The sequence below is a fragment of the Abramis brama genome (genome assembly GCF_963993115.1).
Source record: "Abramis brama genome assembly, chromosome: 17".
NCBI classification, from domain to species: domain Eukaryota; kingdom Metazoa; phylum Chordata; class Actinopteri; order Cypriniformes; family Leuciscidae; genus Abramis; species Abramis brama.
In genome coordinates, this window is record NC_139979.1 from 7463487 (window position 1) to 7566831 (window position 103345).

The 103345-nt window shown below is 37.6% G+C and overlaps 7 protein-coding genes and 1 long non-coding RNA gene across 13 annotated transcripts; 6 read left to right on the top strand and 2 right to left on the bottom strand.

The window, feature by feature from the left end:
- The first annotated feature begins 4607 nt into the window (after positions 1-4607).
- Positions 4608-5842, top strand: LOC311067345. The gene is made up of 3 exons (XR_014603212.1): positions 4608-4795; positions 5507-5529; positions 5638-5842. It is a non-coding gene; the product is annotated as an uncharacterized lncRNA (long non-coding RNA).
- A 1057-nt stretch (positions 5843-6899) lies between these two features.
- mtx1a (metaxin 1a) lies at positions 6900-19131 on the top strand. The gene is made up of 8 exons (XM_084089139.1): positions 6900-7115; positions 12641-12710; positions 13494-13573; positions 15523-15615; positions 15694-15876; positions 16594-16670; positions 16811-16968; positions 17098-19131. Exons 1-8 carry the CDS (start codon positions 6930-6932, stop codon positions 17319-17321), a joined length of 1071 nt encoding a protein of 356 aa, XP_083945265.1. The 5' UTR covers positions 6900-6929; the 3' UTR covers positions 17322-19131.
- A 659-nt stretch (positions 19132-19790) lies between these two features.
- Positions 19791-43890, top strand: thbs3a (thrombospondin 3a; the record flags this gene model as incomplete). 3 transcript variants are annotated; one of them, XM_084089137.1, is made up of 23 exons in its annotated part: positions 19791-19932; positions 22676-22882; positions 23861-24114; positions 24900-25002; positions 25109-25135; positions 25232-25314; positions 25415-25466; positions 26879-27027; positions 27209-27349; positions 28505-28579; positions 28672-28824; positions 29496-29606; positions 32025-32132; positions 33553-33712; positions 33801-33919; positions 34777-34829; positions 35670-35872; positions 35954-36132; positions 37996-38044; positions 38122-38318; positions 38405-38577; positions 42980-43119; positions 43291-43890. In XM_084089137.1, the coding sequence occupies 22 exons, from the start codon at positions 22771-22773 to the stop codon at positions 43350-43352; spliced, it is 2703 nt and encodes a 900-aa protein (XP_083945263.1). In that variant the 3' UTR covers positions 43353-43890. The 3 variants fall into 3 exon arrangements, with proteins under 3 accessions (XP_083945263.1, XP_083945262.1, XP_083945261.1); XM_084089136.1 differs by lacking the exon at positions 19791-19932 and adding an exon at positions 20432-20465; XM_084089135.1 differs by lacking the exon at positions 19791-19932 and adding an exon at positions 21135-21522.
- A 3061-nt stretch (positions 43891-46951) lies between these two features.
- hjv (hemojuvelin BMP co-receptor) lies at positions 46952-57336 on the top strand. The gene is made up of 5 exons (XM_084089138.1): positions 46952-47122; positions 48820-48895; positions 49758-49926; positions 51952-52451; positions 56378-57336. The coding sequence occupies exons 3-5, from the start codon at positions 49824-49826 to the stop codon at positions 56993-56995; spliced, it is 1221 nt and encodes a 406-aa protein (XP_083945264.1). The 5' UTR covers positions 46952-47122; positions 48820-48895; positions 49758-49823; the 3' UTR covers positions 56996-57336.
- Positions 57337-59869: 2533 nt separating this feature from the next.
- Positions 59870-62851, top strand: txnipb (thioredoxin interacting protein b). Of its 2 annotated transcripts, none has more exons than XM_084088857.1 (6): positions 59870-60326; positions 60897-60972; positions 61053-61200; positions 61298-61657; positions 61760-62059; positions 62157-62851. In XM_084088857.1, the coding sequence occupies exons 1-6, from the start codon at positions 60071-60073 to the stop codon at positions 62163-62165; spliced, it is 1149 nt and encodes a 382-aa protein (XP_083944983.1). In that variant the 5' UTR covers positions 59870-60070; the 3' UTR covers positions 62166-62851. The 2 variants fall into 2 exon arrangements, with proteins under 2 accessions (XP_083944983.1, XP_083944984.1); XM_084088858.1 differs by having other exon boundaries at positions 62160-62851.
- A 9518-nt stretch (positions 62852-72369) lies between these two features.
- polr3glb (RNA polymerase III subunit GL b) lies at positions 72370-79360 on the bottom strand. Of its 3 annotated transcripts, none has more exons than XM_084089310.1 (9): positions 79154-79360; positions 78802-78912; positions 76524-76653; positions 75673-75741; positions 74959-75018; positions 74431-74501; positions 74198-74314; positions 73209-73300; positions 72729-73121 (listed from the first exon to the last, which is right to left on the bottom strand). In XM_084089310.1, the coding sequence occupies exons 2-8, from the start codon at positions 78907-78909 to the stop codon at positions 73214-73216; spliced, it is 642 nt and encodes a 213-aa protein (XP_083945436.1). In that variant the 5' UTR covers positions 78910-78912; positions 79154-79360; the 3' UTR covers positions 72729-73121; positions 73209-73213. The 3 variants fall into 3 exon arrangements, with proteins under 3 accessions (XP_083945435.1, XP_083945436.1, XP_083945437.1); XM_084089311.1 differs by having other exon boundaries at positions 79299-79354; XM_084089309.1 differs by having other exon boundaries at positions 72370-73300; positions 79154-79358.
- Positions 79361-81200: 1840 nt separating this feature from the next.
- ankrd34a (ankyrin repeat domain 34A) lies at positions 81201-91189 on the top strand. Its single transcript, XM_084088240.1, has 2 exons — positions 81201-81339; positions 88350-91189. Exon 2 carries the CDS (start codon positions 88448-88450, stop codon positions 90020-90022), a length of 1575 nt encoding a protein of 524 aa, XP_083944366.1. The 5' UTR covers positions 81201-81339; positions 88350-88447; the 3' UTR covers positions 90023-91189.
- A 7791-nt stretch (positions 91190-98980) lies between these two features.
- LOC311067891 (uncharacterized protein) lies at positions 98981-102789 on the bottom strand. Its single transcript, XM_084090036.1, has 7 exons — positions 102627-102789; positions 101936-102051; positions 101763-101846; positions 101628-101684; positions 101431-101511; positions 101089-101184; positions 98981-100312 (listed from the first exon to the last, which is right to left on the bottom strand). The coding sequence occupies exons 2-7, from the start codon at positions 102038-102040 to the stop codon at positions 100058-100060; spliced, it is 678 nt and encodes a 225-aa protein (XP_083946162.1). The 5' UTR covers positions 102041-102051; positions 102627-102789; the 3' UTR covers positions 98981-100057.
- Between the last annotated feature and the right edge of the window lie 556 nt (positions 102790-103345).

The window sequence follows — 103345 nt, forward strand, 5'->3', positions numbered from 1 at the left end:
CTTTTTGACATAGTATCATGGTTTTATGTATATGTATAAATGAACCATGGTATTATTTTGAGTATTTTACCAATAACACATTTCCCAACCAAAAAAAAAGTCTCTGTTTGCATTTTGGGATGTGCTGGAGGAGACTTTACAGAGTGCTTGACTCTTGCATTGTCAATACAAGATCTTGACCAAAAATGTATGTTATGCAAATAACATCACAACATTTATTTCCATAAATATTTGGTCAAAATCTTGTATTGCCAATGCAAGAGTCCTGCACTCTATAAAGTTTCCTCCAGCACATCCCAAAGACGTTCAATGAATTTAAGGTCTGGACTCAGATGCCAATTCATGTGTGAAAATGGTTGGGACGAGCATGAAGAATCATTCTTTCATAATTTGAGCCTGATGAATCTTGACATTGTCATCCTGGAATATGGCCATGATGTGTTTTTTCTACATGGTTGTTTAAGAAATGAAAAGCTATACACTCCATCAGTTATGGTTAGAAGAACTGTTGCAAAACATATAACATGCTAGAAACATAATAATCACAGCAATAATGATCCAATTATAGACTCTTAAGTATTTGCCTATTTAAATCCAAACAGCGACTTATTTTTTGTCTGAGCAGTATAGATGAATATGGTAATCATTTAATAGTATGGTATATATCAAAGGTTAAATTGCATATAATCTGGTATGTGCCGCCACTATAATTATAGATAGTAATATAGATGTTGGTCATTTTTATTATTTATTCAGATGAATGTACAATCAATACAATTTTAAAAGTTGCTACCATGTTCTCCTATAAAACCAAAGGTTCATACAATATTGATCCTACACCCTCGATCACTCACCAGAATGATGAGGATGATGAGGATGAAGAGACTGACAGCCGCCAGCACTAAGAGGGCAATGCCCCATCCTGGCACCAGAGCGGAGGCAGTGGGAGATGAATAATTCACAGGCGTGGTCTTCGAGGGCTGTGCTGTTGGAAATGGAGTGGAGCTGAATGTCGGGTTCACAACAGTGATGTGGATGGAGGTAGAAGTGGACTTGAGGGCTGTAGTGGTGTTATTGGGGGCGGTGGTGGTGGTGGTGCCTTTTGTGGTTGCAGTGATGGTGGTATTTGGGACTGTAGTGATGGTGTCAGTGGTGGTGGTGCTATTGGAAGGGAACGTGATGGTACCAACAGGTGCTTCTGTGGTGGTCTCAATAGGGACTTCAGTGGTGGTCCCATTGGTTACTCCATTGGTGGTGCTGTTGGGCGCTGCAGAAATACTTGCATTATTCATCGGTGAGTTGGTTGTGGTGTTTGGGTGCATTGTGGTGGTGTTAAAGGGAGTGGAGGTGGTGGAGTTGATGAAGTGTGTGATGTTTCCCACAGGGTGGACAGAGGTGGAAGTGTCAGGTGTGTGTGTGGATGGAAGGCGGCTGGTGTGAGATTCGGCGTCCTTTATGATCTCAGGAGTGGATGTGAGGGGCATGGCCATGAAGGGTGTGGTTGTAAAGGGTGGTCCTTTGTGTGTTGTCGTTGGTGGACTGATGAAGTTCTTCTCTTCTTCAAAAGGTTCTTCAGTTGATAGTTTATCTGCAGGTAGGATTGAATGTACTCTTCATTAGTTGGTGATGTATTTGTCAACACAATCTCATGACAATTCATATCTATTTTACATTTTGGCAAATTGGTGGCTAATTTGTACATTTTCATACTTTCAGCTTATGCCCTAGTAATGGTTATGTTTAGAGGTTTTCACATTGCATGGAATCATACAAAATCACCATCTTGTAAAATAGTTACTTTTTCCTGTGAAATGGGGTTGTGTTTGTCTGTTTTAGATGGTCATTTCTTTAACTTTTAATCCTATATGTATAAAAAACCCAGTCAATGTGAAAACAAATCTGAAAGCAACCATTGTTGACTGTTATTTTACTTTCAATGTAGCTGAGGTCGATCTCTAGTGCCGGCGATGGAATTTGCTTGTACGCAGGCAAAAAGATGTCTCTCAAAATCTCTGGATTGACTTGTGTCGGCCCAAACAGCAGTCGAGAAGTGGCGATCACAGACCCATTACTGCAAGAGAAGCACTCATAAGATCAGATATTCTCTGTCGCTTGGGTGTATTGCATGTAAATCTAAGATTAGTTGATCAAACCTGAAGGTCATCTCCTCTGTCCCCCAATATATCAGGTGAGTGTTGTTAAATGGTGGAGCATAAACATCTTCAAACTGGAAAAAGGAAAGAACAACAGTAAAAAGAGTCAAAATTCTTCAGAGTAAAACTATTTAGGGGCCGTTTACACGACACCGGTTTCAACTAAAAACAGAGTTTTTTTGCGTTTTGTCTGTTCATTTACACAACAACAGCGTTTTGGGGGCCTGAAAACGAAAACTTTTTTAAAGGGGTTTCAAAGTGCAAGTTTTTGATAACAATACCATTACAGTCTCTGTGTAAAATACAAAAACGCAAATTTGTGAAAATGGTGACATCATGCACATTATGTGGTCCTTTACAAAGTGACATCGCCAACTACTGGCCTGGCATTCATAATACAGAGTTTTCATGATTTTCGCAGATCCGTGTAAATGGGGATTATTTGACAACGTTGTAGTCCGTACAAAGGAACTACCAACTACCCCCCCCGATTTTAGTACATTGTTGTCGTGTAAATGTACCTTCAGTCGTCTCAACTGACCTTTTAAAATGCAGTTTTGTTGATAATTACTCTTTAAAAGTACCTTGAAATCAAAATTTTTTTGGGTGTGGGTACCATGGTAATAATATGGTTTCCATTACATTTATGCATTTGGCAGATGATTTTATCCAAAGCGACTTACATTGCATTCAAGATATAGAGTACATTTAATCAGTTCAGTTTATCACATTGATAATACTGTGATATTCTATAAAGTACTTTAATTATTAGCATATCTTATTTTATTGGTACCATGATAGTAAGATGTGCCATGGTATGTCATTCATCATAATGTCTTGTAAATACTATGGCACATTTATCTGGTAAATTTACAAAAAATACTGTAACATGGCAGTACCGTGGTATGATGGTATTACCATGGTACTTTAATATAAACTGTGTTATTAACATAACAGTTAATAACACTTTTTATTGGTACTTTTGGTACTTGGCAAATGGTACTTTTCTGTAAGTGTAATCATGGTATTTCCATCTGAGACCATCACTGTACCATTCACTTTCATCTATGGCATACTGTATCCATTGGATGTATGTAATATATCCCAGAATACTGTAAATACCCCATGAATGCTTTACATATACAAGCATGATTAAAAAGAGACCCTCACCAGTCGTTCCACCTCTTGCTTGAGTGTTGTATACTCTGCTGATTGCTGGTCAGCCAGTGAGTCATTATAAACACGGTTAGTGATTCTGAGATCCATGATAACTGAAGTAAAAGCATGTGGAGTCAAGGCATCTGTGCTTTCAGTTGGGGAATCCCACGTAGAGATATTGACAGACTTTACACCTGAATCAGATTTTGATATATTCATCATAAAAAGTTTTTTTGTGTGACTTTATCCTTTTTGCATAATATTTAAAATGTATAATTTATTTCACTAAAAATGAGAATGTCATCAGTTATTCACCCTTGTGTCGCGAGACAAAAGAAGACATTTTGTACAGTGAAAGTCAATGGTGTCAAAAACAACAAATACAATTACTTTCATTGTATGGACCAATAAAAAAACACTGAGACATGTTTTAAATTATATTCTTTTGTGCTCCACAATAGAAAGATCACCATACAGGCTTGGAACAACATGAGGGTGAGTAAATAATGACTGATTTTTCATTTTTGTGAAAACTATCCCTGTTACAATGATACATAAAAGGTAATTGTTATATTCTGTGATTCACATTTTTAAAACATAGCTGCTACTTACTTATGAAAAGTGCAATCCAACCAACAGCTAAGGTGGTGGAGGCTCTTAGGATAATCTTCATCATCTTTGAAGACGAGTAATCCTTCAGCGTGTGATCTGTGCCAGCGGGTTGAGTCAACATCAACTAATGTTCTGGACTCTGGAGAAAGTGCCTCTTTATCAGAGTGAACAGTCCTTTTATTGTTTGAGCACCTGAGCAGGTACCACACACAGGTGGGTGGAGCTCCTGCACTGCATTTTCTCTGATGCATTTTATAAAACCTCACAAATGAGATCTCAATCATTTCTCCTTGACCGCAATTAGATTAAATGTCAACCTTTTTCTCATGGTTTTTCAGATGGTTGTCCTGAGAAAAAAAAATACCTGTGATCCCACATGATTCCAGTAGAGTTTTAGAAGAGGTCTCACCAATGTCTCACAGTGTGCTCAAAGTGGCCAATAAGTCTGTCAAAAATCTTTTTAAAAAATATTTTTTCTCTCTTCAAGAACATGATCTATGTTATCCACATTGATTTTATAGCATCTGAGACAAAAGGTTTTTCTAACATTGCCATTTAGGTTATTAAAACGTTGTTTATAAATGTTCTCTGAATGTAGATATGCACAAGTGGCTGTGGAATATAAATCTGATTTACTTTGAATAGAGATATGAAATTGTGAGTGAATAAGAATAGCATTAACAGAATGGACATATACATATTCACATGAAGTTTGGTCTAAATGCATTTCATGCACCTTAAATTCAATTTCTCTCCAGAAGACATTTGACGTTCAGCTTTATAGCTTCTCACCATAAATGGCACATCTCACCTTTGCTGAATTGTGTGTGATGAGATCACCCGTGACATCAGCAGTGGCATTATCCAGCAGGGTAAGTATGTGTGTGTGTGTTGTGTATGTTTCCTCTGGCTTTAGCAGGAGACATCTCTCCTTCTGACCATTTCAACAGCTGTAAACCACATCTGTCTGCATTTTTTTAAAGTATCCACTCTGATAAATAAGATAATAACAGGGTCTCTTACGGTGTTCCCAGTTAACAGAAATGTGTTCTAAGAATGTTTTGCTAATGTTCCCATTAAGTTATGAAAATGTAATTTCTGAATGTTCTCTGAACATTCACAACGTCCAGTTTTTTAAATGTTTTAACTTTTTTTTTCTTGGTTATGCGATCATTAAGGAAACAATTCGTATCATCCTTCAAACATTATGAGATTGTTAAATTTCTATGTTATCCAAACCTTCTGAAACCAGTAACGTAGGCTATAAAAAAACTTTAGACAAACATCCAACTAAAACATTTCAGAAAATAAATTATGCATAAATAATGTTTTTGTGCTAATATTTTGAGAACATTACTAAAGACCAGATAACAAACGTTCTATTAACGTTACAGGAACAACGTTTATTCATAACTTTAAGAGAACCTTCAGAACGTTAGCTAAAGTTCTTAGAACGTTCCCTGTTAGATGGGTTGCCAGATTGCATTAGTTAAATCATTGTGGCATGTTTGTATCAGATGGTTCAACAAAATCATCTGTATTCACATAAATATTTTAAACCCCTTGATGTTTTTTTACTCCAGGTCAGAGAAAATACCACACTGTGGTAAGAACTCTTCCCCTTGGGTCAGGGATGTTTTATTCACTTGAGGTTTGAGTGTTTGTCTGTGTCTGAAATTTGAGTTGTTAAACGGGTCATTTGGTTTTTCCACAGGGCTTCAGTGAAGTGCTTTATGCCACCCTGATGTTTGCTCATGGGAGGAAGGACGTCATCTTACCACACACAGTCTAAAATGTTTAGTGACACTCAGTTTAGTGACTGAATTTACACTCTTCACTGTCTTATTTGCTATTTTAGTTTATTTTCCAGTCTTGTGTTTTTGTATATTTAAAAATCCACACAATGCAGTCTGTTAAATCTGGAGAACATTATCCATCAACATTTCCAGTCATGGCAGTTGCCTGGCTGGTGCAGGTGTGCATAATTAAAGTACTATTAAAAGTCCTATTATTTTTTAAAAACTTATTTTAATGTTGGAAAAATTATTGCATGTCTTTAAAAAATAAGTAATACATATAGTGAAAATGTGCAAGGTTCATTTTGTCCTTTAGTTGTTCTTGGAACAATTTCAAAGAATTCCAGAATGTCCCAATGATGCCCAAAGCCCTTTTCCAGAGATTTTCACAATATGTTGAACTTTTCTTGTCTTTACCCTTGATGAAACTTAATTATCTAAATGGGAACACACAGTTATATTAAGTGGTTACATATGTGATTTTTTTTTTTTTTCAGGCCATAGCCTACATTGAGTAAATGTGGTCTAAGAAAGAGAAGAGGATTACTGAAACTAACTCAAGAGTTCACACAGACGGACGGGATGGGTGCTCATGGCCAGAACAGGAATGTACTGGACTCTATCAGTCCCTTGGGACTCTGATGTCTCCATGTGTGCATGTGGTTTTTTCTCATGAATTCTTGGCAGATTCCTGGGATGGAGAGTTGCAACACAAGCGGCTGATTGTCCATTTGGCCAAGTCTCTGCTGTTTCCTACAGGCCCACTGCAAGCAATGATAAAACACAATTACCTCACAAACCATGCCATGGTATCCAAATTGTGTCTTGTATTGTGTCTTAGTTTCTGCCAAGATATGATACACTGCTACTACAAAAGTAAACAGAATTACTAAATTTATATTCAAACACACTAGCTACTGTTTAATATTTTTGAAGAAAAAAAAGTATCTTATGCTCACCAAGGCTACATTTATTTGTACAGTAATATTCTTAAATATTATTACTATTTAAATGAACTGTTTTCTATTTTAATGAATTATAAAATGCTATTTATTCCTGTAATGGAAAATCTGTATTTTTAGTATCACATGATCCTTCAGAAATCATGCTGATTGGGGGCTCAAGAAAAAGTTCAACAGTTGTGCTGTGAATTGGCTTAATACACCATCCAAGGCTCTTACTGTGGACGGAGAAGCCTTCAGAAAGAATAATGGCATTGGCAAGATCACCTGTGAGTGGAACACATCCACAAAGTTATTGGGACTTTTATTTGTCAAAGCAGCAGCTCCGGGTCATAAGTGTTTGGTCTGTGAAGATGGCGGCTCCCTGTGAGCTGTTTTGCTGGAAGGCTGGTTTGGGTTTACCGTCAGTAAATACGGACTGTCTCATCGTGCTGGTGAGTTTTCATCACAGGCTCATGTACACTGGATATTTATATGGGTTGGTTCGGCTCATATTTGTTGTACAGCGATTCGGCTCGGTACCGCACTTACTACAGGGTAACGTTAGATGGTAACGTTACAGTGATGCCATGGCACCTAACGTGTGTATTTACTGTATATGTGCTTGTTTTTTAAACTCAAGGGACTTAAAATATAGTTTTATTTGAGTAGTGGTCGCAGGTGTTGTTATATATGTATAACGTTATATATTATTACGTAAAATAATGAATAATAATGCATCCATCCATTCTTCAAACTGCTTATCATATGTCCTATATAGGGTACTAGAAAATAATGATTTAAAGATATATATATTTAATATTACTATTCGTGTTTAAATAATTATTATTATCAATACAATTTTGTTTAATTTCTCTCTTCTGTGAATGAAAGTCTGGAGATTATCAAGATGAGCACTAGCCCCAGCTAACTTACTATTTTTATCCTTTTTATTTAAAGCATACCAAAATATGTATACTAATAAAAAACGGTTAACGGTTGCCCAGGGCCTCGCATGACCACGATCTGACCCTGTCTAAATGCCGGTCTACCCTTTGAAACTGCAAATCTCCACTTTTTACTCTTCATGATTTAAGCTAAATTTTCCTATCTCAGTTTTATTCCAAAGCCAAGGTGCTTATCAACAGATATTTCTATTGCATGAATCATCATGTGGGACATTTGCTCCACTTTTCCTATTTTTCCACTTCAGTTTGGTCACACCAGGGCGCCACCTGTCTGTGCTACTGTAAACCACAAACCCAGCACTGTCATCTGGAGTTAGCATCAATCTCATCCCCTATCGGCAGCTTTGGAGACTGAATTCAGATCCATTTTATTCCTAATCAACAAAGGTTGTATGTGGGTAAAGAACCAGGTTACTATTGCTGAAATCGCATGTTAAAGTGATTAGGTTACATCAGTGCTGTGTGTTTTGGACTCTCTGAGTGTTGTGGGATTTTTCCAGCTCGCCAGCGGTCGGGTTGATGTCTGTGCATTACAGTCTGTCTGCACCTACTGAGGGCGCTTTAAAAACCGCAGGCATGTTTTGCTCCCTCTCTCTGATGGTTTGGTAATGTGAAGTTCATTCAGAATTTTCCAGATTATCTCATTGCACCAGAAAGGATATAGTTGCATTAAATTGTGACTGCATGTGAAGGTCTGAGGATGTTTGGAGATTTGCCTGTCTGCTGCCAACTTGAAGTTAGGCCTGTCATAACATTATAACAATATACCATATTTTGGCAGTGATACATTTTTGAGCACGTAATTGTGATAAATAATTTTATTATAATTTTTTTTCATTAGTCTCGCATGTATGCTTATTACACATACATCTTTTAAGTAGATGTTCATTAGTAATGTTAACTTTTTTTATACCATGAATAAATGCCAAACAAATGTAAAAATTTATTACATTTAAAATACTTTTTAGTGCTCCCATGTCCTATTACTGCACCTGGAAGGGAGGAATAAAATTAAATGGAAACATAATTTAATTAATTTGTGCAACATCTGAATGGAATTTAACATTATTTGATCAAATAATATAATATAATATTAAAAACAATAATATAAGAAATTAATCAAAGAATGACCAGGCTAAATGTGTAATAATTATGACAGGCCTACTTTTAGTTAAAGGTGCTGCATGTAATTTTTTGACTGTGCTAAAGCATAATAATTCCATAATATGTTCGCAGATATTTAGGAAACATGCTAAGTTCACAAACTTGTTTCTCTGAAAAAATAAATAAATAAAATGCTACAGCCAGTTATTCTATTTCTACTTTTTGTTTTGGTCTGTGTGATCCCGCCCACTGCCAATTTACCCAATAGTATTTCCGGAAAACCACGTATTGAAGCCAGCAAACGAACTGGGTCCAATATCACAGATTCTACCTCACCTAAAAAGTCTCAGCATCAATCTAAAAAGCTCTAGGACCAGAGTCATTTTAAAATGCAGATACGTTAGATGATCAACTTAGTTTGAAGCTTGTCGCTTCCCATTGTCAGGTGCGGAAATGACTGCAATACCGATGTCAACCGCTAGCTGTCAATATTACATACTTCACCTTTAAAGGGGTCATATAATGTCATTTTTGTACAAGCTAATATGATTCTTTAGGGTCTAAATTAAAAGTTTGTAATATACTTTAATTAAAAATTCTCATTAGTATTGTAAGAAAACACTCATTTTACCTGGTCAAAAACAGCTCTGTTTTCAGCACGCCGTTTAAGTGCATGTGTCTTTAAATGATAATGAGCTTTGCTCACCCCGCCCCTCTGTCTGTGCGTACACCGTTTGTAACAACAACACAATAACCATAACACGTTGTTCATTATAAACATGAGATTATGAATTATATTGAGAATGTCGTACATAGAAAACATGCCGTAATGTACCCTGAGTGTAAACAGCCGCATTCATCGTGAAGCGTGCAGCAAGCGATTTGCAAAGATTAATATAAAGGTTAATAAAACGTTACACTCACTTCAGTTATTCTGGAGGTGCAGCAGGAACACAAATAGTTGGTACCGATCCTTTTTTCAGGAGCAGCTTCTTAGCAAAACCAGATTTATAACGTTACTGACCCTCGTTTGTAAAGCAGTCTGGTGTGTGAAATGATTCGCGCAAACATGAAAGCATTGCTGTTGATCGTGGGGAATATTCCCTTCGAAAACAAACTCAGCCACTGCGTCTTCAGCGGTTCGGATTTAGGAACATCAAAATGACTGCTGTGTTCGTTATTACACCCAAGAACAGAACACCACAATCGCTTAGACGCCATTCTGCTCATAGACAGTGCTCCAGCGTATCAACAATGGCCGCGCCGGTCCGCGGGGACTATGATTGACAGCTCGCTCACAAGCGAGGGCAGGTCTGTGTTGAAACGCTGCTGTCAATCAACAATCGTGGGAGGGGCGTCGATTTTGTGACGTCACAAAATCGAACGGCTTGATTTGAGAGAGGGGAAAACATATAAGAAGATTTAAAAAAAAAAACACTGGATGGATTTTTATCATTTTATGATGGTTGTGTACAGGCACTGCCAACACACATTTCAGTACAATCAACTTGTAAAAGTGCATGTACCATTATATGACCCCTTTAAGAGATTTCTTGTGATGGTATGTGCTTGTTTTATTCTACACGTTTCAGCCTTGATCTTAAACTATAGTATGCTTATTTGACATTTAGGAAGTATTTTTTTTCATTATGTTATGCTTGATGTTTTGCAGTGGTCTGTTAATTTATACTAACACCTAATGTGGATCCAGTGTAATATGTAATACTATGCTTTTATTTTCGTGGTAAACCTACAATTTAGTTACTTGGAACTGGAATAATATTTGAATGCTACCGATCCCGATCTGAATTCTGACTTGTGATGCAGCCTAAATCATAATCGCACCGTGTTTGTTTATTGGGCAGAGGAGAATTTGCCCCCCGACTGCTGGTTTCTCCCAAGGTTTTTTTTTTTTTCTCCGTTCACCTGATGGAGTTTGGGTTCCTTGCCACTGTCGCCTCTCATTTGCTTAGTTGGGGACACTTCATATTCAACAATATTATTGATCTGACTGTACTGACGCTGTTGTATGAAAACTGAACTGAGCTGGATGATGACATTATTTTTTTGCAGAACTGCTGAAAGATGAAATTAACTAATTTAATAATTGAGGATCTTTACAACAGAACTGAATTGACAGCCAAAATGCATCATTTCCCTGTTATCACTGTAAAGCTGCTTTGAAACAATCTGTTTTGTATAAAGAGCTATATAAATAAAGGTGACTTGACTAAAGGTGACCTTTAGATGTTAAAATCAATGAAAAAGTGCTCTAATGTGGGAAAAAAACAATGGAATGTTACTGTTCAGTAAAAAAAAAAAATTCTGTAGGTTTTTTTTATTGATAAATGAACCCCTGCTGTGGCTGCTTGTGCTGGTGTATTAGAACACTCCCTTGGCGACAGAGCAGTGATTGGATACACAGCAAGACATGGGCTGGGCTTAAAATCAAGACAGCCCAATCATAATCTGCGCCACTCTATTTAAGGATCTTATGAAAGGTTCAAACTAATTATTACCATCTGCACTTTCTAGAGAAGCTGTTCTGTCATCCGTGGCCTAATTTCAGTGTGTTTATGTGTACAGCAGGAGTCTGATGAACTGCTTTTACTGTGGGCAAAGTGGACTTCAGCCAGCTGTAGTTTTCCTCCTCATGTTTGTTTTGGACTCTACCAGTTGTTCTCGTAAGAATGATTTATTTTCAAACTTGATCCTCTCCACTTTATGAGCCACAATTTAGGATCCTGTAGGAATCAATCTAGTAATAAATCTGAGGTTATGATGTCAGCCTTTGATGGAGATAACTGCGCTTTTTCAGCTCACCGCACGACTGCAACTGGGAAAAGGAGAAAATCTCAGAACTCAATACTCAGCTCTTTCCACAAATCTGGTTTCCTCTCCCCCTTTTACAGTCACAGTTAGAGTCCTGTAAGTGCTGGAAGCCTAATGTTAAAGTAATCACCCCAAAATGAAAATTCTGCGGCTGTTTTTCATCGAAACACAGGAGAAGATTTGAAGCATCTTTATGCAGTTCTTTTCCATGAAAGGAAAGTTCATAGTGACTAAAACTCCGAAACTAACATAAAAAATCCCATATTCATGTTCTATATTCCATGTCTCTTACATCATGAAATATATTTGAGGGACAGACTGGCATAATTTTATGACATAATTATGTCCATCCATTTTTTTCTATACCCACTATGGAGAGTGCTAGAATGAAATGTAATCCACTGTATCATTTTTGTAATGACTACATCATTTATGGTATTTTATGACATTTGGACACACATGGTCAGTTGTTCAAGAGCTCCATGAAAATCACACGAGGACCAGTAAAAAAAAAAAAAGTCAGAATTTTCGAGGCCGATAACACTTGAGTCATTCTTGGCTTCAGCCTTAAGAGTGTGAAGGAATCGTTCCAGGGCATTTAAACTCAGTGATCATTAGTATACAATGCTTTCAATGGAAAGAATCTGCTAAACGACGTGCTGAGCCAGGTGTGAAGCGCTGGATCTGTCAGCTCTCAGCTGCATGTGCTGGAATGTGAAATTACGTCCTACTTTATCGGATGTCGTCGTAAAATAAGGCATCCAAGAGCTAACCCTGTCCAAAAGCTAAAGCTGTTTTGTGTTGTTGCCTTTGGTGTAGCTAACTAGCTATTGTTGTTTATTCAGGTTGTGTTCTTGCTTTTGTTGCTGTTCGAGTTTGTTGCGACTTGATATTATGTTGTCGTCATCTATATTTTGTTAGGGTTAGGTTGTTGTTGTGAGGTTGTGTAGTACTCTTGGTTTGTCTGTTTGTGCTAGAACATAAATGATACTCAAATTGCTTCTAGCACATAATATTTATAATTCTAACTTGGCAATAATAATAATAATAATAATGTCTTTTATATAATTTTCCAGGCATATGCTCGCTTCTCTGGAGCTCCGCTCAAAATTCACAAGATTTCTAACCCCTGGAGAAGCCCCACAGGTAAGCAGGCCCAGTTTTAACAATCTGTTTCTTGGCAGACACTCCACATTCATTAAAGAGGATCATTTAGCTTGTTTTAACTGAAGCACACAGGCCTCTTCCTCTTTCCTGCCGAGCTTCTGATAACTTGCATCTGTATGTTTCTCTTTCCACATTCTTGTGGACAATCTCCAATTGTGTTTTTTCCTTGGCTCCTGAATTCTTCTGAAGTTCCATATTATTCCATATCGAACACATAAAAATTAAAGACCTATCAAAAGTATAACAGTTAATTAGTCCGTTTATCGCATTTTAGTAGATCCCCTCTTTGGGTGTAATGTATTATATACAGCTACTTAAACATATAAATAAACAAATTACTTGATCATTTATTTATTTATAAGATTTCTTTGGACAGAAATGATTACTTTTATTCAGCAAGTATGCATAAGATGTATCAAAAGGGACAGTAAAGGCATTTGTAATGTTACAGAAGATCTCCATTTCAAATACATGCTGTTCTTTTAAACTCTTTCTTTTAAACTGTTTTCAACTTTGATAATAATAAATGTTTCTTGAGCACCAAATCAGAATATTAGAATGATTTCTGAAGGACCATGTGATATTTTTGATACGTTATCTAGAGTTCATGCATTTCCATTATTGATATCCAGAGTGATAGCTAGCTTAAATGGATTGTGTTGTTGGTCATCTTTAGGCATTTAGAAAAATCACAAAACTTTGGCAGTAAACTCATCCAGGCAAAAAAAAAGTGCTTTACTGATGCCAATGTCTTCACTGAAGGTTCACTACCTGCTCTCAGGACCAAAGAGGAAGGCAGCTGCTCTCAACCCAGTCAGATCATCATTCAATTGAGGAAACAGGTGATTATCTCTCGCCCACAAAAACCTCTATGATCACATTTTGCTCTATACCGTGTCCCTGTATATTTCACCAAACAAAGCTAAGTTTAGTAGTTTCGGGTTCATTCATTTGAGGACTGCGGAGTTTCCAGTGATGCATGTTGGCATCATAAAGGCCCTAATTTTCTCATTAATCATGTTTGATTGCACAATGAAGGTATCCATTAAATTTGTTTGGAATGAGACACAATAAGTATGTGTTTTCAGGAAAGGTTTTAATTATGTGCATGATTAAAACCCTTTCTATAAATATGTTTCTTGTCTCTCATTCTACCAGGTAGTAGTGCTGTTCAGAGTCAAAAACATACACAGATCAAGTCAATTGTTGTGTTTATACTTGCACTCTTGCAAACTATTATAACTCAAACTTTCAAACTTGTTAAATTTAAATTAAGATTTAATCTTGGTGATGGTGACGTTGAAGTTGTGCAACCATGGTGTAGTTCGTTTATAGCCTAACTTTTGCTTTTTACTTCTGCTGCTTGTATTTAGGCCTCAAAATTCATAAGTTGTGTTCATTTGTGAAGAATATCTTGATGGAAAAAAATGTGTGAGAATCATTAACTTTATTTATTATAACTTTATTAAGCTTATTTTCTGCTATAATTCAAAAGTCAATTGAAAAATCCTTCTGCCTTTTTGTCGAGGGAACTAGGTGATGCTTACTTCTGGGATGGCCTACAAAAATACAGGGGTTGAACAATGTGGCCAGTCCTCACTAATTTTACATTTCATCAATAAGAGCAGAGTGTGAAGTTTGAATTAGCAGAGCAATAGCACAGTTGTACATTAAATATTGCAATCCACATAGCATAATGGGAGACATTTCAGTTCAAAAGAAGACAAATTGTTGGTGCATGTCTCACTGGCTCATCTATTGTCGACGCAAGAGGGAGCTGTCTGAAAGGGATGTCCAGGTACTAACTCGGATTATCCAAAATAGACGGTACTATCCAAAAAAACATAAAACCACAGCTGCCCAACTCACTGCAGAATTCAATTCTGTCCTCGACTCCCCTTTTTCCACCAAAACTTTTCGTCAGGAGCTCCACAGGGTCAGGATTCATGGTCGGGCTGCTATAACTAAACCTTTGATCACTCGTGCCAATGCCAGTAGTTGTTTTTATTGGCGCCAACAGTGCAGATCTTGGGCTATGGACAATGTGAATCATGTATTGTTCTTTGAGTCCACCTTCACTGTCTTTCCCACATCCATGGGAGTTACGGTGTGGAGAAGCCCCAAAGAGGCTTAACACCCGGACTGTTGCTGCCCAGATTGAAGCATGGGGTGGATCAGTGATGCTTTGGGCTGCAATATCATGGCATTCTCTACTGAGGTTGATGGGCACGTCACTGCCAAGGACTACTGAACCATTCTAAAGGGCCGTGTGCACCTAACAGTTCAAATATTGTACCCTGAAGGGTACATCAGCATGATAATGCACCAATACACAAAGCAAGACTTGTGAAAGAATGGTTTGATGAACATGATAGTGAAGTTTTAATGTCACAGTCACCAGATCTAAATATTTTTTAAGCCACTTTGGGATATTTTGGAGGAGCAAGTCAGAAAACAGCATCACAGTGGCCTGGCCGCTGTTCTGGAAGAGGAATGGCTCAAAATCCCTCTGGCAACTGTGCAGGATTTGTGGTATCTGTCATTTCCTAGATGACTTCATGCTGAATTTGCAAAAGGAGGCTCTACACCATACTAATAAATTATTGTGGTCTAAAACCAGGTGTTTCAGTTTCATTGTCCAACCCCTGTACATCATCACTTCAGTGCTCAATAAATAAGCCATTCTTTGGTTGTAATCACCGGCCCTGCTTGAATGGTCAAATGCATGATTTGGAAAGGGACTACCTGTTTGTAGCAGATGTAGTAGTAATGCTGTAACTTTGTCTTTCAGAAATACAATGCAGACTACGATCTCTCGGCCAAAGAGGGTGCAGATACGCTGGCCTTCACCTCGCTGCTGGAGGAGCGACTGTTGCCTGCGCTTGTGAGATTCGAATCCTGAAACTTGAAGATGACAGTTTTGGTGGGTACGTGCTCAAACACTCTCCTCATTTCCCACCAGATCTACGCTTTATGGGTCGATCCTAAGAACTATGCGGAGGTGACGCGCCGCTGGTACGGGGAGAATATGTGCTTCCCACTCAATTTCTTCCTGCCGGGCCGCATGCAGAACAGGCAGCTGGAGCGACTCCGTCTGATCCGAGGAAACAGCGCGCTGGAGGCGGGAGAAGAGGCAGAGAAGGAGGTGAGATAGGACGAGTTGGCTACATGTTCTCCGGGTGGAATTCTGGATATTGTGCTTGATAGTATTTGTTTTTATGTGCTGTGAAATGGTCATCAGATGGTGTTTGGGCTATTGTGACACTAACCCCCTCCTTCAGAGAACAGGGTGGCTGTTAGACTCAGTGTTCCAGAGGCAACGATGTTCTGGTCCCTGAAGAGGACACTGATAAATCAGCAGATGTGAGGAATCTGGGCTCAGATAGAGCAGAAGTTCCGTTCTGGCAGAGAACTAGTTGCTAGTGTTAGGAAACAACTCTGCTTATGAAACTTTGAGTCACAATGTGCATGCTTGTGATCTGCTCACTACGACTAAGCAAAATGTTATATTTTGCAATGTTTAGATCCAGTCACACCTATAACTATAACTATATTAGAATCCACACCAATGCACAGTATCGTTCTGTTTATAGTAAGCACACCCTGCAGTTATGTCGTCTGCCGCTTTAAATGCTCAAGCTCTTGAAAATCGTGTTGATGGGTGGAAAAAATAGTTCTACAAGTGATTCCTCTATGTCGTTATCATTATAGACTGCCCTACTCTTATAGACTTCTCATAGAACGATTATTAAAACTTTATATATAATTTTTTTTTGTTACATAGTGAGTTAGAGATAGTGACATAAGAGTCTGTAATCTAGTTGTTTCTTCTACATCCTCTCTATGATCTATGACTCTCCAGCTTTACCATGATGCTCTGGAGTGCCTGAATCTTCTCTCTCAGCGCCTGGGATCGAACAAATTCTTCTTTGGAGATTCGTAAGTCCTATAGTTAGAAAACTGCTGCGTGTTTTACGCGTCAAGGTTGATCTTTGAGCTTCACTTTGAGACTCTTGGTTGATTATTGGTTAGGTGTAATACACATTTTGATATACATTTGATGTGTTTGTGTGTTAAAGGCCCTCTTCTCTGGATGCGTATGTTTTTGGTCATCTAGCGCCACTTATTAAGATTCAACTGCCTAACTGCCGACTGCAGCAGAACTTGAAGAATCTGGACAACTTGAACACATATTGCTCTAACATCCTGAGCCTGTACTTCCCCAATGAGAGTAAAGGTGGGCAACTAACAACTACAATAAAGGGTTTACAAAGAACAAAATGTGCAGCATGTTGTACTTCTGTCTGTTGAATAAGAGAAGATTTTTCTTAATATGGTTGCCTGTTCGTGTCTGTTCTGTGTGCAGAGGGCGTCAGTCGTCCGGTGTCCAGCACACAGCAGGGGGGCGACTTTGACAACGAGCCATACAAGAGACGCAAGCAGCTTCTGTCAGTGCTGGTTGCTGTGGCAGCGATGTTGAGCTACGCTCTCCTCACCGGCATAGTAGCTATTGAGCATATGCAGGAGGAGGAGCATGTAGGCCCCGCCTCACTCAGAGGCCCCTCCCATGAGGATGAAGAGGAGGAGTGAATGAGAATGAATGAAAGTAGGGCTTTCTGTTAGTTGCACTGGGATGGTCACTTTACATGGAACATACAAGAAACCATATATTGTTAGGGATTTATGTATTATTTATTCCTTGACTTGAGCTTTAATTGCATAAGCTTTCATTTTCTATTTTTGTTAAATCATTTTCTGTTTTTCCATAGATATGCATTGTTGCTTCAATCTCTTAATTTGGTATGTTCACGTGTGTTTTTATATTTTTTTTGTACCAAAAATAAAAAGCATAACTATTCATAGCTACTATTAAGCTCAGTTCAGGTAAGAGAGCACTTAAAACTTGTCTCCAACTAAAGGATTCCCTCAACTTTTATTGTGTGACTGTGGATCATAACAGAGCGTTTTAAACACTTTCATAGCTTTACGACAATGACAATTAGATTTTCACATCTCTTATGTGCTATTGCCTTGTTTGAAGCTCAGTCAGTGTTTTTCTTGTTTTAATGCACATTTTATTTGCTAAATACGTAAATCATTCTTTCCGCTCTGCTGTCAGTACTTGTCATACTTCAGACAGTTTGATGCTCATGTTAATGTGACGGATCCCATTGATGGAAATAGAAAATGACCAATATTTAATCTCTAAGTAGAGTCATAAAGAAATAGATCACAAAAAAAAACATTTATTCTCCTTCATATTGTTCCAAACCTGTGCGACTTGGTTTCTTCCGTGAAACAGAAAAGGATTTTGCCAGAATGGCAATGATGCTGATTTCCACATAGAGAAAGTGGCTGTTTGTAGTTGTTGTTTTTTTTACTGCTAAGCTCCAAAACAACATAGTAACGCTAACGCATTAGAGTAGTCCAAACAACTTGTGCGGTATTTTCAAAGTATTCTGCAGCCATACGATAGTTTATGTGAGAAACTGTCCCTAATTTATATCATTATTTGCTAAAAATATTCCTCTTGACTCTTGTATCTTATTTGCTTTAAATCAAATAATCAGTGCATATGCATATTCAAATTTGGTGCAGCATGCTTGGTCACTTGTCATGTGAGGACCAATGGCATCAGGCATCACTAATTTTGTGTATTGCACATTTGAATTTTGCCAGAATGATCCAAAATAGCATTACACATTGAATAAAAAACTGTGACTCAAACGTGATTCAAAATATGTTCTTTTGTAAAAATCATACAGGTTTACAACACAATAGGGAATAAAATAACAATTTTAATTTTGGGCACAAAAAACTTTTTTTAAACATGATATATTCAAGGATAAAGAGAGAAACTGTGGCTTATGTTATTGAGGATTAGAAATTGCTGTCAGATGGAGATTCTTTTAGGAGGCAAAATTATTAAAGCCAAAAGATACTGTCCAAAGGAACCTTGCTGACAGACCGCAAAACTGGCTAAGATGTTTCAGTTCCTGTAACTTTCCATGAGGTCCATGAGGTTTTCTGTAAGGTAGTTCACTTACATGAGAGTGATTTATTTATTTTTCCTCTCTAGTTAAACTATGTTTGAAATGGAAACAATGCATTTTTGAAGGTTGCTGATTCGGGTATTGTCTGAAGTCATTTTTCTTCTCAACATCTTTGTTTTGCACCTTTAAAACCAGTTAACCTTTTACACTGATGTGTTGATTTGTTAAAATTCATTAATAGACCAGGCATCTGTCATGGTTAAGCATGGGATTCTACAGAAATGTAAAGGAAATTTGAACAGCCAGTTGATATCTTTTCATTAGGTGTTATGTGCTGTAATAATATTGATTATGGATTTCTATTTTCATAATTTGAGGGGCAAATAAACAGTCCTGAATAATCCTTATTCTGCATGGGGTTTCTTTATTTTCTGCAGATGCAATGTTGCAATGACACTGAGGGGGTTGCTCCAACAAAAATCTGATTTTATCTGTTGCATTGTTGTAACAGAAGGCCCTGAGGACTGTGTGTGTGAAGTGGAGGTTGTAAGAGAGAAAGATATTCTCTTCAAGCTACAATTTACCTGCCGGCAGTGTTTCCGATCATCAGAGTCGGCTGAGCGAGGGCTCTGTGAATTTGTGCCCTGGGGAGACACAGCTGTGTGTTACAGCACCAGACTGGAATCTCTCTCTGGCTCCTGTTCATTCCTGGGTTTGTTTCCTTGTATTTGTGTGTGGAAACATAGTGAACCCCCTCCGCACCACTAGATCCAGAGCAATCAGGAGCTCCCCGAAGCCGCACGACAGCGTTCAATGACCTCAACAAAAATCATCTGGGAAAGAATTTCTGTTTGAGAAGGAAAAATGCATTTGGATTGTGCTCATTTTCCACACAGGGATTGAGACGGGGAAGCGGTGGGTGGGGTTATGCTCTGAAACTATGTGTCATGGACCAAACTGGTTCTGGTTTTGTTCAGGGTGTAAAAGTTAGATTCATGACTCCATTGTGAAAATTTTACTCCACTCATATTTTCCTTTCTGGGAAGAGGGCTGTTTAACAAGTCCCATCATTTAAAGCACTTTCGGATGGTGCGTAGTACAAAAAGCTGAACAATTTTTTCTGCTTGCAGGGTCCAGTAAAGCTCAAGTATGACAGAACTGTTCCCCTGACACCTGCTGTTAAAAGCTGTTTCTAAGGAAACTCCAAGGTAATGAAAAATAAACATCACCCCAGGACAGACTGTCGAGACTGAACAGTCCTCATGCTGCTCCGCTTTAAAATGTCAACAGCTTTTGCTTTCTTTATGACATTAAATTTTGTTTGCTTGCAGATTGGTGCAAAATCAAAGGCTGACACTGGAATTATGAGTTTGAGCAAGAATAGATGTCCAAAGCCAGTGTTTGCATTTGTTCTTGTCATTTAAAATAATTTAGTTTGCCCAAAAATGAAAATGTTGCTCAAGTTGTTTCAAACCTGTATGAATTTCTTTCTTCAGCTGAACACAAAAGAAGATATTTTGAAGAATGTCAGTAACCAGAAAGTTGACGGCACCCATTGACATAGTATTTTTTTCCTACTATGGAAGTCAATGGTTTTTGTCAACTGTCTGGTTACGGACATTCTTCAAAATATCTTCTTTTGTGTTCAGCTGAAGAAAGCAATTCATACAGGGTTGGAACAACATGAGGATGAGTAAATGATGACAACATTTTCATTTTAGGATGAACTATCCCTTTAAGGGTAAGCTTTTGTGTTTTTTTTGCCCAACTGTCTTTAGTTTTTATCGCAGAATCTTTTGAGGGTCAATGTGAGGTCACGATACAAATTATATACTAGCTAATGGCTTCTGGAAAAAAAAAAAAAAAAAAAAATTTTTAAATGTGGCATTGGGGCCTTGACAAGTACATCAACACGTTTTCAGTTACCATAAAAGTCTACCTGAGTGAACTCCTGAACACATATCTTTACTTGACGCTAAACAGGCGCTAGCAAACGGATGTCACGCGCGTAGCTACTTGTAATTATAACAACAGCACGATGAGAACGTCAAGAACATTATTATTTTCTTTAGATTCTACATATTTCGAGTGTATCACGAGAACAGTAACTTAACTGTTAGGCTATTTATTTATAGGCTATTGTTGAGGGCGAGGACCCTCAACCAATTGAAAATGACCGATACCGACTTAGTTTGTGCAACTTTTTAACGGTTTTCCTGTTCTCCAGAATCAACCACATGTCCATGGCAGTTGCGCAGCGTCAAAACAGCCTTGAAACAGTTAAAAACTTTCAAAAGCTGTCTCGAGACTTCTACGGTCCTCTATTTATGAACGCTGAACGCAACCTGTGTGAACAACAACCCCAGAGTATACGCGTGCAATCAATGCGTGTGTGTTTTACAGAGGAATAATGTATTGTATGATGATGAAGAAGAGGGCGGATTCAGTTCTCACTCAGATCAGCTCAGTCTGTGAACGCAACTCTCTCTCTCTCTCTCTCTCTCTCTCTCTCTCTCTCTCTCTCTCTCTCTCTCTCTCTCTCTCTCTCTCTCTCTCTCTCACTCACACACACACATACACACACACACACACACACACACTCTCTCTGCGGCACAGCGCAGGTTTGTTCCCGTGGAAATATTTCGTGTTTCAATGCATCGTTGACGGATCTGTTTCTGATATATTCCCTGCATCACTTTTTTGCTTGTATTATTTTGTAAACATGACATTTTGGGTCAGTCTCTTCGTGTTGATGTTCGTCCGGTACGCAGAGAGCGCACAGAAACAAGACGTGCCGGGTAATTATTCTGACTTTTTTTTTTTTTTTTTTTACTTAATCAGTTATACTGACTTCTCTCAGGTAGTTAGTTACCAGTTAATGTTTTGTCTTTCTTTTATATGCATATGTTTCTTTTAAAGTCTTTAATCCGTATTCACTCCAAAAAGTTAAACGTGTTCTTCATGGTCCAGTTAAAAGAACTGTGAAAAAGAGATAGAACTCTGATAGAAAAAGAGTCACTGGGCATGAGGAGATTTAGAGGAGACAGAGTGCAATTTCTCTCAGAAAATATAGTAGACAATTCATCATTTACTCACTCTCATGTTCTGCCAAACCTGCATGACTTACTTTCCTCTGTGGAGCACAAAAGGAAAAATAGAATAATAGGCCATACAATGTCAATGTATAAGGAATAGTAGCAAGAGCTTTCAAAAATGACGCAAAAGCATTATAAAAATGATGATGCCCATGACTCGTTCATATGGGATTCGATTCAAAACTTATTTTCGAGTCAGATTTTTTTTTCAATTAGTTGACCCATTTCACAAACCCATTCTGAATGATTCATTCACAAACAGGTCTGTTCAGTTCTCGAGTTCAACTCGCTGACTTTTAACCTTTGACCTTTATTTTACCTTTATTTAACCAGCCAAATAACTTAAGAACAATTACGACGAAAGATTGGGAGGTGCTGAATGGGAACAATTAAGAATAATTACATCAGATGGTAAATAGAAATAATTGTATCTATAATATGTTATATTAATTATAGATAATTTAACATTGCTTTTTAGCCTACTTGAATTTATTTACATATGTGACCTTGAAGGAACCCAAAAGTAATCAGATTACATTACTTTCATATTGTGGTGCTTGGAATACATCTCTGAATACTTTTTTATGAAGTAATTTGTAACTGTAACTGAATACATTTTTAAAGTAACCCTGCCAACTCTATAAATTATGCTGAGAAAAGATTTCAAATAGAATATGAAAAGCTTGCTAGGAAAAAAACAGCTGTGGTCATTATGATTTGTCATTGTACAACATTGCAAAAAATCTTCTGTTTCATGGGGGAAAAAAACATATATACGGGTTTGGAACAACTCCAACATGAGGTTATTAATTGCCTGTTCCTTTAATTCTCCCTGTCTCTGTTTTTTCTCTCTCAGTGATAGACGTGTTGAGTTTGGAGGATGTGAAGCAGACTGTGGCCGCAGTGGAGAAGGTCTCTTTAGCACTAAAGACTCTCAGTGATGTGTATGTGATGTCCACGTTTCGTCTGCCTCCTAAACTGGGTGGAGTTCTGCTGGGCCTCTACAACAAGCAGGATAACAAGAAATACCTGGAGGTTGCCATCATGAGCAAAATTAACAAAGGTAATGCAGCGATGACCCATTTTTATCATTAAATCATAATCATAATCAACTTGCTTTTTCTCTGAAACAACTTTACTTTTCCGCTGACATCACTGCATCGGCTGTTGTATAATGTTGACTAACAGCCAAATAGCAGGTTGCTTGTTTCAACAAACCTGCATTGAGATTTCCATAGACAGTAAAAGAAATGGACACAGCGACCCCATTGGATTCAACGGAGAAAAGTGAAGTCAATTAGAATTAGAAAGTGAAGTCAATTACTGCGCAGACTCAAACTGAACTTGACGACGTAGATGTGACGTGAGCAACCCGTCTGTCTTCTAGTAGCTGTGCCAAGAGAAATCTGAATCATTCCTTTCCGAAACTTGCAGAGACGGAGAGCGTGAGTAGGAGGTGTCCATGAGCTAGGAGCAGGAGAAACTTTTGCTAAGTATTCTGATTAATTATTTTGTCATTTTGCCTCCACGTCCCCCCGATTGCCCGCGAGCTTCTCCTCCCGTCTATACGGTAATCTCTCTACTGTGCGACAGAGAGTCACGTGGTTATGACGCAATTGTTAGCCTTTTAGGCTTCTACGGGGCCATAACGTAAGATACAAGGTAATGGAGCCTTTTTGTCGTGTTTCTTTAGAACGCCTAGTCTTTAAACGCCTCAGATGTAAAGTTATTCACTGTCAAAGTGACGCCAAAATGAATGGGAGTCAATGGAATGCTAACAGCAGGTGATGGTCTGCTAATCAATGGCGGCGCCCGGGGAAGCTTCAATGTTTTCCGAATGATTGCCCCCCTGGAGATTTCGCTCCATTTTGGTATGGAATGCCCACTTTTCACCATCCAATCAATTCTTGATGGATAAAAACAAGTCCCGCCCTTCATTTTTTTTCATTGAATATCCTGTTTCACTCATAAATATGTAGCATTACAGGGTTATGAATGTGGTATCAGCTCAGAACATCTCTAAAAGGTTTGTTTGTTTTAGTTCTGGTCCGGTATGTTCGTGAAGATGGGAAGCTGCACACAGTAAACCTGCAGACACCTAATGTGGCAGACGGACGGCCTCAGTCTGTTATTCTACGTGTCGGTGGCCTGCGCAGAGAGTACCTGAACCTGGAGCTGTATGTGAACTGCCGTCTGGCTGACTCCGCACAGCGGCTGCCCCCATTGGTCGCTTTGCCCAGAGACAGCGAGCTGGTGGAGATTCGTAATGGCCACAAGGCATACGTTCGTATGCAGGTGAGATCCAACACAATATGACCTTGATCAGATGATGTCTTGATAATGTCTTCACACAACAGCTGCATATACACTTCCGCTCAAATGTATGGAATTGTAATGTTTTTGAAAGAAGTCTCTTATGCTTATTACTAAGGCTGCATTTATTTTGGGGAAAAACAGTAAAATTGTGTGAGAAATTATTTTAATTTAAAATAAATGTTTTCTATTTTAATATATTTTAAAATGTAATGTATTTCTGTGATTGCAAAGCTGAATTTTCAGCATCATTACTCCAGTCGTCAGTCACATGATCCTTCAGAAATCATTCTAATACATACATATATAATACATATGATAATATACAGTATATGCACACATATGTTATATAAACACAAAAACCTTTATGTTAGATGCGATTAATCGAGATTAATCTATTTTACAGCACTAGTTCTGACTTTTTTTTTTTTTTGTGTAGTTCCCATTTTGTATACGGTTATTCTCCAAAAGTTGTCATTTTGTGTATCACAGAAAAATAACAGCATTCAGGTTTAGATCTAAGGTTTAGAAGTAAATAATGACTGATTTAACTTGTTTTTTTTTTTAATAATGAGTTTTCATTGTTGTGTAAACTATTCCTTTAATTTTTAATGAAAGGAAAGATTAGACATTATGATTGGGTAAGACCTGAAATCCAGATATGATAATATATGATATCCAAACTGATATTATATAAAATACTATGATCAAAGGATGAACGTACAGAAACCAGAGGAGCTCTTGCAACTAACAGGTTTGTCTTCCAGGGCTCAGTGGAGTCCCTTAAACTGGCACTAGGTGGCACTGTTGCCCAGGCTGGAGCTCTCACCGACTGCCCCTTTCAGGGAGACGCCTCTTCATATAACATAGGTTAGCCAACATCAACACAAGACTGCACAAGGGCTTGAATATGTAGCTTTTTGATTGCTTGCGAAATCTTTGTCTGATAGTTTTTTGCTTAAAATTTGTTTTTCAGTGAACGGTGAAGTTAATTCTATTTTAGGTGAGTTGACATCTCAGGACATCGGTGAAGTCATAATATGCGACTTGTTGGCTTTTATTTATTTAATTTGAAGATATTGCATTATTTTTTGTACAGGTGACCACACTAAAGCTCTGATTGGCCAGCTGGTCATCTTTAATCAGATTTTGGGAGAGCTGAGAGAGGACATCAGAGAACAGGTGAGTGAGTGAGTGAGTGTGTATATGTAAGGGAATTAATTAATATTTTTTTTAATTAATAGTTTTAACATGTTTAATTACATTTTTTTGTACTATTTAGGTGAAAGAAATGTCTCTTGTTAGGAACGCTATTCTGGAGTGCCAGATGTGTGGTGAGTTGCAAACATCAAGATCAAGCCAACCTGACAGAGCTTAATATGGTCTGCGTTCAGAGTCAGACTGCAGCACACAGTCATCAGTCCTGTTAGAAGCGCTACCTGTACATAAAGTTGTTCATACGCAGTTGAGTTAAGAAAGAGAGTGATAACCAGAACCACAGTTGACACACTGTTGTACATACTGAATAATTCCTGACAACATTAATAGATTTATTTTATTATACAAACTATTTATTACATGTGATTGGAGAGTGAGTGAAAACACTATCTTTTAAAAGGTTGGGGTTGATAATTGTTTTTAAAACAGTAAATACAGTAATATTGTGAAATATTATTACAATTTAAAACGACTGTTTTCTATTTTAATTTATTTTAAATTTTAATTTATTCCTGTCATGCAAAGGTGAATTTTCAGAATCATTACTCCAGTGTCACATGATCCTTCTGAAATTAGTTTAATATGATGATTTGCTGCTCAAAAATATTTCTTCTTATCAGTGTTGAAAACAGTTGTGCTGTTTTATATTTTTGTGGAAACAGTGATAATACTTTTGATCACTTTAATGTGTCATTCCTGAATAATATTATTACTTTCTTTAAAAAAATCTGACGTAAAAAAAAACAAAAAACTTTTGAATAGTAGTAGTAGTGTGTATATATATATATATATATATATATATATATATATATATATATATATATATATATATATATATATATATAATATCATTTTTCTTTTTTTTTACTGAAGCGTTAAATATTTTATTAAAAAAACAACAAAACATTTTGTGTGTGTGACAATACATAATGATAAATCAGTGAAAAGGTAAATAAAATGTATATAATTAATAATAATGTTTTTGTCTACAAATTTGAGAGGATGACAGCAGCGGGATTGTTAAAGAAATGGCAAATAGTTTAGAATAAAAGCGAGAAGTGCAAGTAGCAGCGCTGGAGAAAATTATCGGAACTTATCTGCCATTTTTCAGGCAAACTGATAGTCCCTCCCGAACCCCGCAAGAATATAATGCAGCACACAGCAAATAACGTATACCATAATGCAATGCAATTGACTGCTGTGATTTTCTTATTTTTTACTCATCATTTGGTTGAACAGCCAAGACACCTTTACACAAAATTGGATTAAAAACACGATGAGGTCAAGTTTGAAAAGTTTATCGCTGCAAAATGTATACTTTTTCCACATACTACTACTTTTTAATAGTAGGAAGCATGCAGTGTATAGTGTGCAGAAAGCAGTCTGGTAGTATTCCATTATGTCCTAAAACTATCCGCTCACAAACAGGAAGGGCTTTCATTTATGTTTGTATTATTCATATGATATTAGATTTCTGGAGCTCATTTTCAACTATCTGGTTTTGATAATTCATCTCTTTGGTTTGAAGGATTTCATGAACCACGTTCACGCTGTCAGCCCAGTCCTTGCTTTAAGGGCGTGGGCTGCATAGAGACGTTTGATTTCCCAGGGTACAGTTGTGGCCCCTGTCCGGAGGGAATGACCGGGAACGGCACACACTGTAAGGATATAGATGAGGTGGGTGAAGGCACTTAGCGCTGGTTTTATCTTTGAGTAATGATAAGTCTTGGTCCAGAATCCACTGTGAGTGTTTATGTCCATGTTCCAAGCATCTCAAATAAACATGCCTTTGTTTTTTAATCATAAAGCTGATTTATATTTAGATCATTTGAATGATTAGCATTTCTCTCTCCATCAGTGTGCAGTGGCTCAGCCGTGTTATACACCAAGCGCATGTGTCAACACAGCAAAAGGTTTTACCTGTGAGTCCTGCCCGCCCGGGCTATGGGGTCCACCTCTCTCTGGAGTCGGTGTGGAATATGCTAAGAGTTACCGCCAGGTACAGTGCATTTATTTGATTAAAGATAAAGTAAAAACAGTAATATTGTGAAATAATATTGTGCTGCACATTTTTTAAAATCAAATTTAAGAGTTTTTAAGACCTGAAAAAATAAAAAACAAACTTTGTATTATATGTATTTGTATCATTTGTAATATGAAAATAGTACACAACTCGGTATACTATAAAAATAGTAAACGCATGACAACTTGTAACATCTTAAAACATGTAACAGATCATGTTATGCATGTTCAAACATGCATAACTGGAAGTAATGTGACTGATCAAATAACATGCCAAATGACATGTAAATACCTTTCAAAAACCAAAAGTAGTGCAGCCTGCTTTGTTTACAGGGTTACTGAGGTAACGGCTGATTTCTGGTTTCATAAGCGCCATCTATTGTCAGAGTGAATGTGCATTTTATTCAGTGCCTCTCATTCACTCGTTCTGCCATTCTGTGTAAAAAAGACGTACATAAGAGTCAAGTTGCGAACTCAAGTTCAAACTTTTAAGACTTTTTAATGCCCCGCGGGAACCCTGTATTGCATTTATTTAAAATAAATGTTTTGTATTTGAATATATTTTAAAATGTAATTTATTCCAATGATGGCAAAGCTGAATTTTCAGCATCATTACTGCAGTCTTCAGTGTCACATGATCCTTCAGAAATCATTCTAATATTCTAATAATCTTTGATAATTTTTTTCAGCTTTGATAAATAGAAAGTTCAGAACATAATTTATTTGAAATATAAATATTTTGTAACATTATAAATGTATTTGCTGTCACTTTTGATCAATATAATGCATCCTTGCTGAATATTACTGAGTATTATTTCTTATAAAAAAAAAAAGCATTTCTACCTGAAACTTTTGAACGGTAGTCTGTATAATTAATTATTTTGGCTACAGATTTAAGAGGATGAAAGCAGCGGAAGTCTCAAAAATGGCAAACTTTTTAGAATAAAGGTAAAATAATTTGGTTGTAATTTTGACTCATTTGAATGTCGATATGGAATATGCTAAGAGTCACCTGCAGGTACATTGACCTTAAAAAGAATTTACACTTAAAAATGCCCGATGTCATTGCATCAGATAGCACGATATCAAAGCAAGTGGCGACAAATATCTTTTTGCAATGAATTAATTTCAGGAATGCTCTGACATCGATGAATGTCTTGATTTGGTCAACGCCTGCACACCCAACTCCATCTGCATCAACACCATTGTGAGTATGAGACATGAAAACTCCCAGACATTTTCTCTGAAATCACACACAGTGTATGTTTATGTTTTTTAAACTTCTTTCCCTTCTCTCAGGGATCATATCGATGTGGTCAGTGCAAAGTTGGATATGTTGGGAATCAGACAGCTGGATGTTTCCCTCGGAAATCGTGTGCTTCGCTCAGTTTCAACCCCTGTGACACTAATGCTCACTGCATCATTCAGCGGAACGGGGACGTCACCTGTGCTGTATGTGTACACTCAGTTACCTGTAGTAAGATTTGAAAGACAACTCACATCCAGTCAGAAAGAATTTGAAACTTAAAGTCAGCATGAAATGGAAATTCACTTTATTATTTGATGCTGCTATTGTGAATGATTCATCCACGCATTTGTAATCAAAATGACCTCTCTGGTGATGCATACCGAACTTCTCCAATCATTTAGTCCTCTTAAACAATGCCCCTTTCTTATAAACAACTGAAAGCTTGCATTCATATCTGCCTTCATCCAATCAACAATCAGTGGATTAAACAAGAACCCACCCTACATTTTTTTTTAATTGTGGGGCTATCTAGCACAATGCAGTAAATAAAGGTTCTTTATTGGTATCTATGATTCCATTAAGAACCTTCAATATCCATGGAACCTTTCTCTCTCCTTTTACACAAAAGGTTCTTTATAGTAGAAAAAGTATAGTAGTGAAAGTTCTTTACTCAAGAACAAAATGGTTACTGAAAGGTTCTTAGGTGTAATAAAAATGGTTCTTCTATGGCATCACTGCAAGAACCTTTTTAAATGCCTTGTCACTTTATCATGGCTGGTTAGGACAAAAACTCAGATTTACATGTGTCATATTGTATCTTAAATGCATCATGACTGTCAAAGTTTTCTGATAAACTTCTGTATGATTCTCTTAGTGTAATGTTGGATGGGCTGGTAATGGTCACACTTGTGGGAAGGACACAGATATTGATGGTTATCCGGATCGCTCCTTGCCCTGCATGGACAACAACAAGCACTGCAAACAGGTATGAATCTCACAATTATTTTACCCACAATCCTTCTCCCTGCACACACCGATGTTGTATAAACATTCAATGAATTGTAGGGGTGTAACGGTTCACAAAATTTAGGTTCGGTTCGAAACGTCACAGTGGTGTCACGGTTTGGTACGTTTTCAATACAGTAAAAAGAAAGATATGCCAGAGAAATTTCCTTGATTTTTAAAAAGCCGCACATGGTGATTTTTAGGCGCACAAGCAGAAAATTTAGGGGCACGCCTTAAATCAGCTTGCAGCGCAGTTATTCACATTTTCCCCATTTTGACTTTATTACTGTATTACTGTAATAAATAGACTTAACTTACAGAAATTACAATGTGCAGTTTTATTTTACATTTGCAAGGCTCCAGATTAACATTTTAGGGCAACATTTTTATTCATAATGTTGAAATAATAATTCAAAAGCAAAACGATTAAAAATAAATATTTGGGAGTGGAAATGGCAGCCACCTACTGGTTACAATGGTAATGTAACGTCTTTTTTATTTTTAAAGGTCCCGTATTATGCCCCTTTTCACAAGATGTAAAATAAGTCTCTGATGTCCCCAGAGTGTGTATGTGAAGTTTCAGCTCAAAATACCCCACAGATCATTTTTTACAGCATGTTTAAATTGTCATTTTTTGGGGCTCAGAAAAACACGCTGTTTTAGTGTGTTCCCTTTAAATGCAAATAAGCTGCTGCTGGACGACCCAGGGGGCGGAGCTTCATGAGCTCGCGCTCAGTCTCTCAGGACAATTTCATCTCACGGAATGATGATAATATCAGAAACTCTCAGTAACGGTGTTCATTTCAAGTCGGACAATAATGCCTACAGAGTCAGAGTGCTGTATAGAGATGAAACAGGTATAGTTTAGTGGTTTAATTACGGTTATTATAACGTATTTGTCATCTGCTTGTATGTATCCATTATTTATTAATAGCCTACAAGTCTGCTGTTTCAGACCAGGTCCGAATGATGATCAAACATATACTGATGAGTTAGATTTAATAAAGTTTATTGTACATCACACAAAAGATGAAGCGTCAGTTTTACTTCTGAGTAAACACAGTAAGTTATAAGAAGTGCGCAAGTACATAAACGAATTTCGGTAGAGTTGAGGGAGCATTCCTGTGGGCGGAGGTTAGTCAAAAAACGGTTCTACTGACCTCATTAAAGAAGGAAGTAGAGGGATGTAGTCCAAACGGGCCATTCGATGTAGGCGACTTCTGTTAAATAAAATATCTCGCTTGGCATTGAACTTTGAGCTTTATAATTTTACAGATATTATTTATACTCTAACAACAACATTACACACTAACTAAAGTTTGAAACATGGGATCACGAAGAACGGGACCTTTAAATAAGTGAGTTTTCCTACATCTTGAAACTTTTAGTTTTATAAATGGGGTAATCTTTGAAGGATGAACAAATAATGTTTTGGTCATCACATTAAAAATAACATTTAAATATGATCATATTTGAGCTTGAAGTGCTAGAAAAAGATGTGTGACGTACTTGAAAGCATTTTACTATTCCTGCCAAACTTCCATGGCTACAGTTAGTGTTACTACATTAAATCCATGGTGAATGTTGCTGATTTGGAGACTTTGTAGTTCATTCATGGCACAATGTTTCTCCTGGTTTCCACGTCAGCGCTGTTTGATGTAATAGAGATCTACGGTTAAAACGGAGAAACTTGAATGCTTCTCACTAGATACCGCAGCAATGTTATTACTTCTGTGGCGAATTCAAATGCTTTCTTTACTGGATCTCTTAGCGCTGTGTAGTAACAGTGTCGCTTGATCAAGATCGGCTCACGCTGCACTGACATTGGTCCAAACTTATAAACGGTCCTTTAAGCACAAATGAGTAGCGCAGTTTCGTTCAGCTTTCATTACGTTTGCCAGTTGATGTTGGGCAACGTTGTGATGGTCACGACTGCTAACAAACCTTTGTTCGCACCAACAGGAAAAATGGTCCAACGAATCGTTCGGTTTGTAATGCGTATCGAACCGAAAGCCTCGTACCGAACAGTTCAATACGAATACGTGTCGTTACACCCCTACTGAATTGATATTCGTTATAAGTATTGTTGGGAAACCATATTGTTCTATTTATTCTGATGGTTTATAGACTTAAATATTTCCAGTTCAAGTGCAATTGTTCACACGTCTTGTACCTTTCAAGTAAATTAAGCTATTCATCCTAGATGAGGTAATGTGTTTGCAGAAACCAAGTTTGTTTTTGGGTTTGTTTGGACTTTTATATGACAGATTCACCGTAGTTTGCTGTCCCGGAACTTCTCCCATGAACTCTCTTAGATTCAGTATGTCTGAAAGCAGGATTTTATTCAGTTCCAGCTTGAAGTGTTGTGCTAGGGTTTTTCACATTCTGTGTTTTTCAGGACAACTGCGTGTTCACACCCAACTCTGGTCAGGAAGATGCAGATAACGATGGGATCGGAGACCAGTGTGATGAGGATGCCGATGGAGACGGAATAAAGAATGTAGAGGTGTGTTTGTGTCCCATCCGACCAGTGTTGTTAATGTTAACTAAAACTAACTAAAATAATTTTTGTTAAACTGCCCCTATAATGCTATTTTAAAAATTCCTCATTTTGTTTTTGAGGTTTCCTACAATAGGTTTACATGCATCCAAGATCAAAAAACACTTTAATTTTCTCATAATATAGATTTCACTTCACCTAGTTTCTCTGAAGTCTGAAAATGGTTAGTTTGAAGATTCAGTCTCTCTAAATCCTTCCTTTCCGAGAGCCTTCTCTGCTCTGATTGGTCAGATGGCTCAGTCTGTTGTGATTGGTCTACCGCATACAGTGCATGTGGGAAACGAAACGCCTATTACCATATCTGAATTTTAGCGTCGGAGGCTTCCTCAGCGCTTGATACACAATTAGACGAACAGGGTTCCTACGCAGTTTGGAAAAGTATGGAATATGATTTGAGCAATTTTCAGGTCTGGAAAAGTATGGAAAAAAGAAATCAGGGTAAGGAAAAATATTTGTGTTTCCAGACTATTGACCCTATTCAGTTTTCTAAAATATAAAATTTTAAATTTCTAAAAATAGATGTAAGCCTATCACACAGGCTTAAAAATATAAATTTCTCGATTTTAATCTGTTCTCATTTTTATGAACCATTATCAATTCTTAAATCCCAAGAATCGATCTTTTAGTCTATGCTGTTTTCAGTTGATGAATGAACAAAACTTTGTAGCGCCTCCCATCAAATAATTCGCAATAAGCTTTGAGCTTTGTTACTTTAGCTATTAAACAAAGTCTCAGTAACAATGGCGTCAGTTTTTCCATATCAATTCCATTCATGAGTCCTCATCCTTTCGAAGTGCATGTGAAGTAGATTTGCAGCGCTGAAAACAGAATCTTCTCAACATGTCGACAACACGAACCAAACTCTTCCAGGCCTCAGCTACAACTACAGTGTTTGAGGGCGGGTCAAAGGAGACGTTGTTCACAGGCAGCCAATGAAGACCATAGGCTGGCATTATGCAAATTTGTTACGTTGCTATGTAGGTATATGTAACATGAAGTGAGACTGGAATTGCTGACGACTCGTTTCAGGCGGTTCAAAATCAGTTCTTTCTTTTAGGAGACAGTAACTTTATTTGTTGTGCACTTTGATCTTTATAACTTTGCAGACCTTTTAAATTCACAAACACATAAATAACACACTACATGAAAGGTAATATCTGAAAAAAGAAAAATAGGGGCACTTTAATGAAAATCTTGAAGTTGAAAAAAATAAAAATGACAAAAGCACATAACAAAATTACTTAAACGTAAACTGAAAACTGAAAATCAGTGTATCAGTTATACTAAAATAACACTGCATTTGATTTGTGTGAGGGGTGATTTTTATTTATTTATGTCTCTCTATGAATGAATGTGTATGTTTCAGGATAACTGTCGGTTGGTGTCCAATAAAGATCAGCAGAACTCTGACACCGATTCATTCGGTGACACGTGTGATAACTGTCCCACCGTTCCCAACATCGACCAGAAAGATACTGACAATAACGGAGAGGGAGACGCTTGCGATGAAGACATCGATGGGGATGGTAAAGACTGTTCAACTTGATGAATTGCTCCACTTTGTGTCCCAACAACATCATCCTTTGTGTATGTTTGTGTGTGGATGTTTTGCAGGAATCCAGAATGTACTGGATAACTGTCCCAAAGTGCCGAACCCAATGCAAACAGACCGGGACAGAGACGGAGTGGGTGATGCATGTGACAGCTGTCCTGAGATCAGCAACCCCATGCAGGTACTGCATCACATCTTACTTTATATCAAACTTCACACTTTCATTGTAAGTTGATGCAGTGTCGAAAAGAAGTTGTGTGACTTTCTTCTATGGAAAAATAAAAAAAGGACATATTTAAAGCCCCCATTTGATTTGAGAGCTACAATGGAGGGAATTAAATTTTGGTTTGTTCCTCATACAAAGCTATCGCATAGACTCAGAACACTTTTATGATACCTTATGGTGCTTTTTAGTCATTTTGAAGCTTGAAGCCTTTAACCAGTGTATATTTTTGTATTTGTGTTCCACAAAAGAAAGTCATACAGGTTTGAATCTATTGCTATTTAAGTATTATTTATATACTACGATAGCTTTTATTAATATTTTGAATGAACTTTTATTAAAAAAAAATTGTTTATTTTTATTAAATTTTTTATATTACTATTTAGGTTTAATTTATTTTTATTTTTAATTCTATTTAAATTTTAATCAATTAAATCAATTTAAATTTTAGTCACTTTAGTACAACTAAAGTTGAAACATTAGTTTCAACTTAATACAGTTAGTTGTTTAATTTCAGTTCATTTTCATTTAGTTTTGCATTTAATATTTATATTTTATTTTGTTTCAGCTTGATTTCAGTTAACGTAAATATTTTTAATAAGTTTAGTTTTGTTTAACGCTAATAATCCTATTTGGAATGGCATTAGTAAATGATGACAGAATAAAACAATTTGGGTGAAATATCTCTTTAACAAATAATTTGAGTAATTAAAAAACAGCAAGATTTTGCTTTTGCAGTGAATGGTCTATTTTATATACTTTTTTTTCTCTCAAATTAAATGTATGAATAATAAACTCAGTTCATACTATTGCAGACAGATGTAGACAATGACTTGGTCGGGGATGTTTGTGACACCAACCAAGACACGTGAGTACACGCACAACTTAAATATATAAATCCCACAATTGGCAGACTATCCTTTCACTCACTAACCTGTATATGGGAAGATTGCTGCCATCTAAACTTCATTCAGACTGTCAGTCCGAATTAAATTTTTGTGCATATCCAATCATATTATGCAAGAGTAAACAGCAAAAAAAAAATCACATGAAATCAGATTTTTAGAAATCTGTTTCAGACTTCATTCATATGTGGCTTGAAATCCTATTTAAATCAAAAAGTCTGACTGCTCTGATTGGATTTTGCTTAGCTGTTTGAGTTGTCACATGTCGCTTTCTCACAGCATGTAAAAGGTAAATACATCAGACATTGATGCAGAACAGGTAGTGAATGTGCCAGCACGCATTCTGAAGTTTGACAGCCACATCCCTTCATCAAGTTTGGTTACCACACGAGTGGGAGGATGCATCCACACACATGGAGATGGCAGCATGGAATAAAGCTGCCATTGCTTCATTAGACATAATAGTCCAGTGCCGTGGCTACTCATCATTGCAACCCCCTCCATGTTGATGTTGATGCTTTTTGGCGTATGCCTACCAATGCAACTCCACTGGCATAGAAACCAATACAAATATTCTGGAAAATGAAAGAGTGCCACAGCACACACAAATTGGATCACAGTGTGGACATTCAATCATTTAATCAATCATTAATCATTCAATCATATTTCAATCGGAGATACAAATAATCTGATCTGGAATGACAGTGTGAACGTAGCCCTTGTGTTCTCGTTGCTTATACCAGTTATTATCACCTCAAACAATTTCAGTTCAGCTCATAATGTTGAATGTTGTGTGTTTTCAGTGATGGAGACGGACACCAGGACACTCGAGATAACTGCCCCGACATTCCAAACAGCTCTCAACTTGACTCGGATAACGACGGCATCGGAGATGACTGTGACGAAGACGACGATAACGACGGGATCCCGGACAATTATGCCATCAACGGCGTCGGACCTGATAACTGCAGACTCATTTCCAACCCCAACCAGAAAGACTCGGACAGTAAGAGCGTTCATATCCACTGATGGTAAATAATCTTCCTTATTAATGACTCGCCTAATTCTTTTCTTTCTTGTCATTTAGGTAATGGAGTTGGTGACGTGTGTGAGAATGACTTTGACAATGATGCTGTACTGGATGTGATTGACGTGTGTCCAGAAAGTGCTGAAGTCACTCTTACGGATTTCAGAGCCTATCAGACGGTCATTCTAGACCCTGAGGGTGACGCTCAGATCGACCCAAACTGGGTGGTGCTTAATCAGGTAAAGCATCATGCAGGGGCGCGGGAAGATGTTTTGGGTTGGGGGGGGTTGAAAGGTAGGGAATGTGGGTAAAGAAATAGTATATAAAGAAATAATATAAAACATGTCAACGCCATAAGCATAACAAACAATCCCCGAGAAAGCTTGTTTAATAGATGGAGCATACAGTAAATTTTTGACAGAACATGATTGCAATTGTAATGCAACAAGGAATGCATTTGTAATACACTATTTCAAAAAAGGGGCTATTGAGGTATTTTTGCAGGCAATAGCCTGCACGGCGCTTTGTTTGGAACTATTTTCGTTGAAGGAGCAAAAATGTAAGTTATTTACTTAAATCTGCAGTCCGTAACTTTTTTGGGTTAAAAATTATCCCAAATAAATTTTTGTGTTCAAAACTATCTGCTTGCCTTAGCTCGATTCAAAACGGTAAGCTTGTAATAATGTTTTGAATTCCAGTGGTACTGGTGGATTTCCACGGGAAATTCGAGCATGTCTTTGCGTCATTACGTCACATCTGTACACATAAAGAAGGAGTCTCGGCTAGTAGAGGCTATATTGAGTGTGAGGATGTTGGAGGTGGAGATTTTAAGCCTTTTCTCACACTTGATATAATTAAACTTATCAATTTGATGGCGGATCCAGAAAGGTTCAAATGACAATCACCAGTGACAACTGGAGATTCACCCGTTGTAAAATGCAAAAGACTTCAGACTTCGGAGTGGCTACAGAAAAAAAGAGACTGCAACCGGGCTCATGCGAAAACAAGGATAGATATCGGAAGGGCATTAAATGTAGTCACGCAATAATCATGTTGTTAACATTAACAATTTGAGAACTAAGTATAATTTGCACGGTTTGACATGATATGATAAGCGATCGATAGATTTATTCAGCGCGATTTACTGCAATGCTTTTTTCCCCTTAATTGGTCAGAACAAAAGTGGATGTTACTTGTTCAGACAACATTTTCCGGTGAAAATTCTTATGTTGGTCATACTTCCAAAAAGTTGAATCTGTGATTGCGAATGCCAGTATCCACACCGGCGCTGTGACTGACAGCCGTACATTCTCCTCAAAACATTGGATTTTATCCGCGCCGAGGCACAACCCACATAAAGTTTATAATTCCGCGAATAACTGCAATTGCAGAATTCGAACAGAGACGGCGACAAAGAGGAAAAACTACGGACTGCAGCTTTAAAGTTCTTGATTATTTAACTGTTTTATAATATCAACATCACATTTGCAATATGTTTTTCGGGGAAAAACAGCACTCTTGCTTGTGTGATAGCCTATTGCTTAACTATATAGTACAAAAATCAGGAACTCATTCTTAATATTGGGCGCATTTTTGTTCATTTTGATTGAATTTGCTCTGAGTGTGTGTGTGTGTTCACTACTCACTACTCCTAATGTGTGTGCACTAACTTGTATGGGTTAAATGCAGAGGACGAATTCCGAGTATGGGTTCTTACCATGTCACTTGTTAATTTCTCTCCCTGGTGTGTGTCAATCAAGGTCCAAGAGGAATGAAATAATAGTCCCATTTTGAGAAAGTAAAACATTTTAAAAAGACAAAAGATTTGTAGCCTACTTACAATTTACAGTTAAATTCCTTAATAAAGGTTAACTGATTTAAAATGTATTGATTTCTTTATAAAAACCCATTTGTAAACCTGTGAAAACAGGTGGTGCTTCAGCACCCCTACTTCTGACATCATTAGAATCCTGTTGATCTCATTGACACAAGTCAACTTTTTTGGGCATCCATCATGTCATTGATATTATTTAAAGATGAAGTCTGTAATTTTCTGTACTTTGCGAACTGCTTGTATTAATAAAGATGAATTTGGGTTTCAGGGTATGGAGATTGTTCAAACCATGAACAGCGACCCGGGCTTGGCAGTGGGTGAGTCCGGTTTCAGATTTCAAGAGCTAAACGCCCAGCAGACACTCAAACTTAAACTCTAAATCACTTCTCCACAGGTTACACAGCGTTTAACGGTGTGGACTTCGAGGGAACTTTTCACGTTAACACGGTGACTGATGACGACTACGCCGGCTTCATCTTCGGCTATCAGGATTCGTCTAGTTTCTATGTGGTGATGTGGAAGCAAACCGAACAGACCTACTGGCAGTCGGTCCCATTCAGGGCCATGGCTGAACCGGGCATGCAGCTCAAGGTACGAATGTTACTTAATTGTGTAGTTTCATTGAAATATATTGGCATATGACCTCTTGTGGAGTAAGACCTCTTGTGTTTGTGTAGGCAGTGAAGTCTCGTACAGGCCCCGGTGAATTTCTTCGTAACGCTCTGTGGCACGCGGGGGATACGGATGGAGAGGTGAAACTGCTGTGGAAAGACCCACGTAATGTCGGCTGGCAAGATAAAACCTCGTACCGCTGGCAGCTCAGCCACCGGCCACAGGTCGGCTACATCAGGTGAGATCTTCTTAAATAAACTTTCTATTCATCAAAGAATTCAGCATAATTTTTTTTTTCACGTTTTCCACAAAAATATGAAGCAGCACAACTGTTTTCAATATTGATAATAATAAGAAATGTTTCTTGAGCAGCAAATCAGCATATTCGAATGATTACTGAAGGATCATGTGACACTGAAGACTGGAGTAATGATGCTGAAAATTCAGCTTTGTCTCAGGAATAAATTACATTTTAAAATATATATAAAAAAACTATTATTTTAAGTTGTAATCAGGGTTATTATACTTAACTAAAAACTAAAAACTTTTTTTATTTCAGCTTGTTGCCAAGGAAACATTTTTCATTTTCATTTACAAAAATAACTAAAAGTGAAATAAAAATAAATAAAACTATATAGGCATAAAAATGAATAAAATTGTCAAAAACACAAAAAATGAATAAAAATAACTAAAATTAAATGAAAATGGAAGATACAAAAATAAAAACCAACTCAAAAATATGTTAGTATCTCAATGTTACTAAAATAACACAGGTTGTAATATTTCACAATATTACTGTATTTTTGTAAATAAATGCAGCCTTAGTGAGCAAATCAGCATAAGAGACTTTTCAAAAAACCCAAAATCGACCCTAAACTGTACATTACTGTAAAAAAAATAAATAAAAAAATCTTAGTTTTTTCAAACTGAGTAGGTAATTGAAAGTATTTTAATTGACTTCTGCATGCCAAAAATGTTATTGTTAAATTTTAAATTATATTATTTACCTTGTATATTCCTTTATGAAGAGTAATAATAAGACATTTGTCCTTGGTGAAGCAACTTTTTTTTCTGTCCGATTGTCCCGTCGGAGTCCCGTTTGTTGTCACAGGAGGGCGCAATACCAGATTGGGTCATTGACTGCACTGGTGCGAGCGGCAGCTGCTAGAACCTTGTGCTGGTATACTGGGGAGGGGGGGTGGGGGTGCTATGACTCGTTATCCTTAAAATTTCTTCACAATTGCCCCCTCCTCTTGCCCTCCTCACACCCCTGAGACTCTGCTGAGTGGTTGGGCCCCCTGGCCGCCCATTGTTGTGGTTGCCATGCCAATGAAATCCTTGGCAAGAATTTTCTTGGTGCCTGTTCATATGCAGATCCAACGGAAACTACTGTAGTGGACGGGCCGTTAAAGAAAGAATGAGAACGGACCGCAGAGGACAGTTAAACATGTATTGTGTATGATTTCCTGTTCTGAGTAATTTCTTGGCATTGTGTTGTAAATCAGATGCTCATGCCAAAGAAACAACGCATAAACTCCAGCAATGTCATAACAGAAATTGCCTAAAATAAATTCTCATTTCATAGTTAAACAGTTCTGAAGCTTTTAAACTTTGAGTCTGCATGATTATTGAACTTTTTAGAACATTCCCAAGATTCTAGTTTGCATAAATATCTACAAGAAGAGAGAGAACTGTGAGGAGCTCAGTGTGTGTGTGTGTACGTACACGTGTATGCACATTTGTGTGAGACAATGTGTAGCTGAGGCTTTGTAAGGGCCTTTTCAAACACACACACATAAACACACCTGCTTTGTATTCAGTGAGAGGAGTGAATAAAGCACTGGACTTCAGTACGCACACACACACACACACACTCACGCTGAATTGTGCTGCAACCGTTCTCTGCTCATACATAATGCAATTTAAGTCCGGCCTGCTGCTAAATCAAATCAGATCTCATTTATTATCAGGTAATTAGAGGTCGAGCAGGTGGAGTTTAGTAGTGGCATAAAACAGCTCTCTGCTTCATTCAGATCAAATATTCTAGAACAACGGTTCTCAAAATTGGGTCGGCGATGCTAAATGCAAATTATAAAATGCAACCGTATAAGTTGGGATTGCAAAATAAATGGGTTTTTAAGTGGGAGGACAAAATGTTTCTTTTGTTGTTGATGTAAAAGTTTGTGCGTCCAACAAGACTAAAGTACTTGGGTGCAAATGAATTTGTTAGTTGGTCATTTTACTTAGAATAATACTCATAAAATCCAAATATTTTGTAATATTTTATACATTTTAATTATTAAATGTATATATTATTTAATATATATTTTGAATACATTAGATAAAAATTATATTATTATATATAATGCATTCAAAATAAAATGTGTGTGTGCATAAATATATATATACACTCACCTAAAGGATTATTAGGAACACCTGTTCAATTTCTCATTAATGCAATTATCTAATCAACCAATCACATGGCAGTTGCTTCAATGCATTTAGGGGTGTGGTCCTGGTCAAGACAATCTCCTGAACTCCAAACTGAATGTCAGAATGGGAAAGAAAGGTGATTTAAGCAATTTTGAGCGTGGCATGGTTGTTGGTGCCAGACGGGCCGGTCTGAGTATTTCACAATCTGCTCAGTTACTGGGATTTTCACGCACAACCATTTCTAGGGTTTACAAAGAATGGTGTGAAAAGGGAAAAACATCCAGTATGCGGCAGTCCTGTGGGCGAAAATACCTTGTTGATGCTAGAGGTCAGAGGAGAATGGGACGACTGATTCAAGCTGATAGAAGAGCAACTTTGACTGAAATAACCACTCGTTACAACCGAGGTATGCAGCAAAGCATTTGTGAAGCCACAACACGCACAACCTTGAGGCGGATGGGCTACAACAGCAGAAGACCCCACCGGGTACCACTCATCTCCACTACAAATAGGAAAAAGAGGCTACAATTTGCACGAGCTCACCAAAATTGGACAGTTGAAGACTGGAAAAATGTTGCCTGGTCTGATGAGTCTCGATTTCTGTTGAGACATTCAGATGGTAGAGTCAGAATTTGGCGTAAACCGAATGAGAACATGGATCCATCATGCCTTGTTACCACTGTGCAGGCTGGTGCTGGTGGTGTAATGGTGTGGGGGATGTTTTCTTGGCACACTTTAGGCCCCTTAGTGCCAATTGGGCATCGTTTAAATGCCACGGCCTACCTGAGCATTGTTTCTGACCATGTCCATCCCTTTATGACCCCCATGTACCCATCCTCTGATGGCTACTTCCAGCAGGATAATGCACCATGTCACAAAGCTCAAATCATTTCAAATTGGTTTCTTGAACATGACAATGAGTTCACTGTACTAAAATGGCCCCCACAGTCACCAGATCTCAACCCAATAGAGCATCTTTGGGATGTGGTGGAACGGGAGCTTCGTGCCCTGGATGTGCATCCCACAAATCTCCATCAACTGCAAGATGCTATCCTATCAATATGGGCCAACATTTCTAAAGAATGCTTTCAGCGCCTTGTTGAATCAATGCCACGTAGAATTAAGGCAGTTCTGAAGGCGAAAGGGGGTCAAACACAGTATTAGTATGGTGTTCCTAATAATCCTTTAGGTGAGTGTATATCCTCCCTCAGATATCAGACCAATTATTATTATCAGCTATATTTTAAATAAGTGGCAAGAAGAGTGGCATATGTGCAAAAATAATAAGTTGTATGCAACTGCTGCGGAAATTAAAACCAGTACTTTTCTCAATTTTAAAACTAGACTTGATCAGGTGGTCTACACCAGATGTCGTATAGGTCACACAAGTTTGACCCATGCTTTTTTACTTAAAGGTGAAGTCCCAACATTATGTATGTTTTGTAGGATTCCTTTAACTGTCAAACATATTTTATTAGATTGTCCTGGACTTAACACAAGTAGAATGCTTTTTTATGAAGTTATTTCAGTTAAGGATATTTTTAATGAGATTATACCTGAAAAGGTTTTGGATTTTTTATCATGTTAACTTAAAAAAAGATATTGTATAATATGACTTGCTGGTTATCTTTGTTCTGTTTTTATTGTATTTATATGATATTTGTGTTTTTGGAATTGAATTTTTGCCATGAAGATAGCTCTGATTGCTGACATGGCATTAAATAAAAAAGATAATGATGATATATATATATATAGAAAGCAGGCATAATATATAATAATATGGTATATTATCTCTATATATTAGATATAATAATATTATTATAAGATTTATAAAATATTATATGTAATGTTTTAACAAATATATATATATATATATTATTTAATATATTTTGAAAACACAATATATAATAATATGGTATATTATCTATATATTATTTAATAATAGTATTATAATATATCTAATGTATTAACAAATATACATTTATATTATAGATATATAATATATATATATATACACACACAATTTCTACACTTGCAAAACTTAATTTGTCTATTTATGATATTTTATATTTTTGATCTTAAGGATATTTTGCTCCCTTTTGTACGTTAAACAATTTTGCTGTCGTTTATTAGATCTGGATCCAGTAGTAGTCCTGCACAGTAGTATTTGACAGTGACTTTCATGCGTGTGTGTGCTCCTGTTGCAGGGTGAAGCTGTATGAAGGCACAGAGATGGTGGCTGACTCCAATGTTGTGATTGACACCTCCATGAGAGGAGGCCGCCTGGGCGTGTTCTGCTTCTCTCAAGAGAACATCATTTGGTCCAATCTGCGCTACCGCTGTAATGGTAAAGATTAATCCACTCTTTGATATTTAAATCATGATCCCTGGACCCCCAAATCCAACGCTCAAAGTCTCCAAGAAATCTGCAAATTCTGTATAAAAATTGTTTATTGACAAAACCCAGCATTACAACAGAAGAATAAAACAATAACCAGATTAAACATTTCTTTTCCAGATACTGTTCCAGAGGACTTCAGTACACACCGTAAACAGGTTCTAATGCACATAAAGGTGTGAGAGGAGTGAGACGCCCTCCGTCTCTCTCTCTCGACCCCCTGAAACCCAGTGTGGGGCCACTGAACTCCTGTGTACGAGGGGCCAAACAACCAGGACAGATGAGAGATTTACCCAGCGTCTGTGTTACTCCGGTTGAGGAGACTGAATGAAAGGAGAGGAAAGACTTTTATTTTACCTTTTGCGTGTTTTTGTTGTTGCGGAGCCGTATAATGTGAGTATGAGAGTGTATGTTTGAAAGGGTTCATTAGAGTGTGTATGCATTAACAATATGTCTTAAAATAAAGGGATACGGTGTATTTTCTAGAACACAATAAATACCCGACAGTACTTTTGTTCTATAATATAATGACAACAGTCAATTTTAAAAATGCCAAAAGTGACAGTTTAATGCGTCAATCCCAATCCTCCTGTTCTGTATTTCATTAATGATGAATAAGAGATAAGCTCTCTTTCCACACTCAAGCATATGTATGGAAATATATTAATTTAACATCAATTAAAATAAAACCATCTTAGCCATTGTGGGGGAAAATGTCATATCTACTATGAATGCTTCAAGTAAAAATTTAAATATATAAATATATATATTTATATATATAAAAAACATTACATTTATTGGAAATTAAATCATACATATTTTAATATATTTATGTATCATTTTATATTTTCCTATATATTTTATAATGTTTTTTATTAAGAATTATTTTATATAAACTCAAAAGAAATCTAAGCACACTATGTTCAGAATAGAATGCTTGTATACTCTTACTTTTTGTGCAGTACATAGTATGTATAATACATTAATTTTATGTATGCATAAACACCAGAATTATCTGAAAGCACTTGCTTTATTGTGCAGTACGCATCAGAGCACACTGTGTAGAATACTGTATCCCACAATGCAATGCAAAATGAGTACACAGTATACAGTGCATGCTGCACAACATTCAGTAAGCAAGCAGTAAGTTAGTATTCCATTCATACATAGCCACTGTCATAGGCTGTTTCTGAAATTGCATACTTGAGTAGGTACTTATTTTAAATAAGTAATTACTTCACAATCATGTTCTATATAGTATGAATGTAATCTGGACATACAACATTCGCCATGCTGTCATTATCATGTGGCCTACCAGCGTCAGTTACGTTGCTTCACTGCCATTCATAATCCTCTCCCGTGGCCTCATGGGATGGTAAAGTGTCCATTGTATGCACACTTCAGAATCTCGCTGGAAGAAGTAGGTCATCCGGGTACTTTTTGACTACTCTTTTATGACTACTGTGAGTTTGGGCTTACTTCTTTTGTCACATACCGTTTTTTGCCCACTATATAGTAGGGAAGTATGCGATTTCGGAAGCAGCCATATACTCTCACTAGTGTTGAAGATACACCTGCAGTCTGGCGCCGCCCTAGTGGTCGAGCAGTTCATAAGCTGTTGTTGTGGCGGGAGATTCCAGCGGGGAGTCGCGTGTTCCTCGTGGTCAGGGAGGCCGGGACGAGTGCAATATTGGCGGGAGATTGAACAACAGTGCACAGCATCCCACACCTGCCAGACCGCAGGACCTCAAACACACTCTACAAGGCTTCAGTTCAGATGCTTCTCCGCAGAACTACACAATTAACACAAATACACATTTATTTACTATCTTACATAGAACAGTTTGAAACAATCAAAATGTTGTTTTTGAATGAAGTTTTCTGCTTGTTAGAAAAACATGGTAAACGTATTTTTCATTTAGTAGGGAGGGACCATGCGGCATGTGGGTTTTGGAGCACCTGAGATCTGAGGCCCTAAAGCCAAACTTTGTTTGCATTATCTTTAATATCTCGTGAAACACTGAATATAAGGTAGGCTACTGAGCTTCATGATTCCCACCAGAGTTTTTTTTCGTCTTATCCCCACACACTCCCATCAGTAATGTTCTTATTAACTTCTATCAACATGTAAAACCTTTACGATAATAATAAAACGATCACAGGATGTCTTGTGTGTCGGAAAAGTTATAGGCCAATTAAATTGACGCAGATTTGGAATAAGTTTAATGTTCCGTTTGAGTGCCTTATTCAGTTATTTTAGTTATTCAGTTAGGTTAGTTATTTTAATATATAATGACAGCTCAAATATTTAAGTATTATAAGTAAGTTAAATATAAATTTAATTTGTTTTCTTTTGCTTTTTAGGTTTAACAGCGCGAAAGCGAAACCGTTCCAAGTATTCCTGGCGTACGCGCGTGCTGCTGGTTGAGAATCACTGTTGCTTAGTAACGGGGTAATCTGTTGACCAGCGAATAGTCCAGTAGACAAAAATGTGCAACACAAAAGATAATCTTTATGTTTGTGAAGAAAATAAAGTTGTCTATAATAACAAGTTGAATAACGCACTTCACTAAATATACTCAACAAATAATAAATCTTGAAATGGAAAGTTTTCTCCTGACCCCACAAGGAGTTTATTACTCACCTAAAAATTCACAACGCTGTATTGAAATCACATCTCTGTACCGGACGTCGCTGTTTGTGAAGTTTTTCTTAACAAAATATTTGTGTATAGCCCGGTTTCATGCTTTTGGCGCGTCTGCAGCTCGGTTGTTCTGGTTTTGCCCAAAATGTGAGGGGCACAAAAGGACCTGCGGCCCCGCCTCCATCCAGCCAGCCAACAAAGAGCCTGAGACTCACTGATGCATGCATGCATACTGCAGACAACAGAGCAGATCACACAGTCCCATATCACACTCTGATGAATGCTGCATCACACCCAGTATACACGCATCAGTGCATGTGCAGTAGGCTATACACTGACAACAACTTTTGTTTTTAAATGTAAACTTTTAAGTTTTGAAAAGCTGGTGTGCGCCATGTATTTCAGTGTTTACAGTATTCATTTTCGTGTGATTTGCATCAAACTCGCTCTATTCGCGCACGTTCATGTCTCGCTGGTCAACACCGCCACCTGCCGGACGCGCTCTGAACTGCAGCTCTAAACTTTCATATGCATGTAAACATCAGAAAATGTATCTAACAAGTGCGAATTGAGCGACCTAAATCAGTAAAAGAGAGACTCTTTGGGACGTCCTGGAGATAAAATGTCCGCTAAATGAGTCCAAAGATGGGCAAACACATCCTCAAACACACACACATTTAACAGCAAACAGAGAAATCTCACAAACACACACTTACTGTTCGCTACACAAACCTTTTATCCTTTTAGATTTTCACCAAGCCATTAATTTGTATGTATTTAACATTTTTATTTTATTTAATATATATATATATATATTTTAAGACTGCTGGCAGCTTCCCACCTGTGATTTTAGGACATCACATATGTTTATCATAATAACCTTAACGCATTTTAATAAAAGACTTATGGTTTATATTCCTTATACAGCAAGTATTTGCTGTATAAAATACAGCAAATACTTTTTTTTGATGAATTTATTGGATTATTTTTGTTAATCCGAATAATTTAAGTAGCATAAATCATTAAAACTTTTATCAGTTTTGTTAATTTTACTATTGACTTGTATTGGAAAAGTAATACTAAAGAAGTGTAACGCCTAGAAAGATCAATATTTGTGTGTTGACAAACAGCTCACACACAGAGAGAGATTGGAGCAGCTCCCCGTCAGCTGGTGATACGCGTCTCACGCGTGCGGGACAGTGACGCGGGGGTCACGCCGCACATGAGTCCGTCACATGAGCGCGTCAATGTCAGAAGTGACGGGGAAAGATCTCAGCGTCGGTCTACAGGAGAGAGTCCTCTGATTCTGTGAGTTTATCTCTCTTTTATTCTATGTGCATGGATAGTTAATAATTAACAAAACAAGTAATATGAATATATGTAAAACTACAAAGAATGGCTGTTTATGCATTTAACTTAATATTCTATTAATCAGCAAAAATAGTCCTATGGTTGTTGTAAAAAAACCCATTAATTCTTATAATAAATAAAGGTCCCAAAGAGGAGTTTTCACAGCGATGCCATAGAAGAACATTATTTGGTTCCCCAAAGAACCTTTCAGTGAACAGTTCTTAAATGAACCATGTTTTCCACATTACAACCTAAATTTTTCCAACCTTTTGTGGAATGGACCATTTCCATGGATGTTAAAGGTTCTTCATAGAACCATCAATGCCAATAAAGAAACTCTTATTTTAAGAGTGTACTTTGGAATACCATGTTATATCAGAAAATACCATAGTATTACTATCTGATGCATCACGGTTCCATGGTATTGCTACAGTACTTTTTTATGTCCACAATAAAGTACTGTATAGCAGAACCATTCAGTAAGTGTATTGTGTTTATTTATTTAGGCGTATTAATTCATTTATTTACCTTAGCAATGTATTCCTTTGTTCCAAAGGGGATTGAGTTTACCTATAATAATAATCAGTAAGGTTTGGCACCAAGAATTTAAGAAATTACTGATTTATTTCATACACACAAACGGAGTAATGCACATGTGCATGCCACGCCACAGGCAGTCACACTTCCAGTCTAACAGGAGTCCGGGAGCTGACTCTGTGTTCCGAAAGAGAAGCAGCCGTTTACAGGAGGATCCTGTGTCCCGAAATATTTGGAGCGTTTGGAGTGGAAATGAGCTCTCTTTAAAAGTGCTGGCACACCAGATCCTGCCAGTTTCCACATGCAATGGCACTATAGCGAAAGAGGGAATGATTCTGAAGTGTTCAGCTGAAATTAGCCTGCAGAAGGAAACGGAGAGCTGTTGAGTTTCTGCTGTGTGTCTCACACCTGCTTCTGTGCAGCCCTGGCTATTTCCACTGGGGCAGGTGCTGGAGGGGCAGGCCGGTGTGGTGGGGTATATTTAGACCCCCCCATTTCTGCCCTTCAACTCCCGTAACCGCCCCTCCCGCCACCAGCCGTCCCAACAGCTGAAAAATAAATATCAGCTGTCAGTGTCAGGGAAAAAGCTTTGCTGGCATGAAGGTGGAAATGCATCAGAATTACATGCAGTATAAATGAGATTTTAATGAGAGTTGAGATATTTGTCATGTGCTGGAAGTTGTCACCAGGTTTGTTCTGTTTAAACTGATTTAACTCAGATGGTTCACATCAGAGTTGTTGGTCAAGTGCAAACACACGGATAGGACTTTAGTTTACTCGCGCATTCCCCCACTGTTTGTTCTTAAGACTTAGTAAATAACACATCAGTGCTGAGAGTCCAAACTGTGAAATATCCCTACTGAGAGCAGTGCTGCTGATACACATGTGAAACTCTTTGTATGACAGTTCATTTCAGCTGATCTGATCTATTATTTATGTAGTTGCAGAATATGCAAATTTTATTACTTTATATAGTTCAAAATGTCAACTTTCATAGGTGAGGTGGTCTCGTCTCACTCTGTGTTTCAGTGACTGCATGAAAAAGTTGACAAAATGTCCACAACATTTTGAATGCACTTACTATCAAATTCTTCATATATTCTTCTTTCTCTCCCAAGGCTACAACATAATCATGACATTATCAGTCTCTTGATGGGTCTCAGGAACTCATAACTGATCAGAGGAGCTTTTGAGGTAAGAGAAGGTTTCTAGAAACTATAGAACATGTAATTTTATTGCATAATGCCTATTAGATTAATGGTCTTGTATATTAAAGTTTAAACCCATGCTAAATTATACTTTATGATACAACAAAACAATAATATAATATAATATACTGTTCAAAAGTTTGGGGTCAGTAAGAATAATAAAAAATAATACAACTTTTATTCAGCAGACGCATTCAATTGATCAAAAGTAACAGTAACTGTTTTTAACATTGATAATAATAATAAATGTTTCTTGAGCAGCAAATCAGTATATTAGAATGATTTCTGAAGGATCATGTGACACTGAAGACTGGAGTAATGATGCTGAAAATTCAGCTTTTGGAATAAACTAGATTTTGAAATATATTCAAATAGAAAAGAGTTCATTTAAATGTTAAACATCATAAATAAAATGCTCTTGATGTTCTGAAAATAAGACAATATTATAATTGTTTAAAGGGACAGTTCACTCACTTACTCACCCTCATGTCGTTCCAAACCCGTAAGACTTTCGTTAAATCTGTTCATCAAAAGCAATCAAGTCTCTTCAGAAAATGTTGATTAAATCACTCAATTCATATGGATCAGTTTTACTTTAAGGACTTTCTGAAGCGTCAAAGTGTCAGTTGCGTAGCTGTCTATGGAGGGACAGAAAGCTTTTCAGATTTCATCAACAAGATCTTCATTTGTGTTCTGAAGATGAACGAAGGTCTTACGGGTTCAGAACGACATGAGGTTGAGTAATTAAAATTTTTGGGTGAACTAACCCTTTAAAGCTTTCTAAAGAAGTAGGCTGTTTTTCCAGATTTGTGATTGGACTTGTCTCCCCGTGTGGTTGTTTTATATAGAGCGCTTCAGCAATCAGCACCTGTGCAGACACCTGTGAGCAGGCCGTCCTGCCTGTGTCTGTATGGATGGGAATGGCAGCATCAGCTGTCCGTGGGAATCATTCACACACAACATGGAAACACATTGTGATCGTTGTCACAACGGTCCTGCTCTTTAGTGCTCCATCAGGTAAAAGTATTCCAGTTCTATTTAAATTCACACACACACACACAAAATAACATTTAGTTTGAGTTAACAAAAACAAGACTGCATAACATTTATTTACATGCCACATATTTTATTTAATAAATATGATAGCTTAAATGCCTCAAAACAGGTGGGAAGTACCTAATTACAAATACTTTCGTTACAGTAACGTTACTTGAGTAGATTTTTTTCTACTTTCTTGAGTATAATTAAATTGTGGTACTTGAGTTGAATAAAAATAGGCTAAAGTATTCAACTTCGCTACATGTATTTTTCACCAAAAGTACAAACAAAGTACTTTGACAGACAAAGGTGCCGACGGAGCACCAGGGCAAGCTGACATTTGACAGACACTTTTCAAACTTCTGCGGTGGAGCCCTGAGCTTCAGCCAATAACAGACAGATCTGAAGCAGTTTAGCCAATAACTGACAGGTTTAACTCGGGCGCAAAACCAATCAATACTTCCAGTTCGACTGTGGGGCGGGGCGTTTAAACCGCGCTTTGACATTCAATCACTGGCGCTCGTGCCGTGCTTTCAATCAGAATCGCTAAACGCTTCAATACCATACCCCACTTTTTTATTCATACTGTTGTAAATCTCTCTTTTTTTTATCACACCTCCATTTATATGATCTTACCTGGACTTACTTTTCAAAATGAGTAAAACAATCGCTCTTGACAACAGGGAAAGCTAGTATGTTTGCTTAGCATATTACCGTCAAACACTACAATTTATGAGTTTAATATAATTTTTTGTTCAAAATCACCATACATGTCAGTCGTGTTTGAAATTACTTCTGTGGTTTCATGTTTCTCTTCTTAAACAGAGTGAGAATACATTTATAATTAAATTATATGATACAGGCTATGTTGATTAGCATTGCATTAAAGGGTTCACCCAAAAAATTTAAATTAGCCCATGATTTACTCACCCTCAAGTCCTCCTAGGTGTATATGACATTCTTCTTTCAGACGAATACAATCGGAGTTATATTAAAAAAATGTCCTGGCTCATCCAAGCTTTATAATGGGAGTGCATGGCTGGAAAAAATTTGAAGCCCAAAAAAGTGCATCCATCCATGATAAAAAAATAATCCACACGGCTCCAGTGGGTTAATAAAGGCCTTCGGAAGTGAAGCAATGAGTTTTTGTAAGAAAACCCATATAATCTATAATAACTAGCTTCCGCCAGACGACCGTACGCATACTTACGCAAGAGAAACCCGTGGCGCATGCATGACATGGGATGTAAGGAGTATCGTAAGCTTAGATGCCTCTCGCGGTTTAAACAAATAGGGCTGTGCAACAAACTGAAGCTCCTCTTCTATTATATAGAAATCCTCCGACATTTCTCTTCAAAATTGCTAATTCGCGACTAGGGTTTTGTTTTGCTCTTACCTCTGAGCTTCCACGTTCGTCATTACGCTGTGCGCGGTCAGTCTTCACCGTAAATCGATGCGTACGGCCATCTGGCGGAAGCTAGTGATTATAGTTTATAAAGTTTTAAATATGGGTATTTTCCTTACACAAACGCATCGCTTTGCTTCAGAAGGCCTTTATTAACCCCCTGGAGTAAAAGTGGAGCACTTTAATCATGGATGGATGCACTTTTTTGGGCTTCAAATTTTCTCCAGTCATTCACTGCCCTTATAAAGCTTGGAAGCATTTTTTTATATAAATCTGATTGTATTCGTCTGAAAGAAGAATGTCATATACACCTAGGATGACTTCAGGATCAGTAAATCATGGGCTAATTTTCCTTTTTGGGTGAACTATCCCTTTAAAGACATACATCATTCTTATGAAAATACCTGAGATAGCTTGATGAACACAGATATATTATCGCTATCATGTGTTTGTCTTAATGTTTCATCAGTCAAAACGTCTCTATTTGCATGTCATTATGTCCATATAAGGCATTTCCTGACTCCTATAATGAGTGAATTCTGGAAATTTGGCCACTTTTAACATCTAGGTGAAATAATGTATTTGTTTTTTCCCTACAGTGTGTGCACAGTGTCGAATCTTGCGATGCAACTCAGATTTCGTGGCTGCGACTCTGGAGATGGGCGTCATTGGAGGTGGAGGTAAAGAGGGTGCTAATGCTGGCTACTGCAGCGCCCTGCGATCCTACGCTCTCTGCACTCAGCGGACGGCCCGAGCGTGCCGTGGAGACCTGGCGTACCACTCTGCCGTGCAGGGCATCGAGGACCTGCTCATCCAACACCGCTGCCCCAAAACCGGCCCCACAGCTCAGCCGCGGCCCCTGCCCCCGTTCCCAGGGGACGGATGCTTCTATGAGAAGGGGTTTATGCAGAGGGAGGGCCGGGCCCCTGAGTACCTGCACTGCGGGGTGTTTGGAGACCCTCATATCCGCACCTTTAATGACGAGTTCCAGACGTGTACAGTACAGGGCGCCTGGCCTCTCATAGACAACCAGTACCTGTACATCCAGGCCACCAGCACGCCCACTAGAGGGAGCTCTTACACCACCATACTCACAAAGGTGTGGAAAAATCACATTTACATTTATCCTCTTCTATAACTTATAATCATATAATAATATAAAATTACCCTGGAATTATTCATTTAATAACACTTATTTGTATTGTATTTGTAATTACTATTTTTTAGGGATGAGTTGTATGTAGGCTAACTCATTATTTTAAATAAACCTAAGGTTTATAGATGGTGGACTACATTGCTGCTAGTATTTGCAAAAACTCCAGTTATTTCTAATTAGAGGGTGACACGGGAGTGGATTTTCAAACCTCTCCCGTCCCACTCCCACAAAAAAAATCCTGTCCCGTCCCAATCCCACGAAAAAACATCCAATCCCGTCCCAATCCCAGAAGAATGACTCCTATTCCCTCCCACTCCCGTGTTGTGTTTTTTTGACCGGAATCTGTCAGTTACAGTAAAAAAAAATGCATCACAATAAGTGTATTGTGATTGTCACTAACATTTTAGTAACTAAACTGATTTTTATTAGGTTTAGTGACAACATGTTACAATGTTTACATGGTACAATTTCTGGTAAGCTACGCTTTTTTATTATTTCAATTCAATTCAATTATTGTGATTTGATATAATATTGACTCATTTGGATAAATATTAGGTAGGCTACACAAGATAGGCGTTATTTTTTCTCAAGAAAAACTCACCTAATGCTGTAAACATACAGAGAGCCCTATCAGCTGGTAGTAGGCTATTATTTAAGGTTAAAAATAACTCAAATTAAATATAATGCGTTTTTTTATTATTATAATAACAACTTTATTTAATGATACAAGTAAAAATATAATAAATGTGTAATATAGAACACATATTTAGCAAAATACTCTCTATAGCTTTTTTTTTTCTTGCCAACTACGTGCTATATTATGTTCATTAAATGGCTTTCCTGAGGTAAATGTGACATAATTGTTCTCCAGCTATGTTATTGACCTCTTCACGCTGATGAAAAACACTGATTGATCGATATTATGTATGAGGAATATACATTTCGGTAAGTTGTACTGTATCTTTCAACAGTGTTCATTCGTCTTTATTAACTATTAGCTAGTAGAGATGATCGGTTCACGTGCGCTAGGGATCTGTCACGTAACATTTACAAGCGCCAAAACGGTATTTATTGTTTGAATTTCGTAATAAAATTGACAGAATCTGAGAGCTGAGATTTTTTTATATCATAAAGTAACCTGCTCTGTCTAGTCTGTCGGTCTCCGTGTCCTCTTTGCTTTGCGATTTTTCTGTGCGTGAGAAAATGGATGTAATGTGTGGCGTGAGAGCGTGTGAAAAGCGTGTGTCTCATGCGTGTGTGGAGCACGTCATTCACTTTACCAGCCACACCAAAGCAAACAGGAGAGCATGAAGAGAAAGGGCAAATATAATTTAGTTCAAAATTTAAATATAGAGTTTATTTATATAAACTGTATATTTGTGTATAAAGTTGGGTATAATCGTTTTATTACGATTCCCGGTCCCGCCCACTCCCGCTGATATTTTTTTCCTGTCCCGTCCCAATCCCGTGATTAATAGTGATTTTGTTTCCCATCCCGCGGGATTCCCGAAAAAATGTCAGCCTCTATTTCCAATTATCCAGTTACTATTTCCAATTATTTCTGCGACGTCGCGGCTGAAAAAAACACCTTACAAAGTGTGACATTGATAATCTCAGGTGCTGTCTGTGGTCCGTATTTAATGTTAAAAGCGTCTAATGTGAGTTTGAATATAATTTTGTGTGCTCTTTATAGCCATACTGAAAACAATGGATAATTCACCTCAGATCTTGAAAATAAATTAAAGGGAAAAAGAATGTTCAAACTGTAAACTCAATGTGAACAAACAAGTGTATTCTATGACAATGATTACTTCCGTCACTCAGTATGTAGTTTTAATAATGTTAAAAGGATGTAGGCCTAATATTAATTGTAGCCTACTTATCCATTTAGTTGCGAGTGCTCCAAGTAGTAGTGCAGTGCACTTGCAGAGAGACTCCGCCCACACAATCTTCTGATTGGCTGTGATTTTTGATTGATTTTGTCATCTTATAATTGTGTCGTCTGGTGTGGACACTGGACAGACAAATTCGTTGTTGCTGGAATCTTATCACATCGTGTCTGGTTAGGACACAGTGTAGCCTATCAGTTTTGTTTGACACTCATCATCAACAACTGTGAAACATTTCTGAGAAAACACTAAACCGTGTCTACACCAGACCCAACACAACAAAAGCAAATAGAACCCCTTATAATGAGTGATGCTGTCTACACTGAATGCTGTGCTGATGTAAACTGATGTCTCATTCTATTTCTGACGTACTCCCAAGCGCAACTTGTGCAACTTCTGACACAAAAGACAATGAATTTGCAATGGTCGCTTTATCGCATCCAGTGTGGACAGCTTCTAGCTGTTGCGGTGTGAATAGCGCTTCCAGTGTAGACATGGTTAGTTGCTAAAAGTCAGAGACAGATTTTGAGCAGTCGGAGTTGACAGATTTCACAGAAAATCGCATAGAAATTGGCACAGACTCAGATTTTTTTTAGCTTCAGACTATGATTTTGTCCAGTCAGAGAATATCTTTGATATTTTGAGCTGATATTAGAAGATGTATTGTTTTCAGAAATATTGGTAATCCTCATCTCGTGCTCATACTTTTGATTATAATACATTGCATCCAGTCAGGCCACAGGTGGTTGCGTACAGTCCAGCCGTAAAAGTTAAAATATTTAAATGCAACTGACGCTCAAATCGGACCCGTTAGGTTTGAGATCTGTGCTGTTGGTCTTGATTCTAAGGAGTAGGCTTACATTAGATAGTTTCTGCTTTAATTTAATATGATTTACTGGCTTTATGCTACTTTTGGGAGCACCAGCAGTTTGCCTGGAAACAAGATGCGATTATGAATTAGCTGATGCAGTTGCACTTTTGAAGAAGAACCAATCAGTGGATTTGCCAGGTTACTGCAGCATCAAATCGGTAAAAGATACACATTTTTTATTTGAGACTTATTAAGTAGATTCATTCTGTTTTATTTAAGAGTTATGGCTTTAAAATAATCTGCACGTATTAGTTTTGAAATGTTATTAGAAATTTTTAGTTATTTTGTTATTAGAAAAAGGCTTATTTTTATTAGTGCATTTTGTACAGCCAGTTGATAACTGATGATGCTGTGCAATAAAAGAAAAAGAAAAAGAATTCTATCCAGTGGTTTGATCAGCTGATTCAGAGGACTCCTTCCCTAAAGCGTATAAAACCAAAACAAACTGTTGGCCTTTTTACATGCTGGTCAGACATTCTCTTATTGTTTATGTTTGGGATTCCCTAACCCTATAGTAAGTACATGTATTTAATTAATATTACTCGGTACTTCAAAGTATAATTACACTGTAACAAAGACACCTTAAAATAAAGTGTAACCAAAATATTATGGAACAATGTAGATGTTTCAAGAGTGGGATTTTATGGCGACCTTTCAGGGAACAGTTATTAAAAGTGGAAAGGTTTCATGAATGTTAAAGGTTCTTCACTGAATCACAGATGCCTTTATCTTTAAGAGCGTACATGAAGCTATCTGTTAAAACACTCCACATTTTCAGTCAGTCCTTAAACACAAACACTTTTTATTGCCATATTAAAGGCTCCAGCGTTACTTTATCAACAGCCAATCTTAATAAAGACTGTTCTTATTCCCTTATACGAGCCTGTCCAGCTGAGAGGGAGATAACACACTTGTCTTCTTTCAGCGCTGCTGTTCAGTGCTTTCAAACACATTGGGTTGAGGTAATGATATTCTACAGCCTGACATCTAATGATGAATTGCGATGAATAATTAATAGGACATGCATAATGGGATATGTGCACGGATTTAGAATCGCTCCTGTTTTAATGTCCCGCAGCTGACATTTCTCGGGTCTGTTTCCTCATCAGATCACGGTTATCTTGAAGAACTGGCGTGAATGTGCAGAGCTGCAGGTATATCAAGCAGAGCTGGATAACGTTCCCCCGGCGTTCGTGGACGGTTCTGTGACCAGCGGCGATCGCAGAGGGCACCAGAGCCTGCGCGTTCACTCTCACGACCCAGGCCGACACGCTGAGATCTGGGCGACTCACATCGGGACGACTCTAGTGGTGCGTCAGGTCGGCCGGTCGCTGAGTCTGTCCGTGCGCTCGCCTCGTGCGATCGTGGAGTCCTATACACCCGAGCAGGACCTGCAGTTGTGCGTATGGGGGTGTCCGGTCTCACAGCGCCTGGAGATGCCACACGCTCACCCGTCCTCGCCTGCGTACTCGCACTGCTCCTCATTGCTTCCGGTGCGGGATGTGTATTTCCAGGCTTGCCTGTTTGACCTACAGGTCTCCGGGGACGTGAACTCCAGCGCATCAGCTGTGGCTGCTCTAGAGGACGCTCGTGCGATGATCTCTGACCCTGATAGGGTTCACCTGCTGACGGACAGGGCAGGTACTAACCCTCCGTCACTGCCGGTGGTGCTGGCCTTAAGCGTCCTCACAGAGACACTCAGACACACTATTTTGGGCCCAGTGTGACATCAAAAACACTGCACTAAAGCAGGCCTTGTGTGATATTTAAAGGGTATTTATACTATTGTTCAATGTTTACATCTCAGTGGTTTGGAGGCTTGGGTTTTGGCTGTCTGGAACGGCCTTGTTAAGAAGAATTTTATTGTGTTTGTTTCAGTGTTAAACGCACATGTGTGTGAATTATAAATGTAACATATTTGTGAAGATTTTTAGCAGGATAAACTTGAATAACCTTTGCAAAAATGTAAATATGAATGATATTTGCTCATGCAGCTCGTGTATGTTTTCTCAAAGGTGGATTAACTTTATGCAGGAGTGTATTTATAATAAAGAAGAAATGTAAAATATTTCCACAGAGCTGGTTATTGTCATATGCTGGCCTACAAAGTATTAATTAATGAAGGTCATCAGGGTTATTCATGTTTTTTTAGGGCTGCCAAAGTTACCTGAAATTATTTAAATATATTTTGGTAACACTTTACAATAAGGTCTCATTCATTAACATTAGTTAATGTATTACCTAACATGAACTAACAATGAGCAATACATTTGTTACAGTATTTATTAATCTTTGTTAATGTTAGTTAATAAAAATGCAGTTGTTCATTGTCTGTTCATGTTAGTTCACAGTGCATTAACTAATGTTAACAAATAATTTTGATTTTAAGAATGTATTTGTAAATGCTGAAATAAACAAGATTAATAAATGCTGCAGAAGTATTGTTCATTCCTAGTTCAAGTAACCTGTTAACTAATGAAACCTTATTGTAAAGTGTTACTTATATTTTTAATAGCGATTAATCGATTTGACTAAAGGAAACAAAGTAATACAAAAATAAATTCAGGATCTAAATTGAACTAAAACTAATTGTATTTGTTTTTCAAGTCATTTTATTACTTTATTAATTTTCCCATTATCACATTTATTTATTTATTTTGAATTTCTGCAGGTTTGGGCCTCCGTATTGGTGTCATGAACATGTTTTTCAGTGTGTTAACAACAATAACACTGGAGACGTACTGTAGAATAAAGCAGTTCATGGCAAATTGCAATAATAATCACTTTCTCAAAACTAAAATAAAGAGTATTGAATCATTTTCCTGTCAAACTAGTTCTTATGATTTCAGAACATTATGGATATATGTGTCTGAGAAATTTACCATGAGAATCAATGATTCTTTTCAGTAATTTTTCTCTCATAGATCTTCATTGCCCAGAAACTCCTACCTAAAGCCAGTGGAAGACCATGATCATGGATCTGTGGTATTCTCTGTTCGCATCTGTTGTTTAAAGTTAAAACCATAGTTTTCAGCAGGTGTGAGATGGAGGCTGTAGATTCATCTGTTTGAGGATCACAGGTGATGGAGGTTTCACTCCTTGTGAATTATCAAATATTGGTGGCTGATTCTGAGTCTTTCACACTTGTGTGACTCTGAATGGTGTTCGTTTGGATGAGCTTGAGTGTTTATATTATATTAGTCTGTGTTATGTAACTTAAAACTGTCTTTTCCCTGCACTCTTACCTTAAAAGTACCATTCATTATAGTTTATGCTAGTTTTATGTTCATATGATATAATATAGGATGGAACAACAGGTGTTAAAAAGTACTCTACAGACAGCCATTCATAACAGAGGGAGTTGAGCAATATCCCACACTCTTCGGACAGGATTGTAACTCTGGAGATGGATGGACAGCATAATGAATGAGGTAAGCAGCTGTTTGTTTAGGCTCCTCCGATCACTGTGATGACAGATGAACAGGGTTATATAATCAGACTCCTCCTAAACTTTTTGTAGGGGCTCATGCAATGAAGTGTTTTGGATCAGTCAGCAGATGGCAGTGCTCATCCAATCAGAACAGTCCATGTGAATAGTCTTTCTGTAACACACGTTTCGGAGCATGTGGACTGTTCATGGTTGCATTCGTTTAGTCATCTCTGATGACCACTGTACATGTCTAATCTGTCAGATATCTCTTAGTTATCATAAGAAAGCTCTCAAAATACCACAAATACACTGCAATTCAATGTATTTGGACATGTACCAGGGTACCATGTTACAATGTACATTTTCTGGTTATGGACCAGGGCAATACCGTGGTATTTTGGATATGCACCAATACAATAACATGGAATTTTGGACATGTGCAAAGGCAATATTGTGGTTTTTGGCCATGAACCAGGTTATTGACATGGCATTATCTGAGGTTGGCCTGCCTAGTGCCATTTAAATACCATGGCAAATGCATTTGGTTATCATTCAGTAGTATGGCATATCCTCACATAAACCTACTGTGGCAGTACCATAGTACAGTGACAGAAGTAAATGCATATACCAGTATACCACATTACTACTGTGGTATTTGTCCAAAATCATAAACTTTTTGGTACTTTAAAAAAATCGAATTAACATAGTATAACCATCCGATACCATTTCTTTACCATAGTACAGCCACAGTCATTTTTGTTAGGGTAAACTGGGCTGTCTAGAAACACTTGATTCTTTGGTGTCATTCAGTTCAGGTACAAATGCATTTTTTATGTAGAAAGAAATCCCTACCACTATTATGAATGAGTGACAGCAGGAGTGTTTTGGAGCAGGGCACAGTGCGCACTCATGCTCCACCCCTGCTCCATATAATTACTCCACCTCCTCAAAGACTCCTGCCCCTTACCCACGAGCTGTCCACGCGCTCTGGCCAAGTTGCCATTGGCCCGAGTGGACGCAAACAGCCCGTGTGTCCTATGAGAGAGACGCGCCTGTGGCGATCCACGGGGCGCATGTGGGTGTCCAGCACGGATGCCCATGTGTGTCCAGCTCGCATCATCAGCAGAGCGGCCGTGTGAACTATATAACCACCCACTCCCACTCAGTGTTTACTGACAGAACATAGTCACCAACAACTAATCGAAAATAATATTACAACAGAAAATAACACCAGGACGTACTGGTGAGCTTGTTGCTGAACTGATCAATTCAGTTACTTTGATAACCGAAAAGAGAGCGTTAATAGAACTATTAGTGGAACACTGCTAATTACTACTGGAATTCTTGTTCGGAAAATTAATAAAATAGAAAAATGGGCGTACTGACAAAGAAACCCAAGACTTTAGAAGTTCAGTTGAGTGACCCAAACAAGAGCGCGTATAGCGGCGGAGATAAAGTGGCCGGGCGGGTGGTCGTGGAGGTGGCGGAGGCGGTGCGGATTTCCGCCGTTAAACTCTTCGGAATCGGATGCGCTAAAGTCGATTATAACAAAGGAAAGCTGCGCTGCAGGGAGGAGATTGAGTACCTGAAATATGAAGAAATTCTTCACCTCGATCATCAGCCAACAGGTGAGACTCATATACAAACTTTTGAGCGAATTCAAGAGGGTCTAACGTTACTTTTCCCGTCAGTAATTGTGCCTGTGCCTGTGTCCAGCCACGCACTGTTGCTATAGTAACCTCCTTAAAAGCGACTGCTCTACTTAGCGCACTCTGACTAACCTGTAAATCTTACTTTAGTTGTCATTAAAACGTTTTAAACCCTAAATGTAAAACATCATACATCATTTTAAGACCTCTAACCTCTGTTTTAACTTCTTTTGGGTGGTTTCAAGCCCCATAACTAGGCCTAGTCGTGCTCCTATGTAACCTACTATTGTAGTTTCAACAAGGATAGACATATATTTTTCTCCCATTTACTTCGACTCTAATTTTGGTGTGGGTTGAATTTAGTTATTTGTGCATAGAATGAAAATCAAAAGGGGATAACTCAATGAATGGGGGGTTGGGGAGGGGACAGATGTAAGTTTACGAATTGTTTATTGAAAAAAACCTTTTTAAATTGAAAATGCAAAAGACATAAGGGTGAGTAAATGATGACTTTGGAGTGTTTCTTAAAGCACAATCTCGTCTCCACAGATGCAGATGGCTCCATCACTCTCAGGCCTGGAAACAAATACGAGTTCATGTTTGGTTTCGAACTTCCTCAGGCAGGGTGGGTTTCTTTTCGAAATTTCCTATTACAAATATTGCATTAAAAATATTAATATTTTAACGCAAGACCTTTCAATACAGGTGCTTGGTTTCCTCGTATGTGGGAAAGTTTGGCTCAGTCCAGTACTATGTGAAGGCCGTCATGGAGAAATCAGGCCAGTCGTATGCAGAATGCAAGCGATATTTCGAGGTGGAGGAACCCATTGATGTCAACACCCAAGATCTCATGGTGAGTAATTCCACAGAGGTCACACAAATATCTGTGAAATTTACATTAAAACGTTAAAACGTGAGTAAGAACTTTAGTACTTTCTGCTTCCTCTCAGGCTCCAGTTGCAGGAGCGAATCAGAAGAAAGTCACCTGCATGTTTATTCCCGACGGCAGCGTTTCCGTGGCCGCTCACATAGGCCGGAAGGGTTACAGCGAAGGAGAAGACATCTGCATCGACGCTCAGTTCGAGAACACCTGCTCTCGGATCATCATTCCTAAAGCCGCCATCGTAGCCAAGCACATTTACCTGGCGAACGGCCGCACCAAAGTGTTTCACGAGAAACTCATTTCTGTCCGGGGCAACCACATCATATCTGGCATGCGTGACGTGTGGCAGGGGAGAGTCCTCCGTGTGCCCAAGCTGAAGCCCACCATCCTGGGCTGTGACATTATCCACGTTGACTACTCTCTGAGGGTAAGTTATATTCTTGATAATCAATGCAGATGCTCCAGACTTCACTAGTACATGCGGATCAGAGGTTAACCTCAATGCCGGCGTCTCTCTCTCCGGGTTTAGATCTCTGTGTCAATCCCAGGAAGCGAGAAGCTGATCCTAGAACTGCCTCTGGTCATCGGGACGATCCCCTACAACGGCATGAACAGTCGGACCAGCAGCATGAGCAGCCAGGATGGCAGTGCCACCTCCAGCACCTGCGTGTCGCTCCCGTCTTCTCCGCCCAGCTACAGCGAGATCTCCCGGGACAATCGCATGGATAGTTCCGTCATCCCTCTCCTGGATGATTACGACGAGGATGACAGTCCTATCTTCATGCATGTTAGCGAGTATCAGCTTCCCCCTCCTCCACCATACACTGAGGTACACACACACATAAACAGATATATTTAAACACAGCCTTTACCCTAGTTGAGATTGCACTAAGGATTATGTCTTGTCTTTTCTCTTGATTAAACAGCAGAACTGAGGCTGCATTGGCAATGGAGTTCTCCTTCACTTGATGCCACAAAATATTAAAAACTACAGTAGAAGATCAAACGCAGGAAGATTCAGATCTCAGAACGCAGAATGACACTGCTAAAAGACCCTGCATGCTTTACTCCAGACTTGTGGACTATGAAATGCTTTGTCACATCAAGAACTGGTTGATTGCAAGTCGATGAAGTCGCCTGAAGCTGTTTTACTGAATCACAGGACAGTTTTTCTGATGTAAGAAGACTCCACCTCTTGAAACTGACCATTGACGTCTTCATGTTTAATTCTGAAGAACCCTCAGCATCTGAGAGAGTTTGTACATTTATGATTTTGCCATATTGGTGTAATATTTTGTCTGCTTTTATTCCAAATTGGAATGTATAGAGTATGTAGCCTATATCATAATGAGTTATCATGCTGAGCGTTTGTTTGCTGATTGCGGACAAGTATCACAATGCATGTGTATTTCTAATTTTATAGATAGAAATCAGAATATGCATTTATATAGAATATGCCTATAAAGTCAGTTTTCATATAGTTTACAATAGAGTATTAGAGTCAAAGTTATCGAATTTGAAATTTAATGTGTGCATTTTGTAATTGATTTTTTTTATTTTAAAATGATTGAGTTAATAATAACATTTTCACAATACAATAAAAGTTAAAATGATTAAATGCAATCAAGTGTCATTGAACTTATTATCTATCTATCTATCTATCTATCTATCTATCTATCTATCTATCTATCTATCTATCTATCTATCTATCTATCCATTCATCCGTCTGTCTATCTGTTTACTGTATATATGAGTACTATATATTATTGCATACTGTGAAATTTTACAGTCACTGTACTAAGCATATAGTTTTGTTTTATGAAACATATGGTGTGTAAGTACATTAGCACAGAGTCTTGTCTACATTCTTGGCATGAGGATGAATGCAGAGCAAAGGTTGATAGCAGGAAACAAAACAAATAGCAATGTTATGAGCACCTGTTATGTATCTGTAGGGGAATATTTTCTGGCTGGAAAATATTCAAGAGCTATTTACTCAATGCACTTCCATCCATGGGCCTGTGTTCAGAATAGCATTCCAGTTACGTAATTCTAATCCAAATTGGCAAAGTGAACGTGCTAACACTCGCTCACCGGGCAGATCAGACCATGTATTTTACAGTACCTAACTACAGTTTACTGCAATTATTGTGTATTTTATCATATCTTTGGTTGTGCACTGGGGTCCAAAAGTCCACAAGTGAAAATGCTTATATTTAGTATAGTTTTCAGATTTATTATTATTGGGTAAACTAAAAATATTGCTAAATAAATATATGCAATACAAAAACATTAAAGTGCAAGCATTAAAATAATATGTGAAGATATTCAAGTCAAGTCAAGTCATCTTCATTTATATAGTGCTTTTAACAATGTAGATTGTTCCAAAGCGGCTTTACATTGATAATAGGAAATTAAAGTAACAGAGATTGTTTTGACTTTATAGCAGCTCTAGAAATTCAGAAATTCTAGATATTCAGAAAGGAGCAGCCCTGTCCACGGACATCCGTGCAGGACTGCATGCGTGCAGGGATGGAACCGAGTCAAGGCCGAGATCAGCAATTCTGGAACCATTAAATCACCAGAAACCTGAAGCGGGTGTTTACCCACGGTGCAGCTGTTCCTCTTTATAGAGCTCTCTCAAAAAGGATTTGTATCTCTCCTGACCCCCCTCTGTCTCGCTCACGTACTCGCTCCATTTCCAGCTCTTGAACTTGAACCTTGCTCAGAAATCCATGCAGATACAAGATTACTCGTCTTCCCTTGATTTTTTCTACATGCTTCCGTAAAACTGGAGTGAATTGTGTAATGCCATTGCATATTGTGTGAGACAAATAAATCAGTGGTTGAAGCCCACTGCATAGGTCAGATAGGGAGGCGTCTCTGAACCTGTGCTGGCATTTTTCACTCTTTGCATTTGCTGAGGAGTTTAAAGTGAAAATGTCAGACAGTCACACTAAACAGAGATGCAAGGCTGCATAGATTTATTCACATGCAGTTAGGGTTGGGTATCATTTGAATTTTAGCGATTCCGATTCAGATGTTGCTTATCGATTCCGATAAAATATAAAATAACACTGCACTTTATAAATATGATATGCGTTACAAATATGGTTACAAAAGTATTCAGTCAAGAAATGCAAGTGAATTTTCTCTATGTCTTTTGTTATTTGATTAATGTTATTATAGTGACGGCAGCAGGAATATTAGGCTGCTGTCACTTTAAGAGCTGCACGAATCCAATATACAGTTATACGTTTTCTTTGTCAACTGTTTATGTTCACTTAAGATATAACCGACTGTGTTTACGAGGATATTTTGACATATTTTTGTGTGTATTCGTCCGTTCAAGTGCAAAAAGATGCAGAAGAGAACTCAGCTCAGTTCAGTATCGAGTAGTATACAGTATGAGAGGTGGCGGTCTGTGCTAATCGATTGGAATCGATCTTGGAATCGATTTTCGATTCCAAACAGTATACAGTATTTGTGTGGACATCTCATTGACTTCTATTTATGTTCAGTTAAGCTAATAATAATTAATTCACCTTAACTCTTACCATTACAGACAGCTTATGAATTTTGAAAAAAGTATTATTTTTTTATAAATATAAAATAAAAATATATCTATTTTTATTATTTAATTAATTTAATGTCCTGTTTTATTTTATTTTATTTTCATAACCCAGTTGTCTTTGGTTTCCCCAGTATAATGTGAGTGCTGTACAGGTCATCCTGCTGATGCTGCCTACCGCCAAGGGACTCTATGCTAATATTGACAAGTATGAAATGAGCCTTAAAGTCCCCCTGTAGTCAATAACTGTATCCCTTAAAACTCATGTTTGATCAACAAAATTACAAATTTTTTCCTTGAAAAAAAAAATTATTCATGCCTTAAAATAGCTTGAATGTAACTCTACACCCTTGCATCATTTAGTATACGCTCTATGAATATGCAAATTAGCCCCGCCTCCACTCACTGGCACACACACCAGCTCAGAGATCACACATTCACTTGATTGGTTACAAGGTAGTTTGTGACGTCAAAAACACCAGCGATTTCAAACTTTTTTTCAGCGCTTTGGTTCACTGCATTTTTAAGGAGAAAATACTCAGCAATGGTGTGAACTTGGTTTGTCTTAAAGCATATTAAAAACACCACAGCCATAAAACAACATTAAAAGCTTGATTTTCTACACATATCTGATGAATTAAAATTGTGGGGTAACGCAGTGCCAATAATTGGTTAAACAATCATACTAAAATATATATTTGAGTGTGTTGAAAGTTGTTATAACGTTACTCTGTACGTTCGCTCAGTGGCTGGTATGAGACTTGTTGCACATTGCAGTAAGCTAGATCGATATTAGAATATCATATTAACAAAAGCTTGATGACTTGTGTTGCTCATTTTAAAATATTGTATGGTGGAGAAAATGCTGTATTACTGTTACTACAAATAAAGCTCTTTCTGATAATGCCATGTTAGCCACTTGGCAAAATAGCATGGTCTCTGAGGCATGGTACAAACATGTTACTCACAGTAAATCAAGAGATTCAAACAATAAGACTAATATTGTTGAGCTATATAACAATGATTTGTTTTCTGTCGATAAAAGTATCCAAATAGTTCCTCACCTGTCTAAAAAAACACATAATATATTAAAGCGTCTTTGGTGTTTCCATGGTTTCTATGGCAGTAAATCTGGAGTTATAACAAGATATGTTTTTACATTGCTTTAACTTATCAAAATAAGTTAAGCAATTTTCAACTGTTTTTTATAAGTTATACAAGATTCAACAAATTTTTTAAGTCAGTTTAATGTAATTTAAGTTGAAATGTCTTAATGTAAAGTTGAATGTACTTAAAAATTTAAGACAGCAACTTTTTTTTACAGTGTATGACATCATTGACAGGAGATCCAATGACATTACACTGGTTAAAATAGCTGATTTCTTTGTATTTAAACATTGTTGAAAACATTTGGGATGATGTACACAAGTAAACAAAATATACATTGTTTTTTTGGGATATTTTAATCCAAAAATCTTACATATTGTGATTTTAAAATGTTGTTTCGCATCAATGGTTTGTTTGTTTCCCTGAGGTTGGTTTCCCTGAAATATTTATCTTTGTATGTTTGAGTATTGCAACATAGGCTGAACCAATGGTGGGATTTTGGGGCGGGGATATCTGTTCTGGTAAACTAATGGCAATTGGGGGGAGGGTTTGGGGAAACATGTTTATTATTGTTATTGCAAATCTGTTTGGTGAAAGGAATGACACACATTTTAACATTTTAACACAGGGATGGGAGAGGAATTGTCCCTCCAAGAATCATTTATGCAAGACTGTATGCGTGCTGATGGAACTACATCAAGGGCAACATCAGCTATCATGGACACATTAAATGAGAGAATCAGATACCTGATATGGTTGTTTACTCACTATGCAGCTGTTGCTTTTCTAGAGTGCTCTCAAAAAAGGATCGGTATCTTTCCTCACCTCCCTCACATAGCCTACTCTTGTCTCTCTCCATGTCTGACTCTTGAACTTTAGCCTAGTTTAGAAATCCACCCAAGTAGAACTGTTTTTACCAATCTCTTCTTGATTTTTCTGTGAGCTTAATTTGGCGACAATTGTAGTTCCATTGCACGAGAAGACACTGTGCCATTCATCACTCTTGCTTCTGTAGAGCATATTAAAATGAAAATGTCAAACAGTTACAGGTACCATGGTACTAATTATACCAGCCATCAGCTAATCTTTGCCATAATCCAGTTGTTTTAGATAACTGTTATGTGAGAGAAGCAGGATGTCCTGCTGACTAATGCTGTCTACTCCCAACAGGGAGAGCGGGACTCTCTGCTGTGATTGACAGGTGCAACATGAGCCTTGGTATTTGTTTTACATGTGTGGCTTAGAATTTGAAGCATTTTATAAAATGCATAATAGAGATGATGTCCGTGAGATATGTTATTAATAACTCTGAGCTAGAGTGATGCAGATATTATAGACAATATTATTTAGCACAATAAGGACGGATAGCTTGCTTTATGAACTGCCTAAAATACCACAGCTACCCTACCGCTCATGCTTAGAGTTTGGTATTTGAACAAATCTCAAACCCAAAAAATTACACTTGGGCACATAAATTGTCTGGCACAGTTTAATGATGCCTCAAATCATGCATGTTATAAGTAACTGGGCTGAAATCACAATTATAAACCAATTGGACACTGAGGAAAGAGCCCAAGGGAACAGAATAGCATAGACTACTAGTGCTCTTACTTTGACTTATGTCACTATGCAACCACCTAGCAAAGCCTTACCAACTACCCAGAACAAACTAGCCACAAAACAATGTTTAAAATAAATAAATAAAAAATCTCAGAAAATATTAAAATGTAATGTTTTCAATCGATTTTTAAAATCTGTTTTGCCTACTAAAATCAGTTGTTCAGATTTGTTCAGTGATTCTTTCCGCAAGTACATCGCCAGTAGACGGGGACAGATTCCTGAGGTACCTTTATGCGCAAACGCTGGCTATACTAAGAAATTAGCTGCATCCGAAATTACATACGTACCTACTATATAGTAGGCGAACATACAGTAGAATTCACAATAGCCTACACAGTAGGCCTACAGTAAGAGTAGGCAAAAAGTACCCGGATAACCAATTACTTTCAGCGAGATTCTGAAGTGTGTGCATATGATGGACACTTTATCCCCCTCACTCACTCGTTTTCATTCACTCCTTCAAGTGGCCAATAAATGTAGGGAATAGTGAATGAGGGAAGACCTTATTCACAGCAGCACCATCTTTGATTTGTGAGTGAGTCATCTCTGTTATTTAATGTGTTTTTTGATTGTTCTTCTGACTGCTGTCTAAACAAACACTGCAAAAATATCTTTCCAAGAAATGTCATTAGACAAAAAACACTCCAGACAACATGAGCTGTGGAAATTATAAGAAATTATACAGATTTTTATTTTATTTTATTTTTTACAGCGGATGCTATTGAAAACATGTCTATCCCTCACAGCCTCGCTTTCATATCATGGCGCTGCTCTGAATAAGGTCTACAGGGGCGATTTCCAACACCGCCTTTGAAACATTCAATGAACAGTCCGGGTTCGTCCAAGGATTTATTGAAAAACAGGTTCGGTCACCAACGTAATATCGCTCATACCTTGATTGCATTTGTTACCGGCCTCAGACCTAGGGGAATCTGGGCAGGTACAAAACCACAGGCTGGATAGCACTGTGGGTTGGAAAGAAGTGGAGATACAAAAATTATGTCTTTCTCAAGCGCTGGATGTTTATTTCTGGGCTGAGTCAAATATCTCAATAATAATACGATGAGGTCATAAACCGTAACTTTAGCCATACATGGACCATATCATATAGAAATGGTCTATAACTATACTGAATACAATAAACGAATCAATATGTAAAGCATTGGTATATATCAGATAAAATACAAAACCCATTAATAACATACTGTGAAATAGATACCAGTCTTACTGTATAATACATCAAATATACATCAACAAATGACACTATCAATTGTATTATATCTTGAAACAATTGGTATAGCACATTCAAATAGTAGACATTACATCTTACACTTTAAACATACCGATGTTCACTTGACACAACTGTTTACAGTCAATACAAAAAGACGAGAGAACGGAACCTTCACTGATGGTGACAGGCTAACTTCAACTAGTTCGCTAGCTAAAGCTGCTATCCAATACATACAGTATAAACGCATAATAATAATAACTTTTCTACACGGAACATGACAATATACATCACCTAACCGTACTGGTGATATACTCTTTCGATACTTTTTAACAGAGATTGGAAAGGTTTAAAAACATGTGGGTTGGAAAGAAGTGGAGATACAAAAATTATGTCTTTCTCGTTGTAAGCGTCTTCTAAATGCATAAAATGACTATTTACACCAGACTGGATTTACAACGTTTGGATAAAGGCCAGTCTATTAAAGACTGAACAGGTTAGAACACACACACACACACACACACACACACACACACAAACACACTATCAAACAAATTTTATACGGGACAATCTTTGTTCAAGCAGTAGCTTCACGTGTTATAGCTGTCACTTCAGATACATTCTTTTCTGATTCTTAAACTAACTTGTTGAACTGCATCAAAACAGTCCAGCATCTGTGAGCAAGAAATGCATTTCAATCAGATTTCAATTCAAGATCTCCTTGTTTGGGAGGAAATCTGGATGCTATTAGGCTAGCAGTGGCTATCATACTGTCCAGGCAGAGTTGGCCTGAGTTTTATCTCAGAATCAGGTTTCTGTGACCTTTACATCAGTAACAGGCTCATCCAGGGCTGGCTGACATCTTCAGCTGATGTTGTTGAATGCTGAATCACTTTTCTGTTTGCTGGTCACTGCATCAATCTCCTCCAGAAAGTTTTCTTTAGCCAACATATATTTGGGAATGTAACACAAGAGATGTTCTATCATGTTAGCATTATATTTTAGCTCTGAACTGATCCTCTTGCACATTCGAATGGGATGAGCGATGTGAATGCAGATAAAGCTTTTACCATGCAGAGTGTCCTACAATCTCAGACCTCAAGTGTCAAAAAGAATCATGTTCCTGGAATAAGTGTGTGTGGACTGAGTGTTTTTTGTATGAAACTCAATTATTCACCCCTCTATAGAGGGCAGGACAGGTTGGAAATTATTTAGTAGGGTGCTTACGTTGCTTTTGTTTTCAGTGCACAGCCATCCAGACGGAGCGCTGCATCCTAATTACCCGAGCTGAAGGACAGAGGGCATCTCCTTGCCTCCTTAGCTTGAATAACTGTCTCGGTAAGTGTGTGTGTGTTTGCTTTTATTTACTTCAGCTTAAAAGGATCCTCAGGGTATTCATGAGGCCTAGATGGAATTTCGATTGAAAATGTGCAGAATGGGTTTGAACATGGTAAAACATGTTAAAGAGTATAGGCATACTGTCTCATTGGTAGCTGAAAGCATGATCAAATTAGTCAAAGTATTTAATTAATACATACATAAGCAATTGGAACTTCTGGTTTGGAAGTTTAGGGACTGGCTGCAGATGTGGGCTGCGTCTGAAATCGCATACTCTTTGAGTAGGTATTTATTTTGAATAAGTAATTACTTCATGATAGCTAAAAAGGTATGTTCTAAATGCGTGTAGTATGAATGTAATCTGAACGTACTACATTCGCCATGTTGTCATTATCATGTGGCCTACCAGTTTCGTCGCTTCACTGCCATTCACAAATCCTCTCCCGTGGCCTCATGGGATAGTAAAGAGTCCATCGTATGCACACTTCAGAATCTCGCCAGAAGTATTGGTCATCCGGGTACTTTTTACCTACTCTTTATGAGTACTGTGAATTCGCACATGCTACTCTTGTCGCATACTGTTCTTCGCCTACTATATAGTAGGGAAGTATGCGATTTCGGACACAGCCATGCACTCTCGGTTTACAAACCTTCTGCTGTCTGTGATGATTGCAATCTTGATAATTGTGTTGGAAAAAATTAAGAAATCAAATTATAACCATATGCATGATTTTCAGTAATTTGCCTGTTTTTAATTTTAGTCTGTGAAGTGCAAGGAGAAACAAGGTAAACATCTGTGCGATTAGTTTGTCATGTCTTTGCAAGCATAGACTTGAACACATTTTTAACAGGGTGCTTAACTTAGACATTATTTGATTGATGTAACTCAGTCTCAGTGTAAATGAAAATTATTTTAAAAATAAAACCAGATTTAAACATTTTTGTTTATCATCTGATTATCAGCAAATTTGCATGTCCCTATTTACCACCATTACATTTTAATTTTTATTTTTTTATTTAAAAAAATTGAACTAAAAGGTGGGTTTTAATGAAATTAAATGATTTTTTTTCTTAGCATTTATCTGTTATAAAAGAACAGTGGATATTTTAATAAAAAATAAAACTTTCATAAAAAAAAAAAAAACTAAAGCTGTAATTATTTATCATTATATTTATAATATACTGTAAACACTGTAATATTCAACCTCCAAAATTCAGTTAAAATGGTTGACACAAAACATGTTGGAATAGAAATATTCTAATTTAATATAAATTAATATTTAATATATTAAACTGTTTGTACTTTGTACATTGCAAGGCTGTAATCATTTATTAAGGATTGAGGGAAATTTGCATTATTTGAACACTAAATATTGGGGTATGTCTTTCTATGGTGGTCCACCAAAGTTTATGGTCATTGTCTGAAATGTTCTGCCACATGGCATTATTTCCTGAGCATATACATTATTATTGACATTTGGCATTAACCCTGATCTAACAGTGTAGCTGTTGATTGTGCTTATTATTGAAGCTTAGTTAACTGAGCTTTCTGGATTTGTAGTGTCTGATCGGTGTTCAGGGTGTCTAGAGTGAATATATCACTGCAGCGGCTTCATTTGACGGCTCTTATGTCAGTCGTCTCCAGCTGCTATAATCTTCCACTGGAGATGAACTGCTCTCCGCTTCCTTGAATAAAAGCCCAGGCTTATTCCTGGAAGAATTCCCCTGTCTGTTCTCTGTTAAAGGACGCCTGAGTCAGCCACTAAATTCATCTTCAGCAAATTTGCCCAACCAGCGGAGTGTTCTCGAGCTGAAGGGTCGCGTCTAGAACAATTCTTTCTCCTCTGCTGATCATTTGCTCAACAAAATATGATTTTTTTTTCTTTCTATTCTGATTCTTTTCAGGTGTTTCTGGTCAAATTATATTCCAGCTATTATCTCTGACTTGAAAGAAACATTCACAGCAAATTAAAGGTGATGAGAGACAGAGACCTGTGAATCAATTTAACCAGACATTTAAAGACACGTATAGACTGTGGTACTTTAATTCCCTAAGACACACACACACACACACACACACACACACACACACACACACACACACACACAGGCCTATATTGTTAGTCAATTTTACAAAAGCAACTCTGATACACGTTCATGATGAGGTTGATTTTTTTTTTTTTATATATTTTAAATCTAATCTGTGTTCAGGAATATTTATTTCAAGGATTTATTCCTTAATAAATTAATTATTATATTAATACAAATATATTAATTATATTTTTACAGAGCTTATATTTAAGATGCTTTAATCTGCATAGATATTTCAAATGCTCCAGTTATTCATGCAGTAAAGGGTATATGATTATTTCAAGAAATAATCCAATTTCATTTTTTCAAGATACAATTTCACGTTCTTCTGTAAATGTAATTTTTTTTCGATGGATGCAGATTCATACTACTAAATAATGTTTCCAGTCAAAATCATGTGTGGTTATCAGGGGGTTTGTGTGAATTCTGATTACAAATGAATGTACACAAACAGTGTGGAGGGAAATATCCAGCAAAGTTGGATATAAACCATAGAATTACACTCCATCCAGCCATCCAATCTATATTCATTGAGACAAAATCTTAAAAAACAGTGTGACTTTATCACATAAAATGGCAATAACATGAATATTTACAACCACTTGACTTAAGACTTTATAAAACATTACTTAATTATCATACAAAATAAACAATCTACATTTACTGGTGTTTATCCAAAATCTAAGATGTATAAAAGCTATTCAGACAAATACAAATGTCTAAAACTTAGACTAAAACATACATGTTTATAGGTAAGATTCTTAAAAATTACACAAGAATAATCATTTACAAAGCTCTAAGAACGTATAGCTGCATTAAGAGAGAAGTTTTCGTTTCAGTGCCTTTCTCTGTGTCCTCCAACCGTGGCCCTCAGATTCAGAAGCTCTTCGTCAGCAATCAAACGCCCTGCCAGCCGATTGGAGGAGAGGAAGCCCACTGCATACAGATTTCAACATTAGCTGCCAAACATAATGATCCACCCCAGAACAGGTCCAGAGGAGGGTGCTATGGAGCCATGGTCACCTGCTTCAGTAAATAGCTTCATCCATATTATCATCACTTTCCCCTCCAAACTCCTCCTCATTGTCAAAGTAGGACATGACGTAATCTGTTTCCTGTTACACACACATGATTAACTGGTTAAAACTTATATTGAACATTGGTTTCATTTCCAGTCATTTCCTGCCAGTGTTGGAATCGAACCAGTAACCTTTGGGTTACCAGTCGGTCTCGCTAACCATTTGGTTTTAGCCTAGGCTTTATGTTTTAATGGCAACAAAGTTGTAAAACTGCATTTAAAACAGAAAAGGTTAGTAAGGGATTTATATAAATACATATTGTTTACTTTGCATATTGTGAGTATTTGAATGTTTATGGAGTCATTCTAAGAACATCACTGTAACCCAGATTTTCCCCTTTTTTGGTAAAAGTTTTTGTGGAAATCAACGTTATGCCACAATTACTGCCAGTCAGTTATTGTTAACTAAAACTAAAACTTGTTAATTGAAATAAAGCTGAAATTAAATAAAATATAAAAATGAGATAAAAAACTTATGGATCAGAAAAATGGCTTTGGCAACTTACAAAAAATACGTTTTTAAGTTGAGGTCCTAAAATGGCTAAAATTAAAATTAAAATATATTAATGTTAACTAGTAATATAAAACAAACTAATAAAAATGACAAAAGCACATAACACAATTACTAAAACTATCATTTTAAATAAAAACCTAAAAAATAACACTGCTGTCAATTGAGCTTATCTTGTATTGAACTCAAAATATTCCTTTACGTTAGAATCAACTGAACTTATAACATTAAATTTACATTACAATTATGCATTTGGCAGATGCTTTAATCCAATGCGATTTACAATGCATTTAAGTTTGACATTTTAAGTCATAAATTGCAGGCCCATTTTTTCATCTCAACTGAGCATTTTCTTTTCTTTTTTTACATTCTCTGTTGATCAAACATGTTGGCTTAATATCACAAGAGAAAGGAATCACTTACGCCCTCGAATTCCTCTTCATCACACTCCTCCTCTCCCTCGGCTTCTTCCTCTTCTGGCTTCTTTTTCTCTCCCTCCCCTTCATCAGAACTCCCTTCTTCCTCTTTCTGCTCCAGAGTCTGTACAGAAACACAGTTTGTTCATATGCCACAATTTTTATGGGAATGTGTAACAAAGTAGATTAAAACTCCTTATTTTTGAATGCATTACGCATTAATGGCAAGTATTTGCACACCTCCAGTTTGCGTATGATCTCCTCTTTGTCCACTCGTGGCTGTTTGGGTTGTTTGGGAACAGCTTGGCTTTCTGCAACCACATAAGCAAAGCATGTTTGTGACAGTGGAAATGACATCAGCAACATCCTCCCATAATAACATCTACTCTTTGATCACAGCTCCTCTGACAAAAGCCTAAAAATAAACTTGTTTCTCCTGTTTTAGTGACAGACGCCCTTCAAGCCCAAACCTTCATCCCTCTCTCATCGTTCTCTTTCTCTCCATCCTTTCATTTTGGAGATGTGTGTGCAGCGCGGCTGAGAGCCGTCTCTCTGATTTCCCCAGAGACGCCGATGAGTCAGAGAGCGGAGCGCAGACCTGCCGGAGCGGTTTGTCTTTACACACTCATTCATGAGCACATCAGCCTCACCTGCTCCCTTATCTCGGCTTTAAACAGGAGCACATTTACACACCCATGCTTTCTGCAGCAGAACACAGTGTCCAGTATTAGAGCATAAGAGCCAGTTAAGAGCATCAAACAAACTCACTGTCTCTCTGCGGCGGTCTCTTCTCCCTCACGCGCAGCTCCTTCGGAAAACGCCTCCAGTCTGAAAACACAAACGGATGTAGAGGATCACACAAGCGTGCAAGTGAATCAGTGCTGTTATTGGTAACTAAAACTATTAGAAAAACGTTTTGTTCATTGTAATAAAACTGAAATAAAAGTATTAGATGAAAAACTTATTTTGAACATTGGTTTAATGCAAGTAAACCTCAGCATAATGCCTGTTACCACACAAAATCATTTCGATTCATCCCGCGTGCTCTTTAAAAAAGGCGAACGGTGAGGCACTTGGGGCCAATTTTTAGAGGATTTAAAAGCTGAAATGTGAGGCATATAATTTCATAAAAGCACTTAAATTCATTTTCTGTTAGTACTCGTGTATTATTTGAGCTGTAAAGTTCTTTTTTGTTTTACTGGTTTAGGCTTTTTGTTGTCATGGCAACAAAGTTGTAAAATAATTTTTTTAATTAAATATGCATGGTCTAAAAAGTGCTAAAATGACTAAATGAATTAAAACAAACTGAAATAAAAATAATTTAAAACTGTTTAGAAATATAAAAAAGAATCATTTTAAAATCACGAAAGCACATAAAAAAAACTTAAATGAAAATATAAATACTAATTCAAAATATTATTTGAAAATATATAAATAATATTAAAATAGCACTGAAGTGAATCACTGACATAAATCACTCACCTGGCTTCCATTCCAAACTGTTGTCAGTGGTTTCGCTTTTTTGGTATTTGTCAGAATAACGCTCCACATCTGTCAAGAGGAAGAAATAACTTCAAATTGCTAATCACTATATAGACCTATTCATAAAAAAAGGGAAGAAATCATCTGGCCAAAAAAAATCCCTGTAAATTTTAAAATCCTTGATCTTAGATTGTTTTTAAGTCTTTGATAAAAAGTAAAAATTTATTTAATAAATTATGCAGTCTCAGTCTAAAACTGTTTTAAAAACGTTGGATTTTGTCTTCAATCTATATGGCAAAGAAATGGAGGATGTCTTAAAGTCGGCAAGAAATGGAAGTTGCAATAGACTTTTCTTCCTATTGTGATATATTCAAGCTTCTGGAATGAGTAAAATGTAGAGCGGGATTTTATTTTGTCCTTCAGGAATTGATTGTATCATCGGATGTTGTGCGTTGCTAACTAAATGGAGACTGCAGAGCAAATGGGTGGAGTTGACATCCAGCCCCTCCTCACTGAACATAATGGGTGGAGCTATAAGGTTGAACCACACCCTAATCCTATTATGGTTATAAGGCTCCGCCCATTCGGTCAGAAGAGGTGGAGCTGGACTTGGTCAAGCTCCAGATGTGAAAGCCAGTTTGCAGTCAGTTGTGGAGGATATTTATTTAGCCCCGCCCTACACCAAGACATTCATCATGAAGAGAACAGGGGGATTCCCTATGAATTAAAAAATAAATAATCATGTGCACAAATAAATCATTTATAATAAGCACCACAACATTCTGTAAAAAAAAATATCATGGTAACTTTATAGATGCCAGTAAAGAGCGCATCCTCTACCCTGAACTGACCTTTCTTGGGTGCAGCTGGACGGATGTAAAATGGAAGTGTCTTCATGGCTCCTCTGAACTCCTGTTTGAGTGCCAGCATGTACTCGGCCTCCTCACCCGCCTGCAGGGGCACCGGCTTCTGATCCAGAGGCTGAAACATCACACAGAATTGAGGAAGGACAGCTGATACACATCCGTCTTGTATAAGGGGTCAAACAAACACCAGCTTTGAATTAAACATTCCTATACATAAATGCGCTTTTACAGTTTTTCTCAATTGCTAAAACACAATTTCTGAAACCTTGCTCCTTTTTCTGAAAACATTAAACACAAAACCTCATCTTCAAGCACTATTTACAAAACCTCTGATTCCTCTTGCAAAATGAAACTTTCGCCTCAAAACAGTTTTACCTGTGTTCAAAATCGAACACTGCTCTCAAATCATAGACAAAGTGATCAAAATGATATACACTATCAAGCAGTCAGTAAACAATACACCAAAAAATAGAAAACACATTGTTCAAAACATATAGTTTTCTTTTATAAGATATCTACAGACTGCTATTCTGTTTGTAGACTTACCCGTGACACCTTACTGTACCATCAAAAAGTTCAGGGAGAAGTACATTTTTAATCTCAAAACAAATTTCATATTTTTCCATCATTGTCTTTTGATGAACAAAAACTATCATAGTAGCTCAAAACTGATCAGAAATTACTACTCTGCTTTGCTCTTTGCAATTTTTTTTTGTTCTTCCTCCTCCTTGTACACCTATTTTTACAGTACTGTACCCTGCATCTCACAAACTTGTCCTTTGTCTCTGTGATACTGTAATTCTTGTTCTTTGTTGCAACCAGTCAAAATCTATTGAGCAGTCAGTGCTGTTAACAAATGGAAAGCACAATGTTCAAGCCATACAATTTGTTCATTGTACAGTATACAGCCTACAATGCACTGTACTACAGTATACAATACTAAAAGGGACAAAAATCAAAGGAGTAAACGTGTGATCAGTGTGCTTCTTCTTGTCTTTGGGCATCATTTGAGTTTTGAGTGGTTGTGTTCAATCAATGACATGTGTTCTCTATTTATATTTGATCGTTGCCACTTGTGTTTACCAGTATGGATGACATGTGCATTAGAGTGCAGAATGTGTTTTGAGAATGAGAATGTGTTTAGCGTTTTGCTGAAAAGTCTAAGTAAGATCTGCAAATTGTGTTTTACCATTTGAAATGGTTTAAGCCAGGTATTGACAACAGACTGCACAATTAGCAAAATGAGTTCAGGCAACTGAGAACTTTGTTCAGCCAATGGGTTTTAGCAATTGAGAAAAACTGTAATATCTGATTCATTATGCTAAAGTTTTTCTCAAAACTATTCACTATTCTTAACCATTTTTTTGCAGTGACTTTTCAACTCATCACATGTTTCAACAATTCCTAACAACCAGTTTTTGTTTTATTATGAACAGTATTTTTTATAGTAATTTAAAACTTGCACTTATGTTTGTAAAACGTGTTGGTTGTGCTATCTTTAAAAGCCCACTGAAGTGCCTTGAAAAGCTCAGCATTATTCAATGTTGATGTAATTTCCACTGAAACAGGAAGACAGGGCAGGATATATCAAACAGCTCCTCCACCTTTTAAAAAGTCAATCGCGTTATCACAGCTCAGCCAGAGCCGTTGAACTTGGAAAATCTGCAGTTACCTCCTAATCTAAATATATCTGATCTAAATAAAATATAGCATTCTGTGTAGAATTCAAATAAGACAGAAAATTGATTGGACAGAAAATCTGATGAGAAGCTGAAGTGTAGAGAAATGTCATCAAAATCATTGATCTATATTGGCGGAAGTGAGAGACTGTAAGTTTTGAATGCTTATATCTTCTAAATGTGAATTTTGTCATTGTTTTGGAGCACACTAGCTTACAGATAACCTTAAGCCTAACATATCCATACGCCACACAACTTCAATTTTTATTTCATGGGGACTTTAAAATAAATAGCACTTTAATATTTTGTTGTGATGACATTCATACATTTTTGCTTTGTTTTACAGTTTTTTGGGCTGCTCTACATGGAGAATATGTTATTACTTAGTTGTGTGATTTCTGGAGCTCAACGACGCCAGGAACGCCTGGGTTCGACTCTCAGAGAGTCTCGGAGTGCAAGAATTGATGTGTATCTTGAATACAATGTAAGTGGCTTTGGATAAAATCGTCTGCCAAATACATAAGTGTAATGTAATATAATTAATATCAGTCCGATGAGGTTTAATCTTATCTTGAAACACTCACAGGGAATACAGGGGTCGGCTGGACGGTGGACGGAGGGAGATTTTCTCCTTTACCGATTCCAACAATCTCCACAGAGAAAGTGAGCTGCCCTCTGCCCCTTCCTGCCATTATCTGAGACACAATCACCACATATCACATTTATACATCAGCTTGATTTATTTTATATGATTGATATGATTATAAATTTAATACTTATTTGTCTGAGCACACTTCTATTCGGCTACAAAATAGACATTTAGTAAATATCCAAACCAATGTAAATATTTTACATAATATATACACAATATGTATGTATAAATATATTTTTATTAGTTTACACCGAAATATGTTTAAACACGCTTCGTTCACTCACAGACAAAAAATGCGACGAAATCCCTCTTTATTTATAACTTAAATTCATCGTGCCTCAAGCATTTATTCTATGATCCGTAAATGTTAAACGCAGTTGTTTGTCATGTAAATTCATGGATTTTATTGATGTAGAGCAGTAAAATCACCCGCCAAACATCTGCATATTTGTTTTTGCCCGCCGCTGAAAAAGTTCCTGCCAGAAACGTGTGCTCGTTCACTTATGGTTCCGCGTCTGTCTGTTAAACGAATCTAGTCGGAGTGAGTCTTGAAAAGCAAACAACTTAATTTAAAAAAAAATTATTTGAACAGCTCTGATGGAGGATCAAATGGAAAATTGTGTTTTTTCCAACTACATGCAGTCAAAAGCTGATTTGTATTAAAACTATAACAAATCAGTAACTATATTTTAAACTTTTCTTCTTTTTTATATGAAGGTAACGTTAAAGCTGTCATGGAACCAGTTTACCATGTATATATATAGTACATTTATATATATATATAAAGTACATTTTATTTATTATTTATTTTATTGTTTTACCCTTTTCCCAGGCCCATTTTCCCATCATAATATTCAATTCAGTTCAATTCAATTAAATTCATTTTTTATCACTACTAACAATATTGCCCAATTTTGTGTACAAAAAGTGTTTAAAAGAGATTTTCAAAATCAGTGCATTTCCATTTCCTTCTGTTCTGATGAAGCTACTTACAGCACTTTTCTAGAAAACCTGACAACTGTTAAAATTCAGCTAAATCTGCATTTGTAAAAAATAAATAAATAAATTATGAAAGGAAAACTAACCATGATATTGCTGACTCACAGCCTCCCCCGTCAAAATCAGAAAATATGTGTGTATTAGTATGAGAGACAGAAATTAAGGATGGGCTGATTTCAATAAGACACCCTAATTTTAACTAAACAAAAACTATAAACATTAATTGAAATATTGGGACACAAAATTCAAGCCATAATGTAAGTCTAAACATGCAGAGTAAAGAGCACATTCACTACTATAACCTCTCTCTCTCTCTCTCTCTCTCTCTCTCTCTCTCTCTCTCTCTCCTGCAGCATGTGCATGTCACCGTGGGAACGCTTCTGTCGGAATCCACTGAATCGGTTGCCATAGAAACTGTGTTCAATAATAGCCATAGTCACTGAATTAGTATTTATGCAGTCTGAGAATTGTTTCACACCCCCTTCTTTCTTGCAGAGAGGGCCTTGAGATAAATATATATATATATATCAAGGCCCCCAAAAAAAAAAAAATATATATGAATTTAAAAAAGGTGTAAAGGCAAGGAAAAATCCAGATTTATATTGAGGGAGAATATGCACCTCTGCAAATGTGTTAAGTGGATTTTAGCTATAAAGTTTGACTGACCTGAAAGATGCCATCTTTACACTGCAAAACCAGCACAGATGCTGCACAGGGCATGTATTTACACAGATTAATCGAATGATATTTTTGTGTGCAAGTCGTACTTTGTTTTAAATATAAAATGATGGATATAGAAAATGCAAAATTAGAAAGAAAACAAAGCTCTGTCATGATAACAACATTGTTTAAGGCTGCACCAATGCTGCATCATTCATTACTGGGGCATTAAGTGGGTCAGGGCTGGCATATTTTATATTTTGCATGGGTTTAATGCGCCATTGCGTCTTTACACAGAATTTAGAGCAGGCACAGAGCCTGCTCAGAGCAGCCTTAACTTGGCTGTGTAAAGCACACACACAATGCTTAAACGTTCTCATGCATCAAGCCAAATTTGGTCTATTTCTTAGACAAGACAAGTCTATTACTGTTATTATTATGGTATCAAACTGCATTCAACCTGTAAAACACAGCACACCATGACACACACACATGCAGGGTGCATCAAAAAAGAGGAACAAATTCAATGATAAAATGAAAAGAATGATAATAATTGAAATAAAGTTTCCCCCTAGTGGAAAGCAGAGATGGTGCTGTGCATGCGAGCAGTCAGACAGCCAGTGAGTCTGTGCGTGATCGTGGGAGACTCGCATCAGCTCACTGCCCACTCCACGCCCCCGCAGAGTCTCCCAAACTCTCGGTCGCAGGAGGAGAGATGATGTGGGGGATGTAAGACACGGGGCAGCAGCTGGATTCTGGATTCTCGGGCGAAAACCAGCCGCTCTGATGGAGTGAAGACAGCAGATACACGGTGAGACTCTCTCGACACACTCTTCTGCAAATGCTTCAGTGTTAAAATGTATTATTATTTTGTATTATTCTCAGCTGAGCGTGGTCATAATTAAGCAGACTTCAGTCCTTCATATTGCAGCGATATCTTAATATTTGCTTGCACCGTCTTTCTTCATATTTAGGCTACATTTCAAACCACTTTTATAGAGCATTTTTCCATGTTGAGAAGCATGCAAACGACTACGAAATCATTTTCCGCCGGATTGCATGTGCACTGTTTAGAAATGGTTGCTCATTTTAGGTGTGAGTTGATGAAGGTAAGAGCAAATGTTTTATTGGAGGAACGATGTGCATGTGGCTGCTGCTGTTCATAAGGCTTTATAAACGTTCATAGCTGACAAATTCATGCACCGCAATTCGGATTCTCGGCTACACCGACTGTGTGCTGGCATTTCCTTTTTAAAAAGATCACTGAAGATTTACTGGGTGTCTAAGAGAAGGTTTAAGACGGATATTTATGCTGCTATAATGTTCATTCTCTCACTTTAATACACGAAAACTTAAAAATGAGCCTTTATGTGGCGGTTGGCGCATGTTTGCTCTTACAGAGACTTGAAGTGTGTGTCTGCTGTTCGGAAGTTCATTTGTGGACACTGAGGCTTTGCGTCAGGCACAGAGCTGACGTGAATAGACACCAAATTTGAAGCTTCGAGACTAAAAATAGTACTGAGCTGAAGATATTTGCAGGTGGCGTGTAAAACCAGTCTGTAACACATCAAATTCTGAAACTGCTCCGTTTTTGCGAATAACGTTCAGCACCGCGGACAGCGACACACAATCAGCGGTTACTCTCTTGTATGATTTTAGTAATATTTCCAATTACATAATTAAGTCATGAGAAATGTTGCTGCTTGCATTGTTGGCTATATAAGAAGGAAATAATGCCATTGTACCGCAATGAACAAGTATGATATTGCTACGGTTTTTTTGAACATGGCAATAGCAATACCACATATGGTGGCAAGTGGTTGATATAAAAAATTCTATTGCACAAAAGTATTAATTTAGTATATAAAGCATATAGGCAAATCTCACTAAGGATATCAAAAAGATGCCCCAGTGATGTCACTCCAAAATCAAGAAAACAAAAGGAATTGTACTTTGCATATGAAGCCTATTTTTAGGACTATTAAGAGTTTTGATTATTATGACAATTTAAGTATTTTACACCCCAGTTCTCATTACTTATTTAAAAAAAAAAAATATATATATATATATATTTTTGGATCATGTTATCGTTTTTAAAAAAAATATATATTTTAAAATTAAATTCTTTCAAAAAAAGAAAAAAAAAGAAAAAGAGCTTGCATCAGAGAGCTGATTTGATGCTTTGAGACTAAAAATAGTTCTGAGCTGAAAATATTTGCAGCTGGCGTGCAAGTCGAGTCTGAAACGCATCAAATTCTGAAACTGCTCCGACTGTCTACAAAATACAGTCTCATTTCAATTACTGTCATGTGAAAAAATACATTTATTGTAAAGCATTTAATCATCATGCTAGTTGGTTATTTACTTATTTTTTTTATTAAAATAAAAACTATAAGACAGTAAGACAGTACAAATACTACTTTACAGTAATGAGTAAAATGTAAAAGTAATTGGAATAGTAAGAGGGACATGATCAGATGCAAGGAGAATCGGGGGGTAAAATAAGCTTATTTGTCTTAAAAACAATGTCGGAATGCAAAAAGCAAATGTAATGATCTTAAATGTAAGACATATCCATATATGCTGTATAGTATATTAATCATCAGATTTCTACATTGATCACATGAAGCCACTTTCCATAAAACGTCTGCAGTACGAGGGCAGAGAAGAATGTGTTGGTTGTGTGAAGTTATGTGAAAGGAGACGCAGAGATTGCTCTCGAATTGGATGAGAATTCATTCTCAGCTCTGTAAATCACTGAACACTCAGTCTAGTTGAGTCAAGTGGTTTTGTTGGCATTCATTTCATTAAAGACCAAGTGTAGGAGAAAAACAAACTCAGCACAACATGTACGGCCATGAAAATGACACCAAGATCTAAACATGCCACAATAAACAATCGTAAAGAAACACAAACGGCACGGCAGTAAAGACAAAGTTCAGAGGACGTGTCAGGAACGCTTAGGACATTTAGTATGATGGAGATAATCTCATTGCCCCTCTTAGGACTGGTTCTCTTTGAAACTGCCAATATGAGTGATGAATTTCCTCAGCAGTTCTGATGCGACTGGGTCACAGGGTCAACGGTGCACCGCTGATGGATGCTGTTCTCTCAGCTGCTGTAAAAGGGATTGCACCTGCCTCGATCCGTGTGATCTAATGAGGCAAACAGCAGCTCAAAGGCACCACGGAGCTCTTGGTGGGGCGAAAAGGTTTGACTGCGCATCCCTTTCTGCTCACGGGCCCACTAGCGCAACCTCAGATGAAACCTAGAGTCACACACACACTGCTGTTACGTAAAAAAGAAAGCCAGGGGTGGGGTCTCTCAGAGGAGTGAGAATAAAGACATGATATTAATTTCCATCATCTGTCGGGAGACCAGAGAGAACTGGATACGATTTGTCCCGACAAGACAGCGTGGTATGTCGCCTCGCTCCTATGGCGCAGCACTAAAACGACACGCTTTTTCAACATGCTGCAAAATTGGCAAGTTTATTTTGGTCAGAGCTCTCCACTACACTGGTGTGTACACACTCGAAGATCCATGGGGAATGCCGGGAAAAGCAAAGGCTTTGTTTAGGTCGATTTATCTATCAAATGTAATCTTTGGGACGGTCTGAACTGTCATTTTGCCAGTGACAGTGAAGTCAATATCTGATATCTACACATACACCAAATATTGACTGAGACTCCTGATATCTTTTAATACACAACAAATGCAAGAGAAAAGTAAATTCAAAGTGACAAAGCTGTAGACAGCTATTAGAAAAAAACTACTTAAAATCTGATCAGATAACGTCCACTTTCATAAATACAATCTTCTGCCTTTAGTCATATTTATGTGGTTTGGAATAAGTCTGTAAAAATAATGATTTTATGTTTTGTTTTCTTTGTAGCTACAAAAGTGCTACAAAGAGATTTGAGACGGAAATGCTGTCTGACTGAACAAAGACAGAAATGTTGACAGAGTGAATAATTGAAAGATGATGACGGTTGTTTGTATGAATTGAAAGAGAGTGGAAAAAATTATGTACAGCATCTTCAATATGTCATCATGTGTGACATAACGTCCATTTTGGAGTTACAAAAGTGAGTGAAGAATCAGACATCTGTAATGTTTTTTTTTAATGCAAGTCTTGAAGTTTAGTTCTTTTCCTCTTATGTTTGGAGGAGCCAAAGACTAAACTGATAAAACGGATAAAAATGTATACGTTAAATGTGATGTAAATCACTTTGCAAAAAATTAATCTGGCAAATACATAACTGGAATGTACCAGGTGTTTCTTGTTTAATCAGTCTGTGTATAAATAACCATCATGGTTCTAGAGTATATCTAAATTATGCAAATTAGAAAACAATTTATTTAGAAAACACAGATGTTGGTGCAGATTTGCACTAGCTGCATGCACGTACATAACTTTAAGCATCTTCTTTGCATATATCCCCACATATTAGCTCTGACTGCTTCTAAACAGAGCAAGCAGTCTGTAGCATCGAAACTGAACTCATGAAATAAACTAAATACTTGACCAAAGACAAGGGAAACATGAGGAGTGTTTTTACACAGACTTATGATTAAGTGAAGAAGACCTGTGAATTGTGATCACAGACAATAGCAATAGAACTTCAAAATGTAGGTCTTGACATTAACCAGAACAAAAGCCTTGGCTGATGTCCTTAAATTGATAGTTCACACAAAAATGAAAATTCTGTCATCATTTACTCACCCCTCATGTCGTTCCAAACCCGTATGACTTTTGTGCTGAACACAAAAGAAGGTATCTGAAGAATATTGGGGTCTAAACAATATTGGACCCCTCTGACTTTTAATATATTGTTTATTATTATATATATACCCCACATTTTAATGAAATCTGAGAGATTTCTGTCCCTCCATTGAAAGTCTGTACTGTACACCCAAAACACATCAAAATGTTAATCAAAAAGATTGTAAAATAAATCCATATGAATCAAGTGGTTTAATCCCAGTCTTCTGAAGAGAAGTTCTATGTAATGAACAGATTTAATTTAGGCTTTCATTCACATATAAACATTGATCAGCTAATATAGATAGAGCACTTATATATGGTAAATAGAAGCTCAACCATACTTGCTTGACACGTGAGAACAAACCTCATTGGTTCTTGCAGAAGCTCAATTTAATTTATGACAATTTTTATTTTCTGGTGAACTGACCCTTTAAAATAGGCTGGTCACAGTACACATCAGGTCAGGATACATGCAAGAAGGCCTGTGGATTCCTGAGAGACGACGCTTGCCCCAAGTCTTTGTGCCACATCTCTCCAGTGAGTCTATCATGAAGATGAGTCATCCATGCTGCCTGTGCGAGACAGAAGATTAACCTCACTGTCTCGAATCCATGAGACCCTGGCCTCTTAAAGATGGATTTTTTTGCAATTACACTTTCAAAGAACAGAGTTATTTTCTCTGTTCCTCTCCACCTCGCATAATCAGTATGCAAAAACAGCATTCCTCTTGCTTTCCCTGGCTGAGCTGGCTCGGAAATCACAGAGAATTCCTTAAGAAGGCAGGCAGGAGGAGCAGCAGCTCGAGGTCTGTGGGTGTATTGGTGTGATGGAGGAGGGATGTGAATTCTGCACAGCTACACACTCTGAACGTTCCCAGTGTTCTTCTCATATTGCCAGAGATAGACTGGGCATTAGGAGCACCGGAGCCTCTTCTGGTGGGCCAGTCGACTTTAGGGACGGCTGTATAATGTAAATATACAAAGGTTTAAAGGTATATGGTGCAGCACAGATAGATATTTTGTTAGGAAACCATAATATACAAGTGAACTCAATAAATAACATTATACAAAAGCAGCCAGTTAAGATATATTAAAGTATAGTGAACATATATATATGTTATATATATATATATATATATATATATATATATATACATAAGGCAATCATTTGTATTATATACTGTTCATACACTACCATTCAAAATTTGTGGTCAGTAAGACTTTTAGATGTTTTCTTATGCTCACAAGGCTGCATTTATTTAATAAAAAATAAAATAAAAAAAATACAGTAAAATCAGTAATATTGTGAAATATTATTACAATTTAAAATGATCATTTTATATTTGAATATATTTACAAATGTAATTTATTCCTGTGATGACAAAGCTGAATTTTCAGCATCATTAATCCAGTCCAGTGTCACATGATCCTTCAGAAATCATTCTAATATGCTGATTTGGTGCTCAAGAAACATTTCTTATTATTATCATCAATGTTGAAAACAGTTCTTTGCAACATCATAAATGTCTTTAATTCAACTTAACGCTGAACTCACCCCATCTTACTCACTCCAAACTTTTGAAGGGTAGCGTGCATACTGTACTTATCTGCTGTGTGTTGTGTCCTGGGCTGGCATGGGTCCTTGGCTGTTTTTTAGTCACATCTTGGCATATCGCTGCTTTATATCACCAGAGTTCAGGATCTTTATGCAGAACAGCAGCGAGAGAAAGAACACAAGGAATAAATCAAACAAATTATATATGGATGAGGACTCTCACTCTGTGTGTTCAACAAATCAAACTGTAAAGGAACATCTCAGATTTTACCTTGCACAGTCAGTTTGTCCTTTCCCCCACTGACCTCAAGTAAGTCACTTAATGTCACCATCTTCCATAGTTGAACCACCCTAACAACCCTCTGTGACAATACATGATCGACTGCCAACTCAGTCAAAACAATTTAATATTTCTCTCCTCCACGTTCATGTAGCTCATTGTTTCAGTTTGAAAAGAGGATGTGACTATATCAATATGCCATGTGACTTTGGGCTCACTGAATTTCATATAATTTTAAACTGATTTCGAGGGCTGTGGAATGTTAATAATGCTGTTATTAGACTGGATGCCCTCCTGCCACCCCCTGTTGCTCGCTCTAATCATCTTACCAAGATAGTTAGCTCATTCATTGCATGATGGGAAGGTTTCTGATTGAGGGTGAACATTCACCTCTTTTTTGGGTCTAATAATTATAATAATCTTTCACACTAACCCCCCCTTCCCCCACACATTTTTTTTCAGCTCAAAAAACATCCTATATACAGTCAAAAACAACTGTTAAATATTGTAAATATGGTTTATTTGCCTTACCTTGCGATTGCAGTACTTCAGATATCAAATACATAATTTTTGTGTCAGTAAATCTCTGGTATCTGTGTGCAGAGCGGACTGAGCTTGTCACATGTCTTGATGCTCTTTTCACCACTCAGGAATTCAATTTTCTTTTCTTTACTGGACTGCCATTATCATCTCCTCTCCTGCCTTCATTACAGAGAAGGTGGAGAGAAGACTGTGTTAAAGAGTACAGGGCTGTACAGAGTGTCAGCGCACAGGACACAGTGTTCAGAACACAACTGACTAAGAAGGCAACACTTTTATGAGTTTATATACATTAACTTTTGTTAATGCATTCATGGTTAACTAACAATTAACAATCATTTTAAAGTGTTAAGACTATAGTAAGACAATGTAGAGTAATTATGGAGTTTTGAGTGCTGTGGATTATGTGGTTTTGAGTCTGATCAAAATAATGTGCTTTTAGATTTCAGATTTTGTTTGATTTATTTGAGTTGTGTGACATTCTAAACTGAATTGAGAATGCCTGTTAAATTCACTTACTGAATTTCAACTGAATTTAGTTTGATGCAGAAGTATATTTGAACGTAAGGAAGTACACTTAAAATAAATTGAAATTGAAAGAAATTCATGCAATTAAGTAAAAAGCAAAGTTTGTCAAATGTACCTCATGACAAAGCACTTTTATTTGTTTTCGTTCCAGGTTGACCAGAATCTGAGCCGGGATGTGCGGACAGTGCTGAGGCCGGAGGAGGGGAGAGTGGGGGATTCTGGATTTCTTGAGGTGGAGAGCGTGACATCATGGGTGATGGAGGGGCCTTGCGCACGGAGGGCAATGCCCTTCTGAAGGCTGTGTTCCAGGGCAAACTCCGCCTCGCACGCCTCCTCCTGGAGGGTGGAGCCTATATCAACGAAGGGAACGAGCGAGGAGAGACGCCCATCATAGCAGCCTGTCTGGCAGGATACGATGATCCGCAGACCCGGCAGAGAATGGTGCGATACCTGCTGGAGAAGGGAGCAGACCCAAACATCCCCGACAAATCGGGTCGGACCGCCCTGATGCATGCATGTGCAGAACAGGCAGGCAAAGAGGTGGTGTCGCTGCTGCTGGAAAACGCCGCTGAGCCCAGCTTGAAAGACTACTCTGGGTCCTCGGCACTTGTACACGCCATCAATAAGGGTGACAGGGACACTCTCCAGGTCCTGCTGGATGCCTGCAAAGCCAAAGGCAAAGAGGTAATCATTATTACAACCGATACATCACCCTCTGGCACTAAAAAGACCAAACAATACCTGAACTCTCCACCGTCTCCGAGCGTAGTGGACAATCTCTCCCCTGCTTGTATGTCTCCATCCGAAGTGGAGATCCACACCACTGGCTCTGCCCCTAGTAAGGAGGAGGAAGGTATCTTCAGCTTCGCTGTGACTTCAGCACTTCCACTACCCTCCAGCAGACCACAGGGGGAGAGGAGACCACCACCCCGCAAGCTTCTGAAAAGACTGAACTCTGAGCCCTGGGGTCTGGTGGCTCCTTCCGTACTTGCTGAGAGAGCAGAGCGGATAGAGGGCGATTTAGCAGAGGAGGACAAGTTGGTCTCAGAGATGAATGGGATGACAGTTTCCGGTCCAGGCAGACCTCTACTGTCCCGAAGGCACAGTATAGAGACCCATGACCCATCCTCTCCGAAGCTAATGGACCGGTCCTGTTCGGAAGACTGTGCAGCACTGTGTGGCTCGTCCTGGGCGGATAAAGTCCATCAGCACCAGTCACTGTATCGTAGAAACACGGCCCCTGAGACTCAGGACAATGTGGCTCAGGCATCGACGGGAATCCGTGGCTTGCCACACCCCAAACTCACCCGCATGGAACACTACGAGTCGGACACTCACCTGTGTCCTGCCTCCATCCCTGGATCTCCAGATTCTGGACGTGTCTCAGTGGAGCGCCGCAAGTACAATGCCTCTCCCTTGTCGCTCCTCACTAGCTCTTCTCGAGAGTCTCTGGAGAGCATTCCCAACTCTGTGTCTCCCATCACAATGCGACGGCGTCCAACAGGACTGTTGGAACGGCGGGGATCAGGGACTCTCCTCCTGGACCACATCTCCCATACACGACCTGGGTTCCTTCCTCCTCTCAACGTCAACCCCCAGCGACCCATTCCTGATATCCGAGCCAACGGAAAACCCACCTCTCCTGTTCACTCAGGGAGCAAGATCCTGCTGCCGGTTGCACCATCATCTCCAAAACGTGGGCCTGACTTCAAGATGAAGAAGAAACTGATGAGGAGACATTCGATGCAGACAGAGCAGATGAAGCAGCTTTCAACCTTCCGTGAAATCCTCACAGAAAAGGTTATGGAGATGAATGGAGATTGAGAGCAAGAGAGAAGGAGAATGGGAGTCTGTGCTGGCCGAGAGGCTCCTCGCCGGGTTCATCTACATCTTCTTTGAGGCACACCTGCTCTGGTCCAGTTCAGCTCATTTAAAACAAAATACATACATCAAAGATATGCATTGTGAACACAAAACCATCTTAAAATTTAGATTATGAAAGAAAATGAGTCATGGTAACTTAAGATCATAAAGGGATCAGTTAGAACAAATGTTCTGTTCTTCGTTGGATTCTAATGTTGTTTAGGATTATTCATTGACCATCAAGAATGTGTGAAAATGAAACCATTAGTGTCTATGGAAGTGCTTTTGGTGTTTGAATTTGCTGCAAGCCCCAGGTGAGACCTCACAGATTTGGTGTTCTACAGGTTCCTCTTTGTATTAGCGCTGTTATGGCTATCAGCTTCCTTCCAGTCATGCACTGTCAGAAAACATTTCAAAAAAATGTATTTTTAGGGGTACAACAGCTTGTCAATGGGGCAGTACCAGTTCCAAATTTGGATATATATTAAGGGACAATATTTGTATGTACTTTATATACCCCTAAAGGATGAATATTAGTACTTTAGAGTATATTATGTATCCTTAAGGTACTACTATGAATCTTTTAGGGCTAAATAAGGTACAAAGATGACCCATTAAAGGTTCTGCTACAGTGACAAGCTGCTGTACCCATAAAGGTAAATTATTTTGCACTTTTTTTCTGAGAGTGTGGCTCTGTGATGATCCTGTGGAATAATTGGGTTAATGTCTTTAATAATCCTGATAAAATGCATCAAGTGAAGTTCAAAACTCAAAGGCTAATTTCATTATATAAATAAATAGCATTACAATACAGATATACATTCAAGTAATTTCATTCAAATGTGAATTAAATTTTAAGTTGATTATTTACTTATAAATAATAGAATGCTCAAGCCTTTTTAATGTGATGTTTACTGCTGCTTTATTGTTCGGACTTTTAATTTGGTAATGGCAACATTCCTGATTTTCCCACAGGATGTACCCTAGAGGACTGGAGATGGCTGACTGCTGAATATTCCTGTAACGAATGATAGTCTTAGATGAACATGTATCTGAAGAACATTTTAATGCATAATGAAAGTGCAAAAAAATGTTTAAACTAGATGAATATTTTTAAAGGAATCAATTAACATGAAAACAGAAGAAAAACAAAAACAAAACATAATTGTACCAGTTAAACATACTGCATGTTTCAGGGCTTTTGGATGGGTTGTTTATCTTTCTTAAACTCTTATAAGTGATACAAAATAAGTGAAGTGCAATTCTTAAAACTCAAAATCCCAAAGAAACTCTACAAACCCCATCCAAAACCACACAGATCCACCCTGACCCCACTCAGGTGAGGGGAGAGAGAGAGCCCTCACCTAACCCACACTCCCATCTGGAGACACAGAGCACAGATATTGTGTACATACTGTACAGAGTACAATTGTGTCTCAAGCGTTTGAACATGCAATATTCCGTGCTGCCTCAGCACTGATTTCATATTATTATCGTGAATGTGAACAATCACTTGGACGTGTGTCTGTGGTAACATGCTGCGGTAAATAGTTCAAGACGAGCTGGGAGCTCAGTTTACATTCAGAGGAGGAATTTCTGCACATAATACATGAGAATGAATTTCCCTAATGAGCTGCAGTGCACAGTGTGTCCGTGTCAAACACATAGTTCAACTCAAGCTTATGATGTGAGTGAATTTAGTGCTTCTGCTTTGAGATGTTCTACACTTGATGTGAATTAACCTTAGTGTACTTGAAATATATCACGAAAACAAAAAGGAATATTTTTTTATGCCTGTAGGGTTTTATTCTCGTTGTTTTTTATTTTTATTGAAATGAATTTTAATGTTTAAAACTGAATTGTTGGTGGTGCAATTTAACTTTTACGGTAGCTTTTGTGTTCCAGGATGTTTGTTGGAAATAATGTATGAGCAAACCGGAGCTCAGTGGCTACAGCAATCTTCCTGAGCAATCTTCGCGATAAAACCCATCCGTCTCCTGTAAACTGACAGACAGAAATCCAGATCTCTGATGACCTAGCTCTCTGTTATCCTGATGTGATTAGGAGAATCTCTGCACTTTGCTGTGTATTCATTGATTTTAGCAATTCTCTGTTCATTTAACACACAAGTGAGATAACCGACTCACAGGAGTTTGATTTGTTTCTAAATATGTTTGTATCTAATATATCCAATATTTCTGACCTGCTGTACAAAAGATCCATGTAAATGGATTGAAATTGTGTTCAAGTGTACCTGAAAAAAATGTTAATAGTGTAAAGGGTGTTTTAGGTGCTGTACACAATGGACCTTTGTATGTGCTACACTGTCGTTGGGTATTTTGAGCTGTACCCCAGTGTTCTGCTCTCCATTCACATAGAAGGGTCACAGTTACACTATCAATGCATTATTTAATGGATTATGGATTAACTATTTCTTGTTATTTTGTATGTTTAGTGAGATACACAGGTCAAATGTAGTAAGCCAAATAATTTAAAAAAGTATTAAATTATTTAAAAGGAAAAAAAACTTTGTGGTGCAACTTCTCTGACTAATTGAAGGTGTTTATTCTTTTCATAAGATTTAATCTGCTTTGAAACATGACTGAATCAACATCTTAGACCAGTGGCTCTCCACTGCTAGGTTTCAGGTTCTAATAGGGTTGTGTAGAGGAATGAAAAACAATGCTAAATGCATAAATAAAATGCAGAATATACATTGATGAGCTAAAACATTGTCCATGACCAGTTACAGGTGAAGTGAATGTCGTTGATCATCTCCTAACAAGGCCACATTTTAAGGTCTAGGTAGATTAGATAGTAAGCAAACAATCAATTCTTCTAATCAACGTGTTGGATGCAGGAGAAATGGGACTTTTGACAAGGGTCAAACTGTTAAAGCATGGCGACTGGCTCAGAGAATCTCTGAAACGGCAAGGCTTGTGGATTGATCCACCAGGATACCAACAGTATCCTGGTGGATCAAACCACAAACTGGCAACAGGATGTTGGGCGCCTAAGGCTCATCGATTCAATGAAGGCTATCCCGTCAACGAAGGGCAATGAAGGCTATCCTGTCTAGTCCAAGCCAACAGAAGATTACTGTGCCCCAAGAAGTCACACAAAATGTTAATTTAATGATGGTTACACGAGGAATGTTCTACAACACACAGTGCATCGCACTCTGCGTATGGGGCCAATCAGAGTGCCTATGATGACCACTGTTCACCGGCAAAAGTGCCTAAAACAGAACAGAACCTTGGAGGATTGGAAGAAGGCAGCCTGGTCCAATGAGTCCCGATTTCTTTTACATCATGAGGACGGCGGTGTACGTGTGCGCCATGATCCTGGGGAAGTGATTGCATTAGTTTGCAATGTGGGACGACGACAAGCCGATGGACGGAGTGTGACGCTCTGGGCAATGCTCTGCTGTGAAACTATGGGTCTGGCTATTCAGGTGTTCCTCTTTCAGCAGGATAATACACCCTGCTGCACTGCACACATTGTTCATGAATGCTTTGAGGAACATAATGAAGAATTCAAGGTGTTGCCCTGGCCTCCAAATTCCCCAGATCTCAATCCAATTGAGTATCTGTGCGATCACGCTGAACGCTGTGAGTGCTTGGTACGTTTTTCGTTTTGGTACAAGTCCCATCTGTCTAGCACGCTTCTTATAAAGTTTACGCATTAGGTCAGTAGGTGGTATTTTGTGGCTCTTCGAACACATTCCACCACATGACTGTCTACACCATTCACTAATTCAGTCAAAGGTTTTCAACTACCTCTGAAAGTGGAAAACACCTTGGACAAGTTCAAAACATTTAAGTACCCATTTGTGTTGCCCTCTAGTAATTAGACTGACGAAAACCCTGCTTAATACCAGTTGTAAACATGGCCTAAGTAAACAACGTTAATTGTTATGATGTTTTATTAACAAAGTTCGGTAGGAGCACGTTCAGATAATTAACACAAGTGGAGAGCACTCAGCAATCAAGGGTAAGAGGTATATATACATTCAGCAGTCTCACCTCAATCCATTGACAGTTAAGCAGCATCCCTCCACCACCCCTTCTCCACACTTCTAGTCCTAACCACTTACATACGGGGGGGGAGTACTCTGGGTTCGGGCCAAACTCCGAGCTCAGAGCCCTCCCCCCGGACAGCACGCCAAATACGCATTAAACTTTACCCCCTCTAATTGTATGTAAGTGTGAACTCGTGAAGTGCCTATCAAGTGTATAGTATCAGTTCTGGCAGGTTTCGTTAGTCAGACACTCAGCTGATCCATGTCTACCTATAGGAACACAGCACCTATCACAGCATTACTATTTAAGCTGCCTTTTCAGTTATCCTTCAGCTGCTTTCATTGTTTTACTCGGGAGCTAATTACCCTCCACCACCATCAGCTCCTCCTCTTGTACACAGTCAAGACTTAGCCTCTTGCATTCCATAATGTCATTGTCATCAAGAACATTAAAGGGATATAGTTCACCCAAAAATTTAAATTCCCGTTCATCTTCGGAACACAAATAAAGATCTTTTTGATGAAATCTGAGAGCTTTCTGTCCCTCCAGACAGCTACAGAACTGACACTTCAAAAAGTTAATTAAGAGATTGTAAAAATAATCCATATGAATTAAGCGGTTTAGTCCAAATTTTCTGAAGAGACACGATTGCTTTATATGATGAAGAGATTGAATTTAGGTTTATATTCACATGTGACGTGTATCCAAGTATGGTCCTATACTCTGAATTTTTGCTATGCATTTCACCCATTTTTGCTATGGTGTCTGGGGATCGATTTGGAGTTAGATGTCTTGCTCAAGGGCACCTCAGTTGTGGGTGAGAGTGGAAGAGAGCGCTGTTCATTCAGTCCCCCCACCTACATTTCCTGCCGGTACTACGACTCGAACCCGCAATCATGGCAGCAACAACTGCCCCCAGTAATTTAATTACAGTTAGGCTACATTTAATATAATTGCATTAAATACTATAGAGACTATACAACAAAACAATACTGGATTTAACATTTAATGTTAATGTTTTTAATGTAACCTTCTCCAGTTACACACTTTGGTCAGTTCAAGAATAATTTATGCAATTGATTGTTTATTTGAAAGAATCTACAGTGCAATTTCTTGTCTGTCCTTGTATTGTTCAACTGGTCGAGGTTGATATGGGATTATGGGTATATTAATATTACTGATATGGGATAAGTAATTACTAATAAGTTATCTAATACTTTCCAATCTAATTACACTGTTGAAGATGTGGTCCTGACAGAAATGCAGCTCATTGTAATATTAATAAACTTGAATGTTTTGCTGAACAAACAGTTTTGGTACTGATTTGGATTGCATTATAATGCAAAACTGGTTGAAAACAACTGTCTTGACTCTTGTACAATGAATGAGTGCTTCTAGTTTAAGAGTGGTTAGTGAAATAGAGACAAAGCTAGATGATTTAAAGGAAATGAAACCAAGCAGATCATTCCAGACTCTGGGCATGTTCCATAAACAGTCATAGGAGGAGTGACCTTCATCCCGGTGGAGTGACCTTCATCCCAGAGGAATTTCTCTTCTCATCCAATTTCAGAACCTCTGGCAGTCTCATCTCTTCTGTTTGTTAAACACACAGCAGTGTCAGCAACGCCTGAGAGCAGTTGTCCTGAAAAAACACTGACACACACACACACACACACATTCCCAGCTGTGAGACACCATGATACAAAGTACAGATCACAGAGCCACTGAACTCAGACATCAAAACATCAGCTAACAGGAAAATGTCTCCAACACCAAGCCACTTTGGGTAAGGTTCAAAAAGCAAAGCTTAAAAAAAGCAATGTTTCTTCAGAAAACTGGAACATGGTACAGAAAGACTATTTTATAGTGTGTTTATAGTTGGCTTATTTCATGAGTTTAATCCTTGAATGGTATGGACAAATATAGCTGGCTTGCTTTTGATGGAGAGCTCAAATCCGAAACAACAGAACTCAAGCTTTAAATGACACTTGTTTTTAAATGACAAGTGTCATTTATATGTCAATCACAACAACATTCGTGTCTCTAATTCTGTAAAAAAGAGTCTGAAGACAAAACGTATTTCAGCGTATTCGTTGAAAGTGACATAGTCCTTCCCCCTGGACTATTTTAATCTGTTAATATAAACAACGGTTGCGTTGGAGTGGTGGAAGTATAATTACATACAGAAATGAGGTGAGGTAGGCGTCTTTTTAAATACCCTTACGTTGTGACTGACAGGATTATATGAACAAGCTTCTTCTGAAGGGTGGGTTTACAAGTCCTTCACAAGTTAAAAAACACTTCAGCACAACGTTCATACGATTCATACACAAAGTGATGCGTTCTTGTTTGCCCCTATTATGGATTTTTGAAAATTACCTTTCATGTAGTGTGTAGCAGTCTCCAAGTGAATGAAAACATCCTGCAAAGTTTTAAATCTGAAAGTGCACCGTATATAAAGTTATTGTCTTTCAAAAGTAAGAGTCGACTCTGAGTCAATGAAATGAATCGTTTTTCAAATGAGTCATAAGCAGTTTCGTTGTGACATCAACACGAAACATTAGCATATTGCCCGTCCACTTATTGCGCGCGCAGACACCAGGGAAAACTTGAACCTGCAGCTGATTCCTGTGGATACTGGATAGCATCATGTCGAGAAGACCCTGTGTTCTACAATGTGAAGGTAAAGCCAGTTTTTTTTCACTGCCCAAGGACGAGCATGTGAAGAATCAGTGGTTAAAATTCATCTTTACCACAATACCACAGCAGTAGCCTATATGTTCCCTCTATTTCACTGACGACTCAAATCTCGGAGTTCAATGTAGGATTCGGAAAATCGCTTGCTCTTGAAAGATGGTGTTCAAAATAGTTTTATATTGTGTAAGTCTCCTCCTAACTGTCTAATAACTCACGTCATTACTGTCTTACTGAAATACTTCTGCTAATCAGTTGTGGACCACTATTACCTAAAACTGTGTCTATTAATGCAGATTGCCTGTCATTCTCACTACTTTGAGGAAAGATTAAGCATGGAGCAAGATTTGTTTTACCAACGTTTATGTTACATCAGTCATTCACGCTAGAGCTCGTCTAATGTATGCACTGTTATTGATACAGTTTCCACATGTTCACCACAATAAATTAGAAAAATACTCGGTAAATAAATAAGTAGCCTACAAGTAAAATAATCGGTTTGTTGATGGACATGCACTTTTTAATGCTGATGGTGAGGAATTACAGTTGCAACATCTCATAATGTTCCTCTCAAACTGAGTAGCTTATCACTTATAGAAACGTCCTGCTCAAGTCATCCTTGCGATGGAGGTTCGGGTTCAATAGTTCTTCCAGTGTTTCATCATCGAACTCGCGCTCGGATTGATATGGTAAAATCGACGTCATTGTTCGTTACTGTGTTTAGTTTACGGTGTAGGAGGCCTCCGGACAGCTGACGTTGTTATGGCAATGGGCATTTTTGTTTTCAACACGCACGCTGTACGCGGTAGACCAATCACAACAGACTGAGCTGTCTGGCCAATCAGAGCAGAGTAGCTTGATTGATTCATCTGACGAGTCGTTTGAGAATCGTTGAAAATGTGGTGATGTGCAAATGTATATTATGAGAAAATTAAACAGTTTTTTTTACCTTTGATGAATGTAAACCTATTGTAGGAGACTCCAAAACAACATTAGGAAACTTTAAAATAGCATATTGGGGCACTTTAATACTCCCTCTGCTGGAGTATAAAGATACTGCACATGCCTGTACATTCTTATTTTATGGAATATTTAGCTTTTAAACATAACAGTAGAGCTAAAATATTGTGAACCAAAAATGTGATTGTGTTGAGTTTATTATAAATGTTGTCGTCATCAGTGATTTATGATAAGATAAAAAAAAGTATATATATTTTTAAATTTGGATGGAACTGGCAGCGAATTTTAACTTTGTTCATTCTCCCAGATTGGTTCACTGAGAATATGATTTTATAGAAATACAGTATATATTTGCAGGTCGAGGAGCCAGGCTGCAGAGTTGCTCTAACATCACTGAGCCTTTGTGAAAACGCATAAAACCAGGGCTACAGATATAATAGTGTAAAAGCTCTGGATAAAAAGCATTTGTCAAAATGTGCTGTTAGTCCAGTGGTTAAAACGGTATGACTATAGGTTCAAACCCACCAAGAGCTGATAATAAACTAGATTTAGCAGTATTGTAAATGACAGTTCATGAAAATATACTTTGAGAAGGAAAAACAACATTTTTAGTTAAACAATCTGGATAATTCAATACAAAAAAAGTAATTATTTTAATTTCATCTTTTGGCTGAGATCTCAATCATCTTCTGTCATTCAGTCCTCATGTCTGGGACAGAAGATATAGAGGCCTGTGAATACTGTTCATGTAACACACAATTTCCTATTTTAGATCTACAGTTAAGCTTAAAGATATTTTTCTAATGACAAACATCATTTGATCAGGGTTTTAGTTCACACAAACCATCATTTCTTTAGGCTTCTCAAAATATTTCAGTCTGGCTTGACCGTGTTCTGATGGCAGTGCATATCGGACTGAACTGAAAACTGTTGGCAGTGCATCAGAGTCAGGGACAATCACAGTATTCTGGACAATCACTCTATAGGTCTGTTCCTGTCAGAACGCCAAACGTTGTCTTGCCTGCGAGTGCGAGCCAGTCTTTGCTAAAGGGTCGAGATCGAGGATAGAATACATTTATTTCACATCCACATTATCTCATTTGACAAGATGAAAATGTGTTAATCGTCTGCAGCAGTAGCAGCATTTATCGCAGGCGGTCGAAGTGACAATTGGATACAGATCAGAATATCACAGACCACAAGGACCATTGCAGTCCAAAGAGGCTGAAGAAATTTCATATTTGGCATATTTGATGAGTTTAATCCTTGAGTTATATATTTGAGTTATATATATATAACCAACAGGACAGCAGTGATGTGAACTGAATTTGGCATCAATGCAGTGAATTACAGTGAAGCTATTGAATATTTTTCATAAATAAAATCATAAGAATTATGCAAAAATATATTTTTCCAAAATAAGTCTTGTAGTATAACCAACAGGACAGCAGTGATGTGTGAACTGAATTTGGCATCAATGCAGTGAATTACAGTGAAGCTATTGAATAATTTTTATGAATAATAATCATAACAATTATTATGCAAAAATATATTTGTCCAAAATAAGTGTTGTAGTATAAGCAACAGGACAGCAGTGATGTGAGAATTTAATTTGGCATCAATGCAGTGAATTACAGTGAAGCTACTGAATATTTTTCATAAATAAAATCATAAGAATTATGCAAAAAGATATTTTTTCAAAATAAGTGTTGTAGTATAACCATCAAGACAGCAGTGAGGTGTGAACTGAATTTGGCAACAATGCAGTGTATTACAGTGAAGCTATTGATTTTTTTTTCATAATACAAATCATAAACATTATACAAAAATATATTTTTCCAAAATAAGTGTTGTAGTATAACTAACAGGACAGTAGTGATGTGTGAACTGATTTTGGCATCAATGCAGTGAATTACAGTGAAGCTATTGTATAATTTTCATAAATAAAAATCATAACAATTATTATGCAAAAAGATATTTTCCAAAAATGTTGTAGTATAACCATCAGGACAGTAGTGATATAAGGGCTCTGGCCGAGCTGTGATATAAACGAAATGCTATTGTCTATTTTTAAAAAGGGGAGGAGCTGTTTGATATGTGTCGCCCTGTCTTCCTGTTTCAGTGGAAATTACGTCAACATTGTTTCAAGGCACTTCAGTGGGCCTTTAAACGTGTTAGCATGAGACTTGTGGTTGAATTTTTAAATTATATCCAGGAAAGTGAATAAGGAGCTCCAAGCAACTATTTCATCAACAGACTAGAAATTGCCCCTTGATTTCCTATTAGTTTGATGGAATGTCAAAAGGACCTGGATTATAGTTCACTGGAGGTGCAGAAGGACTTGATTGTAGCTTGGTGGAGGTTCATCGTAACTTAGTGGAGGTGCAGATGGGAGTGTATCATAATTTGGTGGAGGTGCAGAAGGACTTGGGTTGTAGTATGCTGGAGATGCTGAAGGACTTGGAACGTAGTTTGTTGGAGGTGCAAAAGGGTCTTGTTGGCCCCAAAGCACAATATGGTTGTCAATCATGTAAGGCTCATCTCTGTTTATGTAACTGACCGCAACATGTCTTGACTGAGAGAACACAACAGAAAGAAAATCATTATAAATGGGATTATTATATATACATTATAAATATAAATGGGATGCGGTGACACCTAGTGGCAGCTGTTAACCTAATGTCTAATGAATTAATTAACCAATCAGAATGGATATGAAAACGAAGTCACTTGTTTCTGTGAAAGCAGTTAAATACACATAATGATGAGAAATCAAATGTGTAACGATATCATTGTTGGCTGATTCAGTTGCTTTAGAGCATAGAACCGTAATTAAACAAATGTTCTTTCTGTCAGGCTAATTTTGTGATTTGTTTAAAATAAGAGCTAAGGCTGGGTTTCAGTGAAAAGTTTCATTCCTCACACAAAGCTATCATTATTATAAGTCTTAGAATAAAAATAACTAGCATGGACATGTGTTTTAATTTTTTTTATGCTTTTTTTTGTAATTTTGCAGAAAGAAATTCCCAGTCCTCATTAATCTTCATTATATTGAAGGATGTTCTATATAATTTCACCTTTTGTGTTCCACGGAAGAAAAAAACGCCTACTATAGTATGGGTATGGAACGGCATGAGGGCGAGTAAACAGTGTCAGAATTAAATTTTGTTTTCAATTTTTACATTTTTAAAAATGATTAAAGATACCCAGACAGCAACATAGTGTCTGCCCAGATCAGGCCCACATCTGGTACACATGGACTCCACACAGCCCAGATGTGGGCCGTATCTGGGCCGATGCTATGTTGCTGTCTGGGTAAGAATTTTTGAACTTCATCTTAAAGAGTTTTACCTTCATCCTGCAGCAATCACAAGAAGATGAGGTAACGATAACAGAGATGATGAAGACCAGAACATCACAGACAACCAAGAGAATAAGAGTCACACCCTGAGTGAGTATAGACAATATGATTATATACACATTTTTATTAGTCATAAATAGAAATTTGTTTTGAAGAAATGGTCAGAAATGGCACATCATGACTTACAGATTATTGTAGAGCTTATTAAATAGGTTAAAGTAGAAACCACTTTTATAGTTGATCACACTAATATGAGCACTTTTGATGTAAGTTTGGCAGATATATTTTACTTTTGTGAGATTCAAAGCAAGACGTCTAATACACACACTTACATCACTGTCAAGACAATGAAATGGGATGGAGACAACAGATGCTATGGCATTGAAACAGTTTAGAAATTGTGAGATTCTGACCTGAAATGGGAAAAAGACAGTTAAAATAGATAAAAAATGTTTAAAACATAATGCATTGTACTCTAGTACTATACTTTAAATAGGCAAAATATTTTCTATTAGATATTCAGACTAACCCTGAATGCGTTACGTTTGCATGCAGCTGATACTGTCACAGATCCAGTTAAAACTGACTAAAGTGAAGAAAATGAACATTATTGAGCTTTTGTTCATTGCACAATGTTGTCCTGGTGTTGAAATAAAATACTTACAATTAGACATGACCAGAGGAGATACAAAAATCCTGTACAGATTGATAAGACAACCATACCTATACCTATTGATATTTCCAAAACCTGGAAGATATAAAACAAGACAGCTTCTGTTTCCTCATTTCCCCGAATCAAAATTAGCATGTAGCAGAAAGAAAATGTAAGTCTTTTACCCCAAGGAACTTTGGCCTGATCGTCATGAATTTAGACACCACACGCTGGTCTAATAGTGATGCTGGCTGCTGCAAAATGCTGGTCACACCATCACGTCTAGGCATCTTTAAACACACTGAGAGAGATATGTGTTGGGATGGGAATTGAGCTAATGGGCTAATGTACTCTAAAAATTATACTAAAATTGGTTCCAGTTTATTAAGCCTATACAGAAATGAAAGGCATGTTTTTCTCTTTACTGTCAGTCAAAGTGAAATTAAAGTGAAGAGGAACCAAATGTCACTGTGAACATTCTCCGAGCGGTAAATCTGGATTAACTGGAAGAGTTGCTCAGATGACACGTGAGAAGATAATCTGGCGAAGACAGTCGGTTTAGTTTTAGCTTTGTTTTTTCCCAATGCGACTTAAAAGTACAAACTAAAGATAACGGCACAGGGGATTTCGCTATTTTCTGGTGGTCCAAAACAAAGTTGGGAAGGAGCATGTTCACCTGATCCTGCATGTCACAACATAAAATCTGCACGAATTTACAAAACAACTATCTGTACATGATATGCTCGTACAAAAACCAATGTAAGAGCACAATAAGCAAATAGAGGATTGATATGTGATAGTTTGCACTGGTATTCTATTCTAGCTTTTACCTAACCCACAAACATAAGACAGACAACAGAAGTGAAGAATACTCACACTAAGTATTTCAGCTCCCAACTTAGAATCCATTCATATTAGTAGTATGTGAAGAAATGGTACATAATACTTAGGAAATGAGTCATTATTCATGTTGACGGTGTGTTTGTCTTGAGCCATTTTCATTTTGTTTTTGATTTTGGTTTTCTTAGTAAGTAGTCTCAAGACTCCACCTCCACAAAATATGAAGAGAATGGTTCTTAAACGTCACACTGTTTCAAGATGTAAACATTGAGTGAATTCAGGTTATAGACTGTAGATAGGATGTTATAACATAAGAACAAATATCCTAAATTTTGGAAGTAAAAAATAAATAAAAAGACTGATTGATCTTGAGGCATTTAGAATCAAAAGAGAAATTAGCATGGCACATTTTGCAGTCCAGGAAGTAATTATCATCAAGTTTGAGTTAATTGCTGATTCACCATATTGTCAGAATGGCCGAGCGGTCTAAGGCGTCAGACTCAACAAGTTATTGTTGAGCATTCTGTTCTCTGGATGGAGTCGTGGGTTCAAATCCCACTTCTGACACAATGATTTTGGAGTGACAGGACTAGAAGATCCAGCTTCAATGACAGAATGTAAATAAGAGAGTTTTCTAAGATCAAGATGTGTAAGAGCAATGCAATAACTGATCACCATGATAGTTTTTGATTTGTTAAAATGTTCACAGTACATTTTGTAGTACTGTACTGTACAGTACAGTACAGTGCTGTAAC

What these genes read in the sequence shown, in the direction of transcription:
- txnipb (XM_084088857.1), top strand. Translation starts at nt 60,071, where the DNA reads ATGGGCGTACTGACAAAGAAACCCAAGACTTTAGAAGTTCAGTTGAGT. An exon ending in CCTCGATCATCAGCCAACAG is followed by an intron (nt 60,327 to 60,896) that starts GTGAGACTCATA and finishes TCGTCTCCACAG; the next exon opens with ATGCAGATGGCTCCATCACT. An exon ending in ACGTTGACTACTCTCTGAGG is followed by an intron (nt 61,658 to 61,759) that starts GTAAGTTATATT and finishes CTCCGGGTTTAG; the next exon opens with ATCTCTGTGTCAATCCCAGG.
- polr3glb (XM_084089309.1), bottom strand. Translation starts at nt 78,909, where the DNA reads ATGGCAGGAAGGGGCAGAGGGCAGCTCACTTTCTCTGTGGAGATTGTT. An exon ending in AGCCGACCCCTGTATTCCCT is followed by an intron (nt 76,654 to 78,801) that starts GTGAGTGTTTCA and finishes GTGATGTTTCAG; the next exon opens with CCTCTGGATCAGAAGCCGGT. An exon ending in AGATCATACGCAAACTGGAG is followed by an intron (nt 74,315 to 74,430) that starts GTGTGCAAATAC and finishes GTTTCTGTACAG; the next exon opens with ACTCTGGAGCAGAAAGAGGA.
- ankrd34a (XM_084088240.1), top strand. Translation starts at nt 88,448, where the DNA reads ATGGGTGATGGAGGGGCCTTGCGCACGGAGGGCAATGCCCTTCTGAAG.
- hjv (XM_084089138.1), top strand. Translation starts at nt 49,824, where the DNA reads ATGGGAATGGCAGCATCAGCTGTCCGTGGGAATCATTCACACACAACA. An exon ending in GCTCTTTAGTGCTCCATCAG is followed by an intron (nt 49,927 to 51,951) that starts GTAAAAGTATTC and finishes TTTTCCCTACAG; the next exon opens with TGTGTGCACAGTGTCGAATC. An exon ending in ACACCACCATACTCACAAAG is followed by an intron (nt 52,452 to 56,377) that starts GTGTGGAAAAAT and finishes TTTCCTCATCAG; the next exon opens with ATCACGGTTATCTTGAAGAA.
- LOC311067891 (XM_084090036.1), bottom strand. Translation starts at nt 102,040, where the DNA reads ATGCCTAGACGTGATGGTGTGACCAGCATTTTGCAGCAGCCAGCATCA. An exon ending in TCCTCTGGTCATGTCTAATT is followed by an intron (nt 101,685 to 101,762) that starts GTAAGTATTTTA and finishes TCTTCACTTTAG; the next exon opens with TCAGTTTTAACTGGATCTGT. An exon ending in GCAAACGTAACGCATTCAGG is followed by an intron (nt 101,512 to 101,627) that starts GTTAGTCTGAAT and finishes TTCCCATTTCAG; the next exon opens with GTCAGAATCTCACAATTTCT.
- mtx1a (XM_084089139.1), top strand. Translation starts at nt 6,930, where the DNA reads ATGGCATTGGCAAGATCACCTGTGAGTGGAACACATCCACAAAGTTAT. An exon ending in AAATTCTTCTTTGGAGATTC is followed by an intron (nt 16,671 to 16,810) that starts GTAAGTCCTATA and finishes TGTGTGTTAAAG; the next exon opens with GCCCTCTTCTCTGGATGCGT. An exon ending in CTTCCCCAATGAGAGTAAAG is followed by an intron (nt 16,969 to 17,097) that starts GTGGGCAACTAA and finishes TTCTGTGTGCAG; the next exon opens with AGGGCGTCAGTCGTCCGGTG.